We start from the raw sequence: 110,883 nt of genomic DNA, 5'->3' as shown, positions 1-110,883 counted from the left end.
GCCGGCATTTTCTTCACCGACGGGGTCAAGGCCTGGAGAGCTTATCGAGTTTGTGGACGAAGAGGAGCAAGTGGACGAACAAACCGGGATTCAGAAAGCCCCTGATGGGCAGGCCCCAGATCTGTGAGCTGACGCTAAGGGCTCAGCGACAGAGCTGTCCTGGGGAGCGAGCGCCCCTCGCCGTCCCTCACGCCGTGAGTCAGGTGCACTAGGAGCAGGAGGGGGTTCTGGAATGCCTCGTCTGTAGAGTCGCAGGCAGCGCCCGGCACCGGGGAAGGCGAGTCTCCAGGTGTCGCGTGCTGGGGCTTCTCTGGCCTGTTGGCCGCAGTGCCCTTGAGCGTTCAGGACGGGACTGCTTCAAAGTCCCGTCAGTCCGTGAGACTCCGGGCTCAAGCAGGGCGACCCTCCAAGGCCCCAGAAATGGGCCTCGGGTTGGCTCAGTCTCTGCTAAACCCGGGCCTAAGGCTGGCAATGATCCGAGATACACCCCAGGGAGCCTTTCCTGATCAGGTGCATCTTCCAAATACTCTCTGGGCTCAGATCACGCCGGGAAGGCCCCGCGGAGCAGTGCAGCGTCAGAGGGACCCCCTTACGGGCGTGGGGGGCACGTTGGGCCGCGTGAAGGCATCTGTGCCCCAGAATGCCCCACATCCCCAGCCCCCAGGCTCTGGGAGAGGCCCGTCACAGGGAGGGACACACAGGGCCCCGGGCACGAGAAGGGCCCCGCTGGGGTTTGTGGACCGGGCCTGGCCAGCCGGGTCGCTGAGACCTCACACAGTGACAGAAATCAGGAATTGCCGAGGAGAAGCGGGGACGGGGCAGCGGCTGCTCGTGTGAACGGGGCACACTTTGAGAGCCTCACGGGCAGCGGGACCTCCGGGGCCTGGGGGAGCTTGGGCATCCCGGTCCCGTCAAGACGCCGCGGCTCCGGGGCCCGTGTCCTTGCGGAGACGGGCGGCCTGAATGGCCCCTGGGTGGGCCATTCCTCTTCCCACTGACTAGGTTTGGGCCCCCAGAAGGGATCAGGCTCTGAGACGAGCGGTCAGAGCGGCACACGTTTTTCTTTTCACCAAAAATAGCCACGTTTAACACACACACACACGCACACACACCCCTCTAGAAAGCGAAGAAACTTTTTTTTTTTTTTTAATTTTTTTTTTTCAACGTTTATTTATTTTTGGGACAGAGAGAGACAGAGCATGAACGGGCGAGGGGCAGAGAGAGGGAGACACAGAATCAGAAACAGGCTCCAGGCTCTGAGCCATCAGCCCAGAGCCCGACGCGGGGCTCGAACTCACGGACCGCGAGATCGTGACCTGGCTGAAGTCGGACGCTTAACCGACTGCGCCACCCAGGCGCCCCGCGAAGAAACTTTTAAAACTGGGGATGTCGTTGGCAGAGGAGGCAAGCACTTTGCAAACACTCAGAAGCTTCCCCCTACCCCCATCCAAATCCTCCCTGGTGCCCCAGGCCCAGCTCCAGAACTGTAACCACTGGGCGAGACCAGACCGGTCCTGTGGCCCTGCCCTCCACTCCTCTGCTCCTGGGCCAGCTGTCCGCCCCCCCCCAACCCACACCACCCACGTGAGGCAGGGGGAGGCCGCCTGTCCCTCCACTCAGCCCACCCAGCCCTCCAGCTCAGCTAACCTGCAACGATCGAGGGTCTTTCCTGAGATCCTTGGGATCTTTCCTCCTTGGTCCTGAGGCTGTGTTTGCAAGCCTGAAGCCACATCGGGCCCGAGGCCGGACAAGACAGCGGCACGCAGGGAGACGGAGGAGGGGGTCCCCAAGGCCGGTGCTAGCCTCGCCCCTTCCACCACGGCCACGGTGCTCCCGGCCCTTCCTGCCTCCCTCGGTGCTCCTTCCTTCCTGTCTGTGAACTGGCTCAAGTTGAGCTTCTCTCACTAATAACAAAAGGAGCCTTGGCCTTCACTGACCACGCACGCACGTTCGCATGCACACGCGCCAGGCCCGGGCAGGTGATCGGCGAAGCCTTTCGCGTTGACGTAACACAGGCTTCTGTCCCCGCCGGCACCACCCACCTCCCGCTCCACCGTCCCCTCCTGTAAAGGGCACAGTACGTAAAGAAAAAGTTGGGGCGCCTGGGTGGCTCAGTCCGTTGAGCGACTTCGGCTCAGGTCATGATCTCACAGCTCGTGCATTCGAGCCCCGCGTCGGGCTCTGTGCTGACAGCTCGGAGCCTGGAGCCTGCTTCGGATTCTGGGTCTGTCTCTCTCTCTCTCTCTGCCCCTCCCTGACTCAAGCTTTCTCTGTCTCTCTCCAAGTAAATAAACAAAAGCTCCAGAAAATGTTAAGCCACATGTACAAATCCTTTCTTTTCCCATCGAGCTGACGGCACGTGTGGATGCCCAGGCGGGTGAGGGCCAGGCAGGACATCTCAGCGGGCTGGGGGCGCCGCCTGGTTAATGAGGGTCAGTTACAGCGTACGAAACCAGGGCTGGGGTCCCAGGACCAAGATCAGTGTCGCCTTTCTGAGCCCACGTGAAAAACCGCACCCAGAGGTTGGCGGTCTGAAGTCCTTGCATGAATTCTCCGCGATCCAGGATCCTCGGGGCGTCCAGCCGCCCAGACCTGCCGGACCGGCCGCACAGCAAGGCCCAAGTGCCTTGACAGAGGGAACCAGGTTTCTCAGACACGAGACGCCTCCCCCACATCGTGCAGGTCCTATAACGCTTTTCTTTCTCTTGTGCCACCCGGGTCCCGTTCCAGGCAAACCTCTTCGCGCAGGAAGGGTGGAATTCGACGTGGTAAGCGGCTAACGGAGTGCACCTGCCCCCTCCTACCTAAAATGGAAACTGTTTTATGCAGTGAGTCCTCCGCACCCAGTGCAGAGGCAGGATTTGTTTCCGTTGGCTTCCGGCCCGTCTGGAGGGTTGGTTGCTTAGCCGCGCAACGAAGCCTGAGCCGACAGGCCTGCGGGCTTGAAGGATTTCAGATCGGAGAGAAGCCAGCCGGGCAGAAAGAGAGCAACGCTTGGAAAGATGAGCATCGAACCTCGGCAGGGGTGGCGGGACTTCGGAGGCTCGACGGGGTTCCAGAGCGCCTCGCGAGTTCCGTGAAAGCTTTTCACTTCCCGCTCAGCTCTGACTTCAAGAGGCGTTGTTTGGTGTGGCCACGCGGTGGCCCCCGAGTCCCGGGGCCCCACGTGGTTGGGGGGGGGGGCAGGGCTGTGCCCGAGCCGCACCTCGCAGAGATGCCAGGACCGCGAGGCGGGCCTCCCTGCCTCCTCGGCCTCCAGGTCCGGCCTGCAAAGTTTCCTCCCTCAACCGTGGTGAGGGACTCTGGCTGGCCTGCCCCGGCGGGGACCCCTGCCCCGAGCGTGCGGTCAGAGTCAATCTCAGGTTCTCTCTCCAGCCCACAGTAGTCTGGTCTGACGTGGTGGGGAGGGTCGATGCCCTCCAGCCCCCCAGCTCGCTTTCCAGGCGCACTTCCCGCCAGTTCTGCAGCCGGTCTCCCCTCCTCAAGACCCCGGCGGCCCGTCTGGTTTTGTAGAATCTGATACAGTAAACTTGGGCTCCTTTTCACCGTGGGAGCCACGTGTGCCCATTAAAACATTCTGGAAGATTCTGGGGCGCCCGGGGGGGCTCAGTCGGTTAAGCGTCCGACTTGGGCTCAGGTCACGATCTCGCGGTTCATGGGTTCGAGCCCCGCGTCGGGCTCTGTGCTGACAGCTCCGAGCCTGGGGCCTGCTTCGGATTCTGGGTCTCTCTCTCTTCTCTGCCCCTGCCCCCCCCCCAAAAATAAATAAAAATCATTTAAAATTTTTGAAAAACAAGTGTGTGTGTGGACTGAAAATCTCTTCCTAAACGGCTCTCCAGAGGAACCACGAAATCTCAAGGGTATGACGCCCTTCTCTGTGACCACCTCCACCGTCTCGCAGGTAAGTGGTCAGGAAGCTTCCACGTAACTCCTCCAGCGACCAGGACTCACCGCCTCCTTCCTCTGCGGGACGCGAAGACCTGCTAGAGACGGGTTGGCTGAGCCGCCCCTACTTTCCGGTAACAGCTGCCCATCAGTCCCTGCGGATCCCTCAGAACCGAAGACTGAGGAGAAGGTGGGAGTCCCCCATGAGGCGGCCGGCCCGGCCCGGCTTGTCTCCGCCTCCCCGGCTTGCCTTCTGCACGGCGAGCACCTTCGGCCCTTCTGAGCGTCACTCGTGTGACCTGGGTTCCGGACATACCTTGTTCTGATCGAGGAATCCCAGCGCACGTGTTAAATTGTCAGTGCGTGTGAGCGGGTGTGGAGGGGCGCGTGTGGAGGGGTGGGGTGTGGAGGGGCGGTGTGTCTGGAGGGGCCTGTTTGGAGGGGTGCAGTGTGGAGGGGCATGTGTGGAGGGGTGGGATGTGGAGGGGCACGTGTGGAGGGGTGCGGGGTGTGGAGGGGTGCGGGGTGGAGAGGTGTGCGTGGAGGGGTGTGCGTGGAGGGGCATGTGTGGAGGGGTGGGATGTGGAAGGTCGTGTGTGGAAGGGTGCAGCATGGAGGGGTGGGATGTGGAGGGGTGTGTGTGGAGGGGTGGGGTGTAGAGGGGTGCTATGTAGAGGGGTGGGATGTGGAGGGGCGGTGTGTCTGGAGGGGCCTGTTTGGAGGGGTGCAGTGTGGAGGGGCATGTGTGGAGGGGTGGGATGTGGAGGGGCGTGTGTGGAGGGGTGCCGGGTGGAGGGGCGTGTGTGGAGGGGTGTGGCGTGGAAGGGTGTGCATGGAGGGGTATGTGTGGAGGGATGTGTGTGGAGGGGGCTGGGGGGGGGAACATGTGTGGAGGGGTGTGGCCACAGGCCAGCCTGTTTCAGCAGGAAGGTTCTGGAAGCCAGAAGATGCTCAGGATGAGCAGGGGGCTGAGAGGGCTCCCCGAGTGGACTTTGGAGGGAGCAGGAGGGGAGGGGCGCATCTCGGATCCTGACAACGCGCATGTGCGGAACGTGTTCAGACCGCTTTGGATAAACAGGAAACTGTCAGGAAGGAAAACAAACGGCTCGCGTGAACTCGGCTTTTGTCAGCGAGTGGGATCCCGCGAGCAGCGCCCTACTCCGGGCTCTGGGGGACTCGCTGGGGGACTCCGGGCCGTGTTCCCATGGGGGTGTCCCCCCTCCCCCGGCACCTCTAACTCGGGGCCCAGGGAGGGGAACGGAGCTGCTCTGCACCCCATCCCCCACCAGCCCACAGCTGCTCAGCGGGGCACCCCGTGTGTCCCCCCCACCCCCACACAGCCACAGCCACCACGGAGGGGCGCCCAGCTCGCCAGTCCCACCCCCACCTGGGCCCCACACGGAGCTCCCCCCGCCGCCTGGAGCCACCGTATCCCCAGCCTCATCCCGGGCCTCAGTGTCTTTGCACGTGCTTCCCTCCCCGCCCCCCCCCCCTCAGACCCTCTGGAGAATTCTGGATGACCTGACCCTTGACCTCGGGTGGCACCGCTTCTGCGGAGACCCCCTCAAGCGACCTCGTCACCCTCCCGGGTCAGGCGCCCTGCTCTGTGCCCCCTCCGACCCCCACAGGACATTCGCACGGTGCACTGCCCTTGCCCACTTACCTGTCCGCCCCCACGCCCGCCTTGCCCTGGGTTCCGGTCCTGACTTCGGTCCTGCCCTCACTTTTCCTAACCTACACAGCACAGGTGATCCACGGACATGCCTGCCCCCCCCCATCCCCCCGTTTGGTTGTTGCAGGGGTAAGGTGGTGCGGGCCACCAACCCGAATCGACGGCCGCCACAGCCCCTGCGTCCCCTCAGGACGGAGATGCAGCGAGCTGGGGCGCCTGCGTGGCTCATGGGACGCCTGGGTGGCTCCGTGAGCATCCGACTCCTGATTTGGGCTCAGGTCGTGATCTCAGTTTGTAAGATCGAGCCCCGGGTCCAGCTCTGCGCGCTGACAGCGTGGAGCCTGCTTGGGATTCTCTCTCTCCCCGTCTCTGTCCCCCCCCCCCCCCTTCACCGTGCTCTCTCTCTCTCTCTAAAGTAGACTTAAAAAAAAAGCAGCTAGGCTGGGAGAAGCCAGGAGGGGAAGGGATCTTAGGCACTGGGCATTTGGAGGCGCCTGTCCTGCCCAGCACCGGCCAGAGGGGGGCGGCCTCCCCTGCGGGCGGGGCAGCAGGCCATGGGCCGCGGTAACAGGACTAAAATTGGGCGCTTTTCCACCGCAGGTAAACAGGGCTGCTGTGTCGCCAGCAGGTTGCCCCGGTGAGACACTGATTGCCCAGGACTTGCAGAAACTATTTTTAAAAGAACCCAAATGCGTGTTGCCTCATCGAAACCCACAGAACTTAGCGTGGCCCTCCCTCCCCCGCCCCCCGCCCGCGCCGCACCCCAAAACCGCTCTAACTCATTCACAAGTTTGGGAGGTGCAGGACGAAAGGTGGAGCGGGAAACAGCCTGTGATGTTAGCAACGGGGCTGGGGACCGACGTGTGTGTCCCCCAAATCACACGTGGGAGCCCCAACCCTGCTCGCGACTGTATTTGGAGCAGCGCGGGCAAGAACCCCTCGCAGGCTAAGGGGGGGGGGGGCACGGCGGCGGGCCCCGCCCAGGCAGGTGGTGGCCCTGCGTGAGCGCCACCTGAGGCCAGTGAGGTCGGCGAGGTCGGCCCGGGGCTCTCCCCGGAGACCAACCCGCGGGCACCTTGATCTTGGCCGTCCAGCCTCAGGAACCACGAGAAAATAAACGTCTGCTGGGGAAGCGCTTCCGGTGCTTGTATTTTGTTGTATGTTTTGCTTAAAAAAAAAAGAAAAGAAAAAGAAAAGCCCCCGACAACCGCCAGCGCTCACACCCAGCCGAGGTGCGACAGCTCCCACCTCGCTGCTCAGGCCTGTCTGTGCCCCGTGCACTCACGGCGGGGGTGGGGGGGGTGGGGGCGGGGCACAGCTGTCGCCATAAAGGGAGAAGGATGACGCACACACCGTGTCTTGGTGCCTGTGAAAACGAGGATGCGTTTTCTGTCTTTGTGGAGGTGCGTGTGAGCCAGCCCGTGACCTGCCAGGTCGATGGGGACGATGACGTCTGTCTGTCTGACGTCTGGGTCTCTGGGGGAAGGAGGCTGCAGGGGCGCGTGGAGCCCAGCACACGGTGCCTCCCGGACTGTCCAGGCTGCCCAGCTCCCCCCGGGCTCGCGGGATTCTGCGGCACCCCCAGGAGAGGGCCACGCTTGGGACCGACATCTGCAGCGCCTAATCAGCGTTACAGCCACCAAAAAACCAGGACTCCTGGCTTGGCCCCAGGCCGCCCCCCAAATTCTGTGACGTAGCCGCACGCCCAGCGAACCCCCCCGGCTCGGAAGGTAGACTCAGTCGCGCAGCGTCACGGAAATAGCTGGAGCTGTGGTTCAAAGCCGGGGTCCGAGTTGCTTACCAGCTGCGCGATCTCGAATAGGTCGCTCACCCCCTCTGCGCCCCTGCGTTCTCAGGTACAAAATGGGGGTGAACGGAGCTCATCCCGCAGGGTTTTCGTAAGGATTGTCCTGCTTAGTCGTCAACCACCCTGCATGGTGCCTGGCAGGTGGTAACTCTTCCTCAGCGGCCCCTGTTCCTTTGAGGCAGGGACTGGCGGGCTTTTCTGTAAAGGGACAGATAGTATTTTAGGCTTTGCAGCCACTGCAGAACAGAGGAAAGGGTTGTGATTGGAGGAGGGACGGCCGCAGAGGGCGCAGGACCCAGGGGCCAGGGAGCCCACGCCACCTGTGAGTCATTCTCCTGCCTGAGGACGAGCGTTCGTGCACCCGACGGCCGTGGTCACCGAGGGCGCTCGGGGACCGTCGGCACACGTCCGCTAAGCACCTGTCACGTGCCTGGCGCCGCTAGGGGGTGAGGAAACAGCAACGAACGGGGTCAAGCCCCCGCCTTCGAGGTGACATCCCAATGGAGCGGACAGAGCCTGAGTCCTAACCCTAAACCCCGTCGGTGGCCGCGAACACGGAGGCGGTGTGGGTAGGACGGTCGCTGGGAGACGGGGCCTGGGGGAGCCTCGCCTTCGCCCAGCGTCCACACACCTTTCCGAGGGGCCGACCCTGGAGCCAACTCGGCTGGCGGTTCTTCTGTTCAGACTCTCCGGGAAGCAGCCTGACGTTCTGGGAGACGGTGCAGCCCCAGCCTGCGGAAGCGGGGGGCCGAGGCCAGGAAGCGCCAGGCCCCCTGCTTCCGGCCGGGGACCCCGGGAAGACAGGACAAGGCCCTCGGCCCGCAGGTGCTCCCTGGGGAGGAGGAGGACCGCACTGCATCTGAAACCGGGCAAAGCTTGCTCTCCGAATCTCTGCTCCCCATTTATTTCCCAGGTCACAATGGATCCAAGCCTCAACTTCCCCGTCTCTAAAAGGGAGACCACAGAGCCGTTTGTGGAGGCGTCTGGGGGCAAGTGGGGGGCACAGAGGCGAGCAGCCCGCACCCGACCTTGCACAGAGCTGCGCTCCATACGTGAGGACCTCACGGAGCTGCCCCAGACCCAGGGGTGCGGGACAAGCACTTTGTGGCTGGTCTACACTCCTGAACTGCTACGTAAACATTTTGTGGAGAAGGTTGAAAGGCTTGGTGTTTGTTTTTTTTAATTTTTAAATGTTTGTTTATTTTTGAGAGAGAGAGAGAGAGACAGAATCGGAAGCAGGCTCCAGGCTCCGAGCTGTCAGCACAGAGCCCCGATGCGGGGCTCGAACCCACAGACGGTGAGATCATGACCTGAGCCGAAGTCGGACGCTTCGCCGACTGAGAGCCCCCCAGGCGGCTCTGAAGTGCCTAGTTTTGAAGGGTGTCTTCAGTCCTTTGCAGATCGAAACATTATCCAATCTGACCCCCACCCCGGGGACCCCCGCAGTCCCAGCGCAACCCCCCGGTTCCCAAAGAGCGCCAGGACCACCCATCCCGAGGCGGAAGGACCACACTGCAGACGGCACGGTGGTCTCCAGGGCCTTTATTCGGGAAGGTACAGAGCATTGCAGTCTGTTCGACAGGCACTGTGCGGGGGGGGGGGGGGGGGGGGAGTCCGTAACAGTTCAGTTTCCTCCAAGGTGTCGCGGCGAAAGGGGTGCAGAGAGAGGGGGAGCCCTCTGGGGGGGGGTCCTGTCCTCCGGAGGAAAGGCAACGGCAGAGGGCCTCTTCCCGAGCCAGGGGCCTGGGTTGTATACACACGGGGGTGGACGGGATGCAGGAGAAACTCAAAGCTAGATACAGCTCACAGAGGCAAGAGTCCGTGGGGGGGGGGGCAGGGGGGGCGGGGAGGGGGGGCAGGGCTGTGTCCAGGCTCTTTCCGCCAAGTGGGAAAGGGAATTCAGAAAGAAGGCACAGCTTTTAAGGACACACAGAATCCCCAGCCTCCCAGTCTTAGTGTTTTGTGCAATTAAAAAACCAGAAAAAATAAATATAACTTAAAAACTTCTTACATGGCGCTGAAGGCAAGTCTGCGGGCAAGCAGTTGAGAAACTTTCTTTGAACGCTAAGCACGCTGACCACCGAGGAGCACCCCCCCCCCGGGGGGCCCGGCAAGGACCGGGCGGGAAAGGACGTGGCTTGTCCCGCCGTCCCGGCACCTGTAGCCCGAGGAGTCCCTCGGAAGGGTTCTTGCTCGGGATCCACCTAGCCCTCCAGGATGGGGTGGGGGGGACAGGGAAGAGGGGAGGGAAGGTTGCGAGAGCAGGTGCGGGAGAGGAGAGCTAGCGAGTAAATACAAACCCCCCCAACCCCTAAGAGAATAACCCTAAGAAAAAAATGACACTTTATACCACCTTCGCGGACAGAATGTCACCCCAAGCAACCGGTCGCCAGGAAGAGGCCCCACGGACCTCCTCTAATAAACACGTCGCTTGGCCTTTTTTCTAGCACGCTGTCTGCAGACAACGGGTGCCTGTTTAAAGTGCTTGGAAAATGTGTTCTCTTAGGAGAGCAAGCTGGTCCCCTGCACTTTTTTGTTCTGAGCGTTCATTTGCTTTAGCAAATTTCCTTCATCGATGGAGTGAGGGTGACCTGTGGTCCACCCACGGCGGTGGAATCGGGACGTCCAACCGAGCAACGTCCCCTCCCCGCGGACTGCTGATGCCCCGGTCCCTCCTGAGCCACCCAGCGCTGGCTTTGGTGCTCCCGCCTTTACAGGGTCACATGCTGTCACGAGGTCTCTCGCGCTCGGCCGGGACGGGGTGTGACCTTTGGCGAGAGCCCCCCACACGAGCTCCCCACTGTTTTGAACCAGAGCCAGGAAGTTTCAGACTGATTTCCTTTTCTAAAATCTGTACTCAGATAGCCTCATGCGTCCCACCCTCCGCCCCCACCGACTGTCACTCACCCAGCACGAAAGGGGAAATGATGGGGTCACGTGCTGGGGTCGGAGGTCTCCCAGAGTCCCCGGGGCGATGCGGGGGAAGGGAGGGGGGAGCCCCGGAAACCCTGCCTCTTGGATCGGCCTCTCTGGGCTCACGCTCCGGGGTACACGGACCTCCACCATGTCCCCGACCCGGCTGTCTGCAGATCGCTACCCCCGTCAGAGCTCAGCTCTGGGCACCCGTGCGCCTCTAACAGCCCCAAAGGGCCACGGAGCTGAGAGGTTTGTTCTTAAAAAGTCATGCTGGTTTCACATTCTTCCCCATAATATAGACTTGCCTTGCTTTAAAATGAGAACACGGCCTACTTGGTTCCCCAGTCATCTTCGAGCAACTTAGAGGCCCCAGGACTCTTCCCCCTGCCGGGAGCACCCCTCCTCACACCCGGCACCCACCACCCGCCCTGGGAGCTGCCCACACCGCATCCGGGGAATGTGGGTCCAAGCCCTTCGGGCTGGAAGAGTTACTTCAGGGGAGAAAAATGAGGCCAGGAAGGCCAGAAATCTGCTTCATCCCTGCCCAGCGCTGCCCCCCGAACGTGCTGGGGACTTGACCTCGCGAAACAAGCCCAGGGATGTGGGGGGTGGGGGTGAAGGGACGTGAGACAACCGATCTGCCTCCGGCTGTGCCCCGGGCCGCCCCACCCAGTGCCGTCCCAACAAGGTTGGCAGCCGGAGGCACACGTGGTTCGGGGGGTGGGGGTGGGGGCGGGGCCTCCCCCAAGGTCAGGTTTGCAGAGCGTCCCTCTGAATTCCTGGGTGATAATCAGATGGAAGAGGGGGGCTCCCGCCTGCCCCCTCCCGGGAAGGTCGAGGTCAGAGAGCACAGCCAGTGGACTCCAGCATTCTCGTGGCTCCTGGGTCCGGCCCCCAGCTGGAGGGTCTCACTGCCAGCTGGGTGGGGTCCCTGCTTTCGCAGGCCACCACACGTCTGTGGGAGCCCCTGGGCCGCTAGGCGGAGAATGCTTTACTCGTGGCCAACGTGCACTTGCCAGTGGCTTTGTGCCCCAACCCGGAGATGCTCCAGGCCGGAAGGATGGGGCCAAGACAGGCTGAGCTCGGTGGCGGCCACCAGGGGGCAGCAGGCCCCCACTGGAAGGCTGGGGCCGGCTCCTGCGTTGGGGACCTCCCTGCCACCTGAGCCTGGCTCCCCCCCCCCCCCACTCCTCTTCTGCCAGCAGATCCTGTTTATAAAGAGAAGTGGGAGCCCGGCAAGCTCTCCTCTCCTCTCCTCTCCTCTCCCCTCTCCTCTCCTCTCCTCTCCTCTCCGATCTCCACCTGGTCTCTTACAAAGTGTCTCATAGTGCAGTTCGGGAGGGTCGGCTCTGGGGCGGCACCAAGGGGAAATTCAGAAGGAGAAAGGAAGGGGGCGGCAGGGAGGAGGTGGGGGGGCGAGGCGGGCCGGCCCTCAGGCCAGCGGGGCGGCCTGGCACATCTCCGTCAGGATGTCGATGAGGTTGTTCAGGCCCGAGAGGTAGCCGTCCTCCCGGTTCCCCTCCTGCCAGGGGACGTTGTGCTGCAGGGTCTGGCCCTCGGGCAGGGGCGTGGTTTTCCCAAAGTCGATCATCCACACCTTGGCCTGCTCCTTCTGGTCGTGGATGAAGAGAAGAGAGCTGCCGATGACCTGAAGGGGAGGGGGCGGCTGAGGAGGGGGACTGCCGGGGGGTGGGGGGTGGGGCGGGCCCGTCCCAGGGTGGCCACCCAGGGGACAGAGGACACCGGCCACCAGGGCAGCAACTGCCTTCGGGGAGGGAGGCTACGATGGCAGACCCCTGGCCGCCAGCGGCGGCTGCACACTGTCCTCTAGTTCAGGCCACGGCTGAACCTCAGGGCCTCTCCCTCCACCCTCCCCCCCCCCCCCCCCCCCCGCCACACTCCACCCTGACTTCTCGTGTCCAGGAGCCCACACTGTACCCGTGGGGCAGAGGAAAGGACCTCCCCAAATGCGCACACGGCACCCCAGGGGGGTGGCAGCAAGGCCCAGACCGGCCTCGTTCCAGCAGCAGGACCCTGGGCAGACATCCCGGGCAGGACAGGAAAGACCCTGGAAATTACCCCTGGGAAACACGGAGCCCACACAGGGGCTCCCTCCGCCCGGACGGAAAATACCAGAAGCCCCAGCTAATCTGGCCTCTTTCTAGGCCTGAAGCCTCTTGAGCGAGACTCCAGAAAGAATACGGCAAAACCAATTTTCCAGAAATAACAGCAAAGCCTGGGTGCTGACGGGGGGTGATGGGGTCCTTCCGCCCGGTGCGACAGGTCCTGGGGCTCGAGGCCCCCAGCCCTTCCGGGCTCGGCCTGCAGGATCACAGCCCCGTCCTCTGGAGCAAGGAGGCTGGGGGGGAAGGGAGGCTCCAGCAGGCTGCACCAAGACCTTTTATCAAGCTGAGAACACACCCTGGGCCTGCACACCCTGGGCCCCACGGAGGTGACCGAGGAAAGAACGTCCTGAGAAACCTGGGCGCCACTGCTCAGGGCAGAGACCACCCAGTCTGCCCTCTGGGCACCCCAGTCCCTCCCTCACGGGCGGTCCTGGGGTCAGAGCCACCACGTGTGGTGGGGCAGGTGCCCCCGGGGCCGAGGGGCAAGTCGGGGATAAAATCCAAGGGCAAGCTGGGCTGCCTGCCTGGAGGAAGGGCCAGCCGGGTCACCTACACAAAGATGCTGTGAGGTTTAGCAGGGCCTGGCCCACCTCCCTTTCGGGGCACTCCCTCTGCCCGGAGCCCCGGGACCACCTGTCTCCTGTTCCTCGCGCTGGACCCCCAGTCCTCTCTGTGGGCAGGGCTCGGGCTGAGGCTCCCTCCACACAAGACCTCGAGAGGGGCTGCCTTCGGGACAGAGCTTCAGGCTTGCAGGGGGCGGGGGACCTGACCGGAGGGGTCTGCCCCCCGGCTGCACCATGCTAAAAACGCCGCTCCGGCTTCTGGCGTGGGAGGCCAGCAGGCCCGAGGGTCACGGCTGACCACACAGAGCGTGGCTCTCTGCCCAAGAGGACAAAAGCCCAGTATGTACCTCGTGGCATTTGAAGAAGGGAGAAACTTCCAGGGTGGCCCGAATGTCCTTCAGCCGGTCCCGGTAGGCGATCTGGGAACAGAAAAAGACCAGAGCTGTAACCACGTGGGGGGCGAGGTGGTCTTTAAGCCCCGTGTGGCCCAGACTCTTCAGGTGTCAGAGCGGAAGGGAGGCTACACCCTGTGCATGTATTCCAACCTCCTCCTCTCGACACGAAGGAGCGGAGAGGCCCAGACGGGGCTGTGCGCACCTGCCCTCCTTCGAGAGCGGGAGGCGCCGGAGGGCAGCCCCTCGGGGCTCCCCCCGAGGGTGGCGGGGGTTCTGGGACGCCGGCGCAAGTGCGGGGATAGCAGCGGAGCGGGCCCGTTGCCACGGTGGCCTCCGGAACACAAACCTCCGTGCCCCTGACCTTGCGACGGGCAGAGTAAGCGGGGGAGGTGCCAGCATCTCTCCAGAGGCCTCTCCGCGGACCAGGGGTGAGCTGTGCCGGCTCTGGGGGTGCCTGCCGTCCCCAGGGGCCCCGGGGTCGCTCGACACCATCCCGCGGCAACACGGTGGCCTGGGGCTCAGCACCTCGAACAGGCCCGTGCAGGCACGGGTGTGCAAACTCCGTGGCGGGCCCGGCTAAGGAGCAGGTGACAGGAAAGCAGAGGGCTCGGGCTGTGGAGAACTCGGGTGCGCGCCCCACGACCAAAGCCTCCTTGCCGGGGGCTAAGGGAAGCCCAGCCCAGCCTGAAAAGGAGGGAGGGAGACTCAGGGCCAGCGAGGAGTCTGCCCAGAGAAAAGGCGGTCCGGGTCCACCCTTCCCTGCTCCACACGCCGGGAGGCTGTTCGCAAGGCGCCTTTCCCGGGGGCTCTAGGACCCATGTCCCCATGGCCCCTGGGTCCGTCCCAGGGTGCCTTTCCCTAGGGACCTAGAGGCTCAGCACACCCTACCTCCGCCTGGGGGTGGGGGGGCCCTCAAGGTCCTGACCCCACAGGTCAGGTGTCTGTCCAGCCTGTCTACCGTTGCAGTGGCAAACGTGAAGTCACTTTGTCACCAACTTGTGACACTCACAGCCCCGGGCTCGGAGAGGCTCCGACCCCCGCCCCAGGCACTTCCCTCAGGAGGCCTCAGCGCCTGGGAGAGAGGCCCCGGAGGCCTCGGGGAGCGAGGGGACCTGCGTGTGAGGTCCGGCTCTGTCCCTGCTGTGTCCTTGACCCCTCAGTGTCTCACCTGGAAAGTGGCACCAAGAGCCTACCCACCCCAGAGGGCTGCCTGCGGATCTGATGAGCACACCATTCTCGACGGGCAGCGAGGCTACAGAAATCCGCCAAGGGAACCGTCCTCAGTGCAGAGAGGCAGGCGGCCAGGGAGAGGGAGGGCAAGCCCACCGAGTGTCCCCACATATCCAGTTGGAGGCTGGCCACCAACTCCCGCTTCATCTTTTGGGGCCGGCGTTTTCCGTGCGGGCAGCGTGGCCCAGCGTGGTCCCGGGCTGGACAAGAATGTCTGCAGGGCACAGGTGTCCCTGCGCGGCCGGCCCCTTCGGGGGGGCGCCCTGACTCACCAGGATGTTGCGGTTTCCTTTAGTGAACTCTCTGAAGGCCTCGGTGACCTGCTCCCTCGTTTTGGTCTTCTTGAAGTCTCGGTTCACGGAGCCGTCTTCTTTCTGAGAACGATACGCGCCCCGGAGGGGTCAGGCACGGACCCCGCCCGCCAGCAGCTCTCGGGGGCAGTGGAGGCACCACGGTGCCCGCGGGCAGTCCGAGGAGACCCACGTCTGCATTGCCAGCCACAGGGCGTAGTCGGGCAGCACCGTGGAGCCTGTCCTGAGCCCCGACTGAGAACAAGGAGGGTGGCCTCAGTGTGCCAGGCAGAGGAAGGCTGTCAGGGAAGGCCTGGGGGGTGCGGGCCAGGACTGGAGGAGGGGGCTGCGGGCAGCAGGGGCTGGAGGAGACACCTATGTCTCGGCTTCCCTCGGGGCCTGGCCCTGGGAACCCCCATGAGTGCCCCACGGGTCCCTGCCATCTGGGGGCGACCTCCCTCGCCAGGCAGAAGAGAGGTGCTCCCACCGCAAGTTCAGTGAGGTTCCTTTTGTAGCTTAAGATCTTTTACCGTATGTTCCCTGAACATAGCCAAAATGTCACCGCCTGCCCATCTCTGCTCCCTGGCCCGCCTGGTGCAAGAGACTACTTATCTTCTTAGCCTGGCGCTGCGTCTGTTCCAGGCTGTTCCTGGAAAGCACATGGAGCTTAGCTCCCCCAGGAGGACATCTGTTCTTTTTTTTAAATTTTTTTTTTCAAGTTTTATTTATTTTCAAGAGAGAGAGCATGAGTTGGGGAGAGGCAGAGAGAGAGGGAGGCAAAGAATCCGAAGCAGGCTCCAGGCTCTGAGCCGTCAGCCCAGAGCCCGATGCGGGGCTGGAACTCACGGACCGTGAGATCGTGACCTGAGCTGAAGTCGGACGCTTAACCGACTGAGCCACCCAGGCGCCCCGAGATCTGTTCTTAGTTAAGGACAAAGGGTGAGGAAGCGGGGCTCCACGAGGAGCCCCCAGACTTGGGTCTGTGCATCACGAGGCCGGAGACGAGGTAACGCAATGTGGCTGCCTCTTGAGGACGGACCCCGGGGCGGAGGGGGAGCTTGCCCACAGGGGCTCGTCGCGCGGCGTTTGCCCAGAGCAGGGGCGGGGAGACGGGCTGCTGGCTGTACCTGCAGCCGGACAACGAACGGAGGCTAGGGCACCCAGCCTGAGAGGGAGAGGTAAGGGGAAAGCGGACTGTTTTGGAGACATGGAGGAAAACGAGCATTATGAGAGGGAAGCATGAAACTTGCAACCCGTAGGAGGGCTGGATGCAAAAAAGGAAGAAAAACTGGTTTCAGATGACAGGGGAGGGACACACGGCTTTCTCAGCCCAGAGCTCACAAAGCAGCGCTGGGGAGGGGCGGATGGCCGGAGCGCCACCCTCTGCTCAAACCCAGACGCTAGGGCTGTTCGGTGACGGCCCGGAGCAGGCAGAGGACAGACACCCAGGAAGGCCGCAGGGACCGCCGTCTGCCCGGCCGGCCGGCACCTCGCAGGCCGCTCCCCGGGGTGAAGTGCGAGCCCGCACCTGCTCATCATATCCAGGGCGGGGACACTCGGGGACGCGGAGGAGGGGCGTTTGGTCCGGCTGCCCGGGCAGAGGGAGGGTCACCGCAGCCGGCACGTCCCCACCCCTGCATCTCGTGGCCCATCCCCAGCTCTCAGGCCACAGGCAGAGTGAGCGGCCCCTGCACTGGCACGCGGGCTCCTAGGTGGGCTCCCGGTCAGGGCTGGGCACGGTCAGGATTAAGCGTAGGGTCCTCGGCAGAGGGCTGACCCTGGGGCCGGCTAGAAGCCACCCTGCTCCGGGGCCCCTGCGGGCCGCCGCCACCCCCGGGGCGGATATGGGAGCCTCTGTCCCTTCCTTCCCCGGGCACCTGGCGGGCCTCACCTTGATGCCCTCGATCCTGAAGCCGAGGGTGGCGGTGGAACTGATGGTCTCCCTCCACTGCATGTACCGAGGCTTGGTCACAGCCCGCTGGGCTTTCTCCTCCTCGGTCGGGGCCTCGGGGTCCACCTCGATCATCTTCTGGTACATGTCCTTCCGGAGGCTGGGCTTCTTCCGGGCCTTGGTGAGCTCCTCCTCCAGGTAGGTCCTGCGTGGGAAGGGGGGCGGTGATGAGGGCCGCAGGCCGCTTGCTTACGCAGGATGCGCACACGCTCTGCTCAGGCCGGGGCCGGCTCCCGACCGGGAGAACGGGGGGCGGCCCTGCGCATGGGGCGACCTCGTGCCAATACCAAGCACTAAGGCTGAGCCAGAAGGTGGCCTTGGAAGGGGAAGCCTGTGCCTGGGGTGGGGGGGGAAGCCCGAGGGGGGCCACACGGCCTGCCCCGCCCAGCCCGTGCCTCCTCACACCTGCCCCCCAGCCCGAAGGCCCGAGAAGGCACAGCCAGTGGAAGTCGCTCACTGTCCCGCCGTCGAACCGGCAGGGGTCCCCCAGAAACCGGAGCAGGGGTGGGACGGGACTTCAGCAGCCCGGGGCTGAACCCCGGCCCGCGATGCCTCCCCCACCCCCATCGCCAAACAGAGATGGGGCGTCACCCCTGCCACACACACGGGCATCCTGCACGTTGCAGACGCACCCCTGCTCCCCAGTGAACCCCCCTCTTCTCCCCTGACCCCGGGCTCCACCGCTGCCCCGGACCCTTCCTGAAACAAATCACAGGACAGAGCTGTAGCGGAGGGAAGATTTCTGCGCTGGCCCATCGTGGGCGGCGGCCGTGACGGCGGCCCGGCCCCACCCTCCCCTCACACCTGCTGCTTGGGGACCCAGGTCAGACTGCGCGTCAACTCATGACGCCTTCAGAGGCCGAGTTTTCACAAACCACCGTGTCAACTATAAGGAAACGACAAGTCCTGGGTTGTGAACGTGGCCCTGGTCATTTAGAACCTCCCGCAGCCCTCGCCTGTACCAGTGCACACCCTCTCCACGGGCGTGCGCACCTCCCACGCACACGTGCACGCACACAGCCATGCACACACCCACACACACGCACGTGCAGGTACACCCCCATGCACGTGTGGACGCACGCACACCCCCACGCACACGTGCACACAGACGCACGTGTGCACACAGCCATGTACACCCACACCCCCCACGTGCACACCCCCACACAAGTGCGTGCACACACAGCCATGTACACCCACATACCCACACGTGCACACACCCACGCACGTGTGTGCACACAGAGCCATGCACACCCCTAAGCACAATTATTCACACCCACAACGTGCACTCATGCACACGCGCGCACTTATGCACATGCGCAGTGCACGCAAACCATGCACGCACATGTTCATACCCCATGCACACATACACCCACACGCCCATGCACACCCCATGCACACACTCATGCACATACACCCCACACGCACGCACATCCATGCACCCCCCCACACAACATGCACACACAGCCATGTACACCCCCACGTGCACGTGCACACCCCCACGCACGTGCATGCACACACAGCTATGCACACTGCTACGCACACACACTCACACCCACACTGTGCACTCATGCACACGCGTGCACACTCATGCACGTATGCAGTGTGTGCGAGCCATGCACGCACACGTGCACACCCCGTGCACACGTACACCCACGCACACCCCATGCACACACTCATGCACACACACCCCACACGCATGCACACCCATGCACCCCCCCACACATGCACACACAGCCATGTACACCCCTACACATGCACACCCCCACGCGCACACACAGCCATGCACACCCACGCACGTGCATGCGCACACAGCCACACACACCCTCCATGCACACGTGCAGCCATGCACACACCCACGCACGTGAGCGCGCACAGCCATGCATACCCCACGCACACGTGCACACACACTCATGCACACATGCACGTGCGCAGTCATTAACGCACACGTGCACCCACACCCCCACGCACACCCCCATGCACACACTCACCCCCCACGCACACACCCCCACGCACACGTGCGCGCACACTCACGCATGCACACAGCCATGCACACACCCTCCCACGCACACGCGCACACACCACGGTGCCCGCCGAGCCAGGTCAGGGATGGCAGGAGCTTCAAGGCAGAGGCCGAGGGGCAGGATGCTTTTGCGTGGAGTCGTGTCGGGCCGGCCCGGGTGCGGCTGTGTGTGCGTGCCACGTGGCCGGGGGTGGGCTGGCCGCCCCACGTGCTCCGGGGCCCACTGGGGGGCCTGCGGGGCGGGTGGGCGGCCGCACTTCCGCAGAGAGCTTTCAGTTGCTCCTTAAACAGGAAGCAGGCCTGGGGCTTTTTCCAGGAAGGGCCCCGGCAGCCAGTCTGGGTGGGGTCGCTCACCCTCCGCCCGGGGCACCGGTCAGCGGCGACACGGCTCCCCAGTGCTGGCCTGGCCGGGCTCCCCGCCTCCGTCCGACAGCGGGATGGGGGAGCAGAGGCCTCTGCGGGGGACGGGGGTGGGGGGTCGGCCACTCGGGGCGAAGGGTGGGTAGGCGGCAAGCCTGTGGGCGCCCACAGCTCGCGCGCCAAAGCTGGGGACGGTCCTTGTGTCCACCCTCAGCCCCGACATCAGGAAGACTCGTGTGACACACAGCACACAGGCTTACGGGGGAGAATCTAAGAAAAGTCCCTGGGACATGAGCATACATCCACGTGGAACCGCCGTCCCCGATGCCCCCGATTTAGGACACTACAGGTGCCCACGTCACCTTTTCCTGAGCGCCCCCCACGCCTCCCCCCAGCTTGTGGCCGAAGCTGGCTTGGCTGGTCAGCCCGTCTACTGCTTCCCCGTGACAGGTCTCAACCCCTCATGCCTGGGACTCAGTGATGGTGGTGGCCCCGGGCTCCGGCCTCCTCCCTCTGGCAAGCACTGGGAGTGGCCACGGACTGCTGGTCTTACGAGGGGTTCTGTCTGGGGTTAAGGATTCTGGATCGACGCAGCATGGACCCGGGGCCCCACGGAGCCCCCTCGGGGCATGGTCTGCAGCTGGAAGCCTGGCACGGACCCGGGGCCCTGCTGAGTCCGAGTCCCCGCACCTCTGTGTTCGATGTCCCCCTGCTCGGACCGGACCACGCAGGACCCACGTCTGCCGGTGGCCGTGAGGAGCGGAGGAAGGCCCATCCCTTGCATTGTGGAGCGGAGGAGAAGCTGGGCAGGACCAGTTCTGGGGAGACCTCCCCTCCCCTCCACACAGACCTCGCTCTCACCGCACAGCCTCCGCCTCGAGGCCCCGCTCCCAAGTGAGCTAACGCTGTCCCAGCCTCGCCGGTCACTCCGGGGCGCAGTGGGACAGAAGCTGAAGACACAGGCAGGGCCCAGGGGGCGCCAGTCCCCACAAGCCTCCCAGGGAACAGACAGCTACACGGGGCAGCCTCGTGGGACGGACTTTCCACACATCCCTCCCGCAGCGCGTGCTTTTTTGGGCCACGGTCTGAGTGAACGCTAATCGGAATATTTCTGTGTCTTCCCTTGAGAGGGCCCATCCTGGTGCACCGGGGAGGGCCTTCCGGGGACAGAAATAAAACTCTGGGGAAGGGCAGCGGCCAAGCGGTGGCTGGAGGGACATTCTGTTTCCTCCCTGTGGGCTGGAGCGGAGGAGGGAGGAAGGGTGCGGGGGAGGGAGGTCAAGGACAGCGAAAGAGCAAATAGGAGGGCCTGTACTTCCCCATCTCCGGTCCCTGCCTGGGGGCCTCGCGACGAACACGGCCTGCAGGGTCTGACTTGAGGACACAGTCCCAGGAGTGAGGAGGGAAGGAAGGGGGCTGTCGGGCCCTCTTCTCTCCTGGTCCCTGCCTGTCTTGCACACGTGTGCGCATGCACACACACACACATGCTTCTTTCTCATTCTCGTAAGAATAAAAACCATCCAAAGCAAACCCAGGCCCCAGCTCTGAGCCGCTCCCTGGAGCCCGGTCTCCCCGGCGAGCCGCGGGCGGATGGACGAGCCGGGCGTCTGGCTGTGCAGCCTGGGGGCTTCCCCCCGAGGGGAGCACGGCACCCCAATACCACGTGGCCAACAGCCCGGGAGGACTTCACGAGCGCAGCAGGAGAGAGGGAGCCGCTCGGTGACTCCTTGGGACGGAGTGGCCCAAGGCCGAGAGGGAGGAGAAAACCACGCCGCCAAAGCAGGGCCCAGAGCTGCGGGCGGAGGGGTCTCGGGTCCCCTCGGCTCTGCGCATCACCCGGTCTCCTCCCCTCCGAGTCCTCTCCAAGCTCGGGCTTATCTCCCGGGGCAGGCGCCAGGGGTCGGATCCGAGCCCGTGCACAGGCCCGAGCACCCCCTTCCGGCCTCTGTGCCCTCTCCGGGCCCCCTGGAGCACCCCGACCCGTCCCCCGTGAAAGCAGCTCCCGGGCTCCCCTCCACCGCACTCGTAGGGCAGGGGCGAACCTTCGGGGGCACCCCAACATATTCCACTGACCAGCTCTCCCTTCCCACGGGTGGGGGCGCGGGGGGGCGCTAAGACCCTCTCCCCCAGTCTCCCCACGCGGCCACCACCTTGCTGCCCGGCAATCCCACCCGCCCAGAAAGGCAGTGCTCTCTGCCCCACCCCTCCCGGGGAGGCTCAGCACGGAGCCCCTCTTCCGGCCCCACAGCTACCGGCTCTGGAAAAGCGGGGACGCCGTGAGGGGCAACGCCGGGGTCCCGTCCCCTCTGCGGGATGGCGTCCCCCACGCCCCGAGCCCGCCCTGCCGCACCCCGGGCCCAGCTCACCTGACGCCCATCTTGCAGTCCATCACGCAGGGCGAGTCGAAGGCGGCCAGTAGGTCGTCCATCTGGTTGTAGCGCTCGCCGTCTTTCACCACGTCGCCGTGGTAGGCGGGGACAAAGGGCTTCAGCACGTCGGCCATCAGCCGGTCGAGGCAGCGCTGCTCCGACTCACAGTGCTTCTTCAGGATCCTGCCGTTGGCAGCCGCCTTGAAACTCCCTGCAGAGCAAGGTCGGGGGAGACCCTGGGTCCGTGTCCGAGACCCTCCCCGCTCTCACCTCCCCCCACCTGCCCGCCAGCCCCCGCGGTAGGTCTCCAGGGGCCGCTCGCCCAGTAAGCATTGGGGCTGAAGGTGCCCCCAGGTCCCCACTCGTGGACCGAGCCCCGTAAGGGGAGTGGAGGCAAGTCCTGGCTGCAAACCGGGCTGGGTCCCCAGCTTCCCTGACCCCAGGCTCTTCTTCTGCAGATGGAGGGGCACCAGCGCTCACTGCAGGGTTCACACACGCGAGACCCAGCCACTCCTCTTCCTGTGTCGCTGTCACCACCCCCACCCCCTCATCGGTCCAGTCCTCGGGCAGTGACGGTGCCTCCGGTCTCAGGGCAGAAGCTCTGATGGGACAGGTTCAGTCCCAGGGCAGGGACGCTGGCTGAGAAGCGGGGGTCCGAGGCCCGGCACAGGCCACCCGCGACGTGACCCTGAGTCACGCCGTCGGGGACGTATTTATTTAGGAAGCGTGTCCACCCAAGTGCCTTGGGCCCACGTGCGGGGGATATAAAAGAGGTGTCAGACCCTGGGCTGGTCTGTGGTCGTGAAGGTCAAGTCCGGGGCAGCCACGGAAACCTCCCAGGGGATGAGGCCCACCAAGGGGAGCCCGCACGTGGACCAGCCAGCGCTCAGGCTCTGGCTACAGATGTCCCCTCGTCCCCCGCGGGCGACGGGCGCCCTGGCCGCCTGCACCCAGGACTCTGCACTGTCCTTCGCTTGTGGGGTGATCCGCCTGCACCTTCCACCTCCTACAAGCTCCGTCGGGGCAGACCCCCCGCATCTCCACGAACGCCGTGACCCCTAAGACCATGGCAATGGGGGGATACAGCGGGCGCCCAATGGCACGCTGAGCCTTGCCTCTTTGTCCAAGATGGCAGATGGTGGGCGAGCTGGAAGATGATGATTTCGCGTATTTTGCTGAGGTGAGGCGGGAGAGAGACAGGAGGGGGAGACGGAGACACCGAAAGAGACAGAGACGAGGAAGGGGGGCTGCGTGTGCGTCTGGGGACGGGACAGGCTCCGGAGGGGGTGCTGTCCTCCCGTGTTCTCAGGGCAGTGCTCGGGCCGCATCCGGGGAGCACGCCGCTGTCTCCGAGAGATCCCGTTCCAGATGCTTCCACCTCCGGGAGCATCGGGGGCCAGGCCCTCCCTGGAGAGCAGAGGGTCCCGGGGGAACCTCCGCGAGGGCCTGCAGCTACCTGCGTGTCCTGCCAGCTGGATCCAGGGGTATTTCTTCTTGAAGGACATGACGAAGGGAGACCAGTGCACCATGTTTTTTATTTTCCGCCATGATTTGCTCTAGAAACAAGCGAATGAGAAAACTCTCCGTTAGCAAGGAAACCACAGGGGCGCCCGGGCGGCTCGGCCGGTTGAGCGTCCGACTCTTGGTTTCGGCTCAGATCACGATCTCGCGGTTCGTGGGATCGAGCCCCCCGGGTCGGGCTCCGCGCTGACAGGGCGGAGCCTGCTTGAGATTCTCTCCCTTCCTGTCTCTCCACCCCTCCCCCACTCACATGCCCAATTTTCTCCCCACCTCCCACATAAATAAATACACATTTTAAGAAAGGGAACTACTGCTTTCTGCTTAGGACAAATCCAAAGCCAACAGACTCGCTGCCTGTGGCCCCAGGATGACAAGTGTCAAGCCCACAGGGCTCCAAGGACGTCACCTCCGTCATCTACGCAGCAGACGGCCATCGAGAGCTCGACAAAGCGCCCAGATGCAAGGGGACCTTCGGGGGGACGGGGGTCTGGCAGGTGCACGTGACCCCATCCCGGGCCACTGCCCCGTCAGGGAACAATAAACGCACGCTCCCCTTCTACACGCCCCTCCCGGGCCTCAGTTTCCTCCTCTGCCTCGTGAGGGAGGGACAGCTGGGCCACCGAGCTCCTTGGACTGACTGCTGGACCCTCAGGGGCCCGGGGACACGCATCCCAACTGCAAAGCCCCTCGGAGGAAGACTAGAGCTGTCACCCGGCTGCGGTATGTCACCTCACACTGTGTCTGCAGACGTTGCTGCACAGAGGCCCTTCTTGCCTGCGGGCGGTTTGAAGAGAGACCTTGCAGGGAGTTCCCCGGGGACAGCACCCTCCACCCCGCGGCTCGGGTGCACACAGGGGTGAGTGGGCCCGCAGTTCCCTCCTCTTCAAGGTACTTCTCCTTCTGAGGGTGTTTCTCAAGTAAGGAGAGTGTGTGTGTGTGTGTGTGTGTGTGTGTGTGCGCGCGCGCGCGCGCGTGTGTGTGCAGGAGGGCGCCCTGGCAGAAAGGAGAACGGACGCTTATTTCGCACCCGACTTTATCGTCCCAACAGGCACACAGGACAGTCACCATCCCGTCGGCGGGGAGAGCCCGAGCCTCAGGGACACGAGCGACGGAGACGGTTCTGGAACCTTCACCCACACCACTGCTTTACAAAATTCCCCTCCTCCCCCCGCAGTCAATGTTTCTGCAGAAGCACACAGGCCCGAGAACCCGAGCTGCAAGTCAGGGCCAGGGGACCACCACCGGTTCCTGAGAAGGCGGGTCCCTGGCTGGCAAAACACAGAGCAAAGCCACGAGGCTCGGCGCCGGGAGAAGGGGCTAGAAGCTGTGCGGGCGGGGGGGCGTGAGGAGGGGCCCGCTTCGACCGGGGACCCCGAAGACCCGGGGGGCTCGCTCCCTGCCCCACGGCCGCGTCGCTGCGGAGGCTGCGGGTGCCCAAGGTGAAACCAAGGTCACATCAGCCACCGCTGTCACCCGGCTCTCAAGTGAAAATCTGTTTAAGGAGAAGCATCTGCTGGAACCTGGCAATCCTCCTCCGGTGCCAGAAACCCTCACCCCACCACCGAGACCTGGTCTATTCTCGCACGAGGCCAGCCCTCGCCAGCCCACGTGACGGGAGGGCCGGGCCTCTGCTGGCAAGGTTGTTTTTCTAGATCCTTCCGATGGAGATCACCAAAGAAGGCTAAGGAAGGCCGAGGAGTTTCTTATCTAAGCCCCCAGAAGGGCGCACAAACAATGCAGGGGGAGGCACAACGGGAAAACCTCACTGCACGAGATGAGCCGGGAGGGGGGAGTGGGGAGACGTCAAGGTGGGTCCAGAGGAAACTTGCACAGCTGGCCACCACTTGCCAGCCACGTCCCGCCAGCAGAGCTCGGGGTGGGGGGGGGGGGGGGACGAGGGTCTGGCAGGTGCATGTGACCCCAACCCGGGCCACTGCCCCGTCAGGGAACAATAAACCCACGCTCCCCTTCTACACGCCCCTCTCGGGCCTCAGTTTCCTCCTCTGCCTCGTGAGGGAGGGACAGCTGGGCCACCGGGCTCCTTGCACTGACTGCTGGACCCTCAGGGGCCCGGGGACACGCATCCCAACTGCAAAGCCCCTCGGAGGAAGACTAGAGCTGTCACCCGGCTGCGGTGTGTGACCTCACACTGTGTCTGCAGACGCGGTGGTCCCTCGGCCAGGGAGGGGCGTGCAAAGACGGGGGAACGCTGGGAAGGAAGGCCTTCGTGTTGGCTGCGCCCGGCAGAGGCAGGGTGGGGGCAGGGGGAAGACTGTCACAGGCAGGGGCCTGTGTGACAGAGCCCCGGCCTGCGTCTGGAACGGCTGGGTCCAGGCCTGCTGGGAAGGGCAGCTGGAGGCGGCGGGGGACGAGGGTGAGCAGGTGAGGCCAGGAGGCCCGGGGCAGGGCAGCATACGCAGTGGGGAAGAGGCGGGTCGGCCTGGGCCGGAGTCCTGGCTCCGGCCCCTCCTCCCTGACTGACCCTGGACAGGCTCCTGACCCTCCCGGTGGCTTTCTTATCTTGCCTGTAGGAGGACAGCAACCCTTGGTCCCCCCCGCCCCGATCCCAGGAGGTAAAGCCATTCAGCGATCACGGGGTACGTGGGGGAGGGTCTCAGCTCTGCGTTCAAGGAAGGGGTGTTTCTGAAGTTACCCCGGGGAGGCAGCCCGTCTGGAGCTAAGCGCAGGCGTCGCCGCGGTTACTGAGGAGTAAAGACCACCGAGCCCGGGGCTGGTCAGACCCACTCGGTGTGGTCGCGGCTCCCGGAGACGCGTTCCTTCCTCGCCTCCCAGGACACCCGGGGTGGTCGCTGCCCCCAGTTCTCCCATTCTCCGCTCCCACCCACGGGCGCCGGCAGGTCCCGGCTCACCCCCGGGGACCGGGGCCCAATCCTACGGCGGCTGCGCCTGACGCCGGGCGAGGGCCCTGACCCACGGTCTCCGCCAGCCCTGAGGACGCCGTGCCAGGTAACGGCAGACGGGCTGGGAAGGCCAACAAGGAGGTTTCTTCGAGGCGGGTCCCTTGGGTAGTGGGGCTGGCAGCCTGCTCTGGGGAGTCTCCTGAATGCCCCTTTAGCAGCAGGGTCCTGAGCCCTTGGGAGACGCTCCGAGGCCGGCCACCCAAACCCCAAAAGGTCCCACCTTGGGGCTGGGCAGGGGCAACTACGGGATCACACAGGCCTCTCCCAGCAGGCAGATCTGCCCGTGGCTGGAGTCGTGCACTTGGGATGTTCTCGGGAGCACGTCAAGGGGAAGGAAAGGACCAGAAGCCAGCAGGACGGGACAGGTGAGCGGCCTGGAGATGCCGGATGTTTGGAAACCGCTCCAGGCAGCCCCCGCCCCTGACTTGACAGGAGCGGAGAGAATGTGGGCAGGGCTGTAGGGGGAGAACACCGCCTGGCCACAAGCCCCGACCCTCCTCGAGGGGGACAGAAGAATCTCGGTGGGACGGGCAAACCCCAGACTGGGCTTCTCCGGCCTCGGCCAGCCAGTGACGCTCCCGAACCTGCCAGCAGGGACCGGAGGCTCAGGACACAGCACCTTCCGGCTCCCCTTTGCCTCTTCAGTCTAGAGGTGCCCGGCCTCACAGCAGAAGCGACGCTGGGGGCCAGGACCCGTGTGGGGCGGACGCCTTCACTTCACTTCACTTACGGCTCCGGCCTGTGGTTCTCGGCCGCATCTCTCATCTTGGACTCAGATGCCAGAGCCCCTGAGAGCCCGGGCGGAAAGTATTCACTGGCCAGCGGGCTGCAGGGCCCAGGCTGAGCCCCAGGGAGGGGCCCGGGGGGTGTCCGATTCTGTGTGTGTGTGTGTGTGTGTGTGTGTGTGTGTGTTAAAGGTTTTATTTATTTTTGAGAGAGAGAGAGAATAAGCAGGGCAGGCGCAGAGAGAGGAGACAGAATCCCAAGCAGGCTCCAGGCTCCGAGCTGTCAGCACAGAGCCCGACGCGGGGCTCGAACTCGCGAACCGTGAGACCGTGACCCGAGCTGAAGTCTGACGCTCAACCGACTGAGCCCCCCAGGCCCCCATCTGTGTGTTTTTCTAAACCAGACCCCAAGCCTCCCCGTGATGCTTGTGGCTCCTGGGAAAACGCCACCCTCCGGCTGGGTCCCCCAGACACCCCACGTCTGTTGCAGGGAAACCCCGCCTCCAACGAATGAAAGGGCTAATGACTAGGATCGCCTCAGTCTTCCATAAACAGACAAGGAGAGTGGCGCGGGAAGGAGGGGGAGGAGGAGGAGGGGGAGGAGGGAATGGCGCAGGGAAGAGGGGAGGATGGTCACGAGTCAGCCCTCCCCTCGTTCACCTTCTGCCTGTTCCTTGGGTCTGGACTTGCTCTGTCTTCCCTGGTGGCCTCCTTCTTGCACATGGAGAGGACACTAGACCCCCAGGGGGGTGTCAGAGCCTAGCGCCCAGTCCCCGCCCCTGCAGGAGCTGCCCAGGGCCGGCACTCTCTCTCCTCAGCTCAGCCCTCAGGACCCTCTGGGGTCTACCTCCTGCCTTCTTTCCAGCCACCGCCTGCCCCTCGCAGCCAGTAAAAAGGGTAGTGGTGCCGGGGACAGAGACCCCTCTGGTTCCAGGGCTGCCTCATGCACTATGGGACGTTTAGCCGCCTGGTGCCCCCCACCCCCATCCACAGGCGGCCGCGCGGCCGTTCACCAAACACGGTGTCCCAGGCCCGTGAGCCTGGCCCCACACACCTCCCCGCACCCACCCTGAGACACCTGCCAGGTGCCTGTCTCTGCCGTCAGGGATCTCTCCCCAGCACGGCTGCAGAGGACTTCGCTAACCCTGCGCAGCCCGGTGCCCCTTTCCCTGGAAGCCCTTCCTCTGCTTCAGCTGCCCCCTTCCCCCCGGGTGTTTCTAGAATGCTCTGGGCACAATACACCTGCACGCCAGCTCCTACCTGGGCAAGCGTGAGCCCCTGAGAGCCGGGCCCCCAGGACCTGGCCCCACCGCGCACTCCCTTGCAGGGGGGTCCCCGAGAGGCCACCACGGCCCTCCAGGCCTGCAGGCTGAGCACCGCCCCAGCGGTTCAGGAGGAGGGAGACCAAAGCCAAGAGGCGTGCGAGGGAGGCTGCATCTGCCCATTGGGACCCACTGGGAGCCTCCTGGCACAAGCTGAGGTTTCTGGACAGGTGCGGGCTCTTCGGGGCCCTGCACCCCCCACCCCCCCACTCCCCTCGGCCACGGCACTGCCTGGACCCTCTGGAGAAGCAGGCCTCCTGAAGACAGCTACTCGCGGCCCCGTGTTTACCCCAGCGTGGCCAGCCCCTTCCTCCAGCCTCCCTTCCCTCCACGTCGCCAGGCCCGGGCTGGAAAGGCTGGCCTTCATGCTGCATTTCGCTTCCGGAAGGCAGCACGATGACACAGAGCGCGATCATGTTTGGGAGGCAGAGGGACCCCTTGGTCTACCTCCTCTCGGCTGCAGCTGCGAGCAAGCCTTTGCACCTGTCGGTCAGCGTTCGCATCTGTAAACTGGGCTCGAGAACATCGCACATGCCCGGCCCAGCCCATAGGGTCGTGGGGAGGACTGCGGAGGAAAGAATACATATATACGGGGGCTCCGTACACGGTCACGGGGCAGGCGAACCTTAGGTGTTCAGTTTGCTCTGACTTCTGTGTCTTTTTTTTTTTTTTTTTCCTTTTTAGTTGAAACAGTTTTCACCTCCAACGCACGGGAGCCTGGCAAGGACCCATCTGGGCACTTCCAGAGGATCAGATCGTGGCTAAGTGGCAACCAGATGAACTCATTGTGTGGTCAAGCCGCTTGCAAAGCCTCCCCGCGGGTGCTCATGCGGTGGGAGCCCGCGCAGCACCTCCCGAGGCCCCAGACGCGGGGAGAGTCCGAGCCGGCCGGGCCAGGCCAGGCCAGGCACTGGCACCATTTTCGGGTTCAGAGAATCCGTAAAGCTGCCCAAGAGAGAAAAGTTTCCCAAATAACCCCATCTGCCAGGCACCGCGGAACACGGCTATTTTGGGGGGCAAAGAGATTACAGAGCAGGTTTCATTTTATAAAGGGGATTTTACATCCTTTCCTTAACTTCTCCCCACCTAACTTTTCCCCCAATTTTCCACTTTTTCCTCCAGCACGTCCCTTTTTATCGAAATAGTCTGACCCTTGGCGACCTGGTCTTTGCAGAGAATCACAAGTCTCCTTTTTTTTTCTTTTAAGTCTGAAAGAGACGAGGGCAAATCTCGAAGACATCAGAAAAGGGGAATTTTCTCTGGACCCCGCGACTCTCGGAAACACGCTGGGAGCCTGGGCTCCGCTGCTCCCGTGCGCGTACGCACGAGCGTGTGTGCGCACTGGTGAGTGGCGGTGACTGGCTAGCGGGGGAGACGGGCGAAGACATCGCCCGTCACACGTCTGGCGTGTTGCGGGGCATATCAGTAACACCTCACGTCACCCTCACGCACGACGCTGCTTCTGCGAATGATGACACGCGTTCGGAGAGGTTAAGTCACTTGCCCGAGGTCACACAGCTTCCTGGTTCACACCATTTAACTCCGAGGATGTTGTTGTATTTCAGCCAACAGGGTAACTAGGCCCCCCCCCCACCCCATCCTCTCTCCCCGTGCAGGGGTGACCGGCCTCGCCCCCAGTTAAAAAACAGCCTCAGGCCAACAGCAAGGGCTTTGTCCAAAGAGTGACCTTTCAGATGGGGGAGGCCTCAGTAGAGGCCTGCCCTGCCTCCTTCCAAGTCTGTTCCCAGCACTGCCTCCCCAACACACCCTTAACAAAGCCCTGCAAGTCGATGGAAAAGGTCCCGGCCCGCGGATGGCCCGCGCCGCGTCAGCGCCTTTGTTCCGATCTTGCAAAAGTCTGAACGCGACTCCTTGACTTGTCCATGTTTGGAAAAAACGCTTTTTTTCTTCCTTCTTCTTTCGGTCTAAAACAGCAGCAAGGGTTTCCCCGGTGATGGTTCTGTCTCCGGCGCTGGGGGAAAGCTTGCGCTTCTCTGAGGCCCGGGACCGGCCAACTTTGTTCATTGTGTTCCCCCTGGCAGAGCGCTCCCGTGGGGCAGCTAGGCGAGCCCAGGCAGGTAGGGCTCCCCCCCCCCCCAGGCCCAGCGGTTCCCTCCTGCAACCCCGGTTAGAAACCTGGCTGGGGCCAAAATCGAAACCCGCCCCTGCCAACAGTGAGCTGTGAGCTTGGAGGTGGAGGGGGCAGGGGGGGGGCGCGGGTGGGGAGGTGAGGGAAGGCCTTTCAAAACCGAGACCCCGAAGATCGGAAAAATTAAGCCCGAGGACTTGGCAGGGCAGGTGGCTGCGGCTAAGAACAAGAGCCTGGCTTTGGAGACTAACCGTCCTCCCCCCGCTTTAACAAACGAGAACAGTCCCCTGAAAACCAAATGCAGAAACACTTCTTTTCAAGAAAGACCCGAGGAAGGTTTTCTGTCATTCCCGCCTCCCCCGCGTGACGGCCCCAAAGCTGGAGGGGGTGGGGGGTTCAGAACACTTTCCACAGAGGTTAGGGCTGGGCGCGGGTCCCCTGCATCGCCCCGCACCTGTCCTTTGGAGAGCCCAGCGACGGAGGGCGCCCCACTCTGGATCGACGGCTGGGCTAGGCCAGTGCGGCAAGGATGGGCCTTCCTCTCGAGCCTCTTGGCCACTGCGGGTGCGAGAGGCGGGCACTGCCCGGGGTCCTGGGCTTGGCGCTCTGTCCTCTCTCTCCGAAGAGGGCTGCCGCGCCCCAGGTCCCTGCTCACACAGGTGCGGGCGCCCTGCCTGCAGTGCCCCCCTCCTCCCTCCCGCTGATCTGCGTCCTATCTGCCTCCGAAGCTGGGACCCGCGAGCCGGCCCTTCTGCTCCGAGGGGTCTCGACACCGATCCAGCCACGCGCCCGGTTCCGGGGGCCTCGGCGAGGCAGGGGAAGGTGCGAGTGCTTCTTGACTGTGTGTTCGGTGCGGTGTCTGCCCACGAAGGGTGAGCTCCTCCCGGCACCACCGTGGGCCCCCCCGGCTGCACACGCAGTGGCCGTCCCAGGCCCCGCACACAGCAAGGGCTCGGGCCCTGCCACATCCCTCCTGCTGCACGACGAAATCCACCCAAGCTGGCTCACGCCTCCGTGGACTCACCTGCCGGGGCCTGGACTTTTCCAGAGACCTCTCCAGGGAGGCGGGGGGGAGTGGGGGGTGGCATATTCGCAGGAACTTCCTGCTCAGTCTGCCTGGTTCTCTACACCCACTAACCACCCACTGTGGTTCCTGGACAGTTGACAGCCTGGCTGGCCCCAGGGGTCTTTGACACACACCCGTGAGGGCTTGGCGGCCGCCCCCCCTCGGATCGGTCAGCCGAGCAAAGAAAGCTCTCCTAGTCCTGCATACTCCAGACCTCCCCCCGCCCCAATTCCTAGCTTCACAGGAGCTGGCATCCGTGGACCCACAGTCTTGCCAAATCAGCCTTTGTTTGGCTCCCCAGGAACGGAGGGAGCCTTCACTCGTGGAGATGTTCCCAACCCTCCCTACCAGGCGGGGCCCCACAAAGCTCCGTCTCTGGTCTAGAAGGTCCCCAACTTGGCTCCTCCTTCCTCCTCCCTCCTGGGTTCCATCCTCTTAAGAACTAAAAATAATGGAAGGCTGGAGGAAACACAGAGGGGTGGGGGGAGGAGGGAGGGAGGGGGAGGGCAAGGAAAGCCAGAAAGAGGGGCACAGAGAGGGAGGGAGGGAGGGAGGGAAAAGCTGGTACAGGCAGAGGCCCAGTGCCTCTCCTTCCAGGAGCCAGGGGGCCTCCAGGCTGTGCCCCGCAGGCTGGAATCAACAATAGGAGGAAACCGGGGAGAGGCCGGAGGCGGGAAGAGCTGGGGCTAGGGGAGGGCAGTCTCCAGCAGCTGACTTCCCAGTGGACAAAGCTCACGGGACAGAAGGGCCCGGCTCTTCCTCTGGGAAAGGGCACCCGGGGCTCTGCCCAGCTGGAGGGGGTGGGGGGAGGGGGGTCCACCCCTGCAACGCACACCGGGTCCCTTCCCACCCTTCCCCAGAGATCTTATTTTCACTTCGGTAAGATGCAAAAAAAAAAAAACAAAAAAAAACACCAAAGCCGAGTTACAGAGGGTGGAAATTTACTGAAGGTCCTCACTGGTCAGCGGACACGGGTGCCAAAGGGCTGGGGCCACTCGGTGCCCCCAGCGCCCCCCACCCTGGCCAGTTCATCAGGGGGCCAGCCCCGCCCCACACACCTGCTCCCCTAGCTTGGGGGAGGGGGCCGGAGGCGCTGGACCCCTCCTTCCCAGCTCCCGGACACTAAGGGCGAGGCCGCGCAGGCAGTGTGGTGACGCCGACAGCCCGTGGGCCGTGCCAGTCACAGAAGCACCTAACCCGTACGGACGACTAGAGCCAGACACGGTGCTTGGCTAAGTACTACGTGTCATGTAGGTGCCGCACGAGTGTCTCAGCCTACCCCGCGGGGGCTCTCACTGTCGCGCGTGGCAGATGGGGACACAGAGGCACAGAAGACTGGATTGCCGGCCCAAGGTTCGATAGCTGGTAAGTGGCAAAGGCAGGATTCGAACCCGGGCCGTTTGGCTCCAGGGGTGCAGACGCTTCGTCACTCTGCTGGGCTGCCCCGTTGTCATCTGTGGCAAATAAGCTCACGGCCACATAAAAGCGGGTTTCGATCCTGGCTGGCGGTGTGGTCAAGTTAGCAGCCTGTCCGAGCCCCACCTTACTTGCACAAGGTGAATGCCACCCCACCGCCTACCCGGCAGGGACTGAATCCCCTTCCCGCAGCACCTGCTGGCCGACAGAAGCATCCAGTGCGGTGAACACTGCATACCTCCTAGGGGTCCTGTCTTGCTCTGAGCCCCGAAGGGGGTGCCTCTTTGGGGGTGAAACAACGGCAGAGGTTCCGCCTGTGCGGGCTCAGCAGATGTGAGCCGCAGGGTCTGGGGGCCCCCTCCTGTATCCCCGGGGCGCTGGCCTTGGGATCCCTCCTCCCACTGAGGCAAGTGCAGGGGGTGAAGCCCACAGCCGTCAGGAAGCGCGTCCCCACAAGGGTCCCATTCCTCGCCATGAAATGAACCCCGGTGGAGCCTGGGCTCACCTTAAAGAGTCTTTCTGGAAATCCAGAAGGCCCCGGAGCCGCGTTCAAGCGCGAGAGACAGCAGGTGAGAGGCAGAGGCAGCCTGGCACTCGAGCCACCGGCCTGTGTCACCAGCTGCCCGCACAACCTCCCTCCCACCCCCGTCCCGTCCTCCCCTGGGGACCTACGGTCTGAAAGAAGCCGTTCCCGGAGGCTCGACCAGGTGACGGGGCCGGGCCGGGCCGCGCACCTTGGTCCCACGCAGGGCCGTGACATTGACACCGCCAGGAAAACGGAAGGCAGTTTTCTGCACAACGGCTGGAGGGTCTAAAACGTCACGGCAGAGCACAGCCCTGCTACCCAAACAAACTTCCGTGTTAGAGTTTTCACACACCCCCCCCCCCCCCCGTGTATTTCTCCCAAGACGGCCCGGGATGGAGAGTCTTGGGGTTGGTTATAAATCAGGAAGCTTAAGGACACGACTGCACACGGCAAAGACTTCCTCGACCTCTAGCTTGCTGAAAGTTTACTTCTCCAGGCCAAGAACGTCCACGGACACAGCCCCGCCTCCTAAGTGGCTTCTGAGAACCCAGAAAGAGCTCTTAAGACATTGGCCAAGGGGGTTGCTCTGGGCGAACTCCAAAGCCAGATTTTTGGGAACTCCCACGTAAGGAATTTCCAACAAGGAAACTTTTCAGGAAGAGCCTTGCATACCCGCATGAGAACTTACAAGCAGTATCGACCACGGGGCTATATTTAGAAAATTATTTCCCAGCAAGATACGTTGGTGCAGTTCGGACTTCTGACAGATTCCTCGGGCTCGCCCCTGGCTAGCTGGCACCGAGCAGAGGGCAGAGACGGTCAGAAACCCCGAGCTCGTTTCCAAAGAAGCGCCACAGCCCTGCCCCCGAGAGGCTGCCGATGCCCGGCTCTGGGTTTCGCCCGTGAGTCACCCGGCCTCCCTGTCCCGACCAGAGCCGCCCGGGACAGAGCCCGTCTCTGCTCACGTGCAGATGGCCGGGGGCACAGGAAACGGGCCGCCGAGAAGACACACCCGTGGTCCCCCAAGTAGGAGCCAGACTCGGCAGCTGTCCCCCGGGTCATCCTGACGTCTGCCTCCTCGGTAACGTGTGATTTTCATAAACAGATTGACTCATCGAGCTTCCCCCAAGCATCTCTGTCAACTGGGCCCTGAGTGCTTACTTAGCACTTTCCCACAGCTCACGAGCCTCTAGGCCAGGAGGCAGGCTTGCCTCGCCTCCCAGGGGAGCGAACAGGGGCGAAGGGACTCCCCAGCAGAGGACAGGCGTGGGGGCCGCACCTCCACGTACCCCTGGCATCTGTGGGGGGGGAGGGAGGGAGGGGGCGTCCCCACCCACCACAAGCAGAAACACCACACCTGTTGGCTTCACTTTTCGCTTTAGGCTACAATGAGTTCACACTCCGTTCATCCGGAGACCCCTTCCAGAGGTTCCCGGGATGGCTCCAGGCGGGGTGGGCTTCGACAAAGCAGCACCGGCCGTCCTTCCTTAGACGGGGCGCACAGGGGCTCCACCCAGCCCCGCCCGTCTGCTCCCTCAGAATCACGGAGAAGCCGGCCAACGGACACGCATCTCCGTACGGCAGCCGGGCTTTCTGTCCACCTGAGACACACCGCCCTCTGCCCTGAAGCCTGAGCCCCACAAAAGTCCCCTGTCGCCTGCACGGCCTGCCTGCTTGTTCTCTCCGACTCAGTTCGCCTCCTTCCCACTGAGTGAAGGGAAATAAAACGCTAGTAAGAGACATGAGCGGGTTATCTGAAAAATGGCAGAGGCTGAGGACCGGGCTTAATGACCTCGGGAAGTCCTCCCCGCCAAGGGCTTGAACCCTGGACGGAAGGAACTAGAGAGACACTGGGAGGTCGGGGCTGCTCCAGGCCGGCGGGGTCTCCCCACGCTCCAGCCTGCCTCCGGGCACAGGGAAGAGGCGAGGACCGATGACCGTCCACATGCCTCGAGCGGGACAGTACACGTGTCCTGGAGGAAGTCAACGAGAGAGAGCCCCGAGGACGCGGTCCCGCAGAGAGGGATCTGGGATCCCACAGCGGCCGCAGCCCCCTTGCAGGCTCGGCCCCTCTGAGGCCTCTGGGGACGGCTCACACGCAGGAACTTTCTGACATCACTTCTCGGGAACAGAAACAGCTGGCTGATTTATTCCTCTTAACTTTCGATGCTATTATTAGGGCACATCTGTCTCCGAGTGAAGTCACCAAAGAAAAACCCAACTGAAGAAAACATTTTCTTTTTTTTTTTTACGTTTCTTTATTTTTGATAGAGAAAGAGCACAAGCGGGGGAGGGGCAGACAGAGGAGACACGGAATCAGAAGCGGGCTCCAGGCTCTGAGCTGTCAGCACAGAGCCCGACGCGGGGCTCGAACCCAAGAACCGCGAGATCGTGACCTGAGCCGAAGTCGGACGCTTAGCCGACTGAGCCACCCAGGCGCCCCCGAAGAAAACATTTTCAAGCTGCTGTCATTTCAATTTTTCGAAAAGGAAGCAAGGCGATAAACCTCCAGGGACCCCCAGATTCCAGGCTGATGGAGGGAGATGGGAGCGTATTTGCCCCGGAACGCAGGCGGCCGACCGACTCACACAGCGCTTGGCCCCCAGGTCGTGACCCGACCGGCAGCTTCTCAGAGTTTCCTCTTCTCTGCCCCGAAGTAGGCTCTCTCCTTCCCCCTCCCAGCAAAGTCTGGTAAAGGTCCCCCTCGACGCTAAATCAGGCCCAGAGGAGGGCCACTTCGTGACAAGCGACCAGATAATTCAACGCACACACACTCCAGCCAGTGGCCAGCTGACTTGATTTTCTTTGTCAGAATGTTTTCTTTTTCTAAACCAGCGGCCGACATTTACAAATCAGGGCATTTCACACAAAACTCCAGATCTCCAGCTGTCTTTGAAATAACCTGGCCCACGCTCCCGCGTGGCGTCCATCCACGGGCTGGAGCTGAGCAACTTACCTGGAGACGGGGCTTCCTTTCCGGTCACCAGGCCCTGTTCCTACACTGTCACCCGCCCAGCCGCTGACAGCATGTGGGTCCCACCCCTGGACTTAAAGAGGGCCGAACGCGAGGATGGCCTCAGGACCTCTACTGGTCTTAAGTAGTCTACTCAACTGGCCACGTGAACGTGGACAGACTTGTCACCCTTTTCTCGCAGCTTCTCCATCTGCGCGTGGATGGCCCTGGCCCCGCCTCGAAGACCGGAGGAAAGATTACACGGGGAGACGAGGGGTGCTCTGAACACCTGACTGGATCACATGCTGCTCGCGACACCGGCCCTTCAGGTCTAAAGGAAAAAAATCAAATGCCCCAAGAAAGCTGGCCTCTCTGGTTAGATTCGCAGCCGGGCAGGGGGGCGCGGGGGGTGGGGCACAGCCGGGCATAGAACCTGAAATAGAACCTGGGACTTCTGAACCGCCCAACCGTGCGGCCGCGGCTGGCGCTCCGTTGTCTGCGCACCGGAGACGTGGGACACAGCTCGGTCACGGCCGAGCAGACAGAGCTCAGCAGATTCTAGAACCGGGGCACCTGCTATGGGGCCGCTGCCAGCGGCAGCCCAGCCTGGGGGAGGGGACACGATGGCATCCGAGGTGGGCCCGGAGGAGGCCCGACACGGGTGCTAGGGGAAAGCCAGGGGACTTCAGAGCACAGCGGCCAAGGGCACCCTGGGTGCTGACCCACACCAGACCCAGAGGCCCCGGGCCGTCCCCTCCCCCCACAGCCTGCTGGGAATGAGAAAGGGATGGCAGGACCGGGCACAGAGGGTTCCTCACGGACAGGGACCCGCACGGGCCAGCAGGTCCTCCGTGGGAAACGCGGGAGGCACGGGCTCTGTGCGGGGCAGGCTGCGGGGAGGGGGCGCTGGTGACGGCCTGGCACCCATGACCCTGGGGCTGACGGGCAGGATGACTCAGGGTGGGGGGCTGCGGGTTACCAGCCGCCTCCCCCCCACCAGTCCCTCGGCCCAGCATCCCGGGTGGCGGGGCCCCCAGCGCTGGTCACCGCCCCCAGTCGCGGCCTCCCGGTGGCCCGAGGGCACCCACACCTGCGGTCTGACGCCCTGCGGAGCTAATGCGGGTCACCGAGATCTCCCCGGGGGGGTGGGGGGGTGGGCGGGGGGCTCACTACCCATCAGCCTTTGCTCTTCCCTCTCCCGGATGATGACAACCTTCCCCGCCTCCAGGCATGTCCTCGGCAGCCCCTCTACACCTCAGCCAGAGAACTTTCTAGAACGTAAATCTCAGCACGCCAACTCCAGGCACCTCCTTGCTTTCAGGTTTCGCAGACTTCCTGAAAGGCTTTGTGTGCTTTGTTTGTTTGTTTTTAATTTTAGAGAGAGTGAGTGTGAGCGGGGTACAGGCAGAGAGAGAATCCCAAGCGGGCTCCGCACTCAGCACGAAGACCAGGGCTCCCCACACCCAGCCCCACGCTGGTCCCACAAAGAGGCCACCTCCTTTCATGAGCCCTCCCCTTCCAGAAGGGTCAGCCTTGGTGACAGTGCTCCCCCCCCGCAATCCCCCTGGGTTTTCCTGAAAGAAACAGCCCCCACTGCTCTCTCTCCTGTCTACGAAACCCGAAATCTAGTGGCAATACTGACTATTTCCCCGTCCTCCTGGCCTTCCCCGGCTGGGACGATCTGTACCCATTCAAATCCAGCAACACGTACAGGGCTCCGTGCTGCCTCCTGGGAGCCCACAGTCCATTAAGGAGGACGAGCATGGGGCGAAATAACATAAAAGGCGGCCGGAAACGTCAGCGAGTTTACGGAGGCACAGATACCGGGCCACGGCGAGTTAGTTCCTATGGGAGGCGGGAAATAAATTCAGGGAGCTTCATGGCAAAGGTGCGTTTAAGCTACCCTGTGAAAAATAAGGAAGATGAGCTGTGTGTGCGTGCGTGTATGTGCACGTGTGTGTGAACTGGGTAGGATTTCGGGCCTGGGGCAAAAGCATGAGCAAACGCAGAGAAAAAAGGGCACAGATAGCTCGGCGCGGCATCCGGTGCTGGACAGTTTGTCTCAGAGGCAAGCGATTCAGAGGGCAAACTGAGGGGAGTTTAACGCAGTAGAAAAGGGACCAGCTTTCTCGTGGTGAGTCGGCAATTCTGATCGCACACACGCCCACCAGCTTCTGTCCGGGCCGCCGAGCCTCCTGCCTTTCTCTCTACACCTGCTGCCTTACGGCTTCATTTTATCAATACGTGGAAGCTTCCAATTCCTGGATGTGTTAGCTATCTTTGATACGTAGCGCACCCCACACGGAAGGTGCTTCAGAGAACTCTCGGGTATAAAGTCAGCCCTCCAAGATTCAGACCCAGGGGGGCCCGTGTCCCCAAGTCCTGTCCTTGAACTTCAAGGGCGGGCCAGAAACAAACGGTGGGAACGCAGAAAAAAGACAGAAGCCGGGCTGGGGCTGCTAACCTCCATCCGGTTCTAGGAGACTCCTTGCAGTTTTATTTACGTTTAATCAATCCCGAAGAAATACAGGGAAAGACAGAGTTACAATTTTTGGATTTCCTGTGAAAGGGGAAATTTGTGAATTTCTGCCAAATTTATCTTTAAGATTTTTTTTTTCCTGTTTGCATTTCTGTTGCTTCGGTTGAAAGAGACTTTTCGGGGCGCCTGGGTGGCTCAGTCGGGTAAGTGTTCGACTTCGGCTCAGGTCACGATCTCACCGTTCGTGGGGTCAAGCCCCGCGTCAGGCTCTGTGCTGACAGCTGGGAGCTTGGAGCCTGCTTCGGATTCTGTGTCTCCCTCTCTCTCTGCGCACCCCCCACCCCCAGGTGCGCTCTGTCTCTATCAAAAATGAATAAACATGAAAAAGATTTAAAAAAAGAGACTTCTCAAAATTAAAATAAGTACTCTGCAGGCCAACCAAAAAGGAAGAGAGCCAGCCAAATCTGGCTCAGCCCACGAATGTGAATAGGCAGGGACCAGTTTTTATGAAGTCTGACAAATTCATACAAGACTCAAAATAGAAACTATGATGTTATAATTCATTACCACCACCGGCAGATAGAGAAGTGTAATTTCCCCCCTTTCCCAAGCATGCATTAATGTATCCACAAGCATGACACTGGGTGACGTACAGAAGTGTTGAATCATTATATTTCATGCCAGAAAATAATATAACGCTGTGTGTTAAGTATACTGAAATTAAAATTGAGTTAAAAAAAATACAAAGTCTTAAATTCTTTACTAACCGCCCCCCCCCCCCCCCCCCCCGCACACACACCGTTTTTTTATTGGCATGATCACATACACGAAGTTCAACAGGAGAAACCAAGTTTCACCATCTGCGATGCTTTTCTGGCCATTTTCATTATCTGTTTTATTTCTTGATCATTACTGAAAATAATTTTTTCATACAGGAGAGAGGAGTGCTAGAAAAATCATCCACACCCAGTGCCTAGTTCGGCTTCCTGACGAGGGTTCAAGCGGGGAACAGAAGGTGAGGTTTCTGGAAAGGAGAACCAGGCAATGTCCCAGGCTGACAGCAGGGCTAATGCCCTGGGGCCAGATCTCTAGGTAGGTGGGCAGACAGGGAGGACAGCACCAGAACTTTCTTGGACCCTCTAAAATGCAACACTAGGGGCGCCTGGGTGGCGCAGTCGGTTAAGCGTCCGACTTCAGCCAGGTCACGATCTCGCGGTCTGTGAGTTCGAGCCCCGCGTCAGGCTCTGGGCTGATGGCTCAGAGCCTGGAGCCTGTTTCCGATTCTGTGTCTCCCTCTCTCTCTCTGCCCCTCCCCTGTTCATGCTCTGTCTCTCTCTGTCCCAAAAATAAATAAAAACGTTGAAAAAAAAATTTTAATAAAAAAAAAATTTAAAAAAAATGCAACACTATAAGGATCAAAGGCAAAGAAATCCCCAAGGCCAAGTCAAACTGGTGAAAGTATTTTATAAAATACATTATTGTGGAAGGGTTAATGAATTTAGTGCATAAAGAACTCAACAAACAGGTAAAAAAAAACAAAACAAAAGAAAACTCTAAGCGTCTGACTCTTAATTTTGGCTCAGCTCATGATCTCATAAGATCGAGCCCCACAGAGGGCTCTGCTTAGGATTCTCTCTCTCTCTCTCTCTCTCTCTCTGCCTCTCTCCGACTCACTCACGCGTGCTTTCTCTCCTCTCTCTCAAAATAAATAAATTAATATTAAAAAAAAAACAAACCTCTCAGATGCCAAGAGATAAACTTGGCACCGGGCATATAATTCAACGTACACGTAGTGAAAACAACAATGTGCTATTTCCCTGTGAAATTAGCGAAAAACCAGAAAACCAGAAAAATACGAGCACAAGGGCTCATGGCGGGGAGGACCCAGAGGAACACCCAGCGACGTGGGCCTGGCGGTGCCCCAAAAGCACCCAACCCGTGGGGTGAGCAGCCCAGGGATATGTGTCAAGGGCCGTAAAAAACGTCTGAAGCTTTCCTTAGTTACTTTACCTCTGGAAATCTACTTAAGGAAATATGGAAAAAGTTACCAGCCCAAAGATGTTAATGATGCCATTGTTTACTTAACAATAGCATTGAAAATAGCCTAACATCCAACAATAGAGGAATGATCAAGTAAATCAGAGGCACGTCCTTTGGACTGATCATTAAGTCCTCAGCGGCAGAAAAGACACATGGAACTTTCTGGATACTATGAAGTGGGGGGCGGGGGCGGGGAGGAAGCAGGATAGGCCGTAAAACACGTACATACTTTATTATTTTTTTTAATGTTTACTTTTGAGAGGGGGGTAGGGGCAGAGAAAGAGAGAGAGGAGGACAGATCCAAAGTGGGCTCTGGGCTGTCAGCACAGAGCCCGACGCGGGGCTCAAACTCACAAACCTGAGATCACGACCTGAGCCGAAGTCGGACGCTTAACCGACTGAACCACCCAGGCACCCTGCCCTCCTCTTAGCTAGTTCTTACACTGCCCCGCACTGCGTGTAAGTTTCTAAGCACTCTCGAGTCCTTTCTGAAATCAGATGGAATGTCATTAGCCAGTTAACAACCAACAGAATCGTTAGGTTTAGTGACGATGACAGGGTTACGATGACATGCATCCTTGTCCTTTATTTTCAAAAGGTCTCTCGTGTGGTCAGTTTGCCGTTACAATTTAAAAAGTGTCCAGCTCCCCGCAACGCCAGGGAACGTGAATCCACCGCGGCCGTCTTTCACCCAGCACCTTCTCCCTGCTTTTGATCTGAGAACACAGCCCCCTCCCTCCAAGATGTCCCTTCATCCGAGGGAGGAACAGGGCTTCCTTCCCCTTTGTGCACGTTCCGTGAGGTCAGGACTGGACACTGGTCCCTGAAGGGGACCCCGTAGATGTCCAGGAGCCCGAGTAACAATCGGCTAGAATCTTCCGGTGCCGGGCCTCCCACTATTTGAAAAGCACCCGCAGAACAGGAGTGGTGAACGGGATGGGCAGAACCCTTCCGCCGAGAAGACAAAACCGAGCGCCCCCGGGACGGGGACTGTGGGATTCCTCTTTGTACCCTTGCTGCAAACACGACGCCCAAGCACAAGGTCTAGAAGCCCCCTGTGCTAACGGATTCCCGTATCCCTTCACTGCTGGACCGATGCTTCCGGGGCACCCACCGTGCGCCACTGTCCTGGGCTCAGAGGACGGAGCAGCGGACACGGCAAAGTCCCCGACGGTCCTACGCGGAGAGACGCAGATGATGAACAAACATACGGTCCATCCGGAGGCAGCAAGTGCTTCGAAGAAGCCTCCGCTCTTGCCTCACAAGGAACCTTCCTGAACTCTCTGCGTGTGTGGACATCTCTGACGGGGCCTTCCAGAAGCTCCACACAGAGGCACAGGGTGACACCTCATACACATCACATACATTAGGCACGGTGTATACTTCTATTTCTCGTTCTTTCGGCTGCATTATCTCTCTCGGCACAAAGCAGGAGCCATGACGGGCCCGTGCGCAATTTTCGTTTCCGTCTCTGGGCTAGACAACTGTGCCAGAGTTTTACCTTTCGATTTCTTTAGGATCCCCGTTCGCTCCCTTTCCCTCCAGTCTGCCCACCAAGGACTGGTGGGCTCTGCTCCCCCCGCCGCTTCCAGAACAACTGCAGAGTCTGCTGCTTATCGCTCCGGGTGACCCACCCTGTCCATGAACTCTGCTGCTCACCCACACGCCTCTGGCTGACCCCGTGGTCCCCCCCACATTGAACGGCCTCGACAGTCCTACTGTGTGGACCCCAATCCAGTTGTCCCCAAAACGAAGCAGGAGGAGACAGCATCTCAGTTTAAACTGCACCTGACCTAGGTGGGGGTTTTCTGTTCCCAGGGGAAAAGTAAACCGGAGGGACAGGAGACGGGTCCTTCAGAACCAGGCGTGTGTGTGTGTCTGTGTGTGTGTGTGTGTGTAGACGCGCGCAGAAGACAAGACAAAAAAAGAAAAAAAAAAGAAAAAGGAACCCAGCGCGGCTCTCAGAAGGGAATACTCTGCTGTCACCGGTGTTTACCATGCGCCACTGGGTGCTGAGGAGGAAGTGGTTACTCTAACCCCAGGGGGGAAATGCTCGCTTGAAACAGGAAAATGGAACTCTTACAATTTTCCACTAGCGACGCGCACCGAGCCGCCACGCTTGGAAACCCTTGCACAAGCACTCTCCAGAGCTGAGTGGCTCAGACCCGGTGCTATTGCCCCAAACCCTATAAAAGCACAGATGGGGACCTAGATACAGGTCCGCTCGTGCCCAGAGGCATCTCAGCCCTGGAAAAATTCCCGTGGTTGCTTCCCTTACCCTGAGCAGGTGGACCGGCTGGGAGCCCCCGGGAGCTCGGGGGAGGGGGAAGGAAGGGTCCGCAGACCTCGGCTGGGGTCCCAGCCCCGCCATTTACTGGCTGTGGAAATTTGGGCAAATTACTCAACCTTCCTGCTTCTCGGTTTCTACTTCCTCTCTACGAACCGGCGATATTATTAACTGCTCTGCTCACATCCTTGCTTGTTCAGAGACTCGGGCGCCAGAAGGCCTCAGGCTGGAGGCTCCCGGGGAGCCCTAAAGCGCGTGCAAATGCAGGGGGTCACCCTCAAAGGTTGAAGTTCAGCAAGCCTTCTGCAGCGTCGACCCCCCAGCGCTCCACCTGAGCACCTGAGGACGTACGTCCCCGCGCCACCCTTCTGAGCCTCGGTTATAACGCCGCCCCCAGTTCTGCAGAATCGTCCAATATCCCACGGGGTGTGCGGTCGGACCGGCTAGAAGCGGGGAGGAGTCCACGCCACGGGCTTCCCGCTCCCACAGCGCCCGACCATCCAAAGACCCAGCCTTCGCCCTCGCTGACTAATTTGCCTGCTTGGAGGGCCAGGCTGGCTCCGGTTCTGAGTCATATTTTCCATGTATTAAAATGAACATCTGGCCGCCGCCTGACGCCTCCCGTGCACGGTCTCAACGCTCGCTCACTGCTCACTTGCAGGGGCAATCTGAGGCCTACGGCAAGGCGGACAGAATCATCTCGGCCACCCCGTGCGTGCTGATCCGTGCCGCGTGGCCCGGCGCAGGAACCTCCAGGCAGCCACCTGGGTTGCAATCCCACAGGCACATCCTAACGAAGAGAAGCCACGGCCTGCAGGAGCACGCACACGCGTGGAGAACCGGAGAACCGCTCTCACCCGAGCGTTCCACGGGGGCTCGGGTCTCACGAGTCACGTGCTGCGTCAGCTCAGGGCCACACAGCACCCTCTCCGTCCCTGCTCCCGTCCCTGTGTGACCTTACACCGGCCACCCACCCTTCCGGAACCCTGGCTTCCTCATCTGTAAAACGGGGATGAGAGCGGGACAGGCCCTGCCCAGCTCCCAAGGTTACTGTGACAAGCGCGAGTGGAGACGGCTGGGAAAGTGCTCTGGAAACCACCGACGTGGTCTGAGTGCAGGGTACCCGCCAGAGTGCCTTGAGAATAACACTTGAACCCGGAGATGTTTTATTTGAATCCATTAAGGGACGTAGGTCCTCCCTAGATTTGGAAAGAATTTAAGCTAGCCGCCCCGAGGCATTCACAAACAATTTCTAAGTTTATCCAAGCGAGTCACAAAAACAACTCGCTGGAGTGGTAAGCCGGCTTTAGGTTTTGTGTGGTTGTTGTTTTACACGGGAGAACTACAATTCTCCCACTTTTCTTCCCTGGCTCTGACTTCAGCTGGAGAGCCGCGGAAAGGACAATCTTAGTGTATTGTGTTGCCTTGTAGCTACAGCTGGAACGAGGTCCCCTTGGACTCCACCCTCCGCCCTCTCTGTTCCAACCTCTTTGCCTGGAACACCTTGGCCGCTCCTGAGCCAAACCTACAAGCCCTCCCAGCCCGCCCCCCCCCACCCCCCAGGCTGGGTTGGAAGCCCAGAGCTAAGTTTTCCTAAGGTCTCCAGGCCAAAGGCAACCCCATCAGCCTTCCAGGAGGGTGTTAACCCTCGGGGGGGGGGGGGGGGGGAAGAACAGAAGTTTCCAGGACGCACAAAAGCTTATTCTGCTCACAAAGGATATTTACCAAGTCAGCCCCACTAGAGTTTGCCAGGATCCCGGCGAAAGAGCAGAACTGGGTCGGCCTTCTGATTCACTGCCTAGCAGAGCCACCCTAGTCTATTATTAGCACCCCAGGCAAGATGCCACGGGGCTGGGGAGACCTTTGTGTCAAGGTAGAGAAGGCAGGAAGAGGTGCGTGTGCAGGAGGCAAGCAGGAGTAGCTAGCTGTTTGAGGTTTCCTCCAGAGGGAGGAGGAGGAGGAGGAGGAGGAGGAGGAGGAGGAGGAGGAGGGAGGGGAGAGAGAGCCAGAGGGGGGGGGGAGAGGTGGGGCTTCAAACAGTCTCTCCTTCCTCCTTCCTCCTCTAACCTCATTTGACCCTCAGGCAAGCCCAGCCCCAGGATCAGAAGCCCTGGACCTCAGACCCACCTTGGCTGCGGCCCCAGGTGGCCGAGGCGTGTTCCCCCTGTGCCTTCGGGGCCTGGCCCGTCACCCAGCAGCGGGCCTGCTCACCCTGCTGGGCTCTGGGCTGTCCCCGAGTCTGCAAAATGGAGGCGCTCAGAGAAACGGAGCGGGAAAGTTCGAGAACCCCTCCGTCCAGAGCAAAACCCAACGTACTGCGGCCCCGACGCACAGGTGGCCTCCACGGAGCCACTGCCGTTTAAAGAGCAGCTTACAGGGGCGCCTGCTCAGTCGGTTAAGCGTCCGACTTCAGCTCAGGTCACGATCTCGCGGTCCGTGAGTTCGAGCCCCGCGTCGGGCTCTGGGCTGATGGCTCGGAGCCTGGAGCCTGCTTCCGATTCTGTGTCTCCCTCTCTCTCTGTCCCTCCCCCATTCATGCTCTGTCTCTGTCTCAAAAATAAACGTTAAAAAAAAAATTTAAAGAGCAGCTTACAGGTACACCGCCCTTGGTCCTTCATACAAGGGGCCATCATCCTTGCATTACAGACGAGACAACGGCCTTGGGGACGCTCAGCTGCCCAGGAGAGGAATGGAGCTAACGCAGACTGAGGGGACAGGGTTGAGGCGATGGCGAGCGTCACCCTCATACATCCACGAATGCATCATTCCACGCGTGCAGGCATTTACTTGAAATGCTAGACCAAGCCTGTGCAGGCATTACTTCTTAAACACTTTGAAGAACGTGAAAAATAATAATAATAATAATAATAATAATAATAATAAGATGCGCTGCCAGTCGCTGGTGGTGTCTGTGTTGGATCAGAGTGCTCCGATCCCAGAAGAGGCTCTCTGGCCACACCCCTACACTTGTCCCAACCCAAAGCGGGGCACGGAAGCTGACAAAGATGACTTTCCTCACATGACTCACACGAAAAATCCTTGCAAGAGCACCGACCGCTAAATGCCAGTTATTAAGAATGACAACGATGGCCAACGGAAAACAAAATGAAACGCCAGGCAGGGGCAGGGGTGGCTCCGTCGGTTGAGCGTCCGACTTCGGCTCAGGGCACGATCTCGCGGTCCGTGAGTTCGAGCCCCGCGTCGGGCTCTGTGCTGACCGCGCAGAGCCCGGAGCCTGTTTCGGATTCTGTGTCTCCCTTTCTCTCTCTGACCCTCCCCCGTTCATGCTCTGTCTCTCTCTGTCTCAAAAATAAATAAACATTAAAAAAATAATAATAATAATAAAAATACATGCCAGGCAGACTTAGGGCAGCGCAGAGAAACCAACCCGGTGTTGTTGCAAGACCTCAGAACTCTCACTCAGAAGGGGAGAAAGGACAAGGCCGATGCGGATGGCTGGGGATGTCACAGCCCGCTGCCACAGGGCAAGGGCCGGGTCCCCGCGGGGAACCAGCTAGCCTCGCCTCCTGGTTAGAAACACGGCGACTTTAGGCGAGCTGGTCTGTGCCTCGTATGTCTCCCCATCTGTAAAACGAGCTGGGGACACGTGCTTTCTAGATGTGCCTTTTTTTAAAAAATCAATTCTCTGTCCCGGGCAGGGAGAAAAAGGAGGAGTTACCTATTCCAAAAGGAGCAAGGCTGGGCCGAGGCTTCGGTCAGGTTTTTACAAGGTCTGGACACCACAGACTTATTCCAGAAGGAGACGTCCCTGTGTGACGAGGGAGGCCTCCCGGGAAGTGACAACAAAGGAGTCAATGCTCCCAGCAAGAGAGAGAGGGCAGGTTCAGAGTGGGTGCCGGAAGGAGGCGCCTCCTCGGGAGCAGGTCCCAAGCAGGTGCCATTGACAGACCACAAGCGAAAGGTGGCTGGCCAGACGGACAGGGCACGCAGCTGTCAGGACCCGGGGCTCCCAGAGTGTCTGGGCCCACCTCTGCAAGGGCTGCTCCAAGCGTCCCAGAGAAGTGGGCGCCTCTCCAAGACGGAGCCCCCGCCTCTCCACGCAGCTCCTTGCTGCTTTCTCCCAACGAGGGCAGCGTCTATTTAGAATTTTACAAGATGACGCTTTGTGTCCATTTGTAAGAAGAAAACAGAAGGAAATGCTCCCTTTCTAATGTAACTGCCTGTATCCTCTGCCCTCCTCGGCCTTTCTTATCAGAAGCCTCCACCCAGAAAGGCCTGTCCTAGTCAGCACTCCCGGAGTTTGGGGAGGAGCCCGACTCCGGACACAGAACGCCCGGGGCCTGCTGGGTCCCAGGTCCACGGCTAATTCCACCACCCCTGGCGGGTCAGGCCACTTCTGAGTGTCAGTCCACAAAACGGAAGGATTAACCACATAAGGGCAACAATAATGGCTGGCCCTGACATCCCGTGGTTTGGGACAGTCTCAGAAAAGGCAGAATTGTGAGGACTGACCGGCCTGAACGTTCTGCTTCCCTTCTGAAGTGGTTTTTAAGGGAGAAAGCACCTAAGAGAATGGAAGTTTTCTTCCTTCTCAGAACAACACAGAAGGGCATACTGAAAATTGCATTTTGACCACACGAAACAATTTTCGTCGGTGTTCAGGAAGGAGTGTCACAGGGTGCGAACAGGTGACTTTCGTGCCTTTGCAGTTTTCTGGGCGTATCCAACGGACGCACAACGGGCGTTAAATAATCAAGGGTTACAGTCCGCAGTTCTGTGTCGCGGGGCAGACGTTGAAGGGTCTCACTTCTGAAGTCCGGGTCTTCCCCAGTGTGACGCGACGCGGGAGGGGAGGAGGGAGGAGGGAGGATGCGGGAAGCACCCCACCCCCACCCGACCCCCCCACCCAGATGGATGCTTCCCACTCAGATTGACACCTGGGCCCCGGGTCTGCGCCTGGGACGTGCTGGCGGGAACCAACCCCCTCCGGGCTCACACAGATGGCCGGGGCCGCAGGGACCGAGCCCCAGGCCGGGTCCCCAACAGCCAGCGCGAGGCGCGGGGCGCGGAGCGCCTTTCACAGACGCGGGACCGAGCCTGGGGCAGGAGGGCGGAGGCGGAACTCAAGGGGGCGGGGAAATGGGCGTGGCTCGGGGCAAGGGGCGGAGCAGGGGCGGGGCGGAGCGCAGGGGGCGGGGCAGAAGACTGGACTAAAGGCGAAGGGCGGGGGACCCTGGGACCCTCGCACCCTTGCTCCTCCGTTTGGGCCCAGATCAGCTGAGACCCCCGAGAGGCCGCTCCGCTTCTTGAGATCTAATTCGCATTTCTTATTTTTTTAATTAAAAAAATTTTTTTCAATGTTTATTTTTGAGACAGAGGGAGAGACAGCGTAAGCAGGGGAGGGGCAGAGAGAGAGGGAGACACAGAATCCGAAGCAGGCTCCAGTCCCCGAGCTGTCAGCACAGAGGCCGACGCGGGGCTCGAACCCACAAAGTGTGAGATCAGGACCTGAGCCGAAGTCGGACGCTTAACCGACAGAGCCGCTCGGGGGCCCCAGCAGGCTCGGCTTTGTTGAGACGCAAGTCAGGCCCAAGAAAAGGCAGATGGAGGGAAGTACCGTCCAAGAGGCATCTTCCATGCCTTCCCTCACCTGAGGATTCATGCTGCCCTCTCACCTTGAAACCCACTGGGCATGAGAGCTAGCCTGTCCCTGGGAGAAACAATGTTGGGTGAATGCAAGGCCTCACCTCACCCCCAGCAGACAGAGAGACCGACACCTCTTGGGAGTAAGCTAAGTGCGCGTGCTCCTTCCTATCACTACGAAAAAGTCCCCAAATAGAAAGTGTCTATCTGTGATTGAAGTCACGGCACCTGAGAGGCACTGCCCTCCGAAACCCAAATTCACCCAGGGTGGCCCGAACGACTCACGCCACGCCCACCCGACCCCCGGCAGCCTTTCAGCTGAGCACCTTGGTCAGACAACTGACCGTGGGCCTCCTGTCACCGTGTCACACGCAGTGGTCCAGCGAGAAGGTCTAATACCGGGCACTGCCCAGCCCAGTGGGCCGTTGTCACTTCCCCCAGGGGGAAAGCCACATGGCTTTCTTCCCAGCCCGAGGATCACACTCTGGCCCAGACCCGCCCTTCTGCTCTTCGGGCGGCAGCGTTAGTGTAGTCCCCCCCGGGGCTGGCTGGCAAGGGGACTGTCACAGAGCAGACATGCCCATCTGTGAAACGGGGCAGAGAAGGAAGGGGAAAGAATTCACGAGTGCCAGGTGCACACGGGGTGCCGGCACGCTGCCGGAGCCCGTATCCGTCCTGGGTCCTCACCAGCCCTGCTGGCAAGAACGCGGAGTGGAAGCGTAGAAACTGATCCCAGCGAGGCCCAGAGACATCAGAGACATCAGGCGGCCGTCCCCCGACTGCCTGCGGGCGCACAGAGGACCGCCTACCTCGAGGTCAAAGAGTTGATTTCAAAATTACAGTCTTTTCTTTTAAAGGCCAATTTGCATAGTTTTGCATCGTGCAGATGCGGATCCGGGTTTTTATCCCTTGCCACCTGCAGCAATATTTAAGTGCCTCAACCCGGGCCCCCGAAAGGGGCAGACCATCCTCCTGGCAACCCCCCCCCCCCCGCCCCGTCTCAGGGATGCTGACTTAATCGGCTTGGAGTGCACTCTAGCACAAGGCCTGGCTACGACCCCCACATTTCCACCCTCCCAAAGTTCCCACACGTTTCCTGGGCGAGCACCACGGGGCCGGTGCTGGGTCACGGTGGCCCGAAAGAACTAGGAAGAAGTGAGTAGCCGCACTGAGCAAGGCACGCGGGGCTCGTGAGGACAGAGAAAGCCCCGAGGGACTTCTGTGTACTGGCGGTGACAGTGAAGGCGCGGTGACAAGGTAGAGCACAGGCTGGGATCCTGGCTCCGGCACTCTGGCCAGGGTGTGACTGTGACTGAGGCCGAGCCACTCAGGGGTTCCGAGACGTAGTCTGCTCATCCGTAAAATGGGGGCAATCAGACTTCCCTCACCGGACTGTCTTAAGAACTAGTCGTACTAGGACACGGCCTGGCCCACAGTAGCTCCTCAGTGAATGATGTCAATGACCGTGAGCCACCACACCGCACCGGGGCTTAGCCTGTTTGGTATGAAGAGAAGAGATGCCGTGGCCGACAGCACCCTTCGGAGGGCACCCCTGGCGAGAGTGACATTCACACCTCCTCGGGGAGGCCCGGCACCAACAAGACGCTGAGCGCGGTGGTGTGGGAGACAGGCAGGACAGCGACAGCCTGCCCAACACTCCAGCGGTCATTCCCCACCTCCAGCCCGCTTCCTCCACCTTCTCCGCTTCCAAGTTCAGCCTCAGGGGGCAGGTCTATTTTCCGGGGAATGCCTGGGCCGCAGGTCCGCCTCCCACAGTGGGTGGCAGTGAGACTGGATTGTGTCACCCCGGATTGTGTCACCCCAAGCAGCTCTGCCCGAGACAGGTCGGTCCGCTCCAGGACCCACGCCCGTGCGCTCCCTCCTCTGCCCCTGTCACCTGTTCTTTACAAACTTGGGCAAGCCTGGTGGGAGGGCTACACCGTGGGAATCTGTGTGACAGGTGTCCCCGGGCACAGAGCACGGGGGAGCCCAGCTCTGGAGCGACAGTCCCCCAGTTGTGCTCCAAGGAGCCCCTGGAGCGCAATTTCTCCTTTTTCCTTTCTCCTTTCACATACGGTATTCTCACGATGCTCAAAACAGCCCGGTGAGGCAGGGGACAGCAGGGGCTGAGATGGCCCTGACTCGCCAACGAGAAGACAGAGGCTCAGCAGATCCTAGGACTCGCTCAGAGTCCCAGAAGTCCTCAGATGCAAGCCCAGGACTTGAATCCAGGTCTGGGCATCTTGCTCTCTGGGTGGTATCCAAACGGGAAATGGGGGCGTGGGGCTGGCTTCTCAGTTCTAAGACCGTGCACTTGGGCCACACATCACCCCCGTTTTTCTACGCCTCTCTTATCCTCATCTGAGAAGCGGCAGAGCCACCTGCCCGGGGCCACGGTAAAGAAAATCCCACCATCACACACCCTGCAAAGTCTCTATCCCAGAGGACAGCGCTCCTCTTACATTCGTGCCGAGGCATCTCTAAGCTGCTGGTCCAAAGTGGAAAATGTCCGATTCCGGCCAAAGAAGGCAGGTCTACCCTGCTAACGCCCTGGGGCACGGCCCGGGCCACTTGGGAGATTGCCCCGCCAACCTGGGGACCCCACTGTCCTCTCTCCGAAGCCTGCGTGGCCTCTGCCTACATCTGGACTCACAAAACAGTCTTTCTGTCCGCGCGCAGGGGAGGGGAGAACAAGAGAGAGCTGGTTTGGGGTTGTTGTTTTGTTTTTTTTTTTCCTGAGCGGGGCACCCAGATTCGGCCCATACGAATCCGAAATCATTCCGGTCCCAGGACCGGGATCTCAAAGATCAAAGAGCCCAGGTCCTTGGGCAGAAAGTCCCTCCCACCATGGAGGAGGCTGGCCAGCAAGCCCCTGGGAACATGTGAGGATATCAGGCCTCGTGCTCTTCAAGTGACATCCACGGGCCCTTCGTGGGGACTCCCCACGGCAGGTGGTCGCGCACGTGTAACCAGGGATAAGAAGACCCAGGCACAGGGGGTCTAAAGGACTTGCGTGGGGACGCACAGGTGGGCTCAGAGTCCAGAGGCACCAGGGCCATCGCGCTGCCCAGCAGGGCACCCTGCCCCCCTCCCCCTCCCCCAACCCTCCACAGGCAAAGGCCGGCATTGGTGGGGGCGGAAGACGGAGCTCAGGATCGGGCCGGTCCACTGGTCCTACCCAGGGACGGCACGACGGGGTCAGGAAAAACTGATTTCTGTTTCCCTCTTGAAGCCTGAGCGGACACCGACACCGAGGCGGAGGATGAAGGGGGCTGCCTTCCACGCGCCAGGGGGGAAGCAGTCCCTGGACGGCACAACGCAGCTCGAGGCGTCCCCAGGTCCCCGTGCTCAGAGGTCCTACCGCTCTCGACCTGGCTTCGTTGATGCCCCTTTCGGAACCGGACGTGTCCTCCGGTCACCCCCCGGGGTCTTTTTGTTCCCCGAGGGCACGCACCCCCAAACCCAGCCCGCGCCGTGCTCCATATCCAGGACGCTCGGGACACGGGCCCCAGCGCCTCACCCCCTGCTCCCCGGGGGATCCCACTCACCATCTCCCGGTCCCGCCACATCGTCTTGGGTTTGGGCCGCGGGATCTTTCAACCCGGAATCTTTCCTCCCTCCCCGTCCCGCCACGGGAGCCCAACTGGGCGCTGACGATCTGGCCTGACCGTCCCCGCTTCTGGGAAGCCTTCCCAGCTCGTGCTGGGGAGCCTCCCCACACGCCCAGGGCAGAGGACACCCCTCCCTGGCTGTGCCCCACCGCCCTGCCCCTGGCGCTCCCGGGCCCCGCCATCGGATGGCACGTCCCTGTGACCAGCTACCCCTCCTGCGGGGCAGGTCCTGGACGGTACCAAGCATCTGGTTCAGCGTCTCCAACGCGAACTATGTAGCAGACGGGAAAAAAAAAAAAAATCCCCTTCTGGTCACGAGACTGCGGATCCGGGGAAGCCAGGGGCTCGCTTCGGAGCGTGAGGAGTGGGGGGAGAGGTTCTCCCCTGGGGCGCCAGGGAGCCGAGGACGGTGTGGGCAGCGGGCGCAGGGGGGGGGAGGAGAAAGATTAACCAGGCGGCTGCCTTGGGCGAGAGAACAGCCTGTCCGGCCTGCCGGGGAGGCCCACGCGCAGGGCCCAGCAGAGAACCTTGGGAGGACCCACGGGGAAGCCAAGCGAGCAGGCCTGCTAACGTCTGTCTGCCACGACAGGAGGTGGCGGAGGTGGGCGGGCAGGGGCCAGATCAGCAGCAAGGCTCTGACGGTGCCCCAACCTCCTAGGGAGCCTAATTTCATTTCTGGCCCGGACGGAAAGGAGGTGACGGTTAGTTACCAAAGGACGTGGAAAAATTCCTTTCGGTTCACGGAGACCCCACGTCCGGCCTCGGATCCCCCAGAGAGAGCGTCTCCTAGGCCGGAGCCGGGGATCCGCTTCGGGCTTGGGGGAAATGAGGACACGGTCTCAAGGATCGGGCCGTTGAAGCCTCCCGAGCTCCCGCCCTGCCCCTCCTCACCCTGAGAGCCCCGAAGCCCGTCTAGCTTGCCGTGTGATGCGCCCTCCACCCCAGCACTGACCGACACCAGCAGGAAACCTCATTAAAGCCGCGGGCCAGTGTGCTCTCCAAACCCAGCCAGGGCCGACGGGGGATCTCTAAGCACGTACCTCCTAACTGGGATTTCTTTCCGGAAGGTACTATGTAGCTGTGTGCGGTGTTGGACAAGAGCTTGGGTGTGTGTCCGGCCCTCCTAAGGCTTGTCCTGGGTGAGAAGTGTGCACCTGCCAGGGTGTCCTGGGGGCTCCGGGCGGGGATGGTGACCGGAGGGGCACATAGGGCGACGCTTGGCTTCTCCCCGAGGCCTGGCTGTGTGCAACAACCCAGCCCCCTGGGGCAGCCAGCCTCGGCCGGGGGGACCCGAGTCCGAGCCTCCGGGGAGCCGCGACGGCCTGGACCGCACCTGCCTCACCGATGTGAGGCGCGGGACATTTATCCCCTTGGGTTCCTAGCACTGCAGCCAGTGAGTAAACAGAATTAGCTAAAGAAGGGATCTCTCCACGGCATCACTTACACTGGGGCCGAAGGGAGTTCAGCGCAGAGCAAACTACCCTCTGGTGGAGCCGACAGGGCAGAAACGGGGCGGAATGCTGCCGAACCACAGGCCGTCTGTGAACGCTGCTCTTTCAGAGGCACGAGGCTACGGCTCCCATCCTTGGAGGAAAACGAAAAATCTCACCCACCGCCCACGCCGGGCTGTCCACGACGGGTCTAAAAGAGGGGGGCCGGCGGGGCCCGATGTCTCCTCTGCGGGATGCCACGGCCGCGTCGCCCCCAGACGCCGGGTGTCTGTTCTCCAGCTCAGGGGCCGGCCCGGGGTGCAGACCGCGTTGCGTTCCGGGAACGGCGTTCTGCACGGAGACAGGTGCACGAGGCGAGCTCAGATCTGCTCAGCGGGGGCCCGGCCTGGTGCAGAGATGGGGCCACAGTGGCCGCTCTGCTTCAAGGGCCCCCTGCGTGCGGCCCTCTGCTCAAGGCAACGCAGGCCGAGGTCACAAGACACCATCCTCGAGGACCTCACCAACTGCCACAGGCCTTTGGGGAGAGGGCAGAGCTGGTCCCGCGGGCCAGGAGTCTGCAGGGCCAGCAGGCGAGTTCCTGCAGCAACTTTTCCTCCCACAACAAGAAACAGGACAGAGCCCCCAAGTCTGGCCCAAGTCCAAGTCTCAATGCTTCCGACAGTCTTAACCCTCCTGACAGGGCCGAGCTAGGATTCTGAGTCCGTCTGAGAATGACACATCGGGCTGGGGACGTTCCTATAAAAGAGATCCCTGCAGGCCTCCAGGGTCCCGGGAAAGACAAACACCCCTTTGGAAGCCACGAGGGGAAGAGAGGACGGTCTCCATGACAGAAGCAAGCCCGAGAGCGTCTCACTCAGCCCGTCCAACCCAGGGCAGAGCTTTTACGCAGGAACCTGTGTTTCTCCACCGGACGGATGTGCGGAAACCCACCCACGACCCCTGTATCCGTCCTTCTCCCTGCCCGAGCCACAAACTACCCACGGAGGCTGGCTGGTAGGATTCACCGACCAAACCAAAGACGCACGCCCTCGGGTGGGGTGGGCATGGGGTCCAGAAGGAATGGCTCTCTGCTCCCATGAGCAGCCCTTTGGTCCCCCCCCACCACCTGATACACAAGTGCTCCCCACTCCATTAACAACCACATGCCAGGCCACCGGCTTGGGACCGGGTGAGTTCGCGTTCCGACCTCCTCGGGGTATTGTTTGGTGACTCGACCAAAACAGCCCTCTCTGAGATGTTCAGCTTTATGAAAATTCCTCAAGACATCCGGATATGCCTTCCTGCCAAGACAGCTGACAACTGGCCTATTTCTGAAGTCCCAACCAATAATCTTTTTAAAAGCACTCTACGCGCGGCCAAGGAGGCGATGACCAAAAAAGTAATGGGGCCGAAAATTAGGTTTGCGTTTCTCAAACAAGCCAGGATCTACCCCTCCAAATAAATAATGGTCCCTTTAGAAGGTCCTGCTCTCAGTCCACGGTGCTGTGTTTGCTCAGAACGTTTCTGGAAAGTCCTGCTGTGGGACAGCCTTCGTTTCAGAGCGTTGAGGACAACGTTCATAAGCATTCAGGTGGGAGCCTTACTGTGTGTGGGGTTCTGTTGAGGCCCTGGGGGCCCTCGAGGTAAGTCAAGCAAGATCCTTCCCGGCAAGGGGCTCAGGGTAGAGAAGGGAGGAGAATGGAAACCAAAGATTTTCTGAACATGCACCACAAGGCAGTACTGGGCCCACAGCATGGGAGAGATTGTCTTTATTTTTTAATGTTTATTTATTTTTGAGAGGCAGAGACAGTGTGTGAGCCGGGGAGGGGCAGGGAGAGAGGGAGACAGAATCCGAACCCGGTTCCAGACTCCTAGCTGTCAGCACAGAGCCCAACGAGGGGCTCGAACTCACGAACCGTGAGATCATGCCATGAGCCAAGGTCAGACGCTCAACTGATTGAGCCACCCAGGCGGCCCTGGGTTGTTGCCCTTAACACGCACAGAGAAATTCTTTAATTTTTTTAACATTTATTTTTGAGAGCGAGCAAGTGAGCACGAGTGGGGGAGGGGAGAGACAGGGAGACACAGAATCCGAAGCAGGCTCCAGGCTCCGAGCTGTCAGCACAGTGCCCGACGTGGGGCTCGAACTCACGGACCGCGAGATCATGACCCAAGCTGAAGCCCGACGCTTAACCGACTGAGTCGCCCAGGGGCTCGGAGAAATTCTCTTAAACACAAAGGGTGAGATTGAGGGAAGCCAGGTCCTAAGCCAATGTCAGCCAACCCCCGGCTGCCTGCGGGGAACGAACGGCTCATCGCCGTGCAGAAGGCACTGGCTGAGGCTGGGGGGAGCAGCTGCCCCCAGTGGGGGAACTCCACCTGCGTCATCCGGGACCCGGGGCAGGAGCCCGCCACGCGTCTCTGAGACACCGCGTCCGGCCTCCGAGCACCTCTTGTTTACCCTTTCATCTAGAGTCTGTCACAAGCCAGGTGGCGGGGAGAGCTCGTCCAGATAGAAAACAGGACTCGTTCTGCCCCGTTTACGCAAACGCAGACAGGCACTCAAACGCGCCTGCACACACCACACTTAGTCATACGGAGGACGGGCAATTCAACCTGTCGACCTCACGGGGAGGCAGGGGAAGCAGGACTTCATCTCAGCACGTCAAAACGAGCTTCTCAGGGGCGCCTGGGTGGCTCAGTCGCTGAGCGTCCAACTCTCGATTCCAGCTCAGGGCGTGGTCTTCCGGTTCATGAGTTCGAGCCCCGTGTTGGGCTCTGGAGCCTGCTTGGGACTCTCTCTCTCTCTCTCTCTCTCTCTCTCTCGCGCGCGCGCGCGCGCGCAAAATAAACAAACTTAAAAAAAAATGAGCTTCTTATAAGAGCTACAAGGTAGAAACAACCCAAGTGCCCGTGGATGGATGAACAGGTGAACAAAGATAGTGTATACACAGAGCGGAATATTACTCAGCCTTAAAAAGGAGGGACACAGGGACGCCTGCTACGTCACGGACGAACCTTGCGGGCGCTGCGCTAGAAGACTCCGTGCAGAGGCGGGGGCTGTACGATTCCACCCATAGGAAGCGCGTCGAGCAGTCAGGGTCGTAGGGACAGGAAGCAGAACGGTGGCTACCAGGGCTGGGGGACGGCGGGGGCTCACGGGGACAGGGTTTCGGTCGGGGAAGATGAAACGAGGGTCACCCAACAGCGGCGCACAGAAATGCGGTTTCTAATGGTTACAGTGGTCAACTTTAGATTATGTGTATTTTACCACAAACTCAACACGAGCTTGTTCTCTTTCGGGGCCAGGACGCACGTTTTTTGCCCCACACTAGCTGTAGACGCTTGGCTAAGATCAGCGTGTTCTCATCTCTTCCCAATCTCGGGCTGTAAGGCCTCGCATGCCAATGGGGGGCCAGGCTGTGGTGCCGAGCAGGCCCGGGGAGGGCTCTGTGCTGATGGCTCAGAGCCCGGAGCCTGTTTCAGATTCTGTGTCTCCCTCTCTCTCTGCCCCTCCCCCGCTCGTGCTCTGTCTCTGTCAAAAATAAACATTAAAAAAACGAAAAGAAAAGAAAACTTGGTTCTCTGACCCGTTTCAGCCTTCCCGACACGTAATAATGCTGTAAGGCCAAGCAGCCGTGTACGTTGCCTCCCTCTCTCCCCTCACGTCATTGTACTGGACAGGTTCAAGTTTAAAGGCCCCCAAACCAAAACCCAAGCCCTGGAGAGTGCTGGAATAGCACTAGATTTAACGGACCCTCATCCTGAAGGCTGGCGTACCCAGGTCCCTGGAGGCCTCCCCGCCCCCTCCGGGCCCACCTGGCGTGCACAGCACCCTTTGTTCTGGGCTCCCGGGTACCTGTCGAAATCCCGATGGGTGATCTACCAAGAGCCAGTGATGGAAAACAAGTCTCAGGAAGACAAAGATACAAGGCCTGGGAGCATTTGTCAAGGGCCCACTGTGCACAAGGGGCTAAGGGCCTACTATGCGCAAGGGGCCGTGCCTTCATTTTTCACTGAGCTTTCGCAATCCTATAATTATCGTGTTTTTTAAAGAATTTTTTAATGTTTATTTTATTTCTGAGAGAGAGAGAGAGAGACAGAGCATAAGCAGGGGAGGGGCAGAGAGAGAGGGAGACACGATGCGAAGCAGGCTCCAGGCTCTGAGCTGTCAGCACAGATCCCGACGTGGGGCTCGAACCCACAAACTGTGAGATCATGCCCTGAGCCGATGTCGGGTACCTAACTGAGGCACCCAGGCAGCCCTGTCACGGTTTTAAGAAGAAATTCAGCAATATGACCAAGGAGAGAGCTATAATCCCATCATGAGTCACCTGACCCAAAGTTTACATTCTTTCTGTCACACTGGACTGCCTCTCAGAATGAGGTGTTTTGTGTTTTTGTTTTGTTGTTTTGTTTGTTTGGGTTTTCTGGTGGGGGGGAGGGGAATCCCGCCTGCCTGGCTTCCAAAGTTCTCTGCGTTTTCCGTAGGCCCTGGCCCAGCCCAATTTTCCACTTGGGTAAAAAGAGCCTCGTCCCAGTGCTCGTCCCAAGTCACGTGGAGTGGCGGGAAGAGACTTGATAAACACAAGCCCCAAAGCCTCTTTAAATAAATAAGAAAGTGGAAATCACTTTTACAGGGTGAGCTTCCCCAGAAAGCGCTCCTGTTCTGCAGCCCTGGAATCCTTAACATAAACCAGGGCCGCTCCTCCCCCGCCCTGCACAGAGCAGCTGAGGCTGAACTTGGCCTCCTAGGCCTCCTTCCTCCTTCAGAGAGCCTGGGGGTCCGGGCAGTACCTGGGCAGGCCGTCTCTGAGCAGGCCCCGGTCAGGCAGAGCCACATCAAACCACCATGGGCCCTGCTGTCGGGAAGAGAGCCTGAGGGCGCGTGTCCTTTGAGGGATTTACCCTTGGAATGCAGAATTATTAATGCCCAAAGTAGAAATATTGATCATCGAGCTTGAGGAGGATGAAAGGGGAGGGAGGGAGGGAGGAAGGGAGGAGAGAGAGGGAGGGAGGAGGGAGGCAGGAGTGATGGAGGGAGGAAGGGAGGAGAGAGAGAGGGAGGGAGGGAGGGAGGAAGGGAGGAGGGGAAGGAGGGGAAGGAGGGAGGAAGGAAGGGAGGAAGGAGGGAAGGAGGAAGAAGGGAGGTAGGGAGGAGGGAGGAGGGGAGGAGGGAGGGAGGAGGGGAGGAAGGGAGGAAGGAAGGAGGGAGGGAGGGAGGGAGGAAGAAGAAAGAAAGAAAGAAAGAAAGAAAGAAAGAAAGAAAGAAAGAAAGAAAGAAAGAAAGAAAAAGAGAAACAGAGAGGGAGGGAGGAAGAAAGGAGGGAGAAACGGACGAGGGAGGAAGGGAGAAGGGAGGGAGGAGGGAAGGGGGGTGGGAGGGAGACAGTCCCCACACAACACTGTTCCATGTAAGTATTTTTACCAAGGCGAACACTCGTTCATTCCTCCTTTTCCTCTTTTCCTAACAAGCACCAACAACCAGCAGACGACACAATCTCAACACGTGGCTCCTGAGTCCTTGGCCGTGGCCCAGTCCTGGACCTGAGGGCGCGGGCCTCGGCTGAAATCCCTGACAAGCAGACGTCTGGTCCCCGCGTGGGCGCCGCCCTCGTCCAGGGACCCAGGAGCCCCCCGAGGCAGCAGCACTGGGACAGACTCTTCTGGTGAACTCCTGCGAGCAGACTGGCACCGGGCCGGCTTTCTCAGAAGGATGCGAGGCGGCTGCTGGGAGGGGAGGGGGGAGGGCAGGAGCCTCCCCCCTCCCCCCCCAGCAGAGCTGGGGAGCCCCCCGAGCCTCTGGAGGTGCGCAGGCCCCTGCAACAACCCTTCCCTGGCTGGTCTAAGCTGACCACCTGCCAGGCAAGGCCGACAGCCCGTCACATGCAGAGATCACACAGGCTGACAGGGTGGCGGGAGAGCTTATTCTAGACCCTAGACCCACTTCCTACGTGGGTCCAGAGACCACCGCCGGCTCCCACCCAGCCTTGTCCTGTGACCCCTCGGAAGCAATCACATTTGCAGCGTGCCCCGTACATTCCTCTCTCTCTCTCTCTCTCACGCACCACTGGTAACAAAACTTACACTGCTTTGAGCGATGCACTCGGAGAGGTGTTTTCTCCTCTAACTCATTAAAACTGACTGGCTGTGACCTCGACCCCCACTGGAGGTGGTTGTGAAACCGCCGTGACTCCCGGAGCCAGCATCCTACCTTCCCGGGCGAACATCGTGGGCTGACGTCATAGGTCAGGCAGAAATTCTACACCAGGGGCTTGGTTTCTGTCTCATTGCCCTTTTCTGGAAATTTCCCCGTAGAGCCCCACGCTGGTGCTCTGAACAGAATTCAGATAAGCCCACGGCCCCGCCCCCGCGGGTTCTCAAGGCACACCTTGCTTGCTTTCCTGGCCTTTCCAAGGAGAATCCTGTTAAGACCTCCACTCCACCTTTAAGACAGCATGGAGAATGGGAGAAGGGTCAGAAGACTAAAGACGGGTAAATATTTGTCTAACGTTTTTGCCAAATGGGACTCTGAGGCTTCTGACTGGCCGGGGGACAGAATAAGTGATTTGTGAACATTTACAGGGAAAAGCAGAAATCACTAACCGTCTAAATGGGTTCAGTAAGAAAAAAAATCTCAACAAACCAACCTCATTTCTTCTTCTGGCACGGGCTATAAAACCCAAAAGAGTGCCAGGGAGAATACGTTTGGATCTCCTTGAGTGGCATGAAAAAAAAAAAAAAAACACAAAAAACAAACAGAAATAAATCTGCTTCGGGGAGGGGGTGGACAGTTTTGGAGGCTACTGATAACAGACCCTAGGAACGCTGAGGAATGCTTCCAGGAAGACCCAAGTCTCCAGAGTCTGGGGACTCAGACTGGTCGAGCTGGCCGTCAACGACTTCTCTAATCTGTGAACCAACGGTAATGGCATGGCATGCCTTTGATCGTAACTGATAAATGCATGAACCGGCCCCACACCTAGAACTTCACAGTTTTACCAAGTACGTTCACATGCCTTACCTCATTCAGGCCTCTCAAGGCAGAGGGCCAGGCATCATCAGGCTCGGCCATTGGGGTTTCTCAAGCCCGGCCGTGCGGACACTTTGGGCGAATGGACTCCCTGCAAGGATGCCAGGAGCACTCCCCCTACAGTGGTCTCCAGACCTTGTCACACGTCTCCCGGGGACCGAAATCACCCTGGTTGACACTCACTGGCTTAAGTGGCTCGATCACGGTCCAGAATTAAGAGGGTGCTGGGTCAGCATTTGCCTTCAAGTCTCCTCAATTCAATTCCTCCTACGCTCTCCGAAAGCTGGGAGGGAGAGCGGAGATGATGGATGGTGGAGACCAAGAACCGGAACTATCCTGACTGAAGTGCTAGGCCGAAATCAATACTAGAGGAGCCCAAAGGTCCGTAATCTGGCTTTAAAGGGGTCCGTCTTTGTTCCTCCTCTGCTCCTCCCGCTCCTCACCCAGGGCACCTGCCGACCCCCAATACCCACCCACGAACGCCCCCATCTGGGAGTCTTGGGAATCCAGTACATTTGGTTAAAATCCTGGCTCTACCCATTAGTGTGATTGGGGGCCAATTACTCAATGTCTCGGAGCCCCCCGGTTTCCGTCGCTAGGAAAGGATTACTAATATCAGCCTCCTGGTTTTGCTTCTGGGATTCAGAGAGAATCCACTCGGCACACGGCAAGTTCGCTGGGAGCCGGCGTCAGTGATGGCCGGTCAACAGGCAAACAGCGAGCATGTCTTATACCCCGCACGTCAGCCCCCACCTCGGACAAGGTGAAGGTCAGAGAACAAACGACGGCAGGCCTGGGCCTGGACTTTCTCTCCCATTTCCTGAGAACCCCGTCTTGTCCTCGGAGCGTCAACGGCTACCGTTTCTCAGGGTCCCTCTGGTGGCAAAGTGACCATGAAGAGGACGGACTCTCTCCAGAGAGTCCAGAGAATTCGCTGCTGGCTTCGGCAACGAGAAAGGCCAACAACGCAGAGGTTAACACGCCTGGATAGTTTCTAAGTGTTTCATCACACTTACTAAGGTCACAGGCTCTCAGAGCCGAGACACGGCAGAGGTGGCGTGGCCCGGGCCTCCCCGGCGAGGCCGGAGTGCCGCCTGCAGCCCCCTACCGGCTTCAGGGGGGCCGGTCACCACCCGTCCCCCACTCCCAGGAAAACATCTGGGCCCAGATCACCCTCAGGGATGCCAGCTTCCTACAGGGAGGACAGGCACAATATCCCGCATTAAAAAGAGGGCATATCCTGATGTTCACTCGTCCAGGCCTCCCGGGAACAAACCATACCAGCACCCACTGAGCAAACTGGCTCAATCGAATTTGGAGGTGTCAGCACCTGAGAGTAACAAAATACAGTTCACTGAACCAGAACACGTGCGCAAGCATCAACGAAAAGCCGGTAGGTCCAGGAAGAAATCCACGGATTCAGGCTACGTGCCTGTCACAACTCGGTTAACCTTCTGGAATCTGCTTCCTCGTCTGAAAGGTGACGGAAATGGACGTGAGGCGCGATGCGTTCAAGGGCACGGTACAGCGTTTGGCTAACAGTCAACAAACGTTAAGTTTCTTTCCCCTTCCTGCGCCAACAGGCGGATCTGAGACTGTCACAAACACGCAGCGCACCAAGTACAAGAAACAGAATTTCCCCCTTTCAGACAAGCAAGCGTCGCCAAGTCGAGCCTGGGCACAAGCAATGGGGTGCGGGGGGGGGTGGGCTTGTTTCCTCCTCTCGTCACCCCCTGTCGTCTGAAGTCACGTGGGGGAATCTCTCTGCATCCGAGTCTGCAACTCCGCAAACTGTGGCTGGAGCACTCTGAGGGAGAAGCTGAGATCGAACACTGGGTTTGCGGGGGGGAGAGCTGGGCTTTCTGCACTGGCCAGTGCGCGGATCGGTGCGTCACAGAGACAGAGTCAGAGAGGGGAGGCGGCGGGAGTCAGAGAGGGGAGGCGGCGGGAGTCAGGGGAGTGGTGGGTGTCTCCTGGGAGACCTCACACACATGGGTGCAGGTCTGAGGGGCAACAGGCTCCGGAGCCTTCCCTCCCCACGCTGAGCGCACAACGGGGAGAGTAACGGCCAAAGCCCAGTCCTAAAGGGAAGGCGGAATTTGGCAATGCGGCCAGTCCCCTGCTACACAGTACCCCCCAAAGGGCCTTTTGCAAGCCCATGAGAGCCGAATCGTCTCTTCAGAGGTCACTCCGGGAGGGCGAACGAGAGCAGCAGGCAAAACGGGTGCCTTCACCCCTGCGCGGGAAGGGGTCTCAGAGAGGAGCTCACACCCTCTTGGGGCAGCCCCGGTCACAGCCACCAGACCCGAAGGCAGGGTCTCGTGCAGACACGGGGAGCACGATGCCACCCCCGGGCAGGCCAGCACTGTGGGCTGGAAGGCGGCTCCGGGTTTGCCTGTCTGCCCGACCGGTTCAAACCTTGTTTTCTGTCCCCTAAATGTCACGGGTGTAACTGTCAAGGAGCCAGAGGGCTCGCCCACATTGGACAGTTCCTTTAAGGGCAGAAGCTTGGCTGGATTTCTGTTTCCACAGCACGCAGCGAGGTGCCTGGCATAGGGCGGATGCCTGGGAAATAAATGTCGCGTGAAGATTTCCTCCAGGGCCCTCAAGGGGCAGGTGCAGGGCACGGGGCTCCAGGGCGGGCCTTGATGCTGAGGCACAGGGGACGGGAGCCTCTCCCCAAGGAGGGTACGGGTGCCCATGACCGCCAGGCTGGAAAGCGTGTACCCTTCCCCTTCCTTTTGCCTCTCCTGGATGCAGAGTGGGGCCTAGCTCAACCACACCTGGAAAAGAGAGAGGCCCAGGGGACAGGCGGTGTTCACTCACAAGTGAACGGGGTCACGACCCAACCCACCAGCAGCTGGAGGATGGAAAGGAAACTCTTCTCCTGGGCGGCCAATCCCGAAGCGAAGGCGCTGACGACTGAGGTCAGAGCAGGAAGAGGGAAGGCATCATCCGCAGGAGGTTCTGGAAGGCAGCACCCCCCCACCCCCCGACGAGGCAACCTCTCCCCGCTCAGCTCGGGCCCTGGCTTCTCCTCCTGCTGACTCAGGACTCCCTCAGATGCCGACGGGTCTCCAGCGAGAGCCCTGAGAGGCGCCGGCTCTGTCACCCTGCTCGGATCTCAGGCTGCGGCACAGATGTGCTTAAAATTAAGAAGTCCGACCCTGGCGCCAATCTGGAGTCGGCTGCACCCTGCGACAACCGCCGGGGAGGGCTCAGGGAAGAGCTGCGGGGAAGGAAGAGTGCCCTCAATCCTCCTCGAGCTTCTCTCCCTCCTTCCATCCCCCCCCCCCCCCCCCCCCCCCCCCCCCCCCCGTGAAGACCGGCCTTGGCTTTCTAACAAGCAGATGATAAGGGCCCATCAGGCCGGGAGGGCGGGAAGGTCTCAGCCGAAAGGAAAGCACTCGGCGGCCCATTTGCCCAGAAGGAAATCTAACAGCCTGCACGGAGAGGGCCCAGATGCCCGCCGGGCTGCCTGCGATCACGTCCTGGAATTTTCTCTGATGCCTGAGAAGTTACGCAGCCGCTCGGGGCCTCAGGTGACCCGCCTGCAGAAGAGCCACATTAACGGAGCTTCCCTCAGAGGGCCACCGCAAGGACTGCAGCGCCAGCCCTGGCCCTTAACAGAGTTCAACAGTTAGCCATTAACATGGTCACTGCCGGGGGGGCTCTCGGAGTGCCGCCCTTGCTGGGATCCTTCCCCCCCCCCACCCCCGCAGCCCCCCGCCACCGCCCAGCCTCGGTAACTGAAAATCAAGACAATCAGTAGCACTTACTGTGCAGAACGGGGGGGCCCAGACGACAGTCAAGCGAGAAGAGGAAGAGAGCGACAAAGGGAAAAACTGGAGATGTCAGAAGCCATTCACTATCTCGCGGAGATCCGTGTCCCGTCTCCTGGATCTCGGCTGGCCATCACCTAACGGCTTTTCCTTGGCCTCTGGGTGTTTAGATTACACGGGGCATTCATTGCACGGGAGCACATAGCGCCTTGGGTAAGAAACCGAGGCGGGCAGTGTGGAAACAGGCTGTGTGGACGCAGATGGTCCAAGACCCAGCTGCTCAATCACACGGATTCTCCATGGAAATGCGGATCCGGCACGAATTTCACGTGCTCCTAATAACCCTCTTGCTCCGAAGCCAGTCACGCGGGGTCTGGGAGCTGCAGGCGAGGCGCCCTGTTAGATAAGCCCGAGCTCCTGCTTTTGGAGGAACAGAACAGAATGCACAGACCCAAGAGGAGAATTCCTACAGGAACTGTGCAGGCTCGCACGTCTTACTGACAACGGCTCTGCTTCAAGAAGTTGATTTTCGGGGCGCCTGGGTGGCTCAGTCGGTTAAGCGGCCGACTTCGGCTCAGGTCATGATCTCGCGGTCTGTGAGTTCGAGCCCCGCGTCGGGCTCTGTGCTGACAGCTCGGAGCCTGGAGCCTGCTTTGGATTCTGTGTCTCTCTCTCTCTCTCTCTCTCTCTCTCTCCCTCCCTCCCCCACCTGCACCCTGTCTCTTTCTCAAGAAAAGTAAATAAAGAAAAATTTTAAATAGGAGGTATGGGGAGCCTTCCCCAAGCCTGCTGCTGATTGGGCTCGGAATGAACACACCTCAGGGGGGTCCTCCCTAACCCACCCGGTCGGGATGACAGGGCTCAGTGTCACCACCACCCACTGAACAGCTTCGGCACCGAAACACTCCCCAGTTCTGCAGACCGGTCAGTACCAAGAGCCATTCCGCTCACCGACTGCTCCTGTATCAGAAACCCTCCTCTACCACTCCCTGCACACAGGGAGAGTCACAAAAGGCAGCAAATGCTTCCCCAAACCCAGAGGACACGGGCAGACAAGAACGGTGCATCAGGTATGCGGGACAGCGCAACCCCTTCCCCCACAGAAAGATCCACGCACGGCCTCGCTGTTTCACCCTGGCGAGGCCCCTCCAAGGACCACCTTCTGCTGGCCGCCTGTGTGCTTCCCGGGGCCTCGCTGGATCCGCCTGTCCGGGTCCCGGAGCCCAGCGGCGCTGGCTACACTCGCACCGAGAACACAAGACACTCATGAACCCACGCGCGCGCCCGGCAGGCGGTTGCAAAGACCCCGGAGCCGGGCCCCGCTCTCTGAGCCTGGACGAGACGGGCCCGGACGGGGAAGGTCGGTCCCAGCGGCCGCTGCGGCACTTTGCTGGGGCTGTCCCTGACCCCAGCCTCAAGGAACGCTTTTACTCCTTCCGAATCTCACACCTCCCCCTCCGGTGCACGATCCACACGGACGCTGTCGAGGGAAACACCTCGGCTGGTGCCCCTGCGGGAGGTGACTTATTTTTACAGCAGTTAAGATACCGCAGCCAAACATGCCCTGTGTTTCTGCGAGAAGAGACAGAGAGAGGTCCGGGCAAGGGAGGGAGGCAGGTGCGCGCACTGCGCGAGGACACGCTGCGCGCGGAGCCTGAACTGTGCGCCGGGTCCCCAGCCCCACAGCGGCGGCCCTCAGCCGTCCCGGTGGCCGGGAACTGCAGGTCCGGGAACTCCGGCGCCCGGAAGGGCCTCTTCCCCGCGGGGCCACCGCCCGCGCCCGCGCGTCTTAGACCCGCGCGCGGGGGGCCGCCTCCCGGCATGCTCGGCGGCGGAGCGCGCGCCCGCGCGGTCACGTGACGAGCGGCGGGGGCGGGGCGGTCACGTGACGGGGCGGGCCGCCACCGCCCGCCCGGAGGGGTCCCCGCGTCTCAGCCCCGGCCTGTGCCCTGTGCGCCCGGCGGCGCGGCTCCCCGCCGGGGGCTCACCGAGGGCGCGCGACGGGGGTGGTGGCCGGCGGCGAGCGGCCCCGCGTGTCACCCCGCCACGTGGGCTGCCCGCCTGGGGCCCAGGGCTGACTTCTCAACCCGTCAGCTTCGGGGTCTTTCTCGGACCCCGCGGCTGCAGGCGCTGCTGCACCCTCGCGTACGGCCCGGTGCGCGCGCGAACCCCAGTGCCTGGTCCCTTCGGCTCGCACTGCCCTGCAGAGGGGGCCGGGTCTGCGCCCCGGTGTCAGGCTGCAGACCCGGAGGGGCCCAGGCCCCATGCTGTCTGTCCAGACCCCAGACCGCAGACCATGGAAGGGCCAGGCCCCATACTGTCTGTCCAGACCCCAGGCTGCAAACTGCGGGAGGGCCAAGCCCTAGGCTGTCTGTCCAGACTCAGTGCTGCACTCTGTCCGTCTAGATCCCAGACTGCAGACCACGGGAGGCCCAGGCCCGCAGGCGGTCTGTCCAGACTCCTGGCTGCAGACTGTGGGAAGGCCAGACTCCAGTGCTGTCTGTCCAGACCCCTGGGAACGCGAATGTCTGATAATTCAGGCGTAGCCTGAAGTCAGCATTGTTTGCAGTATAATAAAAAGGGCGTGCTCAATGAATGAATAGAATAAACATGAACAGGGGCACCTGGGTGGCTCAGTTGGCTGAGTGTCTGACTCTTGATTTCGGCTCAGGTTACGATCTCAGTTTGTGGGACTGAACCCCAAGTTGGGCTCTGGGCTGACAGCATGGAGCCTGCTTGGGATTCTCTCTTCCTCTCTCTCTCTCTCTCGGTGCCCTTCCCCTGCTCACGTGTGCGCGTGCACACGTGCGCACTCTCTCTCTCTGAAAATAAACATTTTAAAAAAGCGTCTAATGTTCTGAGAAGCAGAACAGCTCCAGTGACTCCGGTAAAATCAGACCCAGAGGTTCCCTGCGCTCAGGTCACTGTCCACACAGCAGAATCATCCCAGAATCTCATAGAAGATTGAGGAGCTAATGCATTGATCGCTCACTCACCTCACGTTTTACAGAAACACTCTGGCGGCGAGAAGGAGGGAAGAGATTGGGGAGACGTAAAACTGGGGTCCACAACGCTGGTTCTGTCCCTCCCGCCTCCCGTGTCCTGCCAACTTCCACCGACTCGCAAAACATCACCCCACCAGCCCGCTCTCTCTCCTTCCAAGCTGCAGAGGGCTAAGGGTGCCACCCGCGGGGAGTTGCCGGGAACATCTGGGCAGATGGTCCCCGTTGCCCTTCCTGGGCTGTGAAGGTCAAATGCATTCAGAAGCCCCCCACCCCACCAACCAGAAAGATTTCAAGAGTTTCAGGCAGAGGCAAGTACAAATATTTTTTAGCTTTATTTCCAAAGAGAGAGAAAGAGAGAGAATCCCAAGCAGGCTCTGTGCCATCAGCCCAGAGCCCGATGCGGGGCTCGAACTCATGAACCGTGAGATCATGACCTGAGCCCCGAAGCTGGATCGTCAACCAGCTGAGCCCCCCAGGTGCCCCAAGGCAGTATAAAATTTCTACAGAGTCAAGTGAAGGGGACTAACAGGGTGTCCGGAAGTTGAACTCAACCCTGCAAAATAACAAATAATAGAAAACAAGTAACAAATACCTGACAGTGAACCATTTGGGGCTGGACAGCTGTTTCCTCCGAGTAACTACACACGCAGCTTCCTTTCGCAGCTCCCTTTCGCCTACTTCCATCCCCAGCTTCCTTGACGGGGAACTTTCTAGAACTTGCTGAAAGGGAGCTCAGGAGATCAACAAGTCTTTGGGTTCTAAACCTCCAGACTGCAGCTGAGGCTGGCTTCCAGCCATGGATGTCCTAAAGGGGCGTGCACGAGGGTTTGGGAAGTATGCATTTCCCCAGCGGGGAAGGAACACCACTTCCGACCGCTTTCCAAAATGACACGAGACCCCAAAGGGGTGAAAATCCACCGATCTGGCCTAGCTCACAGAGGAGCCCCAGAAAACTCAACTGAGTGCTCCAGGTGACAGAGCAAATTATATGTCACCTTCTAAAGCTGGTTGGGGTCCGTGGGAGGAGGAAGGCACCACATGAGCTAACAGGCCTTTTCCCTTACTAATTACAAGGATTCCGTGAAGTTTCCAGCCGCCACTCTGTCTGGCTTGCTGGGCCTGGGTGTGTCGGTCGCCACTCTGTTGCCAAGGTGAGCAGATGGCCAGGAGACTGGGGGTGGCTGGGTCTGGCCAGGGGCCAGCTAGCTAACACCCAGGCACCTGCTCTCAGCCGAATGCTATCTGGGAATTCAAAAACGGGTTTAAAAATAAACCCCTTCTGGGGCGTCTGGGTGGCTCAGTCGGTTGAGCGTCCGACTTCAGCTCAGGTCACGATCTCGTGGTCCGTGAGTTTGAGCCCCACGTCGGGCTCTGGGCTGATGGCTCGGAGCCTGGAGCCTGCTTCCGATTCTGTGTCTCCCTCTCTCTCTGCCCCTCCCCCGTTCATGCTCTGTCTCTCTCTGTCTCAAAAATAAATAAACGTTAAAAAAAAAAAAAAAACACCCCTTCTTAGGGCGAGGCACAGTTCAGTCCTCTAAGAACCCATCACAAAGGTCGGCCGCCTAAGAAAAATTAGTGCAAAACCATCTCCCGCGAGGACCGGATTGTCCCCGTGTTCAGGCCAGGATGATTACGAACAATCTCGAAAAGGGGAAAAGGAAAATTCTACCAGGATACGTCAGAAGGGCAGCATGGCTGCAAATAAAGTCGGATTGGAAGAGCAAACCACAGAAGAGAAAAATATTTGTAAATAGCCACTGAGAGCTCACCATATAAAAACGCTATCAACACAGGCCATCACTTCTGCAGGGCATTTATACACTTGCTCCGTGGGGATAAAGCAGGAGTTTACAGAGGAGTAGTTAAAGGCCATCATCACAAGGAAACACGGAGAGCCCCACTTGAAAACTAAAGGATCACAAATTTCAAACTTTAAGGCACGAGCCGTACCAAAAACAAAGCAAACCCAGTGGCGGCGGAGACACCAAAGCACTCAGACTTTGCGGGTGGCTCTGTAATGGGTTCTGCGCACGCTCCTGGACCCCCGTCCGCCTCATCTGAAGAGGGATTGCTCAGCCCGAAGAGAAATCATTCACAGAAAACACCCAGAGCTGTGCCCGGTTCAGTGACCGGCTATTACTATTCCGTAATACTGTACCCACTGAAAATCACAAGCAGAGGACCTAGGTCAACGCACCAAACAGAATATGTGAGAGGTCATTACCACGATAAAATCAAAAGATAAAAACGAGCACGATCGGATTGCAGTTAATGCGAAACAAAATGACGCAGCCTATCAAAGACCCGAGTACACTTGGAATGAATTAAATCGTCCCCTTGGCCATGGGTATCGTTAGATTCTTTCTCAGTAATATTTAAGTTTACGTTAAAAAAAAATCACAAAGAACAGGGGCGCCTGGGAGGCTCAGTCGGTTAAGCGTCCGACTCCGGCTCAGGTCGTCATCTCACGGTTGGTGAGTTCGAGCCCCGCGTGGGGCTGTGGGTCGACGGCGCGAGCCTGCTTGGGATTCTCTCTCAGTTTCCCATTTTGTGCAGCTGAGGGCTCCTTAACTAACAAGGCAAGGGTCCCAGGCAGGCCCCTCGGGTCTCTGAGCCTTATGGGTTGTGCCAGGACGTGTCACCGTGTCCCAGCCGTGGAGAGAGCCCAGGGGCGGGGGCACAGGCCTAAGGACGGCTCCAGGTGACACGGCGAGCCGGTGACAGCACTGGGCAGCAGGGCGCCAGACGTCTGGCCCCTTAATAGGGGACCCCCTGGCCACCAGCACTCCCATTTCCGGAGTGCCACGTCTCACAAAGGCTGTGACAGAACTGCCCTCTGGAGCAGGCTTCCAGAAGAGGTACAGGACAGCAGGCTCAGTTTGAGTTGCAGATAAACAACGAGTCACGTTTTGGTATAAACATGTCCCATATGGGAGGCTTTCTGTGCTTCTGGTCCAGCTGTCTCTCCTCTCTGCCAGGTACCAGACCAGGGACAAGGGCCTCTCTGCCCCCTCGGCATCCGGGCTGCCCTGGGTGTGTCTGGCCCCACGAGGTCTCCGAGGATTCTGGAAAGGTCTAGCATGAGTTTTACAGCCATAAACAGGACGTGGCCGATACTGGAAATGCAGAGGGGGAGTGGGCATCCCTGGGGCCCTGGGAGGGTTGGGAACGATTCACGGTGGCCCCTGACATCCAACGTCCCCCAAGGAATGTCTCAGATGAAGCAGAGGATATGATGTCTACCCTGTCTCGGAATGAAACCCCCAAGACCGTCAACAAGCCACAGAAAGCAGCAGTGAGGGAGGGGCCCTAGCCCTCGTCTGTCCACCGTCTACAGCCACCTTATGTGAGGCCACGCTGGGCTCAGTCTTCCTCCAGCAGGCCACGCGTGGTCCCCCAGACCGAGACCAAGGCCAAGGCCAAGGTCTGTTGAAGATGCTTGGTGTGGCACCATCCACCTGCTCACAAACAACCCCTTAGTGAGGTTGGCCCGTGATACAGGTCTCATTTCCTGGAAATGTCCCATCTGCTGTCCCTCCAGTGTCCTGCCCAGAGCTGGTCCCTGTGAAGAAACAGCTCACCGACCACGGAAGACTCATGACCGACCGGCCACAACCTTCAGCCAAGTCCCAGCAAAAGACAGACTTCCCTCCCCTGGCCCCCTCTCACCCCCGTCTGCTGCCTCCTGTCAAAGGTGCTGTGCTAACAGGTGATGCTAGAAAAGCAGCTTGGGTTGGGTGGGGGGAGGGGGGTGGGCTGGCGACCTCGACCCCTGGGAGGACCGCAGGGAGGGGACACGCAGAACCTCCGATGGCGGCTGTGATCCCTTTTGGTCAGTTGCCTTTGTTCTTTGCAGAGACGCGGAGAAAACTAACCAGAAGCGGCAGGAAAGAAGGAAGCGAGCAGAGCCCACGTCACGATCCACAGGGCTTTGTGTGAAAGCGACACAGTGCAGCACCCCAAAAAGGAGGGGGAAAACAAGGCGAGAGGGCCACGAAAGGTAATGAAATATAAATCTCTCTTCTGCAGTCGCTCTCCCAACCTGATCTACTCAATTCTTTACTCTCTGATGTCTCCGGGGGAATCGGACCCTCCGGGGACCCAGGGGCCTCCTCCCCGCGACTCTGGCCAGGGGCGGGGCGTCTCCCCTTTCCCTCTCAGAACCGGCTCGTTTTGTGGCTCCGCCAGCCTGGGGTGTGGACGGAAGTCACATCCCGGCTGGGGACACCAGCACACCAGCAGCAGGGACTCTGGGCCCACGTGAGCAGTTGCTGGGGGGCAGGGAGAGGGAGGCCGGCTGGGGCCTGAGCCCCCGGGGGACTGGGGTGTCACTGGACTTCATCTACAAAACACACACTCAAAGAGAGAATGATTAAGAATTTCAAGAGGGGAGTGTGGGGGAAGCCTGGGTGGCTCAGTAGGTTAAGCATCTGACTTGGGCTCAGGTCATGATCTCCTGGCTCATGAGTTCGAGCCCCGCACGGGTCTCAGTGCTGACAGCTCAGAGCTTGGAGCCTGCCTTCGATCCGCTGTCCCCCTCTCTCACTGCCCCTCCTCTGCTCATTCTCTCTCTCTCTCAAAAATAAACATAAAAAAAAGAATTTCAAGACCATGGTTTCAGAGCATTAAATCCCAAGGGCACGACTGTGGGAGCGAAGGGCCCCAGGCTGTGCTGGTCACACGCCCAGGACACAGTCCTGAGGTAACTAACGGTGCTCATTAAGAGAGAAGGAGGAATGAAAAGAAAAAAAAAAAAAAAAAAAAAAAAGCACAAAAGTTCCTCCTGTTAAGTGAGGGTGCCCGGGGGCTCATTAACATAGGATGAAATATTTAACTTTTGTCACTTAAAAAAATTAGGCCCAGGGGCGCCTGGGTGGCTCAGTCTGTTAAAGCGTCCGACTTCAGCTCAGGTCACGATCTCGCGGTCCGTGAGTTTGAGCCCCACGTCGGGCTCTGGGCTGATGGCTCGGAGCCTGGAGCCTGCTTCCGATTCTGTGTCTCCCTCTCTCTCTGCCCCTGCCCCGTTCATGCTCTGTCTCTCTCTGTCTCAAAAATAAATAAAACGTTAAAAAAAAATTTAAAAAAAAATTAGGCCCACACTCTCTCCGAGCTGACAAGACAGTTCTCAGTTGGACATCCACCGTCTGCCCCCCCAGTACCCCCCCAGAATCCCTGAACTCGACTTGACATCCTCTCGAGATTCTGCCAAAGTAAAACATTTCTCGCAGCGGTTCTCCAACCAGAAACAGTCACCTGCTTGGACCCTGGAGTGTGTCTGGAAGTGGGGGGAGGGGGCGCACAGTGGCGTCGGGGGCGGGGGGGGGAGGGGTTCCCACTGGCAAAGGGCACCCCGGGGCCAGAGAGGCTGAATGACCTGAGGGCACTGGGCAGCCCCAAATAAAGAAGGTAAAGCCCCAAATGCCAATCATGCCCCACTTGGAAAAACTGCACAGCGAAGTTACCAGTAACGAGATTAAATGGAAACCTATCATCTAGACCCACTCTCACTTGTCACGTCCCTGAACGACAGAAATCCCTCGTGACTGCTGTCCGTGGTCCCTTCGAGGTCTGAGCCGAACCTACTAGGGTGTCTGCCCCACCACCATTTCCCCCTCACCCAGAGGCGACAAGGGGAAGGAGGGGCTTTCCCTGCAGTCTGGGACCCCGCTGTTGCCCCCACCGTCGGTTAGGGGGACCCCACTTGTGGGAGGGGGATGTCTGTTGAGACATCCTTATTTCTCCTCCCTCTGCCCAAGCAGGCCCACAACAGACCTTCCTGCGGGGGGGGGGGGGATGTTCAGTCTCCCACAGAGAGGCGTCGTCTCCCCCCCCCCCCCGTCGGCCTGGCCCCAGGGGTCTGGGAGGAGGGCTCCAGGAAATCTCACGGTGGCATGCAGTGAAGCCACCAGGGTGGAAACTTAGCAAGAGTGAGATAATGGCCTTGGTTTTATATATAGCACCTGTGTCTTCCGGAGACCTCAGAGCACAGGGTAAGAGCAGGGTGAACCTTCTACCGCCCCGAGGGGTAGGCCGCCCTTCTCGGAGCCCGGGGCCTCTTGCGGGGAACTGTCCGGTCGCGGTGAAGTCCACACCAGACTGGAGTCCCGCCCTCCCGGCCACCGTGGGCACGGACCCGAAGCCGGGACGAGCGAGGGGGAAGCAGGTGTTTAGGGCAGCCCCACGCTCGGGGTGCGGTGGGGAAAGGCAGTGGAGAGGGCCCAGCCACAATGCCACCGCTGGGGCTTCCTTTACCGAAACAAATTCCCAGAGCGGGCACATGTGCGAGGCTTCCCGCTCAGCTGAATGCAGCATGCCCATTCTGCAGCTGAGAAAGTAAAGGTGTTGCAGGCACCGGGGTCACGGTCGAGGGAGCGCTGGGCTGGGGGGAAGGGCAGCTGGCCCTGCCCTGGCCCCGCGTCCAGCAGCCTGACCTTCAGGTCCAGCCCTCCGTTCAGGCTCCCCTTCCGGTCTTACGTGCGCTGGTCCTGCACGGCCTGCCGAAGCTTCTAGAAGGACTACATCGCTTTGCTGCCCTCAGAGTGAGAAGAGAACAATGGTACGGGCTGGGGGGGTGGCGGTGAAAAATGTTAGAGAGCCACCGGTGCATCACAGGTGCCCCTGAGAACCCGACGGAGGGGGGGGACATACACACAACCGGCTTAGGCACCTGGCAGCAAACCGCGGGTTGCTGGTGACACTCCCCTGTCTGCACACCCTTCGGCGGCAGCCCCCCTTGGGGGGGGGCACATGCGTGCACACTCCACCCACCACACGTATGCACACACTCACACACGTGCATGCACACTCATGCACATGACCGCGCACACACCCATGCACACCTACACCCACACCTGTGCACATTCATACACGCGCGTGTGCACACACTCACGAATGCACACGCCCACATCCATACACACATGCACACACTCCTACACATGTGTGCACACCCCATACACATGCGGATGCACACAACTATACCCACCCACCCATGTGCACATATTCATACATCTGTGCATGCACACACATGTGTGCACGTACACACACCCACACACGCGCATGCACACTCACACACATGGGCGCACACACCTACACCCACTCATACATGCACACACACGAATGCACACTATGCACACAGTCATACACACATATACACCCATGCACACGCACACACTACACCCACACACATGCATACGTTCATACACACGTGCATGCACACACACATGAACGCACACACCTGCACACCCTCATACACATGCGGATACACACACCTACACCCACCCATCCCATGTGCACACATTCATACACATGTACATGTACACACACACATGCATGCACACTCATACACACGTGTGCACACACGCGCGTGGACATGTGCACGCTCACACCTACATCCACACTCATACACAGACCCACACACACCCACGTGTGCACACACTCATACACATGTGTGCACACACTGACACCCACGTACATGCAGGCATACGCCTACACCCACACCCATACACACGCGTGTGTGCTCCAGCAAGACCCCAGGGGTGATGGGACTCTGGACTTAGCCGGCTGTCCTGGGCTCTTCCCGTCTCTGGAATGCCCCCTACCTCCCCGTTCCCAGACGGTGACTAATCTTGTCTCCCTTTGAGTCCACCGGTACCCTCCCCCCCGACACACACTTCTGTCCACCTCACTTGCCCCGGCTCCCTACACACCAGGGTGAAAAACAATTCAGAAATAGAGTGGAAACCAGGTTTGGAGAGAGCACGTCACCGGGGAGGGACGTGGCCACCGGCTGCTATTTTTATTTCTATTTTTCCAAGACCTCTGTGCCCCCTGTCGAGCGGTGACAAGGGCTGAATCCTCCCCACAGGTTTCCGGCTTTCTCCCAGTTTAGAGTCACCGCAGCCAGGCTCTGTCTCTATCTCCCCGCTCCAGGGCCTGGGACACAGTCGCGGTCTGAATGAGTTCCTAACAAGGAAAACACTCCTGGTTTTATAGAGAATTTGTTCAGGCTTTTGGAGAGCATCCGGGATGCCCTCAGTCAGGACTGCTCACACCCAGCGTGATCACACTCTTCCATCTCAAAAATCTACGGTTCGCAAAGGCTGCCGTCTTGCTCGACACTTGACTTGGGCTCGAAAGCTGTTCTGTTTCCTCCAGTAACGGTGGGAGAAAGCCTCCTGGGGTCCAGATAAACACCCGTATCCTGATCAACCACTCCCCCCTCACGGACGCTAGCCACTGGATTCAGGTCGTGTCGACACGAACGCTTTCTCCCACGCCCAACGTTATAACTCTAAAAATGAGGGCCCGGGACCCGATCCTAACCCGATGAGGGCCTCTTTGACTTTTTCGGGGAACTAACATTTTGTGGAATCCCGATGGTCTAATTCTCTCTTTTCGTTCAACAGTCTCTCACTGAGCTTGGCAATTGGCCATTCCCTGAAGCCAAGCTAGGAGGCCGTCAGAGACACGGCAGGGTGCCCACGCTCACACGGCCCAGGCACCCGCCTTGGACATCAGCGCCGTCCCCCAGGTCTTTCCAGTTCTTGTCCTGGACACGTGGTAGGACTCGATGCCCTGCCCCCTTCACATTAGGGGAGGACACCTCACTTGCTTGGCCAACGAAGTATGAGCAGAAGTGACGCGTGCTACTGCTCTGAGCCAGAACGTGACTCGCCATAGTCTCGTTCTCTCTGCCGCGGTGACCGGCCACGCTCCGGAGAGTGGCCGCGCCATCGGCCTGGGGCTCAGAGTGAGGACACCACACAGCAGAGCCCACGGCTGACCCAGACCGGGTGTGCAGGAGGCACAAGGAAGAAACCTTGGCGGTTTCACACCGCAGCTTGTGGGGCTGTTTGTTACGCCCGCAGAGCCTCACCCGTCCTGACCGATGCAAACCGGTGCTTGAAAACGTTCCATAGCTGCTGTGAACCTGCTTGCTGCTTGAAAGGAAGGAAGGAGAAAACAGCAAGAGGGACGGAAGCGGAGGGTCCACAGCAAACTAACTATCTGTCTGTCATTCCTTAAATCTGCGCTGTCTTCTCACGCTCTCCTGCTTGTAGGCCTGTGTCCTTCTGCTCCGGAGATGGTTCCCTTTCTCTGCCTGGGTGAACTCCCTCAAACTGCCACCAAATCCCAGAGCACCGTCTCTGGGGGTTCTCCTCCCGACAACCTCTGCTTCCAGCAGGACTGTGGATGGACTCGCCCTCCACGCACAAGGACACAGTAAGGCGGCACGTAGCGTCGGGAAGGCAGCTCGAAGGACAACCTCCAGGGCACCGACTTTCCCCCCGACGGAGCACATCCGTCAGATGCGCAGAACAGCTCCCCCCAAACCAAAACGTATCGGGCCCCAGACAGCAGGGGTGCCGCATCTGAGACACCCTTTTCCACAGCTCGAAGGCCTGGCTTCACGTCCTGAGGCTTCCGTGACTGTGATCTGGGGCACGTCACGTGACCCCTCGTTCACTGCGTAGCCGTAGCAAACACAGGCCCCAGCCGCTGCCACTTAACTAAGGTTCCCAGAAGGTAGGATCTACGCTTGACGTACACACAGATCCCTACCTGTCAGCACAACGTGGATGCACTCAGCACCCAGTAAATGTCTGTGAGCTGTGTCAGGAAAGAGCGGACCCTTTCCGGAAACCACCAGTTTGTAAGTAGCGGACACAGCCCTCTGCCTGGTCCCCCAAGGACCAGGGTCTGTGCGTGTAGCCGACCTTCGCGGGTTTGCTCGTCGGGTATCCTATCACTTCCAGTTGACCTCAAAGTACGAGCGCCATTACGGTAACTCTCAGTTAACCAGACTATTTCAGCAACGAGACCAACGCGCAGCACCCTGGAAGAATGCGGGTTCACGGGAAATAAACGTTATGACCGCGACGCTATCTGGAGAAGCGACTTGAAGCCGAATGAACCAGTCACCGATGGCCATAACACATTTTATTTATTCAACCTCAACCCGAGCACAGATGGCAAGTTTTAACTGGAACCAGGAATGTAACAAGAGGGATCCCGCCCCCTCTTTCCTCGCTTCTATTGAACAAGTTCAAACGGGAATCAAACCTATTGGTTTATTTTAAGTTTATTTATTTAATTTTGAAAGAGAGAGAGGCGAGGAGGGGCAGAGAGAGAGAGAGGGAGAGAGAGAAGCCCAAGCAGGCTCCGCACCGTCAGTGCAGAGCCCTCCGCGGGGCTCGAACTCACGGACCGCGAGATCGTGACCTGGCTGAAGTCGGACGCTTAACCGACTGCGCCACCCAGGAGCCCACCCCCACCCCCCTCAAACGGAGGCTTTGAGAAAGTACCAAACCAGAAAAATATTCTGAACCAAACCGTCATGTGATTCAGCGACCTCTTTGATCTTGGGCCCCATCAAATGACGGCTGAGAGGGGCCGGAATATTCTAGTAGGGCCACAGGGACTGTGTGGAAAGCCTGCGATCGTCTACCCCCATGACACTATCTCCACTAGCCGGGCTCAGGGGACTCCTGTCAAAATGCTCTGTTCATTCTCCGAGAACCCCCTGAGCCACACAGAAAACAATCCCTTCTTTGTGGGAGACTGTTTGTACAAATTCGCCAAAGGAGGTTTGGCAAATATTATACTCCATTCTACCGAGGAAGAAACAGTCACGCCTTTTCATTTCTTATGACTCACTGAAACAGACGAAGGATGCGTACTTCACACGCACTGTGAAGTCCCAGGTACATCACGAGGCGGAGAAACAAAAGTAAACACATTCTTAAGCGGAGGACATCCGCGGGACCTCACCCCATGAACACCCAAGGCCACTTCCTGCTGCCCCTCCTGGGACAGGAGGCAAGAGGCAAAAAACCATCAACAACGCTGCCCACCAGCCCGCCATGCGAGGTGCGACCTCGGTGCTGGTTTTCGAGAGAAACAGAGGACCCCGGTCACCACTGCTTCGAGCAGTTTTAAATTCTACACCCGCTCTTTCTTTCGTGTGTAATCAACACAAAAAGGGAAGCGTTTCTGGGACCTTCAGCACGACCCTGTTGCAAAACTAAACCCCAAAGCGCAGGCCGGGCTGAAGAGGTGCAAAGGGAAGCTGGCTGGGGGGCCTGCTCCTTAGCCGGGGTCCTCAGGGAGGCCCGGAGGGAGGCCCACTGAGGGGCCAAGGAGACAACCCGGGCTCGTGCCTTTGGTTTTCTCCTTATTTCCGGGCCCAACAATCAATAGACAACTTGCCTTAACTACAGCCTCTCCCCCCACCTCGTGAGTCAGCCTCGATGGGATCCCCTGGCCACAGACGGGTGGGTGATGGTGTGGGTGGGGGCCACGTCAGCAGGGAGGCTGCTCTGGGTCACGGTCACCACTCTATTTGGGAGTCAGAGAAGGTAGGGGCAGGATGGGACCTCAGGGGTGACCAAGTACCCCCCCCCCCCGGAGCGCAGAGAGGCACAGCCCCGCGATGGGACACACAGCGGGTGGGGGGACCAATGCACAAGGCTTTTGACACCCTGCCCGCATCTTCCAGCACCCCTGGGGAATGTTTTTTTAAAGCCAGATCGGGGGCGCCTGGGTGGCCCAGTGGGTTAAGCGTCCGACTTTGGCTCAGGTCATGATCTCACCATCTGTGAGTTCAAGCCCCGTGTTGGGCTCTGTGCTGACGGCTCAGAGCCTGGAGCCTGCTTCGGAGTCTGTGTCCCCTCTCTCTCTTCTCCTCCCTGCCCGTGCTCCGTCTCTCTCTCTCTCTCTCTGTGTGTGTCTCTCAAAAAATAAATAAACATTACAAAAAATTTTAAGCCAGATCACTTCACCAAAAAGGATATACCGATGGCCAAGAAGCACGTGAAAAGATGTTGAACGCCACGAGCCATTCGGGAAAAAGAGATTCGAACCGCAGTGAGCCAGCCCCGCACAGCTAGAGAGTGGCTAACGTAAAAAACAGTATCCACACCACAGGCTGGCAAGGATGCGGAAAAACCGGATCACTTCACTCTGGAAGACAGCGTGGCAACTTCTCAAAAACTGACACGAGTGGGGGACTCCCCTAGGAGCCGGCACGGGCCCGGGGCGCTTCTCACAGACAAGGGAAAGCTCCCGGGCACACAGAAAAAAACCTGTATTTGAGTGTTCACGGCAGCTTCCTTCGTCTGGTCTAACGCTGCCCACGCGGATGTCCCCTTCCTCGAGGGACAGTGCAGTCGCATCTCAGATGGAGGCGAGGCCAGGCCGAGGAGGCCCTCGTCCTCGGGTGGAACGAACCCTCTCCCTTGACCGTGCGCGGTCTCCTAACTCAACCCAAGTCTGCAGGAGGCAGTGCGATACGATGCGTTCGATTCCGGCTTCGGCCCACCCGGGACGTCTGAAAACACAGACGCACCACAGGTTTCCACCCGTGTCACTGGACAGGATCCGCAACGTCTGGGTGCCGCGCCCGACAGCCAGCGAGCCCCGGGACACGCGTGGACGTGATCTCCGAACGTGTGAAGTGTCCCTGCAGGAGGCGGCGGGCTGGGTCCCTGGGGAGCAGGCCCGTCGGGGATGCGTCCCCCGTCCTCACAGTCCGGGGCTCACTGCCCGGCCCCGTGGGCGGCGGCGAGGGGCTCCGACTTCTCTGCTTCCCTCCTCACCGGGCCTGGGAGCTTCGACGCCGCGCCGGCAGCTCCCTTTTTGCTGCGGCTGTACCGACTGAGTCTGTGCGTTCGTACAAAGGCCCATTCGTTTCCAGGGGAAAGAATCCTCTCCCGGGTGCACCTCGGAGAGTCGAAAATTGATCTCGAACCAGACTGAAGCGTGACTCCAGGGCAAGTAGATGACAGACGACTCTCCGGCCCCCCACCCCGACCCCCAGATGATAGAGTACGTCCAAGGCACGGCGACCCGGGTGCCCTCGACCATCTGTCTCCACGGCTTCTGCTCAGACCCCTTCGCCAGCAAACCCCTTTCTCACTGCCCTCAGTACAGCCAGCCCCCAGCCCCCTGAAGCCCAGGGCCCGGAACTGAAGCGAGCGCTCCCTGCGCACAGAGGACCACCTTCCTCCCAGGTGAGACATTACGGACGGCCGTTTACGGGCTGTGCGGCTGGACGACAACCTCGTCCATCAGATCCTCAGTCCGTGTGCTGTGGAAGAAGGAAAATACACACCTCGCAAAAGTTAAAACGAAGTCGTTCAGAGAACGCGCCTGGCACACAACAGACACGCCAGAAATCGTAGCTGCTCTCGTTTCATTATTGCTGTTTATTGTTTATTGCTATTGCTGCACCCCACGGTTAACTCGTGCTGAATTTTTAGTAACGTAACCCCCGGGGAATGTCAGAAGAAGCACTGATGAGCCAGGTCCTCTCCATCCTATCCTCCGTGCCCCTGCGTGTTCGAAACCTCTATTCAGGACTCACGTTCTCTTCTAGAATACCGGGTCGTGCGGTCACAGTGAACTGTTTCCTTTTTTTTTTTTAAGTTTATCATTTTTTTTTAACTTATTTTGAGAGAGAAGGCGTGCACGCGATCGGGGGAGAAGCAGAGAGAGGGAGAGAGAGAATCCCAAGCAGGCTCCGTGCTGTCAGCGCAGAACCCGACGCGGGGCTCGAACTCACGAACCGTGAGATCCTGACCCGAGCTGAAACCAAGACTCGAGACGCGCAGGCCGACGGAGCCACCCGGGGCCCCGCACGGTGAACTGTTTTCTGAAGTTCTTGAAATCTTCTTTCCAAAGCGGTGTCACATGTCCCCAAAGTACAGTGGGGGGCCAGGCTGACAGTCCCCAGTGACGCGCCATCTGGGACGCTCAGGTCCCTTCCCATCGGCCCCAGGGCTCCCGGCCGCTGCAGCTCCTGGGTGACACTCCCCTGGGGATGTGGTATCGGAGGCCCGTGGCTGAAAATGGGAAACCCAGGCCAGGCCAGAAGGGACGCCACGGAGAGCCTCGGGACCTGCAGGACGGTGTTCAGCTTCTCCGTGCGGACCGGCAGCCTTCAGTGAGGCGGGAGCGGCTCTCCCCAGGGAGCAGGATGATTTTTGAATGTATAGTGTGATACCGCAAGGCCAACAGGGTCCCAGACGCCGCTCCTATGGCTTTGGCCTGGGCTCGAAATTAATTACGGCGCTGTGTGTATTTCCAGACTGGGGCAAAATAAGGCAGCCTCTGTCCAGCTCGGCCTCTCACACCGCCCCTGAGGTCAAGGCTGCCACAGACTAACGAGCTCTTTTAGTGGTTTCGTTCCTCCCAGACGCCAGCCTCTGGGTCCCTGCAAAGGGCAGGAGTCTGGGGCTCGGGGAAGACGTACCCCCAGGCCGGGCCGGGGACACATCTCTCCGGAAAGGGGCACGGCCCACAAATGTCAGGCGAAGGAGCCGACCGTTCAGGGCCTGGACACTCTGCCCAGAGGTCTCGCCGCCGTCCTGGGACACACGTGGGCTCCTGTGGACCAGCCGCAGGCAGGAAAGGTGGGGAGCCCGAGGGTTAAGGCAGCAGGCCGCCCGCCCCACTTTGCAGCCAGGAGGAAAGAAGGGTTTCCACACCCGTGTTAAAGGGGTGGTGATGCAGACGCCGGGATTCGGCAGGCGGGGGCCCGGGGCTATGTCGACGTCAGCCCTGGTGGGGACCGGTCACCCCACAGCTCCAGCTCCTGCTGGCGTCTGCACAGGGTCCCACGGGCCTTGCTGGGGCTCCGACGTGAGCCGCTCACCATCCACCTGACTGGGTCTTCCCTTCACACCCCCGGCCACCACCCGGCCCTGAGGAACAGTCCAGCAGCCAGGTCTGGACGATGGCAAAGAGCAGCCATGCGACCACGAGGCGCTGGGAAGGCCCCCCTCTGCTCGCGTCGGAGGAGGAGCCGGGGGAGGGGGAGGCGTGCAAAGCGGCCCGCGGAGACCCCCAGCCTGGTCCCCAAGGCCTCCGTGGGGCCTGCAGTGAAAGCAAGCATCTCTTGAAGAGGAGAAAGAGCCCGCTTTAGTAAGCATGCGCCCGGCCCGCCAGCAGCTAGGGCCCGGGGAAGGCCAATGAAGTCACACGTCCGAGACGTCCCTGGTCCCAGATGATCCCCAGCTAGACAAAGTGGTGGGGTTTCTTAGATACACGTATGTCCCCCTCCTGTCTCCCGTGAGCCGCGCTGAGCAAGCAGGGCAGCGGCGGGGAGGGGTGAGAAGGGATGGGGCCTTCCACCCCTCTGCCTGGATGACCTGGGCCGGTTTCCACCTCCAAAACATTACGAGGAGGGACTGGTCTCAGGTGAGTAACCAGACACCCCCTGGCCGGCAGCTGAATACAGCGCATTGTTTTTGACACTTGAGGGCTGTGCCCTGGTACCAGAGTGAGGCCCTCTCCTGCAACAGAGAAACCTCTTTGAGAAAGTCAGTCCTCCCCTGGTTTGTCATCCTGGGCCACGAGCTGCACTTGGCATGGGGACCTCTCCCCACGCCCGTCCTGGGCTGCACGGCCCACTTCGTCTCCCCAACGGCCCAGGAGGGCGAGACGAGGAAACCGAGGCACAGAGGAGTGAAGTCCCCGCAAGGGACAGACTGCGGGACAGAATGTGGGTGCGAATTCGGGCCCGAAGGCCTGAGCCCCCACTCTCCAGCGCCCGTCTTATTTCCGTGCTCCCCGGGAGCAGCACAGCCCCTCCTCCAAAGCCCCTGTGCCTCCTTCCAGGGGAAGAAGGGTCCCTCGGGAACCCGCTTCTCACCCAAGCAGACAACGATGACCAGGGACCCCACGGCCACGTCCAAGGCACGTGGTTACTGTCCGCTGTGCATTTCGAGAGCACGAGCCGCTCCAGACCCGGTACGAGGCACCGCAAAATGTACGAGGCCTCACCTAAGGCCCACGACCTGAAGGCGGAGTTATCAGTCCCATCTGACAGATGTTGAAACGGAGGCGCAGAAAGGAGAAGGAGGGGCGCCTGGGTGGCTCAGCCGGTTGAGCTTCATGATCTCGCGACTTCGACTTCGACTCATCATCTCGAGGTCTGTGAGTTCGAGCCCCGCGTCGGGCTCTGTGCTGACAGCTGGGAGCCCCGAGGCTGCTTCGTATTCCATGTCTCCCTCTCTCCACGTCCCCCCTGCCCCGCCCCGCTGCCCCAGGGCCCTGACTCAGCAAACACTTACTGAACAGAAGTCCATCCCAGCTTTCCTGACCACGTTCCTCTGGTCAACCGGGGTGGGGGTGGGGGGGGGGATCTCCCGAGGCCCCGTTTTGGCCTCTCGGGAGCACATTTACATGCACCGCTCGCTCACGGCATCTTTTATCAGCTGACCGTCAATCTGCACGGAGTCCGGTGCGTGGCATTAAGGCGAGGGGAGGGGGTGCAGGGGACGAGCTGTGCTGCCCCCTTTCTTTCCAGCCTCCTGGAGACTTCGGATCCAGAACAGTCCCTCTGGCTTGGCCACCTCTAGCAGAAGAAGCAACCTCAAGGCCTCACCCAGACTCCCTTCCCAGGGGCCAGTGTCCAAATTCAGTCCCGCGTCACCCTGTTTGTTGTTCTACAACACGCACTGGGGCTGCCTGTGTTTCGCCCGCCAACTCGTTACTTATTAGCTCCCGTCTAAGGAGCATGCTTGTCCTCACAGCCACACAACCTGTTCTTGAGTTTCGCAAATCTCAAGTATGTCTGTTGGCATCAGCTCTGCCTTCAGAGGGCAGATGTCCAAGGACGGGCATCAGTTAAGACGTTGTCTTCCGCACAGGTATCTGCAGACACGGCCGGCAGGTACACGCCAGCTGTCTGGGCAGCCACTGGGCCGCAACGTCCGCCCGTCACCGTGGGCGGCCACCAGACGGGAGGTCCAGCTCTGTGCCGAGGTTTCCGGGTCCAGCCCAGGGCCCAGACACGCTTAGGAAGTGCCCAGTTGATAGCTGCTGCATGTAACGTCCGCTCTAAACATTCCAGACCTTGGTGGATTCTCCTCTTGCACTGTGCGGAACCCAGGCGAGAAAATCACGAGAAAATCAAAGCAGTGTCACGGTGCTCGTAAATAAGACTCGTTTAGGCAGGTGCCCGGGTGGCTCAGTGGGTTAAGCGTCTGACTCCGGCTCAGGTTATGATTTCGCAATTTGTGGGTTCGAGCCCCACATCGGGCTCTCTGCTGTCAGCAGACCTTGGGATTCTCTGTCTCCCTCTCTCTCTCTGCTCCTCCCCTGCTTTTGTGCTGGTGCTCTCTCTCTCTCTCAAAAATAAATAAACATTAAAAAAAAAAAAAACTAGTGGGGCGCCTGGGTGGCTCAGTTGGTTGGGTGACCGACTTCAACTCAGGGCATGATCTCGCAGTTTGTGAGTTCGAGCCCCGCGTCGGGCTCTGTGCTGATTGCTCACAGCCTGGAGCCCGCTTCGGATTCTACCTCTCTCTACCCCTCCCCTGCTCACGCTCTGTGTCTCTCTGTCTCTCAATAATAAATAAATGTTTAAAAAAAATTAAAAAAAAACTAGTTTAGGCAGGAAAGACTCACACTCTCTCAAAAGGACTCTACAGACGCGATCTCACTAGAGACTCACAAAGACCACACGAAGTAGAAAGGCTTTATCAATATACCCATTTCACAGATGAGGATCCCACGGCCCAAAGGTGCCAGGTGCGGATCCGAGAGGCACTGGCCTTTCCGGCACACTGCACTCTGGGAGTCCGCCCAGCAGAGTCCCCAGAGGACTCCTAAATGATTTGAAAACAGAAAGATGGTCCGTGCTAATGAGTCCTTAATGCTGGAGCCACAGTGATGATGGCCGGGCGACAGGGCAGGGCGAAGAGGTTTCCAAGAACCTCATTTAGACTCAAATATCCACTACAAGGCGTGTGAAATGGCCCCCGCCCCCCCCCCCATTAGCCGATTCTGCATCTGTAAGGATTTTTCAGCACTTTCTCAGACCCAGACAGTGTCTCCCAACCTCCCAGCCTGAGCAGTCAGCAACCTGGAATTTGCCGCCCCTACAAAACGTCCCAGCCATTTCTTACGCTACAGGCTGCGGCTGGATTTTCCGCTTGACATCGTTAAGAGATTCGACTGTTTATGTCATTGTCATACACAGGCCTTTTCAGTTTCCTGCTGCCAGATTCAGGTTAGATAAGGATGACAGAAGTGATACACTCCCAAGTTCGCCTCGACACCCCAGCCGGTACGAGCTCCCCGGAGTGGAGAGGCGAACTGTATTATGTATCGCATCTACCCTTCAGGTCCCTCACTTGTAAAAACCAGTACGCACCCCTGCACCGCGGGGGACTAGACACACACCAGCTCCTATATTAACTCTGGAAGCAGCCCTCGCAGGAGATTATGCAGAATCATACACTTTATGACCCAGTCATCAATTGCCATAGAGAAGAGGAAAACAAATTGAGCTGAGCCTGGAAAGAATGTCAGGGAAATTGGAAAAACACGTGCTGGAAACGGCCTGGGGGCGCAGTGACCTCCCCTGTAACCACCCAGGCCCCGCCAGCTTGCAGCATACCAAGAGAGATTGCAGACTGAGCTGGTGGATGGCCCGTCCCCAAATCCCTCCGTCCCGCGGAGTCAAGCCTGGTAATATACAACCTTCTTCTTGCAAAACAGTCCAGTTTATTCGTTCTGATTACATGGGGGGGGGGGGCGCGGGACGCAGAGGCCCCTTGAGCCGGGTGTCTGTGCTCTCAGTGCCCCAAAAGCCCGAGGCCAAAGTCCCTCATTCCTGCCCTCGGATGCCCGCAGGGTCGCTTTGCGACCGGGGCCAAGAAAGGGTTCCTTCGGGGAGAGCCCGCTGGGGCGGGGGGGGGGGGGGGGGGGAACCTCGGCCAGCAGCAGCACCTTCTGAGTTAGGCAAACCCGAATTGAATCATTACCACAAAAGTACAAAATGCTGGATTCACAGGATGAACCGTGAACTTCATGAGGGAGGATCTTCTTTAAATGAAAAGTCACCACCACCCCCCTGCCCCGCCCCAAGGTGGAGTGAGAATTTTTCCTGCTTATTCCAAGGTGGGGAGTAAAAACGTATCCCCCCAATGACATTATACGTGAATATGAACGGCAGAGACAGTCTGCTCGCTTACCGGCTGTATGAAGCTCCTGCTTTTTGGTTAACTTGTAAAACTGAGCCTGTTTGGTGCAAAAGAGAAGTAAAAATTCCTGGGGGGGGGGGCGGTGGGGAGGGAGTATTGACTGCAAAGTTACCTTCCATTGAATGGGTTTCCATTAAGTGATAACAAGTCAATAAAATGCCCAAGTAAAGCTCAACGGAGGGGAAAGATCTGATTTCTACCAGGGAATTCTTAACGCAGTTGTTGAGAAACACGCCGGACCAGTTATTCAAAGCCTGCGTGTTGACTTAGCCCAAGCCACTCCTCACCAGAGAAGGCCTGCAAGGTCCCGCCAGCACACCAGGGTGGTCGCCCCGTATGCACTCTGCCCCGAGGGTCTCCTGGACGCCCCGTCCCAACGGAATCCCATCCCCGAGACCACACAGAAGGAAACCACTCTAGGAAAACGGCGACAGAAGGGCCGGCCGGCCTTGCTCTCGACGTCCCGCGACCACCGCTGCACGAAATGCCTGTGTTTCCACGACGGCCTGCGAACTGTGGTCTCTGAGAAATTCATTTCATCCCAGCCCTTGTGGCGGAGGGAGATTCACCACATGGAAATGCCATCCCAGGATTGCCACAGGGCATTTCTTGCAAGGGGCCCAAGGAATTTTCCAGATGCGGCCCCGATACTCAGAATGTCTCCCGACCCCACCTCGACTGACACCCGCTGGAGCCTCTCCTGCGAGCCAGGCGCGGCGCTAGGCACTCTCACAAACCCACCTTCACTCAGCTCGCAGCAGCCCGGGGGGGTCACCCCTGCTCTCGCCATGTTCCGCAGGGCCAGGGGCACACTGGGATCTCACCAAGTCGCCTACACCCCAGTCGGGCACCCTGAACCGTGTGGCCGTAAGGTCACAGAAGAAGGAGTGAGCTGGTCTTCACTGTTCTTTTTCCCCTTTCGTCGTTCTCCATCTTCTAGAAGATTCTATATTTCCTTCATGTGCAGATAACGCAGCAGAGATACTGTTTCTCATTCATTCATTCATTCCCCCAACCGTTTCACAAAGGTTTTGAAAACATGCGCTATATTTATTTATTTTATTATTTTTTTTTTCAACGTTTATTTATTTTTGGGACAGAGAGAGACAAAGCATGAACGGGGGAGGGGCAGAGAGAGAGGGAGACACAGAATCGGAAACAGGCTCCAGGCTCTGAGCCATCAGCCCAGAGCCCGACACGGGGCTTGAACTCACGGACCGCGAGATGGTGACCTGGCTGAAGTCGGATGCTTAACCGACTGCGCCACCCAGGTGCCCCAACATGCACTATATTTAAAGCCAAGGAGGATCTCCCAGGGGGAGTAAGGAGGTTATCCACTAGCCACGTTTGTAAAGCAAAAAGAAAAATGTAAAGGTGGGTCTGGCCACTGTACTGAATATTCTTCGGCTTTGCTGTTCTCACCGGTAAAATGTGGGTATTGGAGGAATCGAGCTCTAGGATTTATATCATGCTAACTACATATGCTATAGTAAAGTTCTTCTTCTTCTTATTTTTTTTTTTAATGTTTATTTATTTTTGAGAGAGAGAGCGCGAGCAGGGGAGGGGCAGAGAGAGCCGGAGACACAGAATCCGAAGCAGGCTCCAGGCTCTGAGCTGTCAGCACAGAGCCCGATGCGGGGCTCGAACTCATGAGCTGTGAGCGCATGACCTGAGCCACAATCAAGAGTCGGACGCTTAACCGATGGAGCCACCCAGGCGCCCCAGTGTGGTTGCTATTTTGTTAATATCAAGAACAGAGGCTCAACATCCTCGTGAGATCAAACACATTTAGGGTGCCTTCCAGCCACAGAGACCCGCACCGTCTTTAAAATAATAGGTCCCTCCTGGAAAAATGAACCACCAGATGTCTGGCAGGACCGCAGTGAGACTCAGGCTGGGGGCAGAACCCCCGCAAGCTGACTGTGACTGCAGGGTCACGGGACCAGGACTGCAGGTTCCCCCAGACCTCCACGGTGGCCTCCGCGGCCAGGTGCGCTGGACCCGCCGGTCGGAGGGAGCGCCACGATGCTGGGTGTTCCTGCTGTGTTCCAGGTGTTGAGACCGCCTGTAGCGCCGATGACCTCGAGTCACGAAGCTCACAGCATGCCGGCTGTCACAGGAAGGGCGCACGGTCTCGGGAGAATCGGACATACAAAATCCCAAACATCCACATGTTAAAATGGCAGTCGGGCAGGTGCCTGGGCGGCTCAGTCAGTGAAGCGTCCGACCCTTGATTTCGGCTCAGGTCATGATCTCACGGTTCGTGAGTTCGAGCCCCGCATGGGGCTCTGCGCCGACAGTGCGGAGCCTGCTTGGGATTCTCTCTCTCCCCCTGTCTGCCCCTCCCCCCATCGCACGCACTCTCTCTCTCTCTCTCTCTCTCGCTCACTCTCAAAATAAATATGCTTTACAAAAATGGCAGTTGGCCCTCTAAATGGCTTTTCATATCATGAAAGAGTCCACATTTGCATTTGGTTTGATTTCCTAAAGTGTGCTCCCGGATTTGTGAAAAAGCCATCTTTTCCATTGTCAATTCTACCTGGTCAGGAGAAAAAAAATATCACTGCAAATCATGGATGTGAGGGCCTGGAGTGCAGAACTTCGTTGCCCCTCAAAACCCGTAGCACTTTCCACGCTGGAGGCGCGACGACGACACCACGCAGGACGTCCCGAATTAATCTCGAGTCACCGGCGGAGGACCTGAAAGTCTTTTCTACCAAGATAGAAAATTCTTCCCATTAAGTACTTTCACATTCTGCCTTCGGGTAAGTGAGTCGCAACCCGGCAGAATAGAATAAGCCTCGGCAATGTTACCAATCCTCCGAGGAGCTCGCACAGAACTACATCGAATCTGTAACTACACACTTGGCAGGCGTGTGCCAACAAAAATCAGAAAAGTGACGGCAGCGCGTAAAGGACAAAAGTTCTGGAAATGATTCACGGGACACCTGAAAGGCCTTTCTCTAAAAGCAGCAACTGACTAGTGCAATACGTTTTTCTTGTCAAACCTGAAGGCCAGGTACGGCTTGAGCTGCGTTTCTGCAACGCCTCACCGTTCGGCTCGCTTTTTCTCGATACCTCGTCGCCTCTGGTAACACGATCGTCGGAAGGGATGTTCTGGCTCTGTGCAGTCCAAGTCTGTTTCCAAACTTAAATATCTGCGGGAGTCAAAGCCCTCAGATAACAGAATGTCTCTTTGACTTCTCAGGTTCACGTTCTGGCCTCCGATCAGAACTGCCTCTAAATAGCAGTCTGATTATTAATGAGAATCTTGGGTATGGTAACTGACGACGTGTGACGCTTTTTCAATGCGATATTACAAAGAACCAGTCTTCCGGTAAAGAGAGGAAGAGGGGCGGATCAACTGATGGGCCTTCAGCAAAAGCACGAAATTAAACGTGCCCGGTTTGGGCCTCGGCATCCGAGGGCCACACTTCCAGACACACTGACGCATTCTTCGCCTACGCCAGGTTTGATGCAAAAGTCTAGAATTATATCGTCACAGAGACAGCCCTAGACGGAGATCGAGTATCTCCACGAGAGCATCTTCACACAACACGTACATTTCAAAAGGAGGAAACTGAGTCAGGGAGGTGGATCTTGGGCCTCCTTCTCTCTCTGAGTCTCGGTTTCCTCATCCCTAAACAGATCAGGCTAACACCTGAGCCTTACATAAATGACTCGGGGTGCTGAGGCCTCACCAGAAAGATCTTCCCCGAGAGAAAAAAGGGGGGCCCCATCTCCAGAAAATAGCATGTGCAGCCTGGACCCCGAACCCCACAGATCTGAGCCTTCAGTATTCTCATCCAGGAAAGTATTTTCTCTCTAAGAGTACTCACCATTAGATTGATTTTTTTCTAAGTACCCCTGGAAACGTTTCTAAATTTTAACTTGACTGACCCAAAATAAAGGTTTTACATTTTTCAAACCCACATAAAACCATTTTAAACTGTTTGAATTTTTACCGCATGTCAGAGTTAGTTTTTCACTAAAACAAAACCAAAAACACTGAACTACTCAATATTAAAAAGGAAAAAGAAAAAGAAACAAATTTCCAGTGGCCCTTAAAAAACAGTAAGCACAAAGAAGGCAAGGATTTTGGAAGGATTTTAGAAGATACTTCTTTATGTATTCCCCGGGTCCGTAGCCAGTGTTTTGTTTTGTTTCAGGCACACGTCACTGATAATACAATTTTGGAATAAATCAATAAAATCCACTTTTTAAAGTCAGCCGCGTGCAGGGTTTTTTTTTAATTTTTAAAAAATCTTTGTTGATTTTTGAGAGAGAGACAGAGTGTGAGCCGGGGAGGGGCAGAGAGAGAGGGAGACACAGAATCAGAAGCAGGCTCCAGGCCCCGAGCTGTCAGCACAGAGCCCGATGCGGGGCTCGAACCCACCAACCGCGAGATCATGACCTGAGCCGAAGTTGGATGCTCAACCGCCTGAGCCACCCAGGCGCCCCAAGCTGGATGCATATTTTAACGTACCCTTTAAGCCTGGCGTTTCAATGGCCCAGATACTTTTAATGGAAAGACAGAGGAAAGTAAGGAACTGCTGATTAATTTGTAGTCGTCTCACAGGACAAAAGCAAGGACACCATCCTCGCTGGTGCAATTCGCTTCCCTTCAGATGGCAGAGAACAGTAGTGGGGATGGGCCTGAATGCAAGCCCTCAGAACACGAGGCAGGCGATGCTGTCACTTCTGAGCACATTTCAAGCCTCTGATCTTTCACGAACAGAGAGGCAGGTGCAAAACCCTGGAACCTTCCAGGGCAGGGGCAGGCACCTGTCAGGCTCATCAGAAGCAAAGCCCACGCTGCAGGAAAGGCCTGAGGCACTCTGCACGTTTCTGAGGCTGTCTGCGCAGCTCCCACCCCCGGAAGCAAAGGAGAGACCGGCCTGCTGCCCACATTCCCTTCCAGTAAAAAGGCCCCTGCCCTCGTGCGTCACCTGAATGGCCACGCAACTTTCAGAGCGCGTTTCCAAACAACCTGCTCTTCGCTTTGTTTTGAACCACAGGGAGGGCCCGTGGATTTCGTGCACTGGCCCCAGGGTGGCGGGAGACCCGGCGGGAGCTACCAAAGTCACCAGCTTCAGCATTCCCCCCCCCCCGCCCCGCCACCGCCCGCACAGCGTCACAAACCCACTCCTCCGCGCGAGCAAGGCACCTGCTGCTCGAGGCAGAAAAGGCTTCACTCCGGGGAGAGGCAGAGCAGCATAAAACATTCTCAGTGTGGGTCCGAGGGCCAGGCTGAACGTGCAATTTCAAGCCTGTGTGTACGGGTGGGTGTGAGCGAGCAGGTGTGAGGGTGTGTGAGAGGGTGAACATGAGAGGGCAAGGGTGAGCATGCGTGGGTGTGAGCAGGGGTGAGTGTGAACGTGCGAGGGTGTGTGCACCGGTGGGGCAGGGCAGCCCTACAGACAGGAGCGGCGGAGCCGGGACGGGAGAGAGGACCGGGGTCCTCGGCCCCTCCGAAGACGGCGACACCCAGGTTTCCCCGCAAAGCCCTGAGGGCCCCGCCAGAAGGCCCAGCCCATCAAGCCGTCTGGCCTCCCGTGGACAAAATATCAATCTCGGATAATCAAGTGATGTTTGACCCAAGAAGGTGTTTTGGGGCCCCAGATGAGGCTCCACCGAAAGTCTGTACAAGAGAAAGAAAACTTGGCTTAGCGCGCAAGCACTCAACCAGAAGCTGAAAAGTCCCTAGGATCCCATAATTTCCAGTTGGTTACCCGCCCTGCCCCCTCCCCCACGCACGCCCCGTCGGCCTCACGTGACTCAGAGTGAAGCCGGCAGGGGATTTTTCCCTGGCTCCGCTCCGTGGGTGTCCGAAAACCTTGCAGAGGTGGGAGGCAGGCTGGCCCACCCAACCCTAACCCACCCGCAGGCCTCACTCCCGCCTCTGGACCTGTGAGCTCACGCAACGCCACTCAAACTTGTCCGCTCCCTCGGTTGGCAAATGAACAAAAAGAGTCAGCACCTGTCGTGCCTCATCTCGCCTTTAACTCGCTTCCCGGACGAGAGTCCTCCGCAGACACTGGGACACGGAGGCTGTTTTGAGAACTAGCCAACAGGAGCCGCTAATCCATCACGAGAGAGGCCGAATGCAAGGCTGGAGAAGAAGTCGAAGCAGCTCTGGCCGTGCGGGGTTGGGGGGCGGGGTGGGGGTTGAAAAGCAAATGGCAAAAGAGCCGAGGACCGTCTCTCCTCCACCAGGCCTGCGACTGTGGGCAGGAAGGCAGAGAAATGCGAACTGCGCCCGCAGTGAGAGGCAGTCCCTTCACCCGCCTGTCTCGCTCCTTCCAGGCACACCATGCCTCCTCCAAGATGGTATGCGTTGTGTCCCGTGCCCGCAGCCCCGTCCCGCCACAAAACGCCAGGCTGATCGGGGCCAGACTTTGCACAGACGTTTGCCCCCGCCTCATCAGCAGAAAGCGGAGCTTCAAGAAAAGAAATGCCCACAACTGTGATTTCTCCAGGGGGAGTCACAGAGGAACCTGCGTTAAGGTCCAAAATGCCTTAGAGAAGGACGCGAGGTGCAAATCCACGGTTCTCGGTGGCTGTGGCTGAAGTGAACTGCGGTACAATGAACGGTCCATGCTATTTAAAATGAAATCAGAAAGCTACCTGCTACAAGAAAATGCAGACTTCCTCCCCCCCCCCACCCCGGGGTTGCACAAGACCTAGGAAATTCCCCATACTCTGGAAAAGCTAAGAGAAAGTCCAGACCTTTTCAGAAGTGCTAGCGTCGACTCTTAACGTCTTCCGTGAGATGCTCTGATCCTAAGAGTGAAAACAGCCTAGGCCTGAGATTGACTATGTTATAGAAATAAAACTCCCGTCTGTCCACCGCCACAGCCAGAACAGGATGTCAGTATGATGAAACGCAGTTGAAAACGGATCTGAAATGCACCTACACCAGCCACCAGGCACATCTATTAGGAGTTATCAACCCCAGAGGTAACACCCAGTGCCTGTCTCGGGCAGTTCAACTGAACAAAACATTCTGGTATTTTAAAAACTGTCTGCTTAGCGCAAAGCATGGTTTTGTTTTTAATTCACACACCAAACCTGTATCTCAGTTACACTGGTCCCACAAACACTGCAGTGTCCTGACTTTACTACCTGAGGCTAGGTCGTTCTGCACCCAACAGACCGGTCACAAGCACACCCACAGCTTTCGGGGCCCCAGCAGAGAATCCCATCGCTCGTTTGCCTTGGCCTGTCCCTAGAAGCTGGGTTAATTCCATGACCTGCTCAGTCTCCCTCCGCCTAAAGGTATCGCAGAATTAAGTGTTTCACCTCATCAGACGAAAAAGCTAGTCAGCAGCTCTGTTTATGATCTTTGGGGATTAATCAGGAAGTTTTTGGTAATACTCATGAATATTATCTCCCCAAGAAGTGAATGGCGACCTACCAGAGAGGCACGTTAAAAAATTGTTTTTTAACACGTATGTGGAAATAGCGATCGAAGTGACTCGATTCACTGTCCAAGCTGCAAAGTGCACCGTCAGTGCCTAGCACTCCCCCCCCTCCCCCCTGCAAATGCACCTGCAGAGGATTGTAAGTTGTGACTGCCCCAGGGCACAGATCAAGAGTCTCCGAGAGAGACTCAGTAGAAAGGAAGAAAAACAGGGGGGTAAAAACCAGTTAAAGGAAAATCTCTGAACAAGACTTACCACTCTGGGCTTCTGCTGGTCCAGGGTATGCAGGAAGGCGGAGCTGGGGTCCAGGCAGCGCTCAGGGTCACTGGAGATGTCCTCCTCCGAGTCCTCATAGGAAGAGGAGAAGCCAGTGGAGGAGGCAGACGAAGAGGACAGTTTCCTGAGGGGCAAGGTGCCCCGGGGACTTCCCTGCACCTCCTCCACGGTCTGGTCCTCCTGGGCACCCACGTCGGTAATGATGACGGCAGGTATACTGCCGGGGCTGCGGGCCTCTCTCGGGGAGGGCTTGTCCTTCGGATCCGGGGACAGCAGCTCTGGGCTGGGATGGGCGTCTCCGTCAGGCGGCTGGCTTCCCCAAGTCCCCTGTGGCTGTATTCCTGTGCCACACGTCCAGACCCGGGCTTCCTCCATGGGGCCCAGCCAAGCCCTGGAGCTCCCAGGCTGCGCACCCACCCTGTCTCCAGGAAGGCACTGAGGTTTCTTCAGATCTTTCGCGGATGTCCAGCAGGGCAAAGGCTCCAGCATCGCGCCACAGGGAATTCCTGCCTCCTCCTCCCGGGTCGCTGGCTGGGCTGAGCGGCTGCCCCCAAGCAGGCCTGGCGTCAGAGACCCTTCATCCACTCCGCTGGAGCGCCACCGAGGCTCCCCGACCACCGGGGCCCCACCCTGGGTCGCCGCAGGGCCTAGTGAACCCAGGTCTGGAGATGGCTTGACCCGGCTCGGGGATTCAGAAAGCTCCGAGCTTTGCGCGTTCACAGTCCTGTCCTCCTGCCTTCGGGGTTCAGGCGCCCCGGAGCCCCGCACGCCGCCGCCACCGGGCGGATCTCCGTCCTCCGCCTTCCCGGGGGGCTCTCGGCTGCAGGGCCCACCCCTCTCTGGGGCTGGGCTCTTCTCTCCGCTCAGAGGCTGCCCGAGACATTGGGCCAGAGACCCCCGGGGGCGCACACCCCCAAGCTCGCGGGGCCTCTCAGCCGGCCCAGTGAGGCCAGGGTCGTGTGGCTGGTGGGGCCCACTGGATGTGGTTCTCGCTGCCACTTCTGTGGACGTCACCACGTTCACGCGGATCAGCCCCGCCGGGGGAACTTGGCCGCTGCGCGCTCCCAAAGGCGGAGAGACCCTCTGGTCAGTTTGCATAGCTCTGGGTGAGCCACAGTGGGGTCTGGCAGGGATCCCCTTCTCCACCGCAGAAGCCGCTGGGCCCTGAGCCCCTGATCCTGGGGGGACGGCCGGGCCGGGGAAGGGCGCCACCCCCTCCTCGCCCTCGGAAAGGCACTGGCCCGGCGCCCTTCCTCTCCGGCCGGAGCCGGCCTCCGCTGTCTCTGGACATTGCTCCCCCAACGACTTTGTCCTCCGTTCCTCGCTCTGAGCCGGCACCCTTCCCGGGGGCTGGCTGCTGCTGCGGAAGGGGCACGGCGAGGGCGAGCGAGCCCTGCCCAAACGCGGGCTGCGGGGCGCTTGACCGGCGGAGCTCTGCGCCTGGATGTGCGCCTCGAACAGGCCCACTTTCTGGTTCACCTGCACGTTCTGCAACTCGCGCTGCAGGATTCGCGGCTTCCTCTTGGCCTCCTCCGGCCCGGGAGGGGAGAGGGAGCCGGCGCTCACCACCTGCCGCCCGTCCCCTCTGGGGCGGCCCGCCCAACTCGGGCTGCCCACGCCGCCGCCGCCGCCGCCGCCGCCGCTCAGCCTGCGCCGGCCGCCCCGCCAGCCCCCGGGGCTCCCGGGCTCCTCGGGCGACAGCGGCTCGGCTGGGGGGAAGAGGAAGGAGGCGCCTCTCCCGGGGCTGAAGACGCTGCCGGGGCTCAGCGCCGCCCTGCCCGGCGGCGGGGGCGTCTCGCTGCTGCTGGGCCCGGGGCCGCCGCTCTTCACCTGGTCGGCGCTATTCATGATCACCAGGCTGTTGAGTGCATAGCAGTACACAGCCATAGTACTGGGGCCGCCGCGGCTCCGGCCCGGGCTCCGCCGCCGGCGCCTCCTCCTCGCGCGGCCCCCGGCTCAGCCCCGCAGGCCCGGCGGCCGCGGCTCGGCGCGCGCAGGCGGGGGCATGGCCCGGGCTGCGGGCGGGGGGCAACACCGAGGGCTCAGCCCCCGCCCAGAGCTCCATACACGACCGCGCCGCTGTGGAGACACAAGGAAGAGAGTCAGGACCCCGGAGGGCAGGGGCCGGGGGATGGGGAGGGGGGTCGCGATCGCCACCGCGGAAGCCCAGTCTGTCGGGGATGGGGTGCCACCGGACGTGTCAGCTCCCGGGAGTGCGCGGCGCGGCGCGGACTAGAGCCCGGCCGCGGGCGTGGGTCTCCCGAGGGCGCTTCCACCCCTCCCCCGCCCCAGGCTGCGACGCGCTCGGGGGTCGCTACAAATTCCACCTTCTAAGATTCCTCCCCGGAGCCACGCGGACGGGCGGCCACTGGGTCCCCAAGTGAGCTGCGAGCGGGGCGCGGCTGGCTCGGATCTCCCCGAGGGTGCGGACGCCCCGTCCGCGTCCGCGGGGCTCCTCGCCCCCAGCAAACGCGGCTCAGGTCGGGTGGAAGGGAAGCCCGCCCCTGGGCTGCAGCCTCCGCCGCTCCACCCTCTCTGGCCTCGGGGACCCGTTCGGGAGGGAACCTGCCTCCCCAGCCGCTACCTGCTCGGGGCTCGGGGTGGGGGCGGGGGGAACTCCCGCGTGCCGGCCGCTCGCCTCCCGGACCCCGGGCTTGAGGCCGGATCCCTCGGCCTACGAAGGCCCGGGCGCGCGGCGGGGCCGCAGCCGAGGCATTTTCCAGCACCGGCCTTGTCGCCGGTCCCCCAAACAAGTGTGTTTTGTGAGTGTGGGCGCGCCTGCGCGCGCCCGGGGCCGAGGCGCTGCCGGTCCCCTGTACCGGAACCACTACTCGCCGCCCCCTGTCGTCGCCCCCTGCGGAGGGGTGTGTGTGTGTGTGTGTGTGTGTGTGTGTGTGTGCGTGCAGCCCTCCGCACGCCCTGTGCCGCAGGACGCGGCTACCTCTGCGGCTCCGGGACCCGCGCCCACTCGGAGGAACCCCGGGGCCCGCGCGCCTGCAGCCCGGAGGGAGCCCCGGCTCCGCTCCCCACGCCGCGCCGCGCGGCCGAGGGCCGGGCTCGTCCGCATCCTGGGCAGCCGCGCCCGGCGCCGGCCCAGCGGCCCGGCCGCCCAGTGCCGAGGACGCCCCGAGCGCGCGGGGAGGGCGGCGAGGGGCCAAGCGGCCCGGAAGGCGAGCGCGAGACACGGCCCGACCCCGTCCCGCCTCCCCTGCCCGCGCCCCTGCCCCTGCCCCTGCCCCCGCCGCCCTCCCAGTCCGCGCCCCCGCAGCCCATCTCTGCGCTCTTCTTCCAGAACGCCCGGGCTCGCTCGCTCCGGGGCAGGGGAGGGGAGAGAGGGCTCGGAGGCGAGAGCCGGGAAAAAGCCGCCAAACTTACCTGCGATTCCTCAGCTGCCCGGGCCCGTGCGGACGGTATGGCCCAGGGACGCAGACCTCGTAGGAACAAGATGGCTCGAAAAGTGAAAAAGCTGAGGATCGACGTCCGCGGCTGGCTACGGAAGACAAACACGGGGAGCCCGAGCGCGGGGAGAGAGAGCTCCCGGGCAGGGGCCGGCGATGGCGCGGAGGATCCGCCGGGCCGGCCCCGCACGCCCTTCTCGGCCGTGCAGATACTAGCCCTGTCAGTGTTTGCTAGGCTACTTCAGTGTTTGTTCAATGTGCGATTTAAAAAAAAAAAAAAAATGTGGGGGGGAGTGGGGAGGAGGCAGGGAGGAGGAGGGAGGGGGAGGAGGGAGAAAGGCGGGGGCTTGGGGGAGGAAAGCAGGAAGGAAGTTGTGAGCCCGTCTGGGGTTGAACTCAGCGGAACAAGTTTTTCTTTTCTTCTTTTTTTTTTTTTTTTTTCTATTGCTTGGCAAGACCGAGGGAGGGAAACACTTAAAAAAAAAAAAAAGTTTCCATTGTTAGCTGACAACAAAAAAAATAAAAGCCTTTTAACTTCTGCGGGTTAAAGATATACGATCCATTTTCCACCCCTCCACCGAGCCTTACTGATGTCTTGCTTATTTTTGAAAAATGTTTTTAATAAAGTTTTGAGTGTGCATTTAAGCAAAGCAACTCAGGGGGACCTTTTGAGCATTTAAAACTAGCTCAGATCCTCTATCAACGGTGTGTGTTCTCTACACAAATATGCAAATTCAAAGAAGGTACTTTGTGGGCGCCTCCTTGCAAAGCTGCAGATCTTGTAAATGCATCGCATCGTGTTTTGGAAGATTGTTGGGCTGTGAGCTGTTCATGGTTTTGCAGAGCACTTGCTGGCTGTATAAACATGCCTGGACGCTGCACACTTATCTGTCACAGTAGAGGTGACATGGGCATAGTTTTGCACTTCATTCTCAAAGTTATTTTAAGAAGAAGGATAGTCCTGAAAGGAAGAAACCTGAGACCCCCCCCCCTTGCTCGGGCTCTCGCAGCTGGATCATTTTCAAGATCCTTTTCCCCCCACCATCAGCAAAAAAAAAAAAAAAAAAAAAGTGTGGATGCAACAGTCAATACCACCCCCCCCCACCCCCGGGTGGAGAATCCTACCCCATTTGAGTTCTGGTGCTGCAAGAGATTTTGGTGTTTTGGTGTTTTGGTGTTGGTTTGTTTTTTTTTTTTTTTTTCCATAATTCCCTAAATCCTAAACGACAGCATTTAGTAGAAAGAATGAAAACACAGCTGCCAGGCTGGGGAGATTTAAAAACTGAAAGCCTGAATCAGTCCTTCTATTCCTATTAGCTACCATTTTGATGGAAATTTTGACTCTGTTTGTCGCAAATACATCTCTTGCTTGTTTATGGAACAATACTGTTCAAGTGAACAGAGCAGTCTGTTGGCTCCGCCAGGAAGACGCTCACGTTAAATCTGAAACCAAGAGATCCTTCAGCTAAGAATTTCTGGGAATCAGACACTTTGGGTCCTTTCTAATTTTTTTTTTTTTCTTCCAAATATGCCATGAAAGGATTGAGCCTAGTCAGTCTCCCACCCACAATGGGGCTAAATAAAAAGGGCCCAGACTTTATTCAGGTGTTGAGTCGGGATCTGGGCAGTCACTAAGGCCTATCCTTGACCCCAATTCGGTTCCCTAGTGGCGAAAAAGGGGAATTGCCCGTTCCCGGGCGACCCATTCTGTGCACTTTCTGGCTCTTCTAGGAGATGCAAAGACCCATGTCAGATGTCACAGCGAAAGCAACTGGAAGGCGCAGCAATGCATACGGTGAACGTGGAAATTTCGCTCGCTAGTCCCTGGGAAATCTCACTGTCACCTCATGAAAAGACATCACCGGCCTTTCCCAGAACGGAGGCATTCCGGCTTCTGCAATGGACAATTAGGCTGAAGAATTTTTGCTCAGAAGGCAGCCAGCAGCTGGTCAGGGGTGGGCATTAAGAAAAAATTTCTGGGGCGCCTGGGTGGCTCAGTCGGGTGAGCGTCCGACTTCGGCTCAGGTCATGATCTCACGGTTGGTGGGTTCGAGCCCCGCGTCGGGGTCTGTGCTGACAGCTCGGAGCCTGGAGCCTGCTTCGGATTCTGTGTCTCCCTCTCTCTCTGCCCCTCACCCACTCGCATTCTGTCTCTGTCGCTCTCAAAAATAAATAAAAATTTAAAAAAAAAAAAGGAAAGGAAACATTTCTGCCATGGGCTGGAGGTAGGGATAGATGATAATCCAAAATCATACAGCACTTAATATTAGCCAGGCACTGTTCTGAGTACATGCTAAATATTTATCCATTTTAATCTTCATAGCAACCCGATGAGATAGATACTATTATTACCCCCTTTCACAGAGGAAGAAATCAAAACACAAGTCATTTACCCCCAAATCCCACAGCTGGCGAGTCGCGAGGCTCGGGTTTGAACCTGCACAGCCTGGGGCCAGGTTCTTTCTTCCTCCATATTCTAGACTAGAGACCGGCGACCGCAGGAGACGGTAGGGAAAGTTGGCCTAACTCTCAGGGTTTCCATTTTCCCACTTTTGAAACGGAATTTTCAAAATCATAGCTATGAAACTGGGGCGCCTGGGTGGTCTCAGTTGGTGAGGCGGCCGACTTCGGCTCAGGTCACGATCTCGCAGTTTGTGGGTTCGAGCCCCGCATCGGGCTCGGTGCTGACAGCTCAGAGCCCGGAGCCGGGTTCGGATTCTGTGTCTCCGGCTCTCTCTGCCCCTCCCCCACTCCTGCTCTGTCTCAAAGTTAAATAAACATTAAAAAAAATTTGAACATCATAGCTATGAAACTAAGAACAGAAAGGGAGTTTCCTCAACTCGACAAAGGGCATTAATGAGAAAAACTACAGCTAACTTCATATTTACTGGTGAAGGGCTGAATATCCGGCCCCTTAGGTCAGGAGCAGGTAAGGCTGTCTCTTACCGCTCCCACTCGATACGGTACTGGGAGTCCTGGGCAGAGGAGTTAGATGACGAACATGCATAAAAGGTGTCCAGATTGGAAAGAAAGAAGTAAAACTATATTTACAGTCAATATGATTGTCTCTGTGGGGGCGCCTGGGTGGCTCGGTCGGTTGAGCGTCCGACTTCGGCTCGGGTCATGATCCCACGATTCGTGAGTTCAAGTCCCACTTCCGGCTCTGTGCCGACAGCTCGGAGCCTGGAGCCTGCTTCGGATTCTGGGTCTCCCTCTCTCTCTGCCCCGCCTCTGCTCACGCTCTCTCTCTCTCTCTCTCAAACATAAATAGACGTTAAAAAATAATAATAAAATAAAGAATAATAATTTCTAATAGCATCACAAACTATGAACTACATAGGAATGGACGTGACAGAAAGTGTGTAAGACGATAGATACCATGGAAATTACCAAGCACTACTGATGGAATTTGAAGGCCTAGGTACAAGGACAGAAGATCCTCGGCGTGCACAAACTGGAAAACTCGCTATTGTTCAGATGTCCAGTCTCCGCAATCCCGATCGATGTCCCAGAAAGTTTTTACTTTTGTAGACACTGACAAGCTGATTGTAAGCTTCACAGGGAAATACAAAGGATCTGGAGTCATGGGACGAGCTTTGAAAAAAGGACAAAGTAAAAGGACCACCACTCTCTGAGTTCCGGACCTATGTACGTTTTTGTTTAAGTTTGTTATTTTATTTTTTAGAGAGAGACAGAGTGTGAGCGGGGCAGGGGCAGAGAGAGAGGGAGACACAGAAGCAGAAGCAGGCTCCAGGCTCCGAGCTGTCGGCACAGAGCCCGACGCGGGGTTTAAACCCGCGAACCGTGAGATCATCACCTGAGCCGAAGTCGGATGCTCAACTGACTGAGCCCCCCAGGCACCCCAGGACTTATTTTAAAGCTATAACTACCAAGGCATAACGGTATTGGCATAAAGTTAGACAAATAGACGATCATGACGGAATAGAGTCCGGAAATAGACCAGTACGTATGGAGACAAGTGATTTTTGACACGGTGCAGAAGAGTGGGGAAAGACTTCTTTTGACAAATAACGAAGGAACTGGATATTCATATATATATAAAAAAAAAGAACTTCAATCCACATCATGCACCATATACAAAAATTAACTCAAAATGACTCACGAACCGGGGTGCCTGTGTGGCTGTGTTGGTTAAGCGTCTGACTCGATTTCGGCCCAGGTCATGATCCCAGAATCACGGGACCAAGTCCTGTGTTGGCTCTGTGCTGGGCATGGGGCCTGCTTAAGAATCTCAATCTCTCTCTCTCTCTCTCACCTTAAAAGAAAAGACTCATACATCTAAGTGTAAAACCTAACCACAAAACTTTTAGAAGGAAACATAAGAAAAAAATCTTTTGGACCTTCAGTTGAGCGAACATTTGTTAGACATGACACCAAAAGCATGATCCGCAAAATAAATAAAATTCACAAATTGGGCTACATTAAAATTAAATGCTCTTCTCAAAAAAATGAAAAGACAAGGTACAGACTGAGATAAAATGTAGGTAAAGTGTGTATATATTTTTAAATGTTTATTTATTTATTTTGAGAGAGAGAGAGAGAGAGAGAGCCTGTGCAGGAGCAGGGCTGGGGCAAAGAGAGAGGGAGAGAGAATCCCAAGCAGGCTCCGGACGACGGTGCAGAGTCCCATGTGGGGCCTGAGCTCACAAACCGTGAGATCACAACCTGAGCCCAAATCAAGAGTCATGGACGCTTAACTGACTGAGCCACCCAGGCTCCCCACACAGGGTATATTTGATTAAAGACTTGTATCTAGAATACATAAAGAACTCTCACAACTCGATAATCAGAGAACATAAAAACCCGCGAAAATCTGGGCTGACACCTCAACCAAGGAGTCACGCAAGTGGCGAAGACGCATTGAAAAGATTCTCGACATTAGCAGTCCACAGGGAAACGTGAGTTGAACCACAGTGAAACACAATTTTAAAAGCGTACTTGGCGAGGACGTGGCGGGAGTCAGCTCTCGCGCACCGCCAGTGGGAACATCAGTGAGCTGACCACTTTGGAAAACAGTTTGACGGTTTCTTAAAAAGCTAAACATACACCATTCCACTCGTAGGTGTTGGCCCAAGACAAACGAAAGCAGATGTCCGTATGAAGATTTGTACACAAATGTGCATAGCAGCTTTATCTGAATTGACCACAAAATGAGAGACAGTCCAAATACCCTTCAACACGCGAATGGATAAAGAGATCGCAGTCTATCTATGCAGTGGAATATCGCCCATCAACGAAAAGAAATAAACTATTGATAAACACACAGCACAGATGCCTCTCAACGGGATTATACCGAGTGAAAGAAGCCAGACAGGGCAGAGTACCCACTGTATAATTCCATTTGTAGAAAATTCTAGAACGCTGGCAAGTCTGTAACAGAAAGCTGATTGTTGGCTGCCGGAATACGGAGGGCGGTAGGGAGGGGCAGGAGACAGGGAAGACAAAACGGCACGGGGACACTTTGGGATGTGATGGATCTGTTCACCGCCTTGATTGTGGGACTGACTTCACAAGTGAAAAGAGACCAACGTATAAAGTGTCAAATATGTGCACTTTACTGCATACGGACTATAAGTCCATAAATGTGGTTTTTAAAAAACACGGGTGCCTTGGGGCGCCTGGGTGGCTCAGTTGGTTAAGCGTCCAACTCTTGATCTCAGCTCAGGTCATGATCTCCCGGTTCATGAGTTTGAGCTCCGCATCGGGCTCTGCACGGACAGCACAGAGCCTGCTTGGGATTCTGTGTCTCTCCCTCTCTCTCTGCCCCTTTCCTGCTTGCACTTTCTCTCTCTCTCTCTCTCTCAAAAATAAATAAACTTCGTGTTTATTTATTTTTGAGAGAGAGAGACAGACAGACAGAATCCCAAGCAGGCTCCAGGCTCTGAGCCGTCAGCACAGAGCCCAATGTGGGGCTCACACTCGTGAGCCGTGAGATCACGAACCGAGCCAAAGTCGATGGTTTAACCAACTGAGCCACCCAGGCGCCCCAGGATAATTTTTTAAATAAATAAAAAAATAGCTGTGGATGGATGACGATGTTACGGGCCCCGTTCTACGGCAAAGCCCAGTGCCCGACACCGAACATCCCTTTGGGTAGAATATTAAGTCCTTCCTCGGTGATGCACTCGTGTATATTTCATGGAATGACTCTGTGTTCCGCTTTCCCGCCATCTCTAACTCTAGAAAATTATTTGATGCCATATGTGGTAATCTTCAGTCTCCCTGCCTTTCTTTGTTCCCTACCGGATAGTGAGCTCTTCAAGGAGACGGCCCCCCGATCTATAGATCTCTCCGGCTTTTGGTGTTAGCCCCCCACACAGTATATCTATCTATGCATGTTTATTAAATCAAAACAATGGATGAGTCAAACAACCTCATCACTGGGGGGGAAGAAAAGAGGACTGGGCACCACCAGGAAAGCTGCCCCCTCCCATGTCCCAGACAGCAGGAGGGCGGAGCTTGGCTGGGGGGAGCGGGCGGGGGAGGGATTGGATGAGGCCTCCATCATTCTTCCCATTGCCTCTACTCCTGGAGTGAAATAAATCTTCCTTCCAAAGTTCCCCAAACACCAACAGCCCGAGGCACGGCTGAGGCCGAGTTGGGTCCCTAAGGGAAGTTACCGCACCTTCTCCCTTCCGGCTCGGGCCAAGGCTGCAAACAAGGAAGGATCTTCATACTGCCTTTCACCTCTGCCCTGGCCTTCTGGAAACTTCTTCACTTGTCCCTCACCTTCCCCTTGATCTGGGTAATGCAGCAGACCATTCATCCGTTTCTTCATGTCCTGGGCTGTTGGGTGTGAACTGGGCACCAGGCCGGTGGGGGCTCCCAGGGTAGGAGCCGAGGCCCGTGTGCCCATCAGGAACATTATGTGGTCCCGAGGCAAGTAACCGAAACTCTCTGAGCCTCGGTTTTGAGCTCCGGAAAATGGGAAGGATTGTAACACCGGGTCCTGGAAAGGGGCAGCGGGGCTGATTGGGAATGTTCCTGTAGCAGAGCATGACATCCATCCAGGTATCTAATCATCGCGGACCTCGAGACAACCCTCTGCTTTCAAACTGACTCCTCAACCACTCGAGTGACTGATTTCCGCACGGTTGGGCTGGCCCTGACCCAAGGACAGAGACCCAAAAGGCATGGATTGGCCGTTATCTGAACCAGTGGTTTTTGCACATCTGTGTATATTTTTTTTTTTTGCTGTCTGGAATCAGCCGTGCCCTGATAAGAGTCAGATTGAAAAGATGTACCCCTGACTCTCATATCTGCCTGTGAACTTGGCCGAGGTAAACCCTCATGTTGAAATGTGGTGTCAGCGCTTCGTTTACATCTAAACTGAGTCATTTGCTGCTGGTTTCAGATATTGGCTCTATGGTTTTGTAGGCCATACGCCCCCTCTCCAGGGAGCCCCTCCAGCGCACAGGGCCTGTCTGTGCCCCAGCCTCTCCGCTCCTGTGACAAAAATCAGTGCTGAGAAAAGGCATCCAGGGCGTGAAAGTTATCTGCATAATTGTTTTAAGATTTTAGTTTTGGGGCGCCCGGGGGGTTAAGCGTCCAACTTCAGCTCAGGTCATGATCTCGCGGTCAGTGAGTTCGAGCCCCGCGTCGGGCTCTGTGCCGACAGCTCGGAGCCTGGAACCTACTGCGGATTCTGTGTCTCCCTCTCTCTCTGTCCCTCCCCCACTCACCTCTCTCTCTTTCTCTCTCTCTTTCTCTCAAAAAATAAATATACATTAAGAAAAATTTTTCTATAGATTTTAGTTTTAAGTAATCTCTACACTCAATGTGGGTCTCGAACTCACGACCCTGAGATCAAGAATCACACATTCCCCCAAAGGAGCCAGCGGGGCACCCCCCTGCCATGAAATTTATAAGACAATTTTCTTTTTTCTTTGCGGTTTGGATATCAGCGGCCACAATCAGCAAGCCCAGGAGAGCCCGGGAGAGTCTTCGAGTGAAGCCTGTCCCATCATTTGATACTTCAGGAACAGGGAGGAAGTTTAGTTTACACACTGGGGCTTGAAGAACCACGTCTCGGGACAGGTCACCCTGTAATGTTCTAACACAAAATCGGCGGCCATCTCCAGCAGAAAGAGGAAGTCCTTGGGCCCTGCTTATCCCCCACAGTGAAGGGACAGTACCAGCGACACGAGATTCTATCTCTAGTGCTTGCGGACGTCCCTCGGTCAAAGCTCCACGTGTCTCTGGAGCTTGTCCTTCGCCACCACCACCGCAGCCAACTTAGCCCTCCTCTGACCCGCGCCTGGCTCGTTTCAGCCTTGGCCTCTGCTGGGAATGCCATTCATATACCCAGCGAGCCACTTGTGCATTTTCCAGTCAGGAGGAGGGGGAGACGAGGACATGAAGGAGTATAGAGGGGTAGCAAGTTCAGCGGAGAGAACTGAGACTCAGAAGGGAGCCGAGCCTTGAAATGATTACAGTTCAGGGGCGCCTGGGTGGCTCAGTGGGTTAAGCGTCCGACTTCGGCTCAGGTCATGATCTCGCGGTTCGTGAGTTCGAGCCTCGCGTCGGGTTCTGTGCTGACAGCTGGAAGCCTGGAGCCTGCTTTGGATTCTGTGTCTCCCTCTCTCTGCCCCTACCCTGCTCGTGCTCTGTCTCTCAAAAATGAATAAACATTAAAAAAAATTTTTTTAAATGCTAGGGAGTCGGGGCGCCTGTTGGTTCAGTGGGTTATGCATCATGAGATCGAGCCCTGTGTCGGGCTCTGGCTGACACCTCGGAGCCTGCTTGGGATTCTCTCTCTCTCCCTCTCTCTCTGCCCCTCCCCGACTCACACATTCTCACTCTCTCAAAATCAATAAACTTAAAAAACAAAAAACCCACAGATTTGTCATCTGACACTTGACGTGAGTCTCAGTGTGGCCTCTCACAGACACACCCAACATCAAGGCTGCCTCGGTGGTACCAGCAGGACGCCTCCGCCTCTCCATGGTGTGGACACTCCAGGACCGGGCTCTGGGGCCACACCCTCCTCCAGAAGGTCCGCCAGGCCCCGAAAACAGGCTGGTCCCCTCCAGATCCAGTGTTCACGCGACGGTTCACGCACGGTGCTGGGCCCCGGGGGGACGTGAAGCCTCGTTCCCCATGGTTGACATCTCAAGTCCAACCCAGCGGACTCAGAGGTGGGAATTCCTCCCGAGGTCATTCCCTGACCCCTGACTTGACTCTCCGTCCATACGTCTCTCACTTATTCCGTCGTCCCTCGGGCCGAGAGCTTCCTGTCCAGAGTCCGTCTCCCTGTGGTGAAAACGCCACCAGCCTGGATGGCTCACATCACATGGAGGGCGGAGACCCGTCAGAAGGAGGCGCCTGAATGTCCAGATGCACAATCGCGTCAGGAACAGACACCTTCTCCAAAGAGCAGGGACGCTGCGAAAAACCCAGAGGTGACACGTTTCCCGCTGTGGGTTCTGGGGACGCCGGCCTGCTCCCATCAAGGGAGATGCTGAGAGGCCAAGGTTTTGGCGAGCCCGTCGCTTGTCCCGTGGCTCCCTGCCCAGCTGGCCCTGCACACCCCCACGTGCCGCGGGTGCTGGGGCTCCTGGCGGTGAGTGCCGAGCCGCAGAGCCCAGTACTGGTCGGGGCTCCCGGTGGCAGGCAGCGGAAAGTGGGGCAGGACACGGGGACGCTCCTGAGCCCAAGCGGTCTGGTTCCATCCACGCCTGGGCCCTGGAGGCTGGTCGTGGCCACCGCTGCAGCTGTCTCCCCTCCCCCCTGCCATCACCACCGATGTTCTCTGTGGCCCGCGCGTCCGCGACCGTGCACGTATCCAGTCGGCTTTTTGTATGTCGATTACAACTCGATAAAGTGGTTTTTCTTTTAAGTGCTTTTTTTTTTTTTTTTTAAATTTGAGAGAGAAAGACAGAGTGCAAGTGGGAGAGGAACAGAGAGAGAGGGAGACCCAGAATCCAAGGCAGGCTCCAGGCTCTGAGCAAGCGGTCAGCACAGAGCCCGACGCAGGGCTCGAACCCACGAATCGGGAGATCGTGACCTGAGCCGAAGTCGGACGCTTCACCGACAGAGCCACCCAGGCGCCCCGAGGGTGTAAGAGTAATTTTACTACTAGTACCCGAAGTTTACCAGCTCATTATCCCATTTTTTAAGGGAAAAGAGTTCTCAAATACCTCTAAGTGCTGACAGCCTTTTTTTTAGTATAAAGTTCCTTAGATGTGTGCACACATAAAATTGTGTGTAAACCCCGCATCGTTAAAGTCTTACATCAGTAGAACACCAAACGAATTTTGAAATCAAACGCCCCCTCCGCTACCGCTTTCCGCTGCCTTAGACAAGCGGCTTTCAAACCATTTTTAATGGGCAGCCAGCAAGAGATACATTTTACCCAAGAAATAAATAGCGAACATGTTTCCTCAGAAATTAAATGCCGATGATAACAACGTGTACTCCAGGAGTTGTCATGAAGAGGGGGTGAGATCACATGTAGAAAGAAGTTAGTCTATCACAGGGACGCCTGGTGGCTCTGTCCGTTGAGCGAATGACTTCGGCTCAGGTCATGATCTCGCGGTTCGTGGGTTCGAGCCCCGCGTCGGGCTCTGTGCTGACAGCTCGGAGCCCGGAGCCTGCTTCGGATTCTGTGTCTCCCTCTCTCTCTGCCTCTCCCCTGCTTGTGCTCTGTGTGTGTGTCTCTCTCTCAAAAATTAAAACTTTTTTTTAGAAAAGAAAACTTGGTATTAGTTTAGCAGTAACTGGCTATCCTTGTTCCTGGTGATGATAATTGTAATTTCCTTGACAACTAATTTCCTCTGAAGCCTTGGCTAGCTGACTGGAAAAGGCTAAGGATTCCTAAAGCAGGAACGCGCACCCAATGCTTTCTGGTTCAGATCTGCACGTGGCAATTCGGTACCAAGAGGCCCTCTGGGTCCAACCAACTCCACTTGGACCCGAATCCCCAGTGTCCCCTTCCCGTGATGACACCTAGAATGCAAAGGTCACACGCCCCCCCCCCCGGGGTGGGGGAGGGCAGCTCACGGACTGGATTCAGATTTAGGATGAAATCGTCAACCCAGCCCTGAAATAAGTCCCAGGCGGTAGGACAAAGGGAGTGGGGTGGAGGGGGGGGGCTGGGAGATTCTGGGAAGTGTCCCCACGCTGGGTCTCTGTCCCCAGCAACAAGAGAGCTGGCTCGGTCTCAGAGTCACAAATTGTGCTGACGTCACTGTTTCCAGAGCCTGAATTGTAAGCCTTCCCGGGATCTTCCCCTGTCTGACACTCAGCATTTCCTGCTTGGTGCTCATCTACCGACACCTCCCTTCACTTCACCAAGTAGGGTATTGAAATGCCTCGTTCCTGCTGAATTTTCAGAACTTCAGATGACTCATACTGTGCACTTGAGAGTATGCAAAAAGAATCGAACCATCCCTGTTGTCAAAGGCGGTGGTTTCACATTTTTGAGATTGTATAAATCTGCATTTTCTTCTTGTACTTTGGAAACCCTTGCGGGGGCGGGGGGTGATGGCAGAATCAGGAAGGAGGTGGACCTGGAGGAAGTCAAACCGGACACAAACGTGACGCTCGTCTGCATGGCCGCCTTTTCTATTTCTGGAAACATTTTCTGGGACCTGGAGCTTGATGGAATCCGATTTCTTTGCCTCTGATCCCTCCCTCACCTTAAATGCAGGTAAGTCGTTCATTCCTCTGCCCCACTGTCTTGTCTAACCCCAGAGCCTTCACCTTCACCCTTGCTGATGACGCCCCAGATTCTGTCCAGCCCCTTCTTTCCTGAACATCAGCCCCATGTCCAAGGCAGTCCAGTGATATCAGACCCAGAAAGTTCAAGGTGAACAACCCAGCATCTTCTGCAATATTTGTGTTCCTTCTTTGCATTAAGAACCTAATGACACCACGCATTCATCTAAGCTGGAAACCCTAGGGTCTTCAGTTTCCCTTGAGGAGCAGCCTGGGCTTCTGATTCACTGCCCCTCACCCACCTGTATCTACTACAGTTTCAGTATCTCTCAAATCCATCCCCTCCTCCCCATTTCTGCTGCCATCGTTCAGGCTCACAGCATCTTTGTGTGAAGCTATGGTGATGGCCTTCTAATTGATTTCCTTGTTTCTCCATCCAACCATCCATCCATCCAACCATCCACCCATCCAACCATCCATCCATCCATCCATCCATCCGTCCATCCAACGATCTGTCCATCCAACCACCCGTCCATCCATCCAATCGTCCATCCATCCAACCATCCATCCATCCTTCCATCCATCTGTCCGTCCATCCATCCGTCCATCCAACCATCGATCCATCCAACCATCCATCCATCCATTCAACCATCCATCTATCCAACCATCCGTCCATCCATCCATCCATCCATCCAACCATCCATCTATCCTACAAATATTTATTGAGCCCCTACTATACATCAAGTACTGTTGTAGGACTCAGGGATACAGATAAACCAAATAAGATTCCTGCCTTTATGGAACTTACATTCTCGTGGTGTAGCCAGATAACGTGCAACAAATAAAGGACTTCTGGATGGGACAGTAGATTGGAACTTTCCTGTAGAGTCTTGTACTGCTGATGCCTCAAAAAAGTAAAGGATATGCAGGGTGCCTGGGTGCTTGGGTGGCTCAGTTGGTTAAGCATCTGACTTCGGCTCAGGTCATGATCTCGCTGTTTGTGAGTTCGAGCCCCACGTCAGGCTCTGTGCTGACAGCTCAGAGCCTGGAGTCTGCTTCGGATTCTGTCTCTCTGTCTCTCTTTCTGCCACTCCCTAACTTGTGCTCTGTCTCCCTTTCTCTCTCAAAAATAATAACAGTTTAAAAATTTCTTAAAAGAATAAGCAAAACAATTCATCAACAACAATCATATCAGGAATGAGGGATAGCTAGGACAATAAACTTCAAAAGCTGTTAACTGAGACAAGAAACAAGATGCTGGGTGGATTAGGGAAGCTGGAGAGGGCTGGTCGTTGACTCCTAGCCTTGGTCCCTGCTCCCCTGGAAACTGCAGAGAGAATCTACAAGGTCCTGAGGATTCTAATGCCCCCAAAGCCCAGAGAGGCTGAGCATGTAGGTATCCGTATGCATTTACTCCACTAAGAAGTAGAAGAAAGGGCTGCTGGGGAGAAAGGGGTACAATGTGGAGAGTGGGCAGCAGGATTGATTCTGACCAAAGAGAAGGTTCCAGGGCAACTGGCTAAGCCTGGCGACAATGAAAGCTTTCTGTGTTCTGCCTGGCGGGGAGGAGATTCTGACTCCACGATCTCACAGAGGGAGCAGAACCCCGGCGTTCTTCCGCCAACACTCCATCCACTGAGCTCCCTGCGCCCCCAGATCCCCCGACCCCCACAACGACATGCAGAGAGAGAAAGGCAAACCAATCACAGTTACAAGAGGG

At 58.7% G+C, this 110,883-nt stretch overlaps 1 protein-coding gene across 1 annotated transcript; it reads right to left on the bottom strand.

The window, feature by feature from the left end:
• Nucleotides 1–8,890: 8,890 nt before the first annotated feature.
• Nucleotides 8,891–96,028, bottom strand: ITPKB (inositol-trisphosphate 3-kinase B). The gene is made up of 7 exons (XM_047077133.1): nt 94,066–96,028; nt 23,041–23,140; nt 21,582–21,795; nt 16,776–16,980; nt 14,867–14,968; nt 13,317–13,388; nt 8,891–11,928 (listed from the first exon to the last, which is right to left on the bottom strand). Exons 1-7 carry the CDS (start codon nt 95,971–95,973, stop codon nt 11,713–11,715), a joined length of 2,817 nt encoding a protein of 938 aa, XP_046933089.1. The 5' UTR covers nt 95,974–96,028; the 3' UTR covers nt 8,891–11,712.
• Nucleotides 96,029–110,883: the final 14,855 nt, after the last annotated feature.

The sequence above is a fragment of the Lynx rufus genome, unplaced genomic scaffold, assembly GCF_022079265.1.
Source record: "Lynx rufus isolate CCGP_SWC_20201006 ecotype Redwood Valley unplaced genomic scaffold, mLynRuf1.p SCAF_15, whole genome shotgun sequence".
Lineage (NCBI taxonomy): Eukaryota > Metazoa > Chordata > Mammalia > Carnivora > Felidae > Lynx > Lynx rufus.
This window is presented reverse-complemented; position numbering and strand designations above follow the sequence as displayed.

What these genes read in the sequence shown, in the direction of transcription:
- ITPKB (XM_047077133.1), bottom strand. Translation starts at nt 95,973, where the DNA reads ATGGCTGTGTACTGCTATGCACTCAACAGCCTGGTGATCATGAATAGC. An exon ending in ACCAGCAGAAGCCCAGAGTG is followed by an intron (nt 23,141 to 94,065) that starts GTAAGTCTTGTT and finishes GCTTGTTTCTAG; the next exon opens with AGCAAATCATGGCGGAAAAT. An exon ending in TCAGGATCGAGGGCATCAAG is followed by an intron (nt 14,969 to 16,775) that starts GTGAGGCCCGCC and finishes TATCGTTCTCAG; the next exon opens with AAAGAAGACGGCTCCGTGAA.